Source organism: Ursus arctos, unplaced genomic scaffold (genome assembly GCF_023065955.2).
Source record: "Ursus arctos isolate Adak ecotype North America unplaced genomic scaffold, UrsArc2.0 scaffold_13, whole genome shotgun sequence".
Taxonomy (NCBI): Eukaryota; Metazoa; Chordata; class Mammalia; order Carnivora; family Ursidae; genus Ursus; species Ursus arctos.
This window is the reverse complement of record NW_026622797.1, coordinates 12,503,321-12,625,216: the sequence shown is the minus strand read 5'-3', so window position 1 is coordinate 12,625,216 and position 121,896 is coordinate 12,503,321. Positions and strand designations below refer to the sequence as shown.

The 121,896-nt window shown below is 42.5% G+C and overlaps 1 protein-coding gene across 3 annotated transcripts; it reads right to left on the bottom strand.

Annotated features, from left to right (window-relative positions):
- Positions 1 to 470: 470 nt before the first annotated feature.
- On the bottom strand, positions 471 to 85,470 carry CNKSR3 (CNKSR family member 3). Of its 3 annotated transcripts, XM_044386441.3 has the most exons (14): positions 84,656 to 85,470; positions 33,579 to 33,742; positions 26,926 to 27,128; positions 26,393 to 26,480; positions 21,777 to 21,818; positions 19,107 to 19,226; positions 16,888 to 16,947; positions 12,488 to 12,556; positions 12,096 to 12,242; positions 8,414 to 8,538; positions 5,659 to 5,867; positions 5,072 to 5,161; positions 4,871 to 4,977; positions 1,913 to 2,001 (listed from the first exon to the last, which is right to left on the bottom strand). In XM_044386441.3, the coding sequence occupies exons 1-13, from the start codon at positions 84,705 to 84,707 to the stop codon at positions 4,916 to 4,918; spliced, it is 1,431 nt and encodes a 476-aa protein (XP_044242376.1). In that variant the 5' UTR covers positions 84,708 to 85,470; the 3' UTR covers positions 1,913 to 2,001; positions 4,871 to 4,915. The 3 variants fall into 3 exon arrangements, with proteins under 3 accessions (XP_026360887.2, XP_057166916.1, XP_044242376.1); XM_026505102.4 differs by lacking the exon at positions 4,871 to 4,977 and having other exon boundaries at positions 471 to 2,001; XM_057310933.1 differs by lacking the exons at positions 4,871 to 4,977; positions 84,656 to 85,470 and adding an exon at positions 71,780 to 72,134 and having other exon boundaries at positions 471 to 2,001.
- Positions 85,471 to 121,896: the final 36,426 nt, after the last annotated feature.

Below are 121,896 nucleotides of genomic sequence, written 5' to 3'. Positions count from 1 at the left end.
TATCTGGGCATAAAGCCAGCTCGAGCTAACAGTAAAATGGGCCAAGGTTGGCGCCTCTCCTTTTCCATAGCTTCCATTGCTAGTCTCCAGAGCCCTATTACCAGACCTCCTCACCCTATGCTCTGCCCTTACATTGTGTTTAAAGCACCCAATGAATCATGCATTCCAAGCCTCTTCTACTCTTCAGCCACAGCTCCCTCAGAGGCTGACAGGAAGAGCCTGACTGAATTCAATACCCTCAGCCTCACCAGAGGCACTTAAAAAGGAAGATGTTTACTAAGTTCAGGGAAGCTCTAATTAGTTGAGTTTCAGGCACTTGAACAAAGTAAACAATTCCAGGGGTGTGTGTGCGGGGGGGGGGGGGGGGGGGGTCGAGTAGGGGGATACCAGCTCTGCCTAGGAATATACCTTGGAAAATTCCCCAGGTGTAATGTTACTGTACCGTGTTTCCTCAACACCCCCACTTCTAATCCATAACATCCCAAAATGCTTGGGAGGGTTTATTTTGTGTTTTAACAATAGTGTTCACCATGGCAACAGCCAAGGTGGTCACTTGTAAATCGGAAAACACCTCGAACACTCGTTTTCATTAGCTTCACGTAGGACGCAAAACAGAAATATTTCAATTACATGTGACTAAGAGTAAGAAAAATATACAACTATATTTAAAACACTTAAATTAACAAGATAGTACTTTTCTGTTCTAACAAAATATCATACATTCAGTTTAAACAAGAGTTACTATCCTGACACGCTTTTCCAGAATACCTGATGCTAGTTGAAAATTAGTGACCATGAGACTTTCCAAGAGATTTCTATTTAGCAAAATATGTACAATTTTGAAGAACTGCCTGTTTGTTTTTTCTGGAAGACAGACATTACACAGTCAAAATGCAAACTGACGTATCTCTCATAAACCTAAATATTGTGGCTTCATTTTTCTGAATGATGCTTTGGCTGTCAGCAAATCTTGTAGCTTCTTTTCCCTTAAAGGTAATAATATAACAACAACGATGCCCCTCACAAAGAACCATAAACTTCTTTGTGAGTAACAAGCCCTATCTAAACGTGTCCACGTGTTTCTGGAGTAACTGACCTACGTACTGAGGTTGTTAGGAAAAGGCAGTAACCAAGTGCAACAGGCCTACACTTACTTGAACCACGTCTTTGAAACAGCATGAAATGCATGCCACATGTTATTTCAAAGTCAAAGCTGCTACACGTACAAATATGGTATGTAGCTTGAAAAATCAAAACAAAAATGTTTTCTCCACTGGCCTTTTCAGGTGAAGAAGGTGGACCACAAACCAACCCATCTGTGTGACAATGGCCACCGATTTCGGCCCTGCCCCCAACACGAACAATGGCCCGGTTCCTCATAATGACCGTTAACATTCCTGGCCCAGGCTCCAGTTTACAGAGTGTGTCTCCGTGTTCCGACCCTAAGGAAGCAAGAAAAGCAGACTCTACTCATTTCTCTCCTTCTGCCTCCACAAGGCAACACCTAAGATCCTCCGGATTTGTTTCTCATGCAATTACTTCAAAATTCCGAGAAGGGCAGTATACAACTTCCAAAAGAAAACAAACAATGGAATTGCATAAGGTCACTACATAATACTGTGGATGAAAACCAGAACAGGTTGTCAACCGAGGAAGCAAGGCACTTGGGGCGGGAGACGGGACGAGTCCGGGAGGGCGGGGCTCAGTGAGTCAACAGTTTCAGGCGAGTAAACCAGCTGACCAGCAGGGACGGTTCTGCAGACGACGCCTTGGCCGCCGAGGAGACCGGCTTCTTTCTGGGCCCTTCCTCCTGGAACGGAATCGTGGCGCTGCTGTGGAGATCCGAACTGACGTAGCACCTGCTCCCCCGGACGTAGTCTGCGCCGCGGACCAGCTGCCGCTCCGCTGGCGGCCTCGAGAACCGGTACGGGGGAGAGGAGCTTTCTTCGATGATCGGAGGGATCCGCTCGTTACTGAAATACCGGCAGAGGGCGTCCTCCCCTGTTTTCAGACAAAGCCCACAAGTCCATTAAAAGAAAGAACATCCACCCCGCAGCACTGTTCAGCCAGGCGGGCAGCCCGCTGAGACTTCTGTGCCCGCGAGGTGGGTACCAGACCCTGCCCTTCTGCCGGGGATGAGCTGCAGACAGCCAGGCCCACCCGGCTGGATGTTTACAAAGTAGAAATGGAAGGAGTGCTTCATAGTCAGGCTGCTTTCACCCCTGAGAGGCAACACAAGGGCAGAGCGGAATCAGAGAGCCTGCAATTCCTTACCAGTTAAGAATTTTCATAATTTCACTTGAAATAAAAAAAAAGAGCGGAAGTCTGTCTCATTCTATCACTCCTTCTCCATCTGTCCCTGTTCGATGCCTGCAGCATGTAGCACATGCTTCTAGAACTGCGGTTCTCATCCTGGAGCATCCCAAGAGCATTTAGAAAGGTGGGGGTGCCCTGGGTTGTTACCCTCAATGAAGGGCAGGCACTAGTCTCCTTTAATGGACAGGATTCAAAGATTTTCATGCTCTGCCATGCTTAAGACATTTCCAAACAAGGAAAAATGGTCCCAGCCTAAATGCCCGCAGACAGCTCCTAGGATGGGGGTGGGGGTCGGGGGTAGTTAGGAAACTGAATAGAAACCTAAAATGCAAGGCACTTTGGCAACCAGTAGCATTCTTTTGACCCAGAAATTCCACTCCTAAAAATGTATGAAGATCTAGGTGCCCGATGCTTAGGGCAGCATTACGTACACGGGAGGGGGGGGGCACAAACTAACCTAAGTGTCCCACAGCAGCAGCCCGAATGAACACATGCCAGAGCCTTCAGATGGACCGCTAAATGCAGTTGTTACAGAACACGTACGTGTCTGAAATAACAGTCACCTTCCACAGTACTGTCAAATATCTATTTCTTCCATTTTGCACATTTTTTTTCTAAGCATATAACATTAGAAAACATTCAGAGTGATTATTTCTAGGTTGGGGAAGCAGATTACAGTTGAGTTTTATTTTCTCGAATCTTCTAGATGTTTTTCAAGGTACTTGTTTTGCTTTTGTAATCAAAGGGGCAGTTACTTTTAAGAAGTGCCCATTGTCAGAGAACCACGTATTGTAGGAGCCTACTTATATGAAACGTTGAGAATACAAAAATCCAGAGAGACAGAATGTAGATGAGTGGTTGCCAGGAGCTGAGGGAGGAGGGAACGAGGAATGACTGCCTGCAGGGGTTTCTTTCCCAAGTGATAAAATACACTGGAATTAGTGCTGATGGACACACAACTCTACGAATGTATTAAAAACCTGTGAACTGTACCCTTTAACAGGGTGAGTAGATTTATGGTATGTGAGTTCTCTCTCAAGAAAGCCGCTTTTTTTAAAAAAGTGTCCATTGTGCAGACAGACACCTTTTCATTCTAAAATGATCCTACGACAGAAATATGGAAGGTGAGATGGGAAGTCAAGTATGTCTCCACTTCCAGACTTAACACTCCCCACCTCCCACCCCAATCTCTCAATACTCAAAGGAAATAAAAGGCTAAATCAGGGATTAAAAGCCTACGAGAATAGCAATGATGTTGACATTTCTAATCTAAACACAGGGCAGCCCTGCCACCTGCTGACTGCTCTACAGATTTTCACATGCCAATTAAGGGTATCCCGGACCTACCCAGACATCTTCTCCCTTTTCCACTTGATTATAATCCAGGTGATTTGGTTCCTAAGGGAGGAACTTTACCAAGGCCCAGGGAGATGAGAGGGGTTGATCACTTTGGAAGTTGAGCCTCCAGACCTTTTTCTTCTTTTATTTTTTTAAAGATTTTATTTATTTATTTGAGAGAGAGAGCGCGCGCGCATGCGAGCACAGAGGGAGGGGGAGAGGGAGAAGCAGACTCCTCACTGAGCAGGGAGCTCCATGCAGGGCTCGATCCCAGAACCCTCAGATCATGACCTGAGCCAAAGGCAGACACTTAACCGACTGAACCACCCAGGCACCCCTCTTCTTCCTTTTATTATCTAAGGTCTCCTGTACTTTAACTTTTCACCTGCTCTTTGTTTCAGCACTATTCAAACAATGGTAGAATGTCTTTCTAGTGTTGATAACCAAATTATCTGGCAAAAAATAAGAATTTATTTAAAAACATTTCCTTCGGGGCGCCTGGGTGGCACAGCGGTTAAGCATCTGCCTTCGGCTCAGGGCGTGATCCCGGCGTTATGGGATCGAGCCCCACATCGGGCTCCTCCGCTACGAGCCTGCTTCTTCCTCTCCCACTCCCCCTGCTTGTGTTCCCTCTCTCGCTGGCTGTCTCTGTCTCTGTCAAATAAATAAATAAAATCTTTAAAAAAAAAAACAAGACAAAACAAAAAACATTTCCCTCAAGACTAGTGTAATAACCAGGAACTTCGACTACAGGGTGAATAACGAAATGTCTTTTCCAACGGCAATTACTCTCTAACACAAGTAGGATTTAGGGAGGAAAAAAATCCATGTCCATGCATCAAAAATCAAACAGACTCCAGTCATAAAATTCAGAGTGAGACTGCTTAATGAATAATGTATTTCTACTTATTTAGAAATTTACAGACCATCAATATCCACAACCTTTTTATTTTAAGATTTTATTTATTTGTGTGTGAGAGAGTGAGTGAGTGAGCAGGGGGAGGGGCTGAAGGAGAGGGAGGGAGAGGGAGGGAGAGAGAGAGAGAGAAGGAGACGCTGCGCTGAGCACAGAGCCCACTGTGGGGCTCGATCTCACAACCCTGAGATCATGACCTGCGCTGATACCAAGAGTTGGAGGCTTAACCACCTGAGCCACCCAGGCGCCCCCACGACCTTTTTTAAAGCACACGATGCTAATGAGGAAATTCATACTCACTAACTAGGATGACATAATTCTGCCATTCCAGAAACAGGTAGGGCCTCAGAGATTCAGCAACCCCGAGTTTATAGGTGAGAAGACAGGACTCAGGCTGGGTCCTCTATCTGGTTATTACAGAACAACCAGGAATAGGGTTGAAATGAGGGCCATGGCTTTTTTGACTCTGGTTTGGTGTATTTTTGGTTTGCTTCAACTTACCCTTCCTCCCATGACCTCGAGGTCTGGCAAAAGGGTCCACGATCCCCATCCAGCTTCCATCCGCAGGCATGGACAAAGGCCGGGGCTTGCCTTCAAAGGGTGGGGAAGGAACGCAACAAGTTGACAAAGTTTCTGGACCTTAGAGAATCTTTCCTTTTTTTTGTAATTTAAGACTCCCCCATATCACACTCACTTAACCATAAGTAATAACATTATTTTAAACTAAGAAAAGTATTTTAAAGCATCCTGTTTCTGTGGCGAGCAATGAGGACAGAGGCTGGCTGAACTGAAGTTTGTGTGTCGACAGGGCAAAGCCACTCCAAGCTCAAACCCAGCCGCTTGCAAGTTAAAACTGCAACATGATCTCACGCCACTGGGCTTTGATGCCAGGCAGAGTAATGACTTGACAAGACTTCGCTTTAGAGAGATGAATAAAGGTCTCATACTTAGAATTTCATTGAGGTTTATGTTTTCCTCAGATTACCCTTCAAGGCTGCCAAATTCATCCAACAGTTCCAAATAAGGAAGGGGGTGGGGGAGGGGAGGAAAAACAAATGGCAGAACAAAACAAGCACTCGGAAATGTACCATAAGATGGTGTTTTCTCTCTCATTTTTGTGGGCAGAATATTGGTTTCCACCGAATACCCAGGCAACTGATCAGAATCAGCAATGGTAAATCTCCGTCTTCGGCTCTCCTGGTCCAGGAAGGAATTTGGCGACTCGGAACCCTTAGGACCTGGCAATGGCTGTTTGCATTTACTGAAGCCTCCGTAAAGAAAACTCCCGTTCTCATCCCTGGAAGACAGTGGGCAATAATTAAGTTGCTTACAAAGATCTTCTCCTACAGAAGAATTACAGGACGTAGCTTCCTCCCGCACACGCACACAAGAACATTTTAATCCTCCTTTCCACTGGAGGAAAAAGCACTCCTTCTTCCATCTCTGTCATCCCTCCAATACACAGAAATCCTATTAGATAAGAGTAAATAGCACGATCCTACTAAATAAAAGAAAATGACTTTTTTTTCAGATATGTTTAAAGAGTTTAAGTATAGCTTTGAAAAGACAGCTCTGGTTTCCTGTACTTCTATCCTATAACTGAATCTCCTATTTATTACAGAAATCACAAGTTAAGGTATAATTGAGCCATTTTTCAAATGCCCAAAGTAGTATCTTTGCCAAGATCCAGCAAAGACGACACTGGATATGTAACGGAGTTGTTAGGTTTGACATTATCATACCCGACGGAGAGTGTCTGTTTTCTGAACTCCGTACAGAAACTGGCAAGTGTTGGATTAACAGCTCCAACTTAATTCTTTCTAAACGTCAGCTTTTATAAAACTTGAAATTAATTCTAGTTGATCCAAGTTCCCAGCTAGTTAAATTTTTTTTGCATTTAGAAAATTCTCTTAGGTGATCACTGCAAAAACTACTAGACAAAATACAACATCAACTAAGTCCAAAAACAGTCTGAAGATCAGCTTGGCCTGCTTGGTATTCCTGGTGAACCCCCTGCCTGTGCACCCCTCTTCCTTCTATGACTCCATCTCCTTCTAAACTTTTAAACCTGGCATATAACTTCCCCATTCACCAAGCTTTCAGGACTCACCTCGTTCTCCATAACCATTTGCATGTTTCATTCCTCAGAAGCTATCCTTCATTAATGGAGTGTAAGTGTGTACACACGTGTGCACACGGGTATGTGTCCATGTGTGTCCCCCGAGTAGATTAAAAGCTCCAGCTCCCTTACCCCTTTGCTGTGTACGTACTCTCCTTCCTGCCACTGCATCTGTGACCCTTCGCTGAGACCCACACAAGAACATTCAGAGTTGGGGGTTTGGGAGTGGCCTCCTGGTTTCTTACAGAACAACCCCCACTGGTCATCAGTGAAACTGTGTTCTCCATGTGCAAAGGCAACGACTTGTCACTTTAAACACATTTAAGATCCTGTGACCACATGACTCTGGTCCGTGAAGACAGGGAAGAGTCCCGTCTACCAGCCAGGATGTCTCTGACCAGCTAAGGTAAGTTCTCTCTGCGCTGTTCTAAGTTCTGGGCAGCCCAAACCCAGGGAGAGGAAAATGATGTTCATTCTTCCTTGTGCCCAGGGAAGAAACACGAGAGAATCAAATACTCGGCTTGAAACAAAAATAAACCAACAAAAAACTCCCAATATAAAGTAAAATATCACTGTTAAGTTCAGTCTGAACTTTCACTCATGTAATGTTATAGCATAATTATGTATTCCTCAATTTATTCTCGAACAGTTGACAAAGACATTGGCAGTTCTCTGGGGGTAAGAAGTGCATCTGTTTTGTGTAAGACGGTGATTCAGGCCCTACACTCACTAAATGTATGCCGAATAAAGGAGCCAAACTCTCTGTAAATAAGTAAACGGATATAAATAAGCCTATATTTCACACATAAATAATCCCCTATGTAACAGCTAATATGACTAGCTTCATTATACCATGTACCAATTAAGAATTTATTCTATTAGAATTTCTAACACACACACAAACACATGCATGCACAAATACAGAATATCACACCTCCATTCACACTTTTGAAGTCCTATGAAGAACACAACTCTCCCTGCAAAATAAAACTGTAACTTTAACTTGCTGCACAAAGACATTTATTATCTTCCTCCCCAGAGATGATTTTACATTATACATAATCAAACTTCAGCTTCAGGGACCCCCCAAACAGCCCCTTCTGATGTTCCAGGAGGAGCTAAAACAATGCATTCCCAAGAGCACATGCTTTCTTTACATAGAGTCCCCTCCCCACCAAGCTACATAGTTTTAAGACCCATGAAGCCTGGATCCATTCCTACACTTCCCCCTAAAGGATCACATATCTCCCCCCCAGTTTTATTGAGATATAATTGGCAAATAACACTGCATTTGTTTTAGGTGTGTAACACAATGACTTGATATGTGTCTACATTGTGAAATGATCACCACAAAAAGTCTAGTTAACATCCACCACTTCCCATAGCTACAAATTCTTTATTCTTGTGATGAGAACTTTTAAAATGTCTCTCAGCAACTTGCAACTATAAAATACATTATTGTTAACTATAATCACGGTGCTGTACGTGACATCCCACAACTTCTTAATTTGTAACTGAAAGTCTGGACCCCCCCACACACACCTATTCCTCCCACCCCTACTCCCAGGATCACACATTTTAAAACAACTGCAATTTGAAGACAGCCCTGTCACCTTGGAGTTCATCAACTTCTGCCCTCAAAATCCTCATGGCCTTCACACCACCACTCAGAATCTCCACGCACAGGACATGGGCATGCACACCACGAACGGACACTGACGTACCGGGGAGAGTAGGGAACGGCCGGTGGAGGAGGGATATAAAGATCCAGGATGGCTGGCTTCTCCTTCTTCAGCGAGGTATCCATAGTGCTTTCAGGGGACTGGGTTGTGGTGGGTGGAGGTGAGGTCTGAAACGGAGGCCAGTGCAAAGGGCGGAGGTGAACTTAGAGATTATTCCTGGGTAACTCTCCTTCCTCAAAGCCAACACTGAGGGCCGAGGTCATTCGTGTGTTTACAACCATTAGCAACACTCAATTTGTAGTCTCTGAGACACTCAGAGTTAACTGGGAGTTTTGAAAGACTAGATGCATAGGAAGAAGTAGAGGCCTGGAGGTAGGGGGTGGGGGGCGCCTAGGTGGTTCAGTTGGTCATCTGACTCTTGGTTTTGGCTCAGGTCACGATCGCATGGGTTGTGGGATCGAGTTCTTCATCGGGCTCTGTGCTCAGTGTGGAGTCTGCTTGAAAGAGTCTCTCTGTCTTTCCTTCTCCCCTGCTCCCCCGTGCACTCGCTCTCACTCTCTCTCTCAAATAAGTAAATAAATCTTAAAAAAAGTAGTAGTAGTTGTAGTAGTAGTAGTAGAGGCTTAGAAGCCAGGTTTGAATTCTATCTCTGAGCAAATCACTTAAATATCCATGCCTCAGCTTCCTCCTCAAGCAGCCATCCCGACGGTACCCCTTACGTGGGGCTGCAGCGCAGACTGAATGAGCTAGTTCACACACATCACTAGCGATGCTATCCCAGACTGGGAGCATGGGCTTGGGACTCCATCCGGCTGCTATCCTGGCTATAGCTCTCATTAGCCGTGTATCTCTGGGCAAACCACTCAACTTCTCTGTTCCTCATTTATAAGACAGGAAGAAATGGAGACAAGAACAGTACCCACACAGGGTGAATAAAGTGATACAATACATGTCACAGGCTTAGCACACTGCTTGTCACATGGTAAGTACACAACCTTATGCTGTTTGATTTAGTAGTATATATACACACATCCATACAAGTTAATTTTAAAATTTTAAAATCCTTACCGCTTAATTTTAATTACATTATTGGTCTCGAAGGACCTATTTTAAAAAATCTTGTGTGAGACTTTCAGATCTTATCTCTTCTAGAGACTAACGACACATTTTCTGGCTGGTAAAGGAAATGAGAGGCAATCGCAGAGTCGAGGCATGAAGATGTCTGGTGACGGCCCGTGGGGGGTGCCACATGAGAACTGTGCCTGGCCCCTGGCACCTCAAACCCTAACTAGCCCAGATGGTGACCGAAGACCCCAAAGTCCCCCCGAAGTGAGACCACGAGCTATAAGGACTAGAATAGCCAGTACTTCACAGTGACAGCCCTGTTTTAGGGGGAGACCCTGAGGCTCAAGAGAAATGGGGGCTTAGTCTTTAGTCTCCCGTGACATCATCCCTACAACCTGGATGTTGGCCACTAACACAGTCAACTTGACTCAATATGAATTGATTAACACCTCAATCCGTCAATCTTGAACAATGTCTGAAAACACCGGACCAGGAGGCAGGCCCACAAGCGTCAGCAAAAGTAAAGTAGGGCACCGGCACAAAGTAGGCACTCTCCAAAGACTCCAACATGGGTGGTGCCGTCCGTAAAGTAACTCCCGTTTACCAGGACGGGGGCCTAAAAACAGAGCGATGACACCTTTTCAGGGACAGGCAACATTAATGATGCTGATAAGAAGGAAAGAAGCTCCCTCCCACAAGAGGTGGGTGCCCAGGCATGAAGCCTGGAGGATGACACCCAGCAATGCCCAGGGAGCGTCGGTGTTCCAGAGTTCACATTCTGAAAATAGCCTGGATGCATCGTGAGAACACATGGCAGCTAAGCTGTAAAAACGGCCTCTCGGTTGTGACGGTGGTTCTCTCCCTGGGTCAGAAGCAAAACTAGGTGTCTCCTCCCTCACCGCCATTTGCTCCCCAGAACTGCACAGACAGTGGGACGTGGCAGGAAGGTGGACAAAGCCAGAGAGGAGGGGGCATGCCCTTCCTAAGTGAATTTCCAGAGGTTAAGGGATGAACTCTAGCCTGTACTTAGCTGAACACAGCCACGTGACTCTTCCTCCCTCACGTCGAACCCAGTGAAGCTCAAAAGACCCACCATTTCTGCCTTTCCTGACTCTCTAATTTCTGTCACTGGTATCACCAGCCAGGGTCACTGTCACAGTTCACACCTGCCTTGCTTGCCTTCCTCATTCCTTAGCCCAAAGCCTTTTCTTTCCTTTTTTTAAAAGATTTTATTTGAGAGAGAGAGAGCATGCGTGAGAGAGAGCAGGAGTGGGGGGAGCAGGGGAGGGAGAGGGAGAAGTGGACTCCCCACTGAGCAGGGAGCCTGATGTGGGGCTCAGTCCCAGGACCCTGGGATCATGACCTGAGCCAAAGGTAGATGCCTAACTGACTGAGCCACACAGCTGCCCCAGCGTTTTCTCACAGTAAATACTAATAATTAGGAGTGAGGTTTAGAAAGATTAAATACTTTATCAGAGGTCCCACAGCTAATAAGTGGCAGAGCTGGGATTTGAACTTAAGAAGTTTAACTCCAAGCCCCCCCCCCCCCCCCCCCCCCCGCCTAACTCTATGCTGTGCTGCTTTGTCAGTCTTTTTTGTGCTTCTTCCAAATGACCACTTAACATGAGTCTTTCACTGGAACTGCCCCGTCACAGTTGGGATGTGACTGGTATTATCATTATTTAAGAGATAGTTATTTATAAGAACTGACTTATAAATCATGTATTAATCAGTTATTATTTAAGAAGTGATTTTAATTATGTGCCCCTCCTTACTCCATATCCTTTTATTTATTTAACACCCCTCCCATTAAGGTACACATGGAGGTGTATTTCCAATGCTCTATGCATCACAAAGGGTCCAAATTGATAGCCTGAGAAGACCACCATTCCTTCCATTTAAAGATGTACAGTAAAATCGCAGACAGTTCCATATAAATTACAATCTCAACCTTAAAAAAGGGCATTAACATGTCATTGCTTTTTATTCATGATTTAAGAAATAAACACTAAGGACCAATGGTATCAGGAGGGGGTTTGGTCCCTGAGCACAGTCCACCCAGGTGTAGGCAATAAAGGAGTATACTGTTCGTACAGAATTAACACAATACTTTACGACACGATACTGTAAACTGGTGTGCTTTTGACTGTATCACCCCAGTTCTGAACTAAACAATGCAGTGACACCACTCCCCACTGCGTGGATTACTCCCACTGTCCTGCCTTGGCAAACTGCTGCTCAGGACCCCACCCCGTACGGTCTCCCCAGGGTTACTGCTCAAACTGTACCGTCAGATGTGCTTGCAAGGAGAGGGGAGAAGGACCAGAGTGAACGCTCTGCAGTGACGGCAGCTGCTAACCAGCCGAGGCCACCAAGCCGCAGAAATGTGGCTCACCAGGATGAGGCACCAGATTTTTCATTTTAATTAGTCACTGTGGTGACTAGTCACACCAGGTGGCTAGTGTGGCTGCCACACTGTTCAGTGCAAGATCTAGAATGTGGACTTTCACAGAAGGAGGACTAGAGAATGAGCCTGTATACACAAACTCCTGAGACCAATCACCTTCAAATGGTAACTGTTCTTTTTGGAGACAAATCCGATCCTCAACATGGTTCGCGCTCTGAGGTCAGGGAAAGGGTTACGACGAATAATGGGTACCTGCACCAGGGGCGGTCTCCACCGGAGGTTTTTCAGGGGGGCAGGGGTGAAGTTGAAAGAGCCTGTGGGGCGCTTCTTAAGCAGTAAGACGACTCCTGTCGGGTTCTCTCTCAATTTCCTCACTAGATTTTTTAGCTGCCATCCCACCTTCAAAGAAAGAAAATGAGGAGAAGGCACTCACTTGTGAATTATGGAAAATCAAATCTATGAATTTATTTCAAGGAAATCAGCTGTGAGCAAATAAAGAGACACCAGTATGTTCATCTTAGCACTACTTAAAACTACGGAAAATTGGATAGAAATCGCAAATTTAAAAAATTCCAGAAAACTGGCTTTGGATTTAGTTCTAGAAGGGAATATTAAAAGTCTGAAGTCTCAATAAACAAACTCACCACAGTCTGCTGATTAACCTGAATGACTTCATCACCAGCATGAATCTTCTGAGATCTGTCCGCAGGAGACTATTAGGAACAAACACAGAGACTTGTCTTATTTTTTAAATCTTCTATTTCTTTCTCCTTCTTTCTTCTGCAGACAACGAGCAAGGGAAATATAATTTCTTCAATAACTATCACACAGTGCACTTATGAGACAATCCCATTGTCTGCGTAGCCTGGCATGGGGATGCGCACTTGTGTTCCCACTTGATGAGTGGTTGGCTGGTCCAGACCACCCGTCAGTTACAACAGCGGGTTCATCTAACCCATCAGGAAGAGTAGGACATGCTGTCGACACAGCAAACTAATAAAAAAGCCTTTGGTTCATCTGAAAAATACCTCATTTAGATCCCTATCAAAATTAATCTTGTAAGGGGCGCCTGGGTGGCACAGCGGTTAAGTGTCTGCCTTTGGCTCAGGGCGTGATCCCGGCGTTATGGGATCGAGCCCCACAACAGGCTCCTCCGCTATGAGCCTGCTTCTTCCTCTCCCACTCCCCCTGCTTGTGTTCCCTCTCTCACTGGCTGTTTCTATCTCTGTCGAATAAATAAATAAAAAAAAAATCTTAAAAAATTAATCTTGTAAAAGAGGACCAACTGCTTAACACATAAACACCGTCACTGTAACAAGGTCACATCCCGTCTCCATTTAAGTAATTATGAAAACAAAATCTTGTCTACTCAACCTCATTTTACACACTATCACAATGCTATTAGCATAGAAAGATGGTGACAATAGAAAATGTACTTCTTCAGAGAAAGCGAATTTAAATTTTTGTCATTTTCAGGTTGAATTCAAAATGAATGTGTTTTCAGTATCCAAAGTCCAGATTTTGATTCCCCCAAATACTTTGCTACAAATCTTCACATATATGTGTGTGCATATAAATATCTAGATATAATCTATTTGTCAAAAAATTTTCCACAATTTTCTGTTCAATTCATGAAACTAGCGCATTCTATGTTTAAGGTATCTTCTATAAGCAAAAGTGAAGAAAAGGATAAACCCTTGATTTCAAATTACAATCTAACGTTATCTAGGCCAGAGTATTTTATTTGGTAACTTATGTAACTGAATCTTCAGACATATTTATAATTATTTTTCAAAATAAAACAGCACCTCTGAACATGGTCAGGAGGGCAGCAACCAAACCCAAGACACTCTTGGCTGAATCTTCTTACTCAACTGTTGGGCTCACCTCAACGAGAAATGAGCAAGCAACACTAAACTGTAGAAACAGTCCCTCTGATGTATCTAGATCCAATGCAAGGCACAGGTAACTGAGAGTTATTTTTCAAAACATTTAACCTGCCACCACGACAACCAGCAGTGCCTTCCCTGAGAGACCTGCACTGTGGGTACCGCAGGGAGATGGTCTACCTCAAATCTCTTTCTCTAGGGGCACTTAAAGAAAAAAAGTGAATGTGTCTAGGTTCCTTTTTGCCCCTGCATCTCAGATGCTTAACCCACAGTTATAGACCAATTCTGCAAGTCCGAGCAGAATCAGTCCAGCTCAGATAAGCTTCCTGGCTCGGGATTCATTTAAGGTAAGCTTCACTTTATAAAAGACAACCCTGAGGCTAGGAAGTTCTTGTTTATGGATGTGCAACCTTAAAGACCAAGCCTAAATGTCCTGAATTGACTTTCCTTCCTCATGCATTCATTTCTCAAATGTTCTACCAGGTGATTAAGAGATGTGTTGGGCAGAACACCCGTAAAGAGAGAGCTTGATACCAAAATTCTCCCTGGGGCAGTGACTCTTGCCTGTCTTCACCATGACCAGACTACTGAAAAATGATGCTTGTTCTGGTTTTCTGCAGAAGGGTGATGACCTGGAGAAGAACACATCCATTCTTCAGAGGCTAATCTAATTCCCACATCATCTCAGAGGTGGGGAACAGAAGTAAGGATGGGATCCTGTCAAGGTGCTGAACAACATCAAAAAAGAAGTATAGAGAATCACTAGATACTATTAGGCTGACTTTGGAATGAGCCTGACTTCTCAGGTAACCTCACCCCAAAATGGACTGGAGGCCTAAGATGACCTGATATCATTGCTTCACCCTGGAGTCCAAGATAAACATAGGGAATGCAATGGGTGATTTCCACCCACTACCACCCACCACACTAGGCTTCCACAAAAACATTCTGATTCTGGGAGCGCCTGGGTGGCTCAGTCGGTTGAGCATTGGACCCTTGACTTCGGCTCAGGTCATGATCTTGGGCCCTGTGTCAGCTTCTGGGCTCAGCATGAGTCTGCTTGAGATTCTCTCTCTTCCTCTCCCTCTGCCCCTGCCCCTGCTCGTACTCTCTCATTCATACATACTAACCAACATTTTGATTTGAAAGTCACAACAACCTTAAGTGCTAGCTGGAAGGCTGTCCCAGAGCTGGCAGCTGGCATTTTCTACTGCCATTTAAGTATAAAATATCCAGCATTTAGGGTAAAATACCCAGATTAAGCCCTTGAGAAGTAGGCTCTTCTCTAGTTTCCCACCCACATCTGTAAGATCTAGCAAGTGCTTAGCACATTCCAAGTACTCAGTGAACACAAGCTCAATGACTGAAAAGAATGAGCGACATTCTCAAATGGACGGCCAGATGGAATAAGACAAATTTTCTCTTTTTTGATCTTTAACAAGATGGAAACCACCTGTCTCTAAGATGGCTTCTGTATAGTCTTCCGTATGGGATCAACTACATCCAGGTAAACCCCGAATCTCTCTTCCAGGCTTACTGAGTCTGTAGGAATTCTAGGAGATGTACCCTTGCAGTTAACATTCACTTCATTCAAAAGCAGCTTGTTTCGTCTCTGACTCAACTGTCATCCTTAAAACCAAAGGATAGGGGGTGGTCTGAAGAGGAGAAATCTGTGTGCCTTTTGGTAGTAATAGGATAGCGACCTACACGTTTATCCAAGATGAAAACTGCTTTGGGAAGACCAGTGAGAGTCTGCAACCACACAGGACTAGCGGTTAAACAATGCAATCACCAAATTGCTGGACACAAAACTTCCACTTTCTAAAAACTGAAATGACCTTCACCGTCCCTCTGAATCCATCCGACTCCCAAACAATGCACTGAGTGGTACACGAGTATGTTCTTGTGCTGGTTGAGCTGACATACGCCAAGCCTCTGACAAGAATGAGGGATGAACCAGGTAAGGAGTTATGCGTTTTCTCTTCCGCACCATCCCTGACCTACAAGCAGAACCTCCCGTGCTGTTATTGCCTATCAGGTGATGTGCTATAAAAATTCCTATCGCTCTGCAGTGCATTTTCACGGTAGCTCAACAAAGGAGGCTGAACGACCCCACCATCTTCTACTCACTCCTCTGCCAGAACTGCACACCATATTTAAAATTCTCTGACTGCCTTCAGCAATGTCATTTCTTTCTTGCTACAAAAATCAAGCTTGTGTCACAAACCCTCATGAAAGATCATGCCATTTTATTTTATCAAAAGACCCAGCAGCTCAAGTTCAAAATTCAATACGTATTTCCACCAGATTAGAGAAGGAGTTACCAAATTTCTTCTATTTTGAGGAATTATTTCCTCTTGTCTCGGTGATTAAATAGCAGATCAGTGCCACAGACACATGCATCTTTCATACAGATCCAGGAAGCTATTCAAACATTTTTAGCTTCACATCAATGTCATCAAAAACTAGCCATATTGTAGGTTGCAAAAAGAAAGCATTCAATTAGCTCTACTTTTTACAAATTCAAAATGTTTGAGGGGCTCAAGAAAAACCTTTCATGGAGCAGCATTTCCAAAGGAAGTTAACAGTGTACAAAGACTCTCACAGTAGAAGCAGCCCTGCTTTTTCTATTCAAAAGATCGGGGCGGGGGGGACTAAATTTCAATATCATGCCAAATATTACAAAACACAACTCTATAAAAAGAATCTACATTGTGTAAAAATCCCAAAATAGCTGCTTTGGTGATACATCTAAATTCCATTAAACAACAACAACAACAACAACAAACTGTATTTTACACACATGGCTACTAATTGCAGTTCTTGTAAGAGTGGTTTTCAACCATAAAGAGATCACTGTTTCTAGACACACAGGTTAACACTTCCAGGGTGCAAAAGGAATAACTAACAAGGATGGGGGGTAAAAACTGGGGAAGGTATGTGAACAACAGCAATAAAAGACAATTTAAATAATAAATTTCCAACAGCTGGTGATAAGCAGAATGCTAGCAACAGAAATAAACAAAACAGCACCCACGCTCTCACTGCAGATAATGAAATAGGATGCACACGTTTGAACACAAAGTATAGGGACCGTGTGTCACATTTGTTTAAACACACAATAGCTTTTGCATTTAACGGACATGCACACTTACGTTCTCTGTGGTTCCAGTAATCACGTGCAATCCATCATAGGTTGATTTGATGTACATGCCCTAGAGTGAGTCACAAACATATTAACTCATTACTCCAACATTCAGAAACACAGCCGCCAGGGAGACTTCATCTTATAAAACATTAAAGGCAATCCCTTCAGAACAACGCTCATTTCTAAGCCGCCTGAAACACTGGGAAACCAGATCCAAGGAGCAGTCAAGGGGAGCTAACAAAGGGAAACACTCATGAAAGAAATCAGGAGCCGGATCTCTCTGGTATTATAATTTGTGTACTGGGCACAGAGAATTTTGCCATAACTCTGGGGACTCGAAAGGCACCTTCTCAGACCTGCGGAATGAATGAGGCATTTCAAACAAGGACTGTTTTCTCCTGACCATCTCTTTGTCTGGTGACATAATATATCCAGATAAATGGGGGATCAGCAGTCATTGTGGGTGACTTGTTTAAGCCACTAACAACCCAGACCAGGATATATGAGCAAAGATTATTAAGCAACATAGGGAATAAATGAGAAACAGGCACCCCTCCATTTTAAGGGAAGTGTAAAGACAAATACGCCCCCCTACCCTGCGCCCCGACAGGCCTGGTTAGCAAACTCACAGGCAAATACCACACCATGGAGGAAACATTTCCACTGTTTGATGTATCACATATAAAACATTTTTATTAAAATTTTATAAGATGGGGGGAAAGAGCAAAAAGTTGACTGGGCAAAGAGTAGTGCTCACTCTGGTATCGAATTTGCAATAACACAGATCTTCCTCAGAAATCATTTTGACCCTGGACTTGCCCTGCTCAGCTACCTACACCACTCTGTAATGAGAACCTCGTCAAATGCTAACACCTTCAAGGGTCTCCCCATTCCTCTCCTTTCCTGTTTCTTTCATTCACAGAGGAATCCGCTTCTCCCGATCTATGGGACTCCTCCTTCCAAAGCATTTGCTTATGTAACTTTACCATCTGAAACAGCAAGTCCACTTCTGCCCACTTGGGACATTTCTGTGCTTTGAGCCGTAACTATAAACTCACCTCCAGGAAGTCTTCCCTGATTAGTCTACTATAATCCATCATTTACTCTGAAGCCGAGAAGCCTCTACATGCATATTTCTACATACTAAGACTGTGAACTTGTCGATATTTGGTTGATTTTTGCTTTCCTGAGAGCAGAGGCTGCTTGGTGTCTCCCGCACAACTACCTACACACTAGGCCTTCCTCCTCCCCCTCCTCCCCCTCCTCCTCCTCCTCCTCATCGGTGCCAGCATCAGCACCTCCACCAATGACTGCACGGGAACGATGCATCCAGCAGCTGACACCCAGCACCCCTCATCTAATTTAACACTTTCGACAACTCTGTGAGGCACTAATTATTACCGTTCACTTCTGACAGATGAAGAAACCCAGCTCTCTCAAACCCACAGCCTTGAGAAGCTCATCGAGGAGCCTCCACTTAAATCTCAGCAAATGAATCGTACCCGATGCGTGCAAGGTACTGGAAGATCCAGGTATCGAGGCAGGGATCCAGGTAGCCAGGGATCTACCTGTTTGTATGCTCAGGGCCTGGTAGTACAGGGCTCATACAGCACTTAGGAAACATTTCTGAACTTTTTTTTATGAAATCATTTCCTTCCACCGTCTCTTCTCACATTCGTCCTAAGCGCTAATACAGACTTTCAGAGCAGATGTCGTTTTGTACCCAGAGACCATCTTTCCTTTGTGTAAATGTTTTATACCTCCTTGCATGGCTAAGTCCTAAAAATAAAACTGTTAAGACAATTCCTTCAAGATATGAGAATACAGTTTAAAAACTGTATTTATTTTTATACTTTGAAGACATAAAACATATCAACAGTTCAAGATGGCAAATTCCTAACTACATAATGGAAGACAATCTACGTTAATTCTATTCAGAATCATAGTAAAAGCAATAAGGAATGAGAAAAAAAACTTTAATAAATGGCGATATGTTACTATTTGAAAAGAAAACAAGTGGTTTGGGCACCTGTGTGGCTCTGTCAGTTAAGCATCTGCCTTTGCCTCAGGTCATGATCCCCGGGTCCTGGGATCAAGTCTGACATCAGGCTCCCAAGTCTGCTTCTCCGTCTGCCCCTCCCCCCACTTGTTCTCTCAATCTCTCTCTCTCAAATAAATAAATGAATTTTTTAAAAAAAAAGAAAACAGTGTCTCTAGAATTCTTACCAGGCCTTCCCCAGGTTTAACGTTTGGCAAGTGGACCTCCTCCAGACACGCACACTGGCTCATAACAGGATCCGTAGTAGATCGTATTGTTTTGTCACAGATGCCGTTTAAAACCTTGACCTGGAGTTGGAGAGGCAAATAGGAAAGTTTCAATCATTAACCAATCATTAACCAAGCTGAATTTTAAAGAAATGCACTTCCCCTACAATCTCCAGCTCCGGTCCGCAATCGTTTTAATAACACTACTCCATGAAGCCAAGGCATTTGGACTTCGTATTTGCAATCCCTGGAAATGGTGCCACTTTGTTCAAAGAGTGCAGCTCTTCCAAGAATTACGGCCACTCAAGAGCAGAGACTGTACAGAAACACCCCACTTGGCGGTGAAGGAGAATCCCCTCTTCCCAGCCATCTGCATGGTGTCTTAGCGATCCCTCACATTCCGGGCATATCAAATACTCACAAGGCTAAAAGTTTTGTCTGCAACTGCTTTTTTTTTTAAATAGATTTTCTTTTTAAAACACTTTTAGGTTTACAGAAAAACTGAGCATAAAGTACAGGGTTTCTCTATACTTCCTTCCCTACCCCAACACAACTTCCAATAACAGCTATAACATGGCTAATAAGGAACAAGATAGAAAAACATTTTGCATTAGTACGGTACATCTGTTACAACCGATGAACCAAAACTGGTACCTTATTATCAACAAAAAGTCCACAGTTTCCATTAGGGTTCACTCCTTGTGGTGTACAGTTCTACGGGTTTTGACAAACACATAATGTCATGTATCCACCACTATAGTACCTTACACACTAGTTTCACTACCTAAAAACCCCTGCTCCCCCTCTCCCGCCCTCCCCACAATGAGCCCTTGGCAATCACTGATCTGTTTACTGTCTCTGCGGTTTGGCCTCTTCCAGAATGTCAAATAATTAGAATCATACGGTATGTAGACTTTTCAGATTGGCTTCTTTCCCTTAATAATGCACATGTTAAGTTTCCTCCCTATCTTTCCATGGCTTTATAGATCATTTCTTTTTATGAATAATATTGAATATTATTCATAATATTGCCTGGATGTGCCAGTTTATATCGTCACCTACTGGAGGACATCTTGGCTGCTTCCAAGTTTTGGCAATAACGAACAAAGCTGTGATAACATTCTGTATAGGTTTTTGTGGTCAGGTAAATACCCAGGGGTTTAACTGCTAGATCACAGGGTAAGAGTATGCTTAGTTTTGTAAGGAAACTGCCACGGAGTCTTCCAAAAGGGCTGTAGCTTTCCCACCAGCAATGAACAAGAGCTCCTACTGCTCCAACCCTTGCCAGCATTTGGTGGTGTCAACTTCAGTTATTCTAGTAGGTGTGTAGTGGCATCTCACTATTGTTTTATTTTTCAATTCCCTAACGAAACAGGACGTTGAACACTGTTCCCTATACTTATTTATCAAATGCCCATCTTCTTTGGTGAGGCTTCCGTTCAGATCTTTTGCCCACTTTTTAACTGGGTTTTTAAAATATTCTTATTATTGAGTTTTAACAGTTCTTTGTATATTTTGGATACAAGTTATTTATTGTATTATATTTTATTATCTATTATCTAAAGATATTGTATCTATCTTTATTAGATAAAGATCTAATATGTGTTTTAAAAATACTCGTTCCCACTCTGTGGCTTGTCTTTTCATCCTCTTAACACCGCATTTCATGGAGCACAGTGTTCCATTTCAAGGAGAGCTATGTTATCAGCTTTTCTTTCATGGATTCTGTCTTGGTATTGTATCTAAAAACTTATCGGTAAACACAAGGTCAACGTTGATTTTCTCCTGTTACCATCTAGGAGATACATAGATTTGTGCTTTACATTTAGGGTGTATGATCTTTTGAGTGACGGCTCACATTCTCTGACCCCGAACGTTGACAAGGTAAAATTTTTGAGACATGAGGATCCCTAGGAAGTGGTCTCCACGTAGAAATAACCGTGGTTACGTGTGGTGGTTTCCTCCAGTCAGATTCATCTAACCTTTCAAAATTTAGCCACCAAAGAAATCAGGAAATTCCAAAGAGGGATTTTTTTTTTTTCCAAGGAGGAGAATCCAAGAAGTGACACTTCTTACGTTCCCCCAATTTGTTTAGACTCCCTATTTATGGAAAATATATTTATAGCCATTTCACTGCTAAATTCCTCAACATCAGTGGGAGGAAGGCCTTATCAAAAGAGCACAGGCCAGCTTATGTCAAAGGGAGGAAGCGATGATGAATAGTCACAAAATCTCTTTAAACAATCACAGCACATCCCCCCCCATAAGGTTTTTGCCAAGGATTTTTTTTTTAATCAAAATGTTCCTAAAGTGAAATCTGCAGATCAGTGTACCCTTGATTAACAGGCTAGCTAGTAATTTAAGTATAATTGTACCTAATGAAATGTTCGGAGGAGACAGAGACCCCCATTACCCAAGCAAGCACAGGCATTTTCACAGCAGTCATTTTCTTGTTATTAAATAACTTTTATTCTTCCCTTTCGACCTAAATTAATAGACTCAACTCCCAAAAAGCCAATATTTCAAAGTATATCCTGAAGGAATTAGCCACAGAGCTTTTGCTTGAATTGATGTGAGTACCACTGGTTTGGGGAAAGGAATTTTACAGTAACTTTTAAAAGGTATACTTACTACAGTTAAAACTTTATCCTCCATTTCTGCTACAAGGCAATCCTAAAGAAGGAAAGAAGAAAAAGAAAACCGTAAGAGCTAGAAACTTCCAAAAACCGCTGGCTTAGCTCTATAGGCACTTCGTGGAGCCCAAGATGGTCCCTGGCACGCCCTTCACCCTGCAGCCCAAGGAGTCCTGCACTGAATACAGAGGGCACAGAGGGGGACGTCCAAATCCTCCCAAGACTCTGGTCTCTCCTGACCGAAGGAACTTATCATCCAAGGAACACATTCGACCAATTATTTAATCAGAAAACCTGTGCAAATAACTGAACTGAAATCCACCGACCATCTAGACTGTGCAGAGAGCAGTAAGCCAGAAATCAAGTCCAAGAAACCTGACAATGGCTCCCGAATGTGACCCCGCGCTCAGCCAGCCCTTGGCCAACAAGCCAGGAATCTTTTAGCTCTGGGCCTGCCTATAAGAATAGCTTTCAAATAAGGGCTTGAATAAAAGTAGCCACAGAAGTTTATTTTAAGCACCACTGAGATTAAATCAGATATCTCAGTCCTTAATAAATGAAAAGGGTTCAACAAAACATTCATTAACACGCTGCCAAAAAAGTGGTCTTGAGGTATGCTATTGATGACATTAAATAAAGGGCTGGAATGCAAAGCATTATTTACTCAGCTTAAGAACAAAAGACTCAGAACTGTATGAACCCAGTTGGCTGATTATAGGAGTCACCATTGTCCTGTCTAAAAGTGGTCACAGTGAAGCCGCCGACGTCAAACTCTCACAGTTAACCTTCTAGAACTGGTCTACAGCAGAGGTTTCCCATCTACATGGCAGAGTATGCAGAAAAAAAGGGGACTAGATTCTTTAGAGTTTATTTTGCACCATTAAGTCTAATCCCAAACTAGGACATCCTAATTCTTTCATGTACATGAAAGGTATTAATCAGCTCTGTTGGAATTGTCAAAGATTTTCACTTCAGTCAAAAGTCATTTGAGGTCATTGCCCTACTGCTACTGGGGGTGGGGGGGCTGGGTTAGAAATGTACCATATTCTACCCTATATGATTTTGTAATCAGATTTTTGGTGTCTTCCTAAAAAAAATTCTCTACTAGATTAAAAAATGTGGGAAACAATAATATTCCACTGCTCCCAAAATTTACACTGATTCTCAGGAAAAGAGCAGCCAAGTAAGAAAACACTTAAAAGAAGAAATTTAGAAATGTATTTTTACATGCGTGAATCTGATATAAACTCAAACTACAGGAGCAACTTCTGTAAAATAGAATAATCATAGCTCAAAAATGTGCCATTTCTCCTCCATCTCGTGCACAGAACTAAACCATCAACTACCACAACAGCTCAACCCCTATTAAATCCATCGGAAAGACAGAATTATTAAATAAATATCAATTTTAGCAAACAGAATACTTATGTGGTCTTGTGTTAGAAATAAAACTAATAATATGTGTTTAGGATTTTTCATTACAAATGATGTGAGCTCTGTCACCCTCATGAGATAATCACCCACAGACAGAGAGCTCCTCTCAATACACCAGGGCCCACGATTCAAGGCGGTGCTGGGCCCTCGTGGTTCCTGACACTTGATTCCCTGACAGATCCAAGAAGCCACCAAGAAAATGGGCTCCCTGTGGCATCGGAACCAAGACATGAGAGGGGCTCTCCTGCCTCCCAAAACTGTTCCAGTCAGCATGCGAAAGAGCTCCGTTTTTACCTTCCACCACCATAAGCGTGGGTTCCCACACCCGTTCCTACTGGGAGGAAGCAGCTGCAAGCATGACTTCATGTTGTTTGGCATAAAGGCAATGGAATGGGAAAAAGAAGTTCTGGAACCAAGTCACGCCTCAGGAGCCAGACCGTGGAGCTGACCTCTGTCACATTCCTCGGTCACCCGGATCAGCAGACTCAGGCCAGCCTGCCTGGCAGGGACCCTGCCAGGGCCGCCATCAGGTACCCCGTCCCTCCACGGCTCTGCCTCATTCTACCTTCTTACCAACTGAGGAGGCTTGAGCAACCTGTCACCCTCTCCGTGCTGTGTCTCCTCCTCTGTGAAGCAGGCACGATAAACCCTAGCTCAGAGATCTGCTGAGAAGTAAATGCGGTAACAGGTGTCAAAGATGTTGCACGTGCCTGAGACAACAACCAGCACTCAATAAATGCTCTCGTGGCTTCTTCCTCCTCTGCTTCCGTGGCCACCTCGCTTTCTGTTCAGTCCTCCTGGGCTGTCTATTGCTCATTCCCCCCATTTTTCTCCATACTGGAACCCTGGTGCCTGCCACTGTCATTTCGTCTCTCAGCACCGTGACTGCGGTCTTCGTATCGTCGCAACTTCATGAGGACGGACTGAAGATACAGAGCCCAACGCCTTCCCACCCCAGTTCCCTCCGTCGGACGGCCGAGCCTGAAAACTGGATGGGAGCTCCACCCGTGGACTTGGGTGGGACGGCAGCTGAGGCATGCTTACAAAAAGGGTGCAGTCTCCTCCAGGGGAAAAAGTGGCAACTATTTACCCTTCCGATCAGGAGACGGACATGTTATCCTTAAACAGAAGGAGGCAGACAGAGTAAAAAGAAAGAGGAGGACAGATGGCAACACATGGGGGAGAGAAAGGAGCAGAAGGACAAGCAAACGTCTCTCCTCACAGACGGAGACGAAAGGAATAAAGACCCAAGGAGAACAAGCTCCTTGTCACTGGAAAGAAAGACACAACTTCCATTCCTTAAATTTCCCAGAGAAAAGGAATAAATGGAAAAGACAGGCTTCTTCCAGAGAAGTTAAGAGACCTTCTGCCAAGAAGTTTTGAAGAAAACTGTACTTCTCCTCGCTGCAAGAGTGTGAAGTCTCCCGGCTCATTCAGTCCTGTCGCTGCCATCACACGCCACATAGAAAAAGGCGTTCGGCCCATTCACCAAGTTTGTTATTTCTAATCTGTGTGCGCATAAATATTCCACTTGCCAAGGCACCTGTGTTCTCTAATTGCTGAAGAAAACGTATGTTCACAAGAGCCTAACATCTTTCTCACTCTGAGTTCATAAAATGATATTCCCATGTCTATTCATATTTTGCCAGTCGTCATCCTTAAAAATTGTTCAAATTAAATAAACAACAACAAAAAAAACCCCAACAACAGAAAAAAAGACCAACATACTTGTTAACTTCCTCTCCTTAAACCATCAAGTTTGTTTCCAGAAAACCAGTACAAGGCATGATTTTTATATTTCCTACTATCTGCTATGCTATTCTTTCTCGTGGCCACTGTGCTTTCCATATATTACATCTCATTTAATCTTCATACCAATCTTTTGAGGTAGATATTATCATTTTAAAATAAAATATTTTACATTATTTCTCTACATCTAATTTTACACAAATACATACATGTGATCATGTAATATTCTTTGTAAATGAAAGAAGAGTTTCTTTTCCTTCCTGGGGTGGAGGGGGCTTGGCTCCTATGCTCCATCCCCACTTCTCTCCCTCCCAACTTTTCTTCCAAATTGCCTACTTTACTTACTCCTTTGTACAAAGGTTTTTGGATGTATGTGTATTATAAATACATATATACATACATTTTCGTATTTTGGGGGGGTCACCGTTTATCCTTATATTACATTTTTTTCCTTTTTTTCTTATTCAACAATGACTTGTAGAAATCCTGCCAAATCATCCAGTAAGGTAAATATTACTATTCCCATTTTACAGACAAAAAAACTGAGGCTCCTAAGTTTTAAGCACCTTGTCCAGGGTCCCAGGGCTAATTAGAGGTAGCATTTGAACCCATGGCTATCTGTCTCTGAAGCATATGCTCAATGAGCACCAAAGGGAAAACAAAAACAATACTTCTTGTGTCCCCTAAGTTTGGGTTAAATTTCTCCCCATAAGTGACAAATTCTCATTGGCTGATGTGTCAAAAGCATTATCTCATTTGTTTAAACACACAATTAAAAATCGCCACTTCTCACGTGCCAGGCAGTGTGAGGCCTGAAGGAGGGGCGAGCGTGATGAGGATACTCAGCAGGCAGCCTTGTCCTGACGTGAACAGCTCAGGATCTGTACCTCCCATGGGCAGACTTCTTCTACCATCAGTTCATAACAATCAACACCTCTGTGATGACCAGGAAAACACCCCAAGACGACCTAAGAAGCCCATTCCCTCCAGACAAGCACAGAGTCACACTGGTCAGTTTACTCAAGCATCGCCTTCTCAAGGAAGGTCACTCCAGCCCCATATCTATACCTGAATCCCACCTCAATCCTTCCCGTGATCCTTCCCTCCTTAGCATTTCTTAATGTTATGTCACTTAGTTCCTCCAGAGTTTCTATTTTAAAAAATTAAGTGCTCTAACAGTTTAGAGAAAGTACAGGCCTATTAGCTCAACTATTTTAAAACAAAAGAAGGTAATCTTTGATGTAATGGCTACTGGTCACTTTCCAGAAACCATCTGTACAATGCATCTAATTAAAAGCCTTTCATCTCTCCCCAGTTGGGATGGGAAAAAAATGGTGAGGGGCAGAAAAGCGAAAAGCATGTGAGCCCTCAGAAGAAGAGGACAGGGCAGAGGGAGGGAACAATGTTAAAAAGCAACAATGATGCACTGACCTTCTGGACGGTAGTGGTCAGATCCAGGCAAAGCTGAATGATTTTGTTCTTCGTTACTGAGAAATCCGTGATCCCTGTAAATGGAGCCCTAGAAAGCAACAAACATTCTTTTAAAAAAGAGGGTGGGGGCACCGGGATCCTGCACTGTATGCTAATAAGCATAGCCACACCACTGGCTGGTTTCAAAGACAGGTCATGCAACTGTTTCCTCTCAAAAACAGGAATCTGAACAGAAAAGAGACAGAGAAGTGCAACTGACAGCCTTCAGACCAACCAAATAATCATGGACATTTCACCACAGTGAAACACAGTTTCAGCATGGTTCCATGCCTTCTCCAAGGGGAGCTTAATTTTTCCGGTATTCATCGTTTCAGTAGCTTCCAAAGGGACCCTAAAACCCCACTGAGCCAGAAATCCCACAGAGGTGCAGTGGAAGGGACAGGAAAAGGACACCAGCTCATTTCTCTAAGACAACAGACAGGCCAGTGTGCGGCCCTCACCTGCTCGGACGGTCAAGCGCATGCATCACTTACCGGTCCAGCCAAGCCAGCAAGGCCTTGGCAGCACCTATTAGCTCCACCACAGAAGTCAGGAACTCATTGGGGGGCTTGTGGGAAGTGTTTCCATCATAAGCTGGACTTTTCCGCCGGCTACTTATGTAATTTTGTAAGTTGTGGGAAGATGCTCGCAGTTTCAGAACTAAGTTCTTCATATTATCAGTTTCCAGGCCATAATTCTGTGGAAAATAAAATCAAAGGGAAAAATTCAAAACAATCAACAATGTCTAAACTGTCATCATAACTCAAAAGCCCACTGAGCAACTTAAATAACTCTTACGACAGCCATAAAACCCTACGTAATTTACCCACAGGGCTGATCTTACCCACTCCAGCCTCTTCTGTCCCTCCTCCAGCTCACTCCTGTCTCAGGGACTTTGTTCTTGCTACTTCAAAATGCTCCTGTCACAAATCTTTGCATGAATAGCTCTTTCTCATATTTACCTACTAACCCAAAGGTTCCCTTCTCTTTGAGGCTTCCTTGACTATTTAGAGCAGTTTCTTAGCCTGAGCGCTACTGATATTTAAAGCCCAGTATTCTCTGTTGCAGTTCGGGTGAGGGGGAGAGGGAAGATTCCTGTACATCGCAAGAGGTTTAGCAACACCCCTGGCCAGTAGCACCCTCTCCCTAGTTTTGACAACCAAAGATGTCTCCAGACATTGCCAAATGCCCCTTCAGTTCACTCTCTAGCTCATCACCGATCTGCCACTTCTCCGAACCACCCTGTTTGGCGCCATCTTCCTCCACGGAGATGCAAAGGCTGCGAGAACCAAGTTCTGTGTCTGGCTCACTATGAAATCGGCAGCCCAGCAGACAATAAAGTAGCCACTGAACAGACAAATTCCATCTGGTGAGACTCAATTGCCCAGAAATAGCAGCACTGACCACATGTCAATTCACCTGAAATGTAATTTCCGTGTCTTGAGTTTCTCACCTGTGTTCTTTCTGGATAATGTTCAACTTACTTAGGTGCTTTGAAAAAATGAATTTCATGTGATAGGTAGAGAACAAATCCCAGAGGACAACACCCACATCTGAGATGACTTTGGGGGGAGGAGGGATGAATTTCTGTACTCAACTGCATGTACATATCCCAAGGTGGTGTTTCACTATTTTAACAAAAAAATGAAGCTATTTCTGGGGTCTATTATACTGTTGCAATAGCATCCCAAAGCAAGGATGTGGTGCCACTGAAACAGCGGGAATAACAGAATGACCGATATTATCAAACACTTACTCTATGCCATCTCGAGACTGGGCTAAGTGCTCAGCAAATATTATCTCAGGCGAAGAGCACATGAAGGTGGGAATGACAGGATCTTTTCAGGTGAGGAAACTGAAGCACAGAGCCATTACTTAATTCCCCAAAGCCACCCAGCTCATCTGTGGAGAGGTGGGATTCTAATGAAGGCCATCAGCAGCAAGGGCACAAGGTTTCGATTGCCATGCTGCACGGTCCCCGTCCACGCTCCCTGCCCAACACAGAATGGAAGGAGAAGAGAGAAAACAGGATACATAGTAGACCAGGAAGAGAAAAGTGGCCAGTGGCCCTGGATCTATGCAAACTAACAAGCTGCCTACCTCCCCCCACATTCTGTCGTAACCTGTTCCATCCCCTGATGTTCAAGAAGTCAATGTTTGCATAGTAATCAAAGTTCCAAGTAATTTCTGGTGACACGGACTACAGACATTCTAGCTGAGTTTTCACTGCAGTGAAATGTTCATGAAGCTTAAATCTATGCTGCTGTCTGTAATAAAATAAAAAGTGCTTTTTAAAAATTTGAGATAGACATTTTGAGAAGAGTGGAGTCCAAAAAAATTTAAAAAATATATAAAAATACTTCCTCAGATCCGTTAACTGGAAGCTATCTTTTGCAAGCTTTAAAATTTTCGTAATAAATCCATAATTTCATAATTTCATGAAATAAAATTTCATAATAAAAGTGAGTGCTTTGTATTAATAGTAATGGTCTATCCAAATCTCATATCCCTTCATTTTTTTCCTGGCATTTTCTACAGACTAAAATATGACATTGTCCTTCAACAGAGAAGACAAAAATATAAAGACGGATTTTCATCATGCTTCTTAAATCCAAAGAATCAAAGACTCACAAGTGAATGGATAAAGAGCCACATGACAAGCTTGTTTTGAAGGACTTGTGACTGATTACGGGGAACTGTTCCCTCATTCAGTCAATTACTCAGCCTGCCAACTTCTATCAAGAGTTCTAAACCCAGGGGCGCCTGGGTGGCACAGCGGTTAAGCGCCTGCCTTCGGCTCAGGGCGTGATCTCGGCGTTATGGGATCGAGCCCCACATCAGGCTCTTCAGCTATGAGCCTGCTTCTTCTCTCCCACTCCCCCTGCTTGTGTTCCCTCTCTCGCTGGCTGTCTCTATCTCTGTCAAATAAATAAATAAAATCTTTAAAAAAAAAAAAAAAAAAAAAAAGAGTTCTAAACCCAAAGCAGGAAAGTCAGCTTTCTAGAGTCCATGTCACCAGAAATTACTTGGAACTCTTACTACTACCCACAACATTTACTTCTTGAACTCGAAGAGGATTAAATGCATTTTAGTGTTGCGAGAAGTGTTAAACCTTGATCTCCTACAAACCTACCACTTTTGATATTAAAATAAAGGGGGAGTGTAGCTTCTTGTTAACTGGTTCTTTTCATTCCCACTCAGTGTGCTCTGATTCTGGTTTCCCACCCAAAACAAATCATAGGACTGGAAGGAGGGACAGATGCAGCTATAATGGAGTACAATTTTAACAAGATAGAAAGAAGGAGCAAAGGAAGGACAATTCCTTCCCTTTCCACCCCATTCTACACAAGAAGAGAACAAGAAACTGACTATATTCACTCAAGAGAACTCTGACGTAGAAACATAATCAGGAAAGGATTATTGACTTCACTGCCCCACAAGGAAAGACAGAAAATGAATAATTTCTCAGACCAGATTTGATTATCTTCATTAATCTTTTCCTTCAAACTTTTCCCCTTCAGAAACTGTGCTAAGATAAAAGTATCAAGAAGATACAAACCAAGTAAGAAATGAAATGAGTCTCTGAAACTCCAAACACATACACAAACCCTTCTGCTGAGATCTCACTTCATTAGAGGTTAGCCATCAGGGGGTTATTCCCTGGTCTGGCTGGGGAAATCACACAGGAGACAGGAAAAAGAGAGAAGGAAAAAGGCAGATTCTCACTCTTCTGGTGCCGTAATTATACACATTTTAGCTAAAGATGAATCTTCTACTTCTCTTCTACCTTCTTTTCCCATTCCTCCCGACCCTGTTCATGATCTAACACATGTGATCAAGGAGAACCAGAGACACACAGTCTAAACCATCTCACTGACTTGGCTCAATTAAGCCACAACCTAAGAGATATATTCCACATTTTTTCCTAAGGGCATTTAATACACTCATAAGCAAGATCCAGTTAAATACAAACTGTGAGCAAAGATTACTCTTCTGGCATGATTTCTCCTCATAAAGAAGGATAACATTTTTTCATGATTTGCCATAGATGGGTAAAGGATGAAATGAATAATCTCAGGGAGGTATGAGTGCACAGAAGTGTCCTGGGCAGGCAAACATGTTATAGGTATTTCACTTAATCACACATTTAGGTGGCATCACTTAACATGTGTTCCTGATTCCCACTTTGTTCACTTTCTCAACCAACCTCAACCTTAAAAATATGGGGCGCCTCGGTGGCTCAGTCAGTTAAGCATCTGACCAGGTCCTGATCTCATCAGGATCATGAGATGGAGCCTTTGTGACAGGTTCTGGCACTCAGCATGGAGTCTTGCTTGACATTCTCTCTCCCTCCCACCTTGCCCATGCGCATTCTCTCTCTCCAAATAAATAAAGTCTTTAAAACATATATAGTATTTTATATTTAATTAATTAATTTATATTTATATATATATATATGCGCCTGTCTTGGTAACTAGGGTCTGGTTGATCTGGCAACAAAAACGGGTTACAATTATATTCTTACTCTCAATCGCACCCTCCAGACCACTGTTAGTCAATAGAACTCGTTGCAATTATGAAAATGTTCTCTATCTGCAAGTGCCCAAATATGGTAGACACTAGTCACCAACAGCTATGAGCACTTGAAATACAGCTTAGTGCAACTGAGGAAGTGAATTTTATTTCATTTTAATTTAATTTAAATAGCTGCACATGGCAAATAGCTGTCCTACTGGAAAGGGCAGCTCTAGAGTCTTTACCATAGAGGCAGAGAAAAATTGGGTCTCAGACTTTGAATTCAGTCCTGAGAAGTGGTCTTGGTTCCACCTCATGATACAAGGCCATGGTCAGTATTTTGAGGCAGTGGTGTTCTCTCCTGGCTCTCTTCTCTATCCATGACTACCTATCTGTGGGCCATCTGCTCACTGGTTTTGGAATCTTTACCCATAGCTATTCCCTATTTTAGGTTTTTATCCGTTCTATCTGCACTGTTCTTTCCAGAACTTTCCAGTGGTTTGTTTTTTCCTCTTTCTTCTACGTTCTATTCATATCCTGTCTATCACAAAACCAACATTCACTAAACTAAGTTTACATTACAACCTCTTTTATAACCCCAGGGCCCACTGCAAATATACATTAACTGCCCAAGGGATGGGTTGTTCAAGGTGAAAAATTGTCACCAATTTATATATACACAAAGATCTATACAGTGTAAATGGATTGAAAAGTATAATGAACATATGCATTTCAATAGGAACATTTTATGAGGATATTATATCAAGAAGAAAAAACATTTTAATCAAACTCTCTAAAACCCTCTCCAACCCAGAAAAGGCACACTCATTTCAGAACCCCCCCTGTGCCCCTCCTATCAAATGCATTCGCTGGCAGTCTACTGCACCAAGCATGTCCAGAATGAGTTTGAGGTCAAACTTTGTCTACAAAGGAAATTAGAAGGAAATTGTAGGAGATAAAATGCAGCTTTAGGTTCTGGCATTTGTCCAGCTTTGTTCACTTCAGTCCAATATTTTAAGAGGCAGGGAAGGGGCAAGAGCAGAGAGGCAGTTGCTATGCTTCTTACCTGGCTTGCTATACACTACGTGCCTCAAATTGACCCTTCCTCCTCTCATACTGTGGATTGCAAAGTAATGTACCTCAAAGCCCTTCCTTGAAGTTGAAAGAGACAAATCAAATGAGCAGAAAAGATGGAAAAGTGATCTTCCCAGAAAGTATAATAAAAGTAAACTCAAACATGTTTCACCATATAAAAAAAAAACCCATACAGCTTTAATAATAAACAGGACTCTGAGACATCTTCTGGGCAATGCAACACACACGGTAGAGTACTGCCACATCCAGAGAGTGTTACTGGACAGATGGGGAAAACAGACACCACCATTTCCCTGGAGCTCACAGAGTGAGGGGTGTGTAGCGGAGCCAGGATTAGAATGCAAAAAGCCTGCCTCCCAGGCCAACACTCACACCACTTGGCCACAGCGTCTCCCCTGTGGCAGCTCATTTATCAACCACAAATAATTTCCCCATTACTTTTGTAAACAAGAGCAGCGCATCTCAGAGCAGGAGACAAAGCTCTGTCCATTTTAAGAAGAAGAATATGCACAATGCGGCAAGTGTTATATAATCAACGGAACGCAGACCAGCAATGGCAAAATAATCGGGAGCACATTCTTTCCCACCATTCTCAGTGATGTAATTGTATATACCCCTGGCTCAGGTTCACGGCATTACTTAACCCAGCCTGAATGCTGCGGAGTAGGTCCAAATCCTGACAGTTGGGGATCCTGACTGCATCCTTAACAGGGCACCGTAACAGACAGACATGGATCCCACCGTGGGGCAACCAGTGTGTAAACACAGTGCCTTCAACAGGTGTTTTTAGCCCACGCCTAAAAAAGTTACTCACGCAGCCACGGGTGTCGTGCAAGAGTCAGAACCCGGCAGGACTGAACTCACTTACGTTCAGGCCAAAGCTCAATCATCTGCAAAGTGTAACTACGTTCAAAGTTTTTCCCACCTAGCCACCACTGCACAGGTTGGTTACTGGAAGCACAAGCATTGGTTATTTAAATACCACAAATACCTGTGAAACATAAAAAAGCTCTTCACAGTCACAAAAACAGACAAGAAAATCAGAACCTATTTCTCATTGCAGTTTAGAAGATGGCATTATCGTTCAGAACGATCTCCCTCTTTGTACTCTCCACAGAAGATAAGAAAATGAAATGAACACGGACTTTTTTCTGTAAAAGGCAAGCTGCTTCTTAAAGGGCAAGACGGTAAATACACTGGACTCTGGGGGCCACAAAATCCCTGGTACAACTATTCCATGCCTAGCATGACTGCAGCCACAGACAACACATAAATGAACGGGCGGGGCTACATGCCAATAAAACTTTATTGACAAAAAATAATGGGCCAGGCTTAACCCTCAGGCCACAGTTTGCCACCTCTCCATCTAGAAAACGATTTCCTTTCTTCCTTTTTTATGCTGTCTTCAGCTCATGCTTCGCTTCAATAGCGCATTTATAGAAAACGATGCTATGCTAGATCGCGAACATGGAGAATTTGAGAGAGGGAGGTTCTGAAGAACATCATCGTGGCGCAGATCATCTTTTCCCGAACTAACCAGTGCACAGAGAAGGTCGACAGCCTCCAACACAAGTTCCTGGTGTCCAATTCGTGTGACCCCCAGCTCCTCAAGATCCTGATGGGAAATCTGCAGCAGCTGCTCTCCATTTATCTTCTCCCGTTCAAACTTGTGGACATACTGTTGCAGGCAATCATCTAACCCTACCAAAAAAAGCAGAAGTCCATTATTATCATTTTGTTACCTTTACTCAAAACACTGCTCACATTTAAATCAACCTCAGGAATCTCCAATTATGTTCCAACTATTTGATTGTCTATACAATGTACACCCCACCTGATGGACACTTTTCAGATGTGTCATCATCTTGTCATCTCAAACAGATCTGCAATGTGCAGCTTAAGATTTTCAAATGGATTTAGCACAATTTTATGGTGGTTACCTTCCCATTCCCTTTTAACTAAAAGGATAAACACTAAACCCTTGCCGACTTGGAAATGTTGGTTATGTACACGAGACATATGTTTGTTTGCGAGGCAGGGAGGGTACACCAGCCCTGTCGCAGCCCATGTGATCCCAGTGGCCTTGCCAATCAAGATGCTTTGCCATGGGTGCTGGCCAAAATATTCTACCCGCCGGCCAGTAATAGGTTCAAGGATGACCAAACAGAACCAATAAGAATCTTCTCTGATATTTAACGTATGGACATAGTAAGACAGAGGTTCTTCCTTTCCAATTGGAAGTCATAAGAATACAACTTTGGGGATGCTGGCAGTCATTTTTCTCACCAGTTTTCTGAAAAAAATCCATTTGAGGGAAAGAAAATGCTCCCATAATATCCTATATGCTCCTGGATCTAATCCTGCTTAAGGATATTTCGAGTCCTACAATTTTTCACTTAAATTGAAATAAATTCCCTTTCCAGCTTAAGCTTGTTTGTGTTGGGTTTCTGTCCCTTGCAACTGAAAAAGTTCTGATGAATACAGAATCCAAAGAAGATGATACCAGCAGTGGTACCAGAGAAAGTCAATGGTCAATGGGTTCGCTCATGGGACTTTCTCCAGGTCAAATACTACTGCCGACACTGTTGTATTTTAATGCTCTTATACAACGATTAAAATAGGTAAAATAGGTAAGCTTAACAGAAAACTTGGGTATCTTTATGCCCATATAGAGAACTCTCTGATCAACTTGTTTCAATGGTTTTACTGGAATAAAATTTTACACTGAATCAATTGGTCTATTCAAGCCTAATAACAGCCACCTTAGTATTTTCAACAATGAGGCTTATAAAAATTTAATCCCAACACAGAGGATGAAAATTCAATTTAGCTAGCATAAAGTAGGTGGAAGGCACGCAGCTGTCCTCTGCCACCCTCAAACACACACACACACACACACACACACACACACACACACTCTCTCTCTCTCTCTCTCTCTCTCTCTCTCTTCATTGAGCCCTCACCAAAGCTCTGCCATGTGGGTTCTCTGGACTAGGAAACTCAGCACTTAGGGCAATACTAACATCTGTGGATCTTAAAAGGTGATGTCTTAGGCTAAATGATACCTCGGCCCCACAAACTTTCATCATTTACCTCCTGAGAAGACATAAAAAGAACAATGTCCTTATAACTATTGGGGACCCCATAAAATACAGGAAGAAGAGGTAAGAAAAAATCATTTTAAGGTGATCTGCTAGAAGTGACATCTATCTCAAGTGACATCTATCTCGCCGAGAGGCTCCATCACAGAGCAGGCAAGATTAGAGACACTGACATAAACCCAGCTCCACTTAGACGGCCACGAGCCACAAGTGGCCATCAGGGCACGTGAGTCAGACAGGCACTGGAGACTACCCAAGACAGCAGGTATGGAGACCGATCCCCCTACCCAGGGGGCAGGGGTTACATTTCAGAGCCCCGCCACCCAGGGTCGTCTATAGAGGGACGACATCTATCTACAATAAGCAATAGTGACAAGTGCCAAGAGCCAAGAAAAGCCCCTGATAGCTCTCTTCCCAATTTATAGATGCCTAAGTTAGGGCACACAGGGGCTACACAACAGTCCACAGCCACACAGCTAGTAAGATGCCTAGAGAAGGATTTTTACAGCCATCTCCTTCAGCTTGCTATAAGAAGAGAAGGCCTCGAATTCAAATCAAGGCCTGTTTGACACAAGCTCTCCTCTTTCACATTCTACCTGGGAAACATGGGATTGTAAAAATTCCTCCCCAAGCATCTTCCTAAATAAGCAATAAGGTCTAATTACAAACACTTATTAAGAGAGAATCACAAAACCTTAGAAGTACTTAGAAGGCACTGTCATTGAATCCAAACAACTGGGAAAGTACAAACAAAAAAAGTCTTCATTACTATGAATTTCACCCCAAATCCCTTAGCCGGTTCTAACCCAGATCACAAGCAATATCCTGCAATCTTCTATTAGGATGTCCTCTTCCCTTGACTATTTTTAAGCTTTAAAAGGAATTTTTGTTTTAATTGTCATAAAAGTTTAGGACAACCGTGTTATACACTTAAACTTTGCTATGGCCGAATTGTGTCTCCCCAAAATTGTATGTTGAAGTCCTAACCCCTAGTGCTCAGAAAGTGACTGTATTTGGAGATAAAGCTCTAAAGATGTGATTAAGTTAAAATGAGATCATCAGGATGGGCCCTAATCCAAGATGACTGGTGTCCTTATAAGAAGAGGAGACACACAGAGAGGCGAGACCGCGTGAAGACACAGGGAGAGGAAAGCTATTTACAAGCCCAGGAGAGAGGCCACAAAAGAAACCAGCCTTCCCAGCAGCAGGATCTCAGACTTCCAGCCTCTGGAGCGGGGAGGAAATAAACTCTGTTGTCTCATGACCCCAGTCCGTGGTGCTTTTTTATGGCAGTCCCATTAAACCAACACAAATGTAACAGCATTTCAGTTCCTCTTCATCCGCATGTCATAAACTCTTTCTCAAACAAAATAAACAAGGACCAGGGACCAGCAGAACTGAAATTCATGTTTACTGTGCCAAGCAAGCTCACTGCGCAAAGTAAAGCATAAAACAGAGATTCCTATTAGGTTTCATGTGCAGAATAAATTAGTCCATTAAAATATAAGGGAAGAACCATGCACCGTGGATTTCGTTAAATGTCATCCCTGAGTAATAAGTAGAAGTAAAGATGAGGCCAGATTCCTCTTTTAATTAACTGAAGACTTTCACTGAGGGAACAGGATTTCAGAAGTAGCTTGAGAGCAAGAGAAAATATTTTGGACACAGGGAAAGTTGAGGGGGAGGTACAATGAGGGTTCTCGATAGGATGACGGTTGTAAATATATGAACAGAGATTGAGAACTTGAAGAATACAGAAAAACATTTCCCTGAAAGGGGTGGGGCAGAATGTCCTTGAGGATTCCAAGGGACTATAAATGACCTAACCTCAAACAATCAAAAGATCCCTGACATGCAGGAGATTATCAAGTAGTAATGCCATGTTGCTACCTACCTACAAACAGCATCTACAATGGCATAAAGACTTCCTCCCAAGGGACACGTATGTTGAATATGCTAGGTTTTATATAACAGTGCCCCCAGTTTTATTACTCCAATATGTTATGACCTATTATTCACATCCCACTGATCAGAATACAGTTAAACATTTGTCAACCAGCTAAATTAAACTATTATGCAGTCCCACAAAGGACGGGAAAATCCCCAATTTCAAGTACACTGGTCTAATCATTTTAGAATTTGCAATACACACTTTGACCTATTTGTCACATGTACCTATCTGCCAGATCCTTGCTTCGAGGAACTTACAGAACGTCTAGCAGAACCAAGAGAAACACATCATTAAATAAAATTAAACACATTCCATTTACACAAATTAAACACATAATTCCATGTGAAGAATCAGGGAGCTCCCGAAGACTGCAAGCCACAGGGAGGGAGGCCCAGACTCCTTCCACTGTCCCCAAATCTGTCAGTGAACACTCTTAAACTTTCAAAGAAATCCCAAATGGGAGAAGGAAAAAGAGCAACCTCTCACCCCAGAGGTAGAAGGAGACAAGGTAGTGGCGAAGGGCCTGGGCACCAGTACTAGTCCCACTTCCTGCTTCCTGGAGCAAGCGACTTAGCTCCCCGGTTTGTAAGACAGGGATAACAGCACTACCCACTGCACAGATCCGTAAGGAAACTGACCTGTTAGTTATTCGTAATGGGCTGAGAACACTATGAAGCACATGGTAATGACTCTAATGTGATTTATTCAGCTCCTCCGTTTCCTAACGGTTCGGAATAAAAGTTGCCAGGGAGACCAAATGCTTAGGTAGCCTCTCCTCGGGAACACAGTAAATGAGAGATTATTATTGTCCTCCCCAGGAGGTGTTCCCAAGCATGGGAGTCTGCCATCATCATCCATTCCACCCAAAAATGTGTTCTGACTGATACCGGAATAGAAGCACCAGGAAAGCGGAGGCTTCCCTTTGCTCGTTGTTTATCCCCCAGTATCTGGAACACTGCTGGTGCTTAATAATGTTTGTGAAGTGAATAAATGAAGGCATGAAGAAAGACAAGGAACTTCACAAAAATATTAATGTCACACCAATGTCCAAGCCACCTGATTTTACTTTCCTACGCAAGAGAGTAACTAGAGAGAAGGAAACCACGGTCTGTGATCGCATCTACAGGTACGTGCTTCAAGTCCCAATGCTGCAAGATTAAAGAAGGTCATTTCTACGTTAAGGAGAGGATCATACACAAAACAAAACCCCAAAGTAAAATCCCAGTCTTTGACAAGATACTTGTCCCATATTAAAAATTATTCTTTATTAATTAATCTCTATAATATGTGGGAAGGCTTATGCCCATGAAGATGAAGAAGTTACAGTAAATGCCCCACTACAGAAAATGTAGAGATATTTTCTTCTTCTTTCCTGTAGGAGACTAAAATTAGGTCACTGACTAGATCACCCTCTGATCTGCAGGTGAGGCCCACTGGAAGGACCTCCCAATGGCTATGCTTTTGGCCTATATGCTCAAGGCAGCAAAAACTATAATTCTACAAATACAATGAGCCCAGAGTGGTCTTACAGCATTTTACACCTAGTACTTCTGATCCCTGAAGGATGTTTTAACCAGAGGGTTTTGTTTTGTTTGATTCAGAAATTGGTTTAGCTAAAGCTTATGAACTCGTGTCTTATTCAGGACTTTTAAGGGCCACAAGTGACAGATGACGCAAATAGAATCAGGGATACTGTGTTCTTCAACCAGGGGAATCAATTACAGATCACACAAACTCAATTTAATTCAACACAATTTATGGAGCAACTACCATGTGCAAGGCCTTCCACTACGAAGGAGATGGGACGGAAACAAGACTCAGGTCATACGTTTAGACCTAACCACGATATTCTTGGAATTCCCAACACTTTTAAAGACGTTAAACAGTAAAGACCTGACATCAAAGCTCTTCTGCCTTCCCAACTGGCTGACACCCCTGACCCACTATGTTATACTATCTCCCAAACATGGTCTTTTGCTAAGGATAAAAAAAAAAAAAAAAAAAAAAAAAAAAAAAAAAAAATCAGGTTTCAAACCAAAGCTCAGTATGGTTTGGTTTCTATGTGGGCATAATATGATTAATGGAGCAAAACTAATTTCAGAGCATGGTGTACTGGCAGGACCTCCAAGTGCCCTTTTTATGAAATGAGCCATCCAACTACATCCCTTTGGAAAGACTTTCTTTTGTCACCCTTGTTTTGTTGAAGTCTCTAGGCCTTAATTTTAAAACTAGACGATAAAACTGGTTTAAATATAGCAATCAGAGTTTCAGCAATAACACCATGTTTGAGACACAGGGGTGTGTAATTTTGAAGGATTGAGGAATTCTTTTTGCCTGGTTGGACAGGCCCTTGACTGACCTTTCCTAAAGAGTCAAAACTACAACACTGTCTCTAGGTAACAGGGAGGAGAGACGGGGCCCACGGGTCACCTCTCAGGGCAGCCTGAGACAGTAGGGCACACACCAAGCTGTGCTGCTGCCTTTGCACCTGCTGAGGCCTCTGACTGAAGCAGTTCTCTCAGGTTTAGAAGGACCCAATTTGGGTACCTGGGTGGCTCAGTCGGTTAAACGTCTGCCCTCGGTTCAGGTCATGATCCCAGAGTCCCAGGATTGAGCTGGGCTCCCTGCTCAGCAGGGAGTTTGCTTCTCTCTTTGCCCCTCCCCCTGCTCATATTCTCTCTCTCTCTCAAATAAATAAGTAAAATATTAAGAAGAAGAAGAAGAAGAAGAAGAAGAAGAAGAAGAAGAAGAAGAAGAAGAACCCAATTTCCTCACAACCCTATCCTCTTTGTCCCATCAGCCTATCCTGTATCCACTCGGAGGGAAGAAACTGCAGCCACGCCCCCCCCTTCTTTGGCTCAGGATGCACTGTCCTGCCTCACTGATCTAAGAGGACAAAGAGTAGCATGGAAAGCAATGAAGATAATACAAGTACAGCAAATTATCAAAAACGGTAGAATTGATATTTCTAAGCAATGATGATCAGATCTAATGAGAATCACTTGAAATGTGTTGTCACATCCCCCATTAATGAAGAGTCATACCCTACATATATATTTGCTTTGTGATTTTTTTAAAAAAATGTTTTAATCTTTAGCTTTTCCCTTGGAAATGTCTATTTCTTATGTTAGGTTTTACAGTATCCCTGCCCTAGGTCCACTCCACCCCGTGTTATTGTCATAGCTAAACCCTCTTGCCTAGGTTTCTATGATAATCTAGAAACTGGTTGCCATGGTCAGTTCCCCTCTTTCTCTTAATTCATCATCCACAATTCCGTGTCAGCAAAACCACCCTACCTTTACAGATCCAAGTCCATGAGCTCAGCCCTGGAGGGCCTGTCCTCTTCCAAACTTCCCTGTACTGCCACTTTCCTAAGACATTCATCCTTCTGGTGAGAATGTAGAAAATGTCCACTTTGCTGAGTTTCTCCAAAAGGAACAAAAGCGTAACTTCCAGGTTAGCAAATACAGCTGACGGGCCAAATTCGGCCCACTGCCAGGTTTTGTAAGTCAAGTTTTATAGGAACACAGCCACATTCTTTGGCATACCTACTGCCTCCGGCTGCTTTCACGCTACAGTGACAGAACTGAGTGCTGTGACAGGGACCGAACAGCCCACGAGGCCTAAAATATTTACTATCTGGCCCTCTACCAGCCCTGGTATAACTAACAGCAGTGATGAGTACAAAGCAATGATCAGTCTGCCAAGTGGAAAAACAGACGAGACCAGGATTTACGTGAATCTGTTTTTTTTTCTTTTTATATTTTTGAAAGAACCATTTTATATAATTACACTGAATTAAAAAGCAGAGAAAATGTTACCTCTCCTCCCCCACAAAAATCCTAAACATGTTTTAGGACACCCCTCACAACTTTCTATCCACTTTATTATTTCCTTTTGGTAAGTTCTTTTTTTTTTTTTTTTTTTGAGGCATGATAAAATCCACCAATTTTCAACCTGACAATGAGTTCTTTTTGACAAATACATACAGTCAGGTAACCACACCACAATCGTAATATAAACATTTCTATCACCCCAAAAAAGTTCCCTTTGCTGGTCAGTTCCCTCCCCACAGCCCCTGGCAGTCAGTGATCTGCTCTCCATCAAAAGGAACAGATTTCTTATTCTGGAGTTTACTCCATGGCCTGTGTTACTCTGGTTAAACCACTTTGACTCCCAGTTCTTGGGCTCCTCACGCACGGATGAGCTGGCTTGGATTAGAATTGACCCCCATGCACACCACTACTCACAGCTCTGATTTTCTCAGTCTTCCTGCCACACTTCAGGTTAAACGTAATTTGAAGAAAGGGACCACAACACACTGTCTTGAAAACTGTGGATCAGAGGACCCCTCGGTTCCTTCCAGGTCTAAGGTGTATGTTCCTATAACATGTCTGAGCTAGCATGAGTTACCTTCACTTAACGACAGCCAAGTATGAAGAAGGGAAATAAACTGCCCAGAAACTTAAATCTCAAACTCCTCAGAGCTAAAAAATAATTAGCAAGTGAATGAACTTGGTCTTAGGGAACACTCTATCAGGTTTTCTGCCCTGATTAGAGTGCGAGCATATGAAGCCATCTCTAAGGCCTCTCCTGCCTTCAAAGCACAAGCTGTATGAAATCCAAACACACGGAAAGATCCAGCAAAGGCAGCCCTGGAAGCCCAATTAAGAACAAACCAAGTTCTTTCACTGTATCTATGGAATGGAGCAAATGCTTTTGAGGAGGAGGGACTGGACATTTTTTTAGGGCATCAAGCTGAGAGCACAGTAATGCTGAAGACAAGGTAAAAGCTTGTGCTCTTAACCATTTGGGAAAAGCTGGTCCACACATCACTGAAGAGCTACCCACTGTGTAGCAACAAATCCCGGCTTCAATTTCTTACAAGAAGCATCAACAGGGAGAGCACAGGGCAGTCAGTATTTTGTTTCTAAAGCAAACTCTGCTTTCTTGCTAGGAACTCATGTCTTCTAAGACTTCTGTCACTCCCAAGACATCAGAAAACGTAACCAAGAAACAACCGCTCTTTGGGTTTCACTACTGAAGCAGACGATCCGTTACCAAAAAAAACTTAGAAATAGCAAATCTATCCATGCCAGGATAATTTAAGGAAGTAAAAATAGAAAGACTACCTTAGTTCAAGGATTCAAGTTACCCAAAAAACAGTCAGTCAAATGGCCTGCCCTCGTTTGAGGTTTCTACCCTGGTAAGTAATGCCTTCCAGCTGGCAATTTTCACCAGGAAACTCTGCGTCAAAGTTGTAGGCCTTGCAATCTGACCCTGTCCCCTCCCACCCCTCCAAGAGATCCAGCACAACACTGTGGAAGGGACCCATCCTGCAGTCCCTTGAGCGTCCTGTGCCTAGCCATGAAGGGAGAGTGCCCAGAGTGGGGACAGGGGAGATGAAAGTAGTATTGTCAGGAATCATCTCCTTCAGGAGATACTTATCCTGATCTAAATCACTAGAAAAGAACTAACAAATGCAAATTCTGATGCAAATCAGAATCAACCAAAGAACCGATGGTCTAGAAAGATGATCAGAATTCAGAATATAACGGCAGCCCTAACTGCTCAGCTCTGAGTCCCCCTTCCTTGCCTGCAGCCCTCAAAGAAGTATCATGAGCATGAAAGGTAACACTGAGGGCAGGGACTTCTATGTCTGACGGTGTCTACATGTGTCTGTGTATACGCACTTATACAAATGTATCCTACAAGATGTTCAACACAAGATGCAAAACAATTTTTCGGACTCTAAAAACAAAAACAAAGTTGTGGGGAGGAACATAAAGGATTCCACAATGCTCTGGGGGAAAAAAAATACGTACTTTCCAAGGTTGGCTGGTGTAATTCAGTAACCAAACCAGTGTATCCAATTCTGCAATACTTGGACCAAAGTCGGGGGCAGGAGGAGCAAGATGTGCAAGAGGAGAAAAGAACATACTTCTCTCAGGATAAGTGGTGCTTTCCCCCTCCTCTAACAACCTGTTTTGCCAAAACTCTAAATTAGATTTGCTCTAAAACCAAACACTGGCTACAGCTCTTGTCACTGGCATGCTTCTGCTGAACGAAGAGAAGAATGAACTAGTTCCCCGCACGCAGCAAGCCTAAGTTTACAGCACTGGGGATCAACTCAGCAGGTGGGCCAGACAGTGGTCATGCCAGCAAGCTGGAAGCCGGCCTTCAGCTCTGCCCATTGCCTGGGTGTCCATACTGCCCAGGGAAAAGCACCCTGGTGCGGAGGGGCACACACAACACATCTGTCACTTCCGTCCCAGCTGGGCCCGTCAGGATTACCTGCGGAAAACTGCCACTCGTCTAGCTCTCTAGCAACACTGCCATCATCGCTTCCAAGGGCACAGTCCCAACAGCTGGGCTGCATGTTAAATGAAGCCTCTGGGTTAAGAGGAGGCTGCAGGGTTTAGAGAGCACCTGTATGCACAATATCTCATTGCTCCGTGCAATGACCCTAGGGAAGATGCTGGCCAGCTTATAATTACCTCCACTCCACTGATGAGGAAACCAAAATGAGAGAGTGGTTCCCCAGGACATTGTGCCAGTAAAAGGGCAGGATTAAGGCAGAACCCAGAACACAACGGCACCCAAACCCTTATAGGGTCTGAGGTGGTCAAAGAAAAAATGAAAGGATGGAAAAGTGACTTAATTAAATACATTAATTCACACACTATGTTCCAGGTACCATGCTGAGCACCACAGAAATGCTGTAACATACGACTGATGTTCAAGTAATTGAAGATTAAAGGATTGTAAGCAAAGCAAAGAAAGGGCTATTATTAAGTCTATTTTACAGGCCAGGATCAGCAGCATGACAGAGTAATTAAGGAGTAGGGCCTCTGGGGCCAGACTGCTTGGATTCAGCTCTGCCTCTTCCCAGCTGTGTGACCTTGGGCAAGTTACTTAACCTCTGTGCCTCAGTTTTTTAATATACAAAATGGAGAGGATAGCAGTACCTACCTTGTGGGGTTATCTGGGTGATTAAACATGTTAAATATTCTTAAAGCACTTTCAAATATAATGCTAGGCACACAGTAAGTGCTATTTAAGTGTTTGTGAAAATAAAAATTTTAAGTTTTTTTTTTTTAAAGACAAGAAACTGGGGCTCAGGGAGCTTTTAAGGAACTGAACTGAAGTCACACAACCAATAAGAAGCAGGGTCGGGATTAAACCATTGGCGAACACTGTGAAGAGGAGCACAGGAGCCCATGTAGGACCCGGAGAGCTGGAGGTCCTGTGGCAAGAAGCTGACGTCATCAGCAGCCGACGCTTTTTTGTGGGGCAGCAGGAGATGGGGGCAGTGGACATGCTCTGATACAAGGAGGGTAGAGAAAAGCCAAAAACAGCTGCTAATTTTGGGACAGCTGCCTGGGGCAATGGCACTGGTTATAAGGTATCGTCAGTCTTTTCTGATTTTTTTTCAAAAATTTTTAGAAGATTTTATTTATTTTCTTGAGACAGTGTGTGTGTAAGTGAGAGAGAGAGAGCACGAGCAGTGGGGAGGGGTAGAAGAAGAGGGAGAAACAGACTCCCCTGCTGAGCAGGGAGCCTGAAGTGGGACTCAAACCAGGGACTCCAGGATCATGACCTGAGCCAAGGCGGATGCTTAACCAACTGAGCCACCCAGGCGCCCCCTCTCTGATTTTTTAAGTGTCAGCTTTACTGAGATATAAGGCACGTACCATACAATCGGCCTACTGCATTCACAAGTCACTGAGTTTGGGTATATTCAGAGTCGTGCAACGTAACCACAACTGATCTTAGTACTGTTCAAACCCCGCCCCCCAGCAAAAGAAACCCATTTCACACCCCCACACCCACCACTAGGCAACCACTGATCTATTTTCTAAGTCTGTGGATTTGCCTGGCTGTTTCTCATAATGGATTCTAGACATTTCCCCTAAATTGAATCCTACAATAAATGTTTTTTTGTGATTTGCCTCTTTCATGTAATATGATGTTGTCAAGGTTCCGTAAAGCCTTCTCAGCACAGTTTAAATGCCACTCCCTTGCTCCAAGCCCTACTGGCTTCCCACTGCACTTGGGAAAAATCCAAGCCAGTGAGGTCCAGTCTCGTCTGTCAGCCTCCAAGTTCATCTCGTGCCACACACTCCCCCAACTATCATGCCGGACACTGGTTTTACCTACTTTGTCCAGACCTCAAGCTCCTTTCTACCTCAAAGCATGTTCCTTCTCCCTAAAATGATCTTGCCTCCTCATCCCTCAGCCTCAGCTTCACATAGCACATCGTGGGGGGCCCCAGCTGATCTGGGTCTATAAAGTAGCCCAACCATCCTTGCTCCTCCCTGTGGCTCCTGTTGGCTTCCTTCACGGGACTTAGCAAATCTGTGAGTTTTCACTCGCTTGCCCTCATGTGCCTCTCTCCCTCTTTGAAACACAGGGCCGGGACCAGGCCTGTCTAAACTACTCAGCGTGGCACCGCACATGCTTCCTGGCAAGAAAAAGGCACTCAAATACTGGTTGGATGGAAGAGATGAAAAGAAGGAAAATCCTGGTTGAGGATGAAGACCACAGCTTAGGGGTGTAAACACAACCTCACTGTGTTCTTCTTAGCGAACCTGTCCGACCCTCCCCTCCGGGATCCTGGTCTTGCATTAACCCCTGTGACAAGAGCTGTGGACTGTCACAATGGGAAAATAGAAATAGAAGGTCCCAGCCCTTGCAGCTTACAGTGTGACAAGGGAGGAATCTTTTAGGTGCTTCCACACAAAATTCCCACAAATTTGCCACGATTATGGCTTGACAGAATGTCAGCTCTGGGGCCCCGCGTGATGAAAGGAAAGCTTTCTCCTCATTCTCCAGAAAAGTTGTGTGGCGCCAACACAAAATGCCCATGTCCTATGCTACTTGAGCGATGTGAGTTTCACAGACCCTTTTGTTTTATGAAGTCACCTTTGTATCATGCAGGGGGCAGAGCGTGTAGGCCTGTGGCTGATCTGACCAGCTATGTGACCTCGAGCCGACCGCTTCACCCATTCAGCAACATGCAAAGGCAGGAGCTGAAAGGTTGATCCCAGGGTCCCAGCAGCACTGTGTTGTTTCCAAGGATTCTATGACCTCAGGACACTACCTCCCTCTTCCCATCTTTGAATCAATAAGACACCAGCATCCTCCAACCCCCTGTTGACAGAGAGGACAGAGGCTCAAATATCATAGCCAGCTCCCATCAACAGAACACGTAATTAGCACTATTTGTATACAGTTACTGACATGAAGCAGTAGTACTTTTGAGGTTAATATAAGATCACATAAGCCCAGAAAATGGAGAATTAAACAAAAAAGCAGGTCCTGTGCTGGCTCAGCTAGGATTGACTGGAGATGCGGTGCCACTGGCCCCCTGGAACCCTTCCTCGTTGTGAAGCAGGGACAGCAGTGCCCACGCCACTCCTCCTCTCACAGAAGGTGAGAGACCTGACCTAAAGAGCTCTCGGAGCTATACAAAAGAAAAAAAAAATTTTTCCTACTACGTGGAAACATTCATACGGACATATGGTACAAATCATAAATTTTAAAAGTACGCTAAAGAAAGTCAGAGGCCTAAATGAGCCATGAAGCCTAAGCTACCAGCCTCCTCTCGAGAGAAGCATCCTAGTATAGGAGCGAATTCGGGAAAAATCTCAGAGGTCTGTGTTTGCTCTGGAGACCTGCAAAATTGATGGCTTCAAACAAATTCTCAAGTCTTTAATGTGAAATACAACACGACTGACATCTTACCAAATACTATGGATAACAAGAAACCAAGTTTTCTATGATAGAAAATTAAGAAAAATAGAATTGGGAAAAACATACAAAATTATACCTATAAAATAGCAAACGATTAAAAGTCACTATAGATCTAAAAACTTTCATCCTCCTCCTGTCCCATGAGTGTGTACCATAGCCTCCCACTTCAAAGATGAAGAGCCAGGACCCAGAGAAGGGAAGTGACCTCCCCAAGGCCACACAGAGCCAGGGCTCACACCCTGGGGGCTGGTGCCAGGGTCTCTACTCTTCAACCCACATACTGCCTCTCCGTGCTCCAATGCAGAATGTTCACCCACAGTCCTTTATCTGATCTGAGGAAAATATAGTTTTGTGTAGCAGCAAAGTGTACAAGTCCTTTCAGCTTAGTTTACAGTCTGTGATGACCATCGGACATTGTAATGACCATGTAAATACAAATGGCCCTCCCACCTAGATAGGTCAGATGAGAAGATTAACAGCTCCTGCAGACGGTCGTTGCTAATACCCTGACAGTGTAACTCGTGTCCCAATTTTCCCGGTACCACTCTAAAAGACAGGTGAGGCAGACTCTATTTGTTTTCGAAGAAATCGAGATAGAATTCTTTTCTAGTTCTTTCACTTTTGAACGCAGCCCCAGAAACGGGCCCGTTAGGTCAGTGGTGACCATAAGAGAGTAGTGATACACCAATAAAACTGTCTCCCTTTAAAGGATTAAATATCAGGGTACCTGGGGGGGGGCTCAGTCAGTAAAGTGTCCCGCTCTTGGTTTCAGCTAAGGCCACGATCTCAAGGTCGTGAGATAGAGCCCCACGTCGGGCTCCATGCTCAGCGTGAAGTCTGTTTGAGAGTCTCTCTCTCTCTCCCTCTCCCTCTGCCCTCGCCCCACCCCTGCCGCTCCTGTGCACACGTGAGCACGCTCTCTCTCCCCCACCCAAAAATAAACACATGAGTCAAAAATTAAATATCTGTGGAAGTCACAAACTCGCTCCCTGTATTTCCCAAAGTTACTTTTCAAAAACTTTAATGTAGAAAAAGGTAAGTTTTCTCTTTCTGCGACCAAATAAAAACATGGGCCATGAGGCCACTTGAGGTCGTCTGTAGACGTTAGCATCCCAGGAAGAAACAAAGGCAGAGACAGACAATACCACACAGAACAGAAAATGCAGCTGTCAGTACAGGTCAACACCTACCTGTGTATCCTGAAGGCTACAGAAAAAGAAAAGAAAAAGGAAAAAAAAAAAAACAACAACAACAACGACAACAACAAACCCAACTCTGTCTGCAGTGTGCTCCCTAAGTGGAGACCAGACCAGCTCACTGGGCTCATGGACTGACCTGCATCTTACCACACAAAAACAAAAGCAGCACCTGCCCACAGAAGCACGTCCAAGTGTGAGCGGCCGTGCTGCAAAAACTGAGAGATGCCATAAAACTGGAGGGTTCAATGCACCATAGTCCACAGGACCTCCTACCCCTTCCTCCCCAAACACCACCCCCGTGCCCCGAAACTCACAGATGTTTGCCTTGTTCTTGTTTTGGGCAGGCACGGCACTACCAACAAAAGTTTTCTGTTTCAGAGTTCTAAAAGAATGATGTATTTCCTAGAATAAGGAGTTCATTCCATTCGAGCCAATTCGGGTCTATTTTTAGCATCACCTAGAAGCTGCTTCACAGCAGGCCTGGGAGAGGGGGGCTTACAAATGCCCTCAGGGGTTCTAGTCACCCAAGCAAAAACCATGGGTCATATTCCATATTTATACCATATAAACACAGTATAATATAATACACACACACACACATGCACTCTGCAAAAAGTACAAGGTGACAGATGTAAACACAGAAGAGGACCAGAACAATGGTTTAAACTCAAGTCTCAGAATGTGATCCTATAAGGAACACAGGAAACGTTGAGGGTATGGACTACACGAGATGTTCCTCTTCCTAAAAAGTCCTCTGCCAGATCTTTGCCAGGCTGACTTTCTCAGGTCCTCCATTCTCAACTCAAATGTCACCTCTTAGGGAGACACTCCCTGATTATCCAATCTAAAAAGTCCATCTATGTGTCACGGTGATGTCTATCATGCTGCCCTTTGATTTTCTTCTTAAGACATCACTCTCTGAAATTACCCTGCTTATTAGACTAATGGCTTCCTGTCTGTCTCCTCCCTCTGGACCGTCTGCATGGCAGAGTTAGGGTTCTCACGTTCCTTATTACCTGCAAATCTCCAGCTCCAAGAACCCGTTCTTGCTCATAGGAGGCTCTCAGTAAGTAAATGGTGCCTGGATAAAGAATGAACGGACCCACATGCTCCGAAGCAAAAGGAGAGCATGTGGAAAGCATGATAACACAGTGAGCTTGAGATCCAGCTTGACTTCTTAATTTCCTACGGGTCTAGGGACAGTTACTTAACCTTCAGAAGTCTGTTTTCTTAGCTGTAAACTAAGGTAACAGGAAGTACTGTGTTTGTAAGTACTTTGTAAATTATGAAGTACCTTATGATTATTATTATTAAAGACATTTTGAGTCAGTATTTATAGTGGCGTTAATGAAAAGGTTCATTAGAATAAATCCTTAAATAGGTGTGTTAATCTGGCAAGAGTGAACTTTCTCAGCCTCAACCCCATTCGGCAACTCTGGCCTTTGACTGGCTCCCTGTCCAGTGTGTGACGACTTGTTTACACGTTGTAGTAGAAAGCACGGTATGAAGACCAGGTAGGGAAGACCCTACTCTAGCTACCATTCAGCATCTTTAAGTCCCATCCTCCCTCTCTCATATATGAAGAATGTATATGAATAACCCACAAATCTCAGAGTACTAATGTTAATATAGAAATGTAATGTTATGCTTCACAGAGCATAGCACAGGCTATGTCTGTGTTAGAATCGTAGCTCCAGAGGCCACATGGGCACGTGGGGAAAAGCACAGTCCTAGTAACAGAGGGGCAATGACAGAAGGCCCATTCCATAAGCAGCGGCAGTCACCAACACCTCTACAGAAAGCCTCCTATGAACAGTCACACATTTTTATGCTGCCAGATTTTTTTAAAGATATAATTCATATACCATAAAATTCACCCTTTTTAGGTTCACGATTTGGTGGGTTTCCGTATTTTCACAAGGTTTTATGACCATTATCTAATTTAAGAACATTTTCATCATCCCAGAAAGAAGCCCCATACCCATCAGCAGTGATGTCCCCAACACCCAATCCCTACTCCCATTCTCTATAGATTTGCCCTATTCTAGACACTTTCTATAAATGGAATCATACAACATGTGGCCTTTTGTGTCTGTCTCATTTCACTAAGCAAAATATTTTTAAGGCTTATCCATGTTGTAGCAAACAATAATACTTCATTTCTTTTTCTGGTTGACTAATATCCCATTGCATTGATACCATATTCCTTAATCCTCTCATCAGTTGATAGACATGTGGACTGTTTCTACTTTTTGGGCTATCATGAATAATACTACTATGAACATCTGTGTGTAGGTTTTTATGTAAACGTATATTTTTTAATTTTCTTGGGTATATATTGGGTATATCTAAAAGAATTTTTTGAGTCTTACAGTAACTCCATGTTTAACTTTCTGAGGAATTACCAAACTGTTTCCCAAAGGGATTGTACCATTTTTCATTCCTTTTGTTTTTCCAAAGATTTTATTTATTTATTGTCGGAGAGAGAGAACACAAGCAGGGTGAGTGGCAGGCAAAAGGAGAAGCGGGCTCCCCGCGGAGTAGGGAGCTCAGTGTGGGACTCGATCCCAGGACCCTGGGATCATGACCTGACCTGAAGGCAGACACTTAACCGACTGAGCCACCCAGGTGCCATTTTTCATTCCTTCCCGCAATTTATGAGGGTTCCAATGTCTCCAGTATCTTCCCCAACACTTGTTACTATCCACCTTTTTAATTCTAGCTATACTAATGGGTGTGAAGTAATATTTTATTGTGTTATCATAATATTTATTGTGTTTTAACATCCAAATCTTCAAAAAGTCCTTGAAACCAAATGCCAGATAGCAGAGAAAAAATTCAGATCATACCAAGGCAGTATTCTCAAACTTCAGTCGTTCAAGAACCACCTTCATGATTTTGCCACAACTGGGTGGCATTGCTACTATTTCTACTATTATGTACTGAATTTTTAAAAGCCAATTCATTTTAAAAGAGCCTTTAAATCACTGTTATAAATTAGTATCTCTTGCCATAAATAGAAAGTACCAGGACCATAAATATAATGAAGACAAAGTTAGCTGGATATAATTGTCTCCCAGGGCCTGCTTCTTCATGGTAAGATGGAAATTGCAAGTGACAGGTGTTGAAGACATGCTGGCCACAAACACAGCCCTCCCTCGGCTTAGTGAGACTGCCTAAAATCATCTCTACTACTATCACCAGCTCTGCACTTTGGAAGACTCTGCTGTAACATTTTATGAAATACCTTTCCTGAAAGACATGTCAGAAAATGAGTTCCATGGTGATGATTATACTGGGGCGGGGGGGGGGGGGGGGGACTTTAAAAAACCATGCCCTAAACAGCATCATGTTTTGGTAGTCGGTTACACTTGGCTGACGGGTGTCCCTTCTTCACGTTAACAAACTTTGTTCTGCAAATTTCCAATAAGTCGGTCCACACTCTAGCTGCAAGCACCTGGCTCGTCAAGTTTCAACAAAAACAGCTTTCAGAGCAAATATATGTAATATGAATTAAAAGTAAGAGGACCTGCCTTTGGGTAGGCAAGCCCAGGCAATGCAACCCATAACGTGACAAAGTGCTTGATGGGCTTGACTGACAGCATTGGCCTCGAGTGTAATAAAAAACACAATGCCTTGTTTGTGCTCAAATACATTCAGCCTTCCTCACCCAGCCTGACACATATACTATTTATACACAAGTCAGATAAAAAACAGTCAGTGGCAGCATATTTGGGCACCTCCAGATTTGAAGACTAATTATCATCTGTCATCATCCAAGCTTAATAAAATACTAAATAGCATATTACATTTACAGAAAAAGAGTGAGTATGAAATTGCCTCTTTACTTGGATACTCCTAACTCAGCCCTCAGATCTCAGCTCAAATACCCCATCCGGTGGGAGTATTTCCCCTGCTCTCAATGCAAAACCCCCTGGTTATGTATCTCATAGCACCTTTCTTTATAATATTTGCATGGTTGGTGTCTGTCTCCCAAATTCAGGCTCCGTGAAAACAAGGAACAGGTTGGTTTTGTCCGTCATCATACCCTCCATAGCTAGGACAGTTCTTGGCACAGAGCAGGTAATCAAGCATTATTTTTGAATGAATGAGTTCAAAGGACGTCAAAATTTTATTATACATTATAAGTCTTAGCCATGTTTAGAATGACCACTAAGAGTACTTTTCAAAAAGGTAAAAAGGCACAAAGCAGCGGCTCTCAAACCTCCTAAAGTTTCCCACTAGTGGACCTCAATCCAGTCCATCCGATACAATGAAGTCTCTCTTTTTCTTCTATGTAACTTCTAAACAACTAAGCTAGGTACTTGAGTCTACCATTGAGCCTTTATGGAGGGCCTGAGTAGAAGAAGGTTAGCGACAAGGGAAGGAGAAAGGCAAGAAAACTAAAGTTTACTGAGTGGACACAGTATGTGGCATAGCCCTTCTTAATCCTTTTGTTATCACCCTGATACAACTGAGACTTGTAAATTTCAGGAACTTGCTCAAAGTCACACAGCTAGCAAATGGCCAAATGGAACAATGATCCGGTTCTTTGTGAGGGGAAGAAGTTACACAAGGAACTTCTCTATAGAGAACATACAAGTTGAAATAGGCCTAAAGGAACAGACAAAGGTTCGTCGCAAGAGGCAGGGGAGGGCATTATAATACAACTCCTAACAAGAGCTAATGTGTATTGACCATTTTCCATGGGCTAGGCACAGGACAAAAGCATCTACCACACATTACTTCATTTATTCCGCATATAAACACTATGAAGTGACCATAATTATCGTCCCCATTTTGTAGAGTAAAACTGTGGCTAGAGAAAAGGGATCTGACCAAGGTGAGGCAGCTGGTAAGTGTCTGTGATCTGAACCCCATGTTCTCTGAGCTCTTAGGGCTCACAGGAGGGATGGAGAAGCTGGCAGGGCATGCATTTAGCAAGTGTCTACCGTATGTCAAGACAAGGCATGGAGTGTGGAGGGCTGGGAGGAATGACACAGCCCATGCTCTCTAGCACCTTATAAATGGACAGAAGCCAGTGAAGACAGAGCTGGTCTAAGGAAGACAGGGTCTGGAGCCAGGCTGCCCAGGTTCAAACACTGATGAGCTGGGCAATTTGGGGCAATCACTTAATTTCCCTGTGTCTCAGCTTACTCCACTACAAAACGGCAGCAATAATAGTATCTGCTTTGTGGTGCTGTGATTTCTTAAAATAGGCTAAGATAAATAAAGTCATCAGCACAAAATAAGCACAAATACATGTTAGATACTATTATGTTTGGAACGAATGAAAACCAAGGTTAGAGGGGAAATGTAGGACCAAATCCAAGGACTACAGAAGGAGACAAGAGTTCAATAGCATCTGAAGAATGTGCAACGGGAGCAGATGAAAGTTGGAGAATCCCCCCCAAATATTTGTGGGCAATCCATTCATGAAGTCATGTAAGCATAGCACAGATGGGGACTGTGGCATCACAAGAGAAAGAAATGGACAGCTCAGATGATGGGGTAGAAATGTCACATGAAAGGCAAGAACTCATCAAAGACAACACCAAGGGCTGAATCAGGCTAACTGTAAGAACTCAAACTCTAACCGAACATTGAACGGCAACATGAAAGGGCAAACAGATCTGAAAAGGGAGACGAGAAGTGTAGGAAGAAGATGAGGTAATGCATTTCCTCCTGCACCTGCTGCGCTGACTGTGCCCGTCAGTGAGTCGGTGAGTGGGCACGGCCTGCGGGCATCAGGAGGCTCTAGACTGGGCGCTGCAGAAGGGCTGACCCAAGGAAATTACCACTTGCTGAGCACATGCTAGGTTTATGTAGTGCACAGCCAAAGGGAATCGCCATTATTCTGAAGAGTGCACAAGATCAGTCTTATCATCTCTTTCCCTTTTATGAGGAAGCTGATGTTGGAGGAGCTAAGAAAATTGCTGAAGACAACACAACTAGAGAGTGGCAGAACTAGTCTTGAGACTCAAGTTCATGCAACTCCATGAGCCACTGTCTCCCCACTGGGAGGCTCCAACAGTGAAGCTGGGGGCATGAGCCGGCTCTCCAAACAGAACAAATCAGACCTACAACCACACCTGGCCCTCATCTCCCTTCCCCTCCCTGCCATCCTGGGCATCATTCTCCAATTGGCCAGCCCTCCCTTGCCTTCTCTAATTTGGCCACGGTACTCCTTAGTCAGGATCTGACAATAATCCTCCAGCTCCGAGTAGTCATCACAAGCCACCCTCCTCCCCAAGTGGAAGCGATCACCTCCCCCAAACTCCCGTAGGCCTTGCTGTCCACCCTACCTGCCTGGCGTGTACAGACAAGCTTCAGCTTAGGTGTGCTGATGTGGCCACCACATGCCTGCCACCCCACTGACAGTCAAAGCTGATTCCACTGCTGTGCCTTCCCTGGGGCCCCTTTCTGCCCCTCAGTTCCATCTGAGTTATCTTGGAAGCTGCAACCTCAGACAGAGGTCAACCTTCAGGAGAGAGGAGGACTCCTGTTTAGCCATGGGTGTTGCTGCTGGGGCTGAAGCACCCTGCTGTGCCTTCTGATAAATTCTAAGTACTACAAGTTTTCTCCTCCACTACTTCCTCTTCCAAGTGAGAATTTAAATTCCTATGAAGAAGTCGTTCCCAGCGTTGTTCACAGTGTCTTCCATGTAGATGCTTCCAAATCGTCATTGTGGAAGATAATGAAAAACAACCTTTACACAGTAACCTCCAACAATCTCACCTCATGCTTTGGAACCCAATGGTAAGCCAAGAGGCTTCTAGACAAACAGCGTAAGAGTCCGGGGGACTGTTTCCTTTCACTCTGCAAATCCAGTAGAAGTAATGATATTATAATTTGTTTTTCAGATGTGAACCCCTTCATGTTAGGAAGGCTTAGAAAACAGAAAATGAGTCCTTTCTTTTGAAATGTTAACAAGATAAAGCTTCCACAATAAAGTACATTCCCCTGACTTGCATAGGACTCCTCCAACAGACCCTCACCCAAAACCTACCCCTTCTCATTTCAAGAAGGAAGTTATTTTTGTTTCCCAGTCTCCAAAGACAAAACTGAGTAAATTAAGAAAGGCAAGGTGGGAATGGGTATGTGCCTAGAAGCATCCGTTACTTAAAAGAGCCAAGGGCAGTAACTTTGAAAACATGGAATTCTGGGGCCATCTGGCAAGACAGTCCCAGTATCAATACACTATCATTACAGTAACCACTCACTTTGAGGATTATGCAAAATTCATTCTTTCACAAGGAAGGAATATTGAATGCACTCTGGTTTATCAGCACAAGAAAGTCAATAATTTGTTTCAGAAAGATTTCCATCCAAAATCAAAGGGAAAAATAATAAATATCCAGGTGTTAAGATGAGGGAGTTTAGTTATTAGGAAAATTTACACACATGGAACAGTTCATTCCCTCATCAAGCCCAGAAACCACGTGATACATCACAACGATTTGCTCAGGAATTACAGAATGAACACTTTCTTATCTTTTCTAACTTTGCGAACAATCTAACTGCAAGACACAAATGGCTACGAGGTCGGCTGTTTGAAGCCTAGGAAGACCTGCTTCTACAGAAAGGACTCAGTTATATCAAAGCATTCAATGCATTTCAAAGAAAGATCATTAAGATTTCTCGAATTCATCACTGAACTACCAGTAAATGAAGAAAATGATTATAATATTATGACCACACGACTTCAACTGGAATCCCCAGGGCAGCTACTGGCTTTGTGGAGTGGGGAAAAAAGTTCTCCAAGCTTCTCTGTAATTTTTAGTACGGTTTCAAAACATTTCTAATCGAATGAGATTGACATTAGCTATTGAGAATTCACCCTCAGCAAAGCCTGGGTACATCCAAGGTAGCCGGAAGAACAGGATCGCCTTAGATGCTCACCCCCTTGCTCTCCATACGCACCAATGAGCTCCCTTCCTAAACACTTGCCATCAGCTCTACGTATCATTCACACTGCTCTTCCTCACACCCAAATATACTCTTGTGAACTGAACCCGCTGATTTAGCCCCTTCAATGGTTCCCCAACACTCGCAGGATAAAACCAAACTCTATAACATCACTCAACGCCAGACCCTGTCCAAGGCACTGGGAATACAGCCAGAGCTAAAGAAAGTCCCTGTTCTCATGTGCCTTCCACCCTAACAGGACACTGGCAACGAACACACTAGCCTATAACAGGTCAGGTGGTAGTGCTAGGAAGCAGGTTAAGCAGAGAAAGGAAATAAAGAATGATACTAGTCAAAGAAGGCCTCTAAAGTGAAGGGAACAAACTCCTGAAGGAAATGGTATGACCATACATGCGAAGGCCTCCCACATCTGGCCCGAGGCTACCTGGTCAAGCTCCTCCCCTACACTGGGGAGGCCACTGCAGCCTTTCTGAGTTAGGATTCCTTCTCCGAACACACCTTGCTGCTTCACACATTCATGCCTTTGCGTTTACTCTTCTGCCTGTAATGCCTCTCAAATGCCTCCTAATCTTCCAAGATTCATCTGAAGCTTCTCCTCCTTCATAAGGCCTTCCCTTGCACACCAGCCACACACCACCACCCAGCCCAGTAGGGTCATCACCCCTCCTTTCTGCAACGTGGACCATGTCTTTTTATTCATGTCTCTGATTCTTCAGTAAAATGGAGCTCCTTAAAGGCCAGAGCACAACACTGATTCCTGTGTCCCCAGTACCTCATCCTTCGAGACAGCTGCACCTTTAGAAACGCAGTTAATGAATGAATGAAATGCATGTTCTCTTTTTATAATGCCATCTCTGAAAAGATCTGCCCATGAAGAAAGCATAAACCCATGAATGCCCTTTGATTTAAAACACTTTTTGTGAAACTGACTTTTTTTTGTTCCTGAAAGCTGCATGATTTAAAAGTCTTTGTGGGTTTTCCCCCCTATAAAATTATCTTGACACCTAGCCATGTATCACTGTACACGAAGCAGCTATAACTCTGCAGTTGGAAAAACATTATGCTGTGAAAAAAAGAAACCCTAATCTGCCAAGACACCAAAAGGGCCACTGAAGATACAATGAAAATGTAACGCTGGACACAATGAAAGAGCTTATACTCTTTTATAGCCTGGGATCATTTCCACAAAACCTTTCTTTTTAGGAGGATAAACTGTTTCAAAGGGAGGGAGAGTAACCCTCGCATATTCTTTTTTGGCCCTTCTTGTTCTAACGCTACACTCTGGACCTTTAACATTCAGCCTCTATCTTCCCCGTCTTCATGGTACCCAAGCAGAAGGGCAGATGAATGAAAAGAACATGGTGGGGGAGGGAGGGTGAAGAAACCAGAACACAACACCTACAGCCCCGGATAAAGAAGACAACTCAGGGGAAGAAATGCCTCCTTCACCACCATTATCATCACCATTATTTTAGGTTCCATTTTGTTTTCAATGCTCAGCAAATCAAAGGTTTAGAGTGGAGAGCCACCTGTGTCACTGTGAGGATGCTGGATTCAGGATGGGGCTTTCCCTGCAGACCCGTCAGGAGATCTCCAGAGGACCAGCCCAGGCCACGCTGCCAGCTGCCTCTCCTCAAGCCCAAACTACAGTTCTGAAACTGAAGACCCTTGAAGAACAACAAAGGAAAACCTCAGCTGCTCCATCCCAACTCAAGCACCAAAGAAAGAGGGCAGGGGGGGAATCGTTTCCATATTTCACATAAACACAGAACTTACTGCAGCAGCCAGGAATGTGTGAGTGGAAGGGGGCTGACGATGATCGCCACGCAAATGGAGCCCTGGCTAAAGATTAATACTAAGAACGTGCAGCCTAGTTCGTTCACAGACACCCCTACTGGGAAATGTTGGTGTTTACGTATTTCCAAACGGCCTTTTTAAAAATAAAGTGTCCTTTTCCATGGGATTCTAACTTTCTGTTGTTGTTGTTCAAGAGGAAGCACCTGGAAGAGACATTCAAATGTAAAAGTTGTGCCAAAGTAATTTGAGATGTTGTACTGAGAACTTACTGTAACTGTATATTGCTCCCCAGCCCCCAAACTCCTTCACACGGTGGCTGAGATTAGCTCTGCCCTTAAACGATCTTGGTTTACGGCCCTAGCACTGGTCACGGTGGGGGAGGCAGAGAAGCAAATAAATCACAGAACGGCTGCAACTCCAGACGGGTAATTTCTGGAGAGGTAAGCTTTCTCTGTGTTGACTAGCAAACGGTGCAGAGAACCAAGAACCAGAACGTCTGGGGCTGGAGCCATCTCATTTCACGATAAAAGAACACAGAATAAATCCATCACAAGTACCATTTCCTGAGCCCTTCCATGGTTCCGTAACACGAGCTGGGCATCCATTCCCAGTGTCCCGTTAATCCTCGCAATAACCAGAAGATGTTTCAGTGTCCCCATTTTGCAGATGGGGAAGCAGGTTGTGAATGGCTAAGTGCTCAGGGTCATAGCACCGGTAAGCACTGGAGTGAGAATTCCACACAGGGCTTCCCCCTACAGCAGGCGACATCCTAGAGTGACTTCCCCAGACAAGTCTCAGGAACAGGATAGAAGAATGGAAACAAGGCTTTTCCCCTCATTTGTTCTCTTTGAGCTCAAACCGGCTGATGCTTCATAAATGAATGAAGGTAGAATGTACACTTAGTGCCTGAAGAACCCATATTAACTGCTATGTGAGCAGGTCCCTTGTTCACTGTCAAAGAGGTAACACTGCTGAGCTCTAACTAGCAATTCCATATCCAACCGAAGATACACGATGTTCTTAACCTCACTGAGGCCCACAAAACCCCAGGTTCCTTGAAAGCCAGATTAAAATATCCAACTGGTATGTGCCATCGTATCTAGAGATTATGATTTCTTTATAAAGCCATGACATGGACTCACACCTTCCTTCTACCGTGTATTTGATAACAAGTACCAATAAAAGACCTAAGTGACCAAGAAAGTCTATCTCCCCTCAAGAATTTCTCTCTTCAAGGCAGCAACTGACAATGTAGAATATAAAAGACCTGGTGCCTTCAAGAATAGAGAAGATTAGGAAAATAGGCACAAACTGCCATTTGTCCTTTATAATCACATCATCTTCTTAGATTTTAAGATTTTATGCATGCCTATGGGTTTTTTTAAGATTTATTTTATTTACTTTAGAGAGAGAGAGTGCAAGGGGGAAGCGCAAAAAAAGGGAGAGAAAAACACAGGCAGACTCCATGCTGAGCACAGAGCCTGATGCAGGGCTTGATCTCACAACCCTGAGATCACGACCTGAGCTGAAACCAAGAGTCATTTGCTCAACTGGCTGTACCACCCAGGCTCCCCTGTTTTGTTATTTTTTAAAAAGAGACCTGACTACCAGGTTCTGGTCACTTTCAGAGCACTAAAGAAAAAGAATGACAGCAGGTGGCTGGCAAATTGTCAAGCCAATAAGGCATCTTCCTCCCTTTGTCTAAACAACATGTACTGAGGTCACACTGACAGCATTCCGGCACCAACTGCTGCTCCTGGGACAGGTGCTGCCGTACTTCGGGGAACAGTCACAAAAGCCCCCGGTCTGTCGGGGTTTGGCAAGCTCAAATATACAATACAATTTTGGTGAGTTTATCATCAAATGCTTCCCATGATGTCAGCAACACATGAATGAATCAAAACAATGACCTACCCCAATCCCCCTTCCAAAGGGTTCCCCTTATCAATTCTAGGTCCTACTTCCCAGTGTTGAAATTCAAAGTGACCTTGCCCTTTGGGTCAAAAATTGACCAACCTCTCTTAAACAGACTTTGCAAAATTACAAAGCAAGCTGGGGAGGAAGATACAAGTTCCATGTGCTCCATATGTCTCAGAGATCTCGGTCTATCAGGCCACCTTTCATTTTAATATCCTGACATAAAAAAAAGACCAAATGTCTGTTTGAAGTAGAACTGGTGACACGGTAATAAACTCTCATAGCAAGAGATCAGTTCTCTCTTGTCAGGCTGACCCAAGATATTTTGCCAGGTGCCAGCCAGCCTGCCATAAAACATCCTGAATCCCCTGTTCGACAGCAATGTGGGTGGGCCATGATACCCTCCTGCTCCTAAAAGGCACCCAGATTTTCATGCAACCATTCCTCAATTACTCATGATTTGAATTAAGTTTGACTGTATAAAAATTACTTCTAAAATGTTTGAGGTTTATTTAAATAAAGTGATACGGAAAGATCTTTAAGAGAGTATTAAATGTAAAAAATATATATATATATGAATCAGATTCAAACTACCCATGAATCCATTTATAGAAAAGAAAATAATTATCTATGAATATGTATAAAAATTAATGCAAACATCTGGGAAGGGTTCTGGAGGGGCTCACACTCAACTCTGGAAAAGGAGAGGGTTTTGCCAAGAGAGTGACTGTCTTTTCTAATTATCTAGAGTTTTATTGTTTAATTTTTTTTTTTAACAAGAAAGTATTTCTGTATCATTGGACGAACAAAATAAAATCTGCGGGCAACAGAAGGACAATGGGGGGAGGGGTAAACGTATGAAAACAAATCACATTCCATAGCGTCCAGAGGTCTTATCGGAGAGGACTTTGCATTAATATTCTTGTGCTTCCCAAGCTGCTCCATGAGGCTGCATTGCTGCCTGCGTCGTTAGCAGCAGCTGTTTCCGATCATCCGTTATCTGCTTCCTCCAAGGCCGTGAAAACTGCAAGGCAGTTCTGTCTGGTTCCAGAAGCTGAAAACTGCATCCACGCCTTCACCCCAATGGCATCTTGGAGGAAGGGCAGGAAGGCTCCACACAGAACCTGCTGCCTTTATATTTCTGAGACTAAGGCAAAGTATTATTCCCGAACCTTCTTCCCTGATTCACCTAAGCCATTGTCAGGAGCCTCTAGGCACCTGCCAGTCCCCACACAGTCACACCAGCCATCGTAATCAGAGACATTGAATGTTCTTTGGCTTAAAAGAAAACAGACGGTTACCGAAAAACCTTCAACCACTTCTTCCCATTCTGAAACAGCCTGGAGAAGGTGAACAACGTGAGTACATCCTCTTGACTTCCGCAACCTGCCATGAGCTCACTACCAACTCCACCCTCCAGAACCGCCAATGGACAGTTTTTAGTTTCTAAAGCTCTTCACCTAGAAGGACCCACTCCCACTCTCCTTCTGGCTGGCAAACTCCTCTTTATTCCTTAAAACCAATCTCAAACAACTGGCCCCTAAACTACACACACACACACACACACACACACACACACACACACACACCACACACTGCATTCTATGCTCCTCTGGACAGCTCCCAGACCTGTACCCATATCCATTACTAAAAGTACCAGACCACGTTGTGTAATAATTAGTGCTGACACTAATTAGCACTGCAAGACTGGACACTCTGCATCACTGGATCCCCAAAGCTGACCCGGAGTCTAGCGTATCACAGGTGATGAATACAGGCTTACTGACCTGGGCGGCAAGGCAGAGAGGAAAAGGATTGTAATGTCCCCCACTGCTGCTGGCAAGGGAGGGGGGGGCGGGCACTACAAGGCTGTAAACGTACAGGACTGTGAGCCAGGGTTGTGATGCAGGGAAAGTTGGGAGAACAGTGTGATCAGAAACATTCTGGGCTGGAAGCATGGAGAACTCGGTTCTGGTCCGGGCCCTGCCACTGCATCTCAGTTGTGTAACTTTCTGGGCCACCTGCTCTGTAACTGGGACATGAATCAATTTATTCACTCAAAAGACCATGTATGTGGTTATCACCATCCCTCAATATTCCAGTTAGTGATGGAGAAAATGCATAGAAATCAGAGTGCTGGAGCCACAGTCCAAAGAAAAACTCCCTGCCTTGTTAGATGCCCAGCAGAAGTCAAGAAAGAGCCCACTCTTCCCAATAAACAGGCCATCTTCCGGTTCACAAACCGAAACAGGGTTACCATCTTGGTACTGCTTAACCCCTCTTATTTCTTCACTACAAGGGAGCCTTCTGGTCTCCTTGATCTTGAACCTAACAGGATTTTCCCCTATCCCTTCCCCCAAATAAAATGAATAAAAATTTGAAAATAAAAATAAATTGCTATGAATTTGAGGCAAAGACATCTGTTGCAAACTGAAGCAGCAAAGGAAAAGGGAGAGCAAACCCTGGGTCTTTACGGCTTGTAAACAGATGGGAGATTAGCCACACAGACCCACATATGGGCTCACCTGGCCTGATGGCTCCAGGCCTCTGGAGGGGATTCTCAGCTTGGCTCGCCACCCCTGCTTTCCTAGAGAGCAAAAGTGTCAGTTCCACCGAAAACAGTGCTGTCGATCAGCACATATTTTAAATCTCTCTTTACAGGGTTTTCTGTGGATTTTTTTTTTCATCTTTTAAGTTCAGCATACAAGTTTGAAAATCGATAGCCTCTAAAATACGATCTGCATTAATCCATGAGTAGTGGACTGCATCTCCCTACACGGAACCTAAAGCTGTGTAATGGGAGGGCGGGGAGTGGTACAGATACCTTTACTAATATATTTTTTAAAGTAATATGTAAACACAATCAAACAAATACAATGAAGTGGAAAACTAATCCAGAAGAAATTATGTGCCAGTTTCTCAAGCAGGAAAGGGATGTCTTTGGCTAATACAGATTTATCTAGTTGGTTTTTTTTTTTTTAAGATTTTATTTATTTGAGAGGCAGAGAGAGAGAGTGTACAAGCAGGGCAGGGAGGAGCAAAGGCAGAGGGAGAAGCAGACTCCCCCGCTGAGCAGGGAGCCTGGTGACTGGGGCTGGATCCCAGGACCCCGGGATCATGACCTGAGCAGAAGGCAGACGCTTAACTGACAGAGCCACCCACCAGGAGCTCCCAGATTTATCTAGTTTTAAGACAACTTTCCTACATTAATCACTGCTGAAACCCTGTTTCAGAAGCAGGTACACGAGGATTAAATACAAAAAACGCCTTTTCCCTCGCCTCAAAGATGCCTTACAAAAAGTCTACTGGCTCTATTTATAAGCAAATCAGGTCAACTTTTCAGCCTTGTACTGAACACCCCAAGCCTCCGAAATTAACATCAGGTCTGAGTCCTGCTCCTAAGCCCACTGACAGCCTGCTGCACGTCACTCCAGGTGACGACCTGCACAGGTGCCTCTTAGAGACCTGCGGGGATCCTTCTCTCTCCCTGTGCACATGTAACCTAAAAGTCCTTCGAGAAGTGTGTGACTTTCTATGATTCTGAAGTTGAGGGAAGCAACTCTCGTAACTAAAGGACAGAAATAAATCACCATCCCCATAGCTATTCCCACAGTGCTTACGAAATAACTTCTTGGCTCCCAAGAAGAAACCTGGCTGGTTTTCTTAATTGGGCTTGGTGAGACGGAGTGCCTTCCACTGGGGCTGTTGGGCCAGATGATGACAGAAGACTATTACTCAGTGGAATACAAACTATACCAAGGACACACCCTAGGGCTGCTGTCACCCCACCGGTTATCAAAAGCCCGACCAAAGCAGCATATGTAGTAAGTTGTGGATATTAATTGTGAGACCAGAAGAAACAAAAACTTCAGGGGGTGGCCTCTGGTGACAGCCTTCCCTCTGACTCTTCATGACTGTACAGATCACTGCTCGCAGCTGTCAACTCTCGGAACAATCGGTTAGGGGAATAACCAGGGGGAGAGATTTAAGAAATCACCCACATCTTAAAGGTCAAGAGGTGTAACTGGCATCTCCTCTTCTCGATGCCATTTTATATCAATAGTCTCCCCCAAAGAACAGGTGATTCAATCTTCTTTTTGCCTTCCTTCTCACGGAGGTGTAACTGACCACTTGCAAAAGGCAGGGTGTCTGTGTTTAACATCCAACTATTCTGTTGAGAAATGTGAAATTCTGACCCAGGATATCCCTGCGCGTAGTCCACGCAACAAAACAACAGCTAGCCTTTTATTAAGCGCTTACTATTGGCCATACAGTTTATTTTACCACTTACTGTAGTAAGTGCTTCACCTGCATGATCTCCCTTCACCCTCAACATAAACCCTGAAAGTTTAGGAACAGCATGACCCCAAATGTGGAAATAAGCTAGTTGACTACAACGTGAATAACTTAGCCAACATCACACATGTAGTGATAACGGCTCCAAACTTGAAGTCAGCCCCTGGTTAAGATCACTATGCAATACTGAAAACAGTTACAAATGTTTTAGAATGAGGAATGGCTCACACACAAACACATGAATTTGTACAACCATAACAGAGAGAGAGAGAGGGAAAGAGAGAGGGAAAGAGAAAGAGGAAGGAGGAGACTATGAATGGCTGCATGAATACATTCTCTCTCCAGGCTAAATCTTTAAAAGTGGAACAATTGCTCCTCTATTGCAGGGCAATTAACTGCAGGCATGTGCTCCTACCTTCACCCAAAGCAGACACATTCCATCCAGCGCCAGATTCCAACTTTGTTAGACTTTCAAGTTCTACCTTCCTCCCTGTCAAGTGTTTACCAAAGACCATTATTGTCAGGCCCTAACTTGAGAAGATAAACAGACACCATCCCTGACCATCACAAGTGTAAATGTTCATCCTATCATTTGGCTTTAAGATGAAAATGATCTTCTTGAAAGAGAAAAAGAATGCTAACTGCATGGAACCAAACCAAACCAAATAAAAACAAAAATGCAAAACAAACAAACAAAAAGGCAACTCCATTCCTTACAGCTCACTGCAACAACAGGTCACTTTCATTATAACTTTTTACAGAAAAAGCAAACAAAACCAACAATTACAATAAAAAGATCTACAGTATGCAGTCTGCTTTTATAAGAAACAACAGTCTTAAAATGTTTTTATAATAATATATAGTTATCACCAAGGATGATAATTACCTACCTTACCCCACAAAGTTGTTTTCAGATCTTCTGATGACAAGTCATTATAAAAGACTGATTTCACTGCACTGAACACTTCCCAGGAAATCTACTACAACTGCATTTAATAAAATAGATTATCTTGGATTCTTAGATTTCACCCTGAATTCCTAAGATTGCTTATAAGCATTTATACTTTTTTCCTTTTGTTATTAGTCTTAGGAAATGTTCCTTTTCTCCTTCATTCATTAGAACATGATTTTAGGAGATGGAATGTCTGTGGCAGAGTTGAAACACTACATTAACTCAAGATAAGATTAATTTTAAAATCAGAAATAGGAAAAAGGTACCAATATGCATGCTACCTTAATAAAATATTTTTGTAATATGCATTCTAGGGCTTAAAAAAAAAAACCGATGAAGAAGAAAAAAAAAAACAAACCTCAGGATGGGAAACATGGCCACTGATGCAAAAAAGAAGTTATAGGGGCGCCTGGGTGGCACAGCGGTTAAGCGTCTGCCTTCGGCTCAGGGCGTGATCCCGGCGTTATGGGATCGAGCCCCACATCAGGCTCTTCAGCTATGAGCCTGCTTCTTCCTCTCTCACTGCCCCTGCTTGTGTTCCCTCTCTCGCTGGCTGTCTCTATCTCTGTCGAATAAATAAATAAAATCTTTTAAAAAAAAAAAAAAAGAAGTTATGAAACAGAATTCCAGGTTGCTAAAATATACAGAGAAGGATTTTAAATTAAGTAATAGATACAGATGTCCTCCAAGGCATCACATATTCAGAAATCATTGTGCGGAGGAGAGGGGAATGGAAGCAAAAAAAACTGACTGGTTTTTTAAATGGTAACTATTAAGAACTAAAATTTTACCTTGTTAAATTATTTTTAAAACCACATTCCACTGAATTATAATTGCGGACTGCTGAGGATGGAAGCTTTCCCAGAACTGAGTGTATGTTTAACCCTGGGAATGATGTGGCAATGTCAACCACCCACAACAATCTGGGAAACAATGCAAAGCAAGAGAAAGGGCAGCCACACCCTTCAGAGGTGGGTCCTTACTTTGCTTTTTTTCATCCAACCATAATCAAGCCCCATTAGTTTTAAGTACAATCTGTATGCTCTTCCAGAGTTCAGGACCTCAGAGATGAACACCCACGTGGTGGCTTCTGGATCTGGTAGAGCAAGTGTGATCCATCCGGGCCTGGGTCTGAAATGTCCAGAGCATATATTTTCAAGATTTCGGTATAAACTGCACCAAGCTAAAAGTGGAAAGGGCGGAAGAACAGTGTATCTTAATGCTGGAACATCCTTCTGGGGTGGGGGAAGGGGAGCTTTCCTAACCTTTGGCTTCTGGATAATAAATTCCTACAAATGCTATGCTATGCTTTGGCTCACCCGACTCCAGTGAAGGCTGAACACATAAAGACTACATTATATGCTGAGCTAGGAACAATCATTAATCATTAATCAGCCATGGGCAGCAGATTGGAGGTGATAACACACATAACACCCACAGCTCAAGGTGTGACCTCCAGGCCACACTCCCCCAAGCACTACTTCCTCTGTGCCCCCGCCTGCCCCACCCAACCCGCAGGCTCTATTCCTCACTGCCTTCCTTCTTCTCTCCCACCACCAGACTTCAGCTTTTTTAACTTAAATCGGTGTTTTTAGCAGTGTCTTCTCGTTTTAATGAAGAGTTTTTCTGCTTCCTTGTGCTAAAAGTCCGATCAGTTTCACATTTCACAGATCAAAGGAAATAAATACCCAGGAAGAAAGAAAATTTTCACACAGAGCCTTTAACTGATACTTCTTGAGATTCAGGGGCTCCCCCTACAGTAGAGCGCCTAGTTCAGTCTGGGTCATAAACCCAGTATCATGCTATGTTCCATAACAGTCAATCAAGTAAGCGCCTTCCTAACAAAGTCGCGAATCAAGTAACATACAGGAGCCTTAAAAAATATAAACACACATATGTATAGTTTCATATATGAGCATACATATGTGTATATATTACGTATGTATACAGGCATACACACTTCCTCCAGAAACGAAAGCCACTCAAAGATATAAATTTCTTCACTGGGTTCCACTTACTCATAGGCATAAACAGGGCCCTGGTGATCTGCCCTGCTCCCCAAACACCACCTCTCCAGCCTCATTTCTCTCCACTCTACCTCCTGATAGATCTAGCACAATCAAGGTCTTTCAGTAGCTAGTACTTAAATGCTTGGCTCTCTATTGCCTTTTAGTTCTCTGCCAAATATTTTCCTTCCCCTCCCTAATCTAGGCCAGCTTACGTCTTGCTCATACTACAGGTCTCAATTTGAAAATGGCTTCCTCTAAGAAGCCATTCATTCATGCATCGCCCATTCAAATGTGAGTGAAATATTCCTCCTCTGCACTCTTAGGACATCCTGTAGCTTAAATGCCTATGGACCTGTGTGTTCTACTCAACAGAGGGTGCCAAAGACACCAAGGACCCCGACTTGTTCATTGCACCTAGAGGAGACATTACATATGACAAGTACCCAATAAATATTTGATGACTTCTATGTAAAGTTGACTGGTTTTTCTATTTGCACTAATGTTCCTGCTAACAAATGGCCTCCATGTACAGGCTGTAAACGACACTACTTACATATTATTTTATGGCATTCTGAGTACTTCAGATAAATTTTGCCATATATGAAGGTAAATCATCAGCAACAAGGAATTCTCCCAAGGTTTTAGATCCACCTATAACAAATATTTCCTACCTAAATGGGTTAACTATGGAATATCACAGAAGTCAGGTAGAGAGCCATTTACTCAATTTCCAAATTTTCATTTCCAAAAAATGTGGGAAAAAATGGGGCAGAGAGAATTGCTCCTGAATAACTTCTCTATGGAAGCCACAGTACACATTCACTAAATGAATGGCTTTGTTAGTATGAAAATAAGAGATTGCATCATCTACAGTGTACTGTTACCCACTTGGCATAATAGGAATTGATCAAATAGCTACTTACCAAACAGTTATCTATTTCAAAGCGTGGGTACAGATTTTAAAGAATTAAAATAATATGCATTCGGTATTCTCAGTCATACTGAGAATAAACTGGTGCTGTATTCATTCAGGAAGATGCTTTAACATGGCGCGGTCTCACAAGACATCAATTCCTCTTCTCTCACTTGCTCTTGGATTTACTCAGACTTACGCTGCCATCAACCCACTGAAACTAATTTGTCCAGTCCTCCACATAGCTCAATATGCTGGTCAGTTCTGTGTCCTCCCCTTATCCACCCAACAGTGATATTTGGCCCAGTTGACCACTCCTTCCTTCTGTGCATACTTTCTGCACTGGCCCCCAGGACCACCCTCTTCTAGCTTTCCTTCGGCTATAGGTAGCAGTTTCACAGCAATTTTCCTGGTTACTCATCTTCCAGATTTCTGAAGACTGGATTCCCCAGGTTTCCTTTTCTCTTCATTTGTCTTCTTTTGCTCACTCACTTGGTGACCCATCCGGTCTCAAACCAGTCCCGATCTGCCCCATTAACCCAGACACATCCATCTGACCACCCGCTTCACTTGGTGAACTAACATACACTGCAATTTTAAAATCTGACTATTCCCTTAACCATCTCCTCCCAACCCCCCCACCCAGCCCAAACACTTGATGGGTAACCTCTCATACTAATCTCTAATCTCCCAATAAATGCTATTGGCCTTTTAGAACACCCAGAACATGGCTACCTCTCATGGTGGCCACAGCTACCACTGGGTGCAAGTGTCATTTTTCACATGATTGCTGTCCTAGCATCCTGACTACTCCCTGATTCTACTCTTGCTCACTGCAGTCTTCTCAATGCAGCAACCACTGTAACCTTAAAATGTAAATCTGATAGCACTCCTTGTCTCAAAATTTTCCAATGGCTCCCCAAACACCAAATTAAAGCCATATATGTATAATGACCTCTAAGGCGCTGCACCATCCAGTCTCCAGTCTCAATCTCTGATCTCACCCCCTGCTGCTCTTCCCTTCACTCACTCTGTTCCAGCCACACTAGGCACCTTGCTTACCCAACATGTCAGGCACTCTCTCCTGTCTCAGGGCATTTGCACCTGCTGTTCCCTCTGCTGCAACATCCCTCCACCTGTTGGCCTCACTGCTCACTGAAATCCTTCCTTGGTCGCCATAGTTAAAATTGCATCCCCACTCCCTTCCTGCACCACCTATGCATCCCTTCCCCACAGGCTATACCAAATTTTACCTATATTTCATCTACCACCACTAGAATAGCAGCTCCAGGAAGACAGGAACTATCATCAATTTTATTCACTGTTGTATCCTCGGCTGCTGGAACACTGCCTGGCACAATGCAGGCATTCAGTAAATATTTACTGAATGAATGCATGGTGACTATGAACCCTCACCAGACTTTGTGGAAGCACCAGTTAACAGGGAACTATAGTTAACAGACTAAGAGTTAGTTAAAGGCAAAGAGTTAGAGTTCTATTTCTCCTGATATGGCCTAGTGGCATAGTATTTCATCAAAAACTTCGCTTCTAGAACTAAAATGAATGTGAAAGACACGTGGCTTCATTTCAGAATACCAGGTAAATGGAGTCAGTACTAATATAAAAACCATAGATGGGAAATTAGCAAGTTTTAATAGAAATGTTAGCCATTCAGAACACTGGGAAAGATGTTCTAAGATAAATAATTTATGATTTTATAGCTGATCCTATTAAGTAGAGAACCTATTAACTTTACCTGAGGGATATCACAGAAGAAATCACGCCTACCTCTAAGGGTTGGTTGGGCCAACGATGAATAAGAAAACAGGCCATATCATACCTGCTGCAGGAGGACCTGTCACCCCGCCCCTTTGATGCCAGTCCTTTGAAGACCCCTACACACCGTTGTCTCTCTCCAAGTTGGTCCTTCCACTCACTCACTTGCTTTGGCAGCCCAAAGGAGGCACTCATCTCAAGAAACGAGTTCACCCACCCACACAGCAATTGTTAACCGAAACTGTTTATCTCACTAAGCACTGGACAAAACTTCAGGGAGGACTCCAGGATGAATTCTGCATTTATCAGCTCTGATTTTACATCTCCATTTACATGCTGTCCTATAGGACTCTAATCTCCATTTTATTTTGCATCCCATACCCTCTAATGTGCTGTACAGAAATAATTCTAGGTGTCATATTCATGTATATTGCATCATTTCACACTCAACTACGAGGACCTAAATTTTAGCTAACACTATCCTATTTTAACACGTTTCATGTGCCAAGCTGCATGATATTTACACCTCATTAAAACATGAGACAATCATAGTGCTATAATAAGAGAGGGCACTGTGTTTTCTTAAGCGTTTGAATCATGCAAGACATTGGTACATCATGCAAGATGTATCTTCTATAAATGGGAGGACCTTTTGAGGTTGGTATCCATAAGGTCAGTTCACCCTTGAGCCTGCAAAACAGCTCCTCCCAGAATTCAACACAGATTACTGGTGCTGCCACATGAAGTCAATGAGCCACAAAACCTGGACATGAGAACCCCTTCTACCACTCACACATCAGACCCTGCTGGGGCTCCCAGTCCACTCTCGGGCAGTACCTCTCTCACCATTCTTTTCCCTGCTTTTGTTCCCAAGGCTTCTGGCCTAGCTCAGGCCTCCTCAGCTCTTACTGTGGACCCCAAATGCCCCTACTCAGTCTCTTAACCCCCAATCACTCCTCCTCAGAATCCTCCCCACTTCCCACAGTTCTAGCGGCAACACGCCTCCATTCAAACCCTTCTATTATTTCCCCAGTGAATGAAGAACAAAGTTCCTAAAGGTCAGTGGCTCTCAAACTGTGGTTCACAGACCACCAGCAAAAGACATGCAGGGCTGCCTTCTACACACGTGGCTCCCCAACCTCCAAGGTTAGCAGACTGTCTCTGGCAGTTAGGACCACGAACCATTCGGTCCATACTTAGTGACGCTTATTACCCACTAAAATCTGAGTGCAGTCATGCAACAAGGCTGGACATACCTGGCTGTGCCGGAAAAAACAGCCTAGACAAGACAAAAAACACTAAAAAAGACAGGCTAGCTGTTTGAAGGTAGCAGAGACCTGCTAAGGCAGCCAAAACTTGGGGCTCAAGATCCTGAAAAGACAAGAAAATGCATCCAACATTCTTTCCCATGTTACTCTTTGCACTTTTTCTGACTCGCAAGCATCCTGAAGACAAGAGGCCAAGCAGAAAGTAGCCATGGCTCTGAATAAAAGAGAAAAATCCTTTCTCTTCATTGGTACAACAAGAGAATAAAAGCCATCCTTAATTCTATCATCCAGAGATAACCCATGCTGGCACTGTAATGTATTTCCTTCCAGTCTTTTTCTAATGTGTATTCACACAATCTCAGAATTGGAACTTAAAAGAAAACTAGAACCTAAAATCATTAAGTAACCATCCAAAGGTTACATCATCCCTATTAAATATATTTGAAAATCCATCTTTCCCCATTTACAACAGCCCAATCAAAAATTTTTTAAAAAGAAACGAAACGGGAGCCTGGGTGGCTCAGTCAGTTACGTGACTGCCTCTTGATTTCAGCTCAGGTCATGATCTCAGGGTCACTAAGATCAAGCCCTGCGTTGGGCTCTGTGCCGGGCATGGAGCCAGCTTAAGATTCTCTCTCTTCCCCTCCGTGCCTCTCCCCCCACCCCCATGCACCTGCGCCTGCACACATTCTCTAAAAAAACACAGTAATAATAAAGAAAAGAAACATAAAGTTTTCTCTGGAATTTTTTTTATTAGGTGGTAAAATTACAAGTTAAATTTATGTAGGTCAATTCAAATCATACCATTAAAAACATAAATGTTTTTCCTTTGCCCTCAAAACTTATTACTGGCCAACTTAATGTCAGTACCTACCAAAGAGCAGCTAGGTGACAGGTCAGGTTCTGGAATCAAATGTGTCTTGATTCAAATCCCATTTACTTATTACACAACCTCAGGGAGGTCAGGGCCTGGTTTCTTTAACTCTAAAATGAAGACAATGAAAAGTGTCCCTGTCAAATAAGCATTCTGAGGACTAAACGAGATTAAGTCACATAACGTCCTAGCAAGGGCCTAGCACATACAGAATCTCAATGCCACCTGCTAACTGCTGCCTTCTTACTAAGCCACAAGCTTCTGGACAACAGGCTTCATTTATAACTGACTCATCTTTTTGTCCCTACCATGAAGCAGATTAACTGGTATGAAAAAGGAGATAGATAGATAGATAGATAGATAGATAGATAGATAGATAGATAGATTTTTTTATGCCTTTAAAGGGAAATTACTGGTTGAAATAAAAACGTAATGAACATTTAACAAAAGATTATCTATTAGGAATATATATGTGTGTGTGTGTATATATATATGTGTGAGTGTGTGTGTGTATATATGTGTGTGTGTGGTTTGTATATTTATATTATATATGTGTTAATATACATATATATGGACTATTTACTTACAAGGCAAACCAAAAGGTTAAAATATCCCGTAATTATTGTTGAGATGTTTGTAGATTGCCTTTTGGAGTGAGTACTATCCCACTGTAAATATGAATGCTAGTATTTTTCTTGTTTTTGTTTTGTTTTCCAATTCAAAGCACCATGAAATAGACCTTAAGTCAATTGTTAACTTACTAAATCAAACAGGACGCCACAAACTAGCACAAAAATGTGCAACATATACCTTACTTTAAAATCTTTCTGTACAAAGGAATGAATTTATGTATGAATGACATCTTTCTGTACCAACAGAAACAGTTCCTGTCCGGGGCCAACCCCACACAGCCTATGGCAAAGTAAACTCAATCAAGAGAAGCCAAATTCCTGCTTTCTCACTGAAGAGTAACTACCTAATGGTCTGCTATGTCCATTAAAGTATTGGTATTTTTGACCTAAGAATACCTGCATGGAATTACATACTGCAATGTTAAGAATGATGGAACTCATTAAATAGCAAAATGAAATTATAGGTAACAAACAGGTTTGCTAAGTAATTGATGAATTACTGTACAGCTCATTGTTTTCACATCTCATAGGTATGCTTCTCACTTGGGCAATTAACACCTGACCATGGCTGTCCACAGAGGGAATTACAAACTGGCCTACAGACATATTTTGTTTGTCCGATGCCAAAAAAACTGTAAACGGTTTTCTAAAAACTGGGAAATGTCACGTACCATGCCAGATTTCCAGCTTCATTGTGAAAACAACAACAAAAAACAACAAAACTCAGAAGATCTGGAAACTGTAGGTTTAGTCAGCAGGAACTGAGCCAACAAATGTGTCTTTGGGTTTGCCACACTCTTTGCCACTTCTTACTGACTCACATACTCCTACATTTCGATTTCTGACACTGCCTGCCTGGCCCCCCAAGGCCTCTGAGTTTGCAACTCTTGTTCCAAGTGCCAGTGCCAATCCTGGTCTTCAAGTTCATTTCTGTAGAAAATTTTATATTTTGGACTCTCTCGGCCTTGGACAACTGCAGGGGGGCGAGGGGCTCCCCAAACTCCACCTGCATCACTCAGTGCCCAGGTACTCAGACAAAAGAGCTTTTCACCTTGAGCTGCAACGTATTTGCTGCTCTGAGGAATTCTCTTCTCTGCTTTTTCTTTCCCTCACTTCTCTTTGCATCTGCCTGCCCAGTTCAAAGCCAAAACTTGAGTGCTAAGTGAGAGACAACAACGATCCACCCAATCTCAAAACAGAATGGGGGAGGGGAGTGTTACATTCTGCTCCTCTATTAGAGCAAGGTCTGGAAATTCCACCCGAAACCTGAACAAGCCCCTTCGGACCATGAAACATTCCTCTTCTTCTGTGTTCTCCTGGGGCTGAGCACTCAGAGGTACACCACAAAAGATCCCCTGGGCCTGGGGTGGAGCCGCTGGCTAGGAGCCCACAGAGATAACAGCTTTGACCCTTCCAGCCCACTCTGTGGAAGGACCCTCACGGACAGAAGTACGTTAACTCACCTGTTCAAACACGTAACAACCGTTCCTACTGGAGAAACTCTCCTTCCTAAGTGATCATTACGTATTAGTTAAAAACCAGCTGTAGACAGGAATTATGGGGGCTAGTCTGCCCTAAATCACTGATTTTTTAGTGCTCTGCATGAATGGTATAAACCAATGGTCTTCAAATTTTAGCCAGCACCAGAACCTCCTGAAGGACTTGATACATTGCAGCTTCCTGGGGCGCACCCCCAGGGCATCTGATTCTGTGAGTTTGGGGTAGAGTAATTACTCATCAGCTGATGCTGATGCTGAAAATAAGTTCAAAAACAACAATGAGGAGACGTTTGGGGGTGGGAGGGTGCCACATGTATGGGATGGGAAAAGGTCTCAAGAAAATCTCAGCTTAAAAATGTCAGGAGTCAGGTCCAATATTCAGGTATTTATAGGTGCTCATTGCGTGTGCAGACTAGAGGGTACCAGATAAGAATGAAGAATCCCCCCACATCCAAAATGGGTCTTTCTTGACCGATCAGCATTCTGTAAGATTCTCCAACTTGGCTCAGGGGTACTTATAACCAAACCACTTCATGCTACATGTCTCTAGACATGTTCCTAACAAGGAGTATTTGTGGGTTTTTTCCATATTATTACTAACAATTTTGCCTTTAGCGAAGACAGTCACTACTCACAGCCATGTTATCTGTGTGTGGTTCCAGCTGGAAGCCATGTTAAGAAGGTACTCACAGCTTCAACAGGTATCATATGAAGTCTGGTCCACTCTACATAGGAAGCTAGTTTTTCTATCTCAAAGATCATATTCCAGGTAGTTTGACTTGACTCTCTTTAAAACACTGTAATATAAAATTACCCTGGGAACATGAAAGACTATTCAATTAACACGGATTCAAGTTGGAAACACACACACACACTACTAAATCCAAAAGCACTGAATTTCCCCTCTGCCACAAATCTCTGAAAATAGGAAATAGAATGTTTCCTTTCACTAAAAGGTTTTCCTCAGGAAAGCATGATTCAGATTATCATAATCACCGCCTTTTCTGACAGATAACACGTAGGGGTTTCTCCTCTAAAAGGGCTGACAGATTTTCTTCTTGGGGGGGGAAGGGAGAATAGGTGTGTGTAGTAAGCTTCCAGGTTATTCTCCTATAAGCCTACCTACCCTCATTTCTCTCCCACTCTCCCCTGTTGATAAGTAATGCATTAAGTGTTAAATTAAAAAATGTGTTCAGGGGCGCCTGGGTGGCACAGCGGTTAAGCGTCTGCCTTCGGCTCAGGGCGTGATCCTGGCATTCTGGGATCGAGCCCCACATCAGGCTCCTCTGCTATGAGCCTGCTTCTTCCTCTCCCACTCCCCCTGCTTGTGTTCCCTCTCTCGCTGGCTGTCTCTATCTCTGTCGAATAAATAAATAAAATCTTTAAAAAAAAAAATGTGTTCAACTCTAATATGCTGAAAATTCCTCAATACACCATTTAGTCAAGCAAAAGCATGGTGGCCCTCTTTTCTAAAGCACAAGCAGGATAGTCTTTCAATGGAGCAAAAATATTTTAAATCAGATCTATCTATGGGTTCCTTTGATTCAAACACTTGTTAAGTGTTCCTACAGAAAGCTTTCTAGCTTTTACAACCTACTGATCTGCATTCTAAGGAACTGTTTTGCTCTAATAAACACAACTGCATTTGCCCCTCTGATCCCAGGTTAAAAACTGTTCAATCAGCCATTTGATGTCAAAGAAAACAAACTAGGCTATGTCCACTTTCACAAAACCCCTATTCATAGATGAATAAACAGCTTCAGAAACTGTAGCTCCCAGCAAATGTGCCAGGAAAGAACAATGCCGGGAACAAAGCATGTGAATGAAAAAAGACAGACTGCACTCTCTATTTAAATGACAAGAGAGTAATCAGAGTGAGGGGAGGGTGGGAGCTCTCCTAACCCTAGTAAGGAAAAAAAAAAAAACAACAACAGATATACACACAGCGCAATTTCAAGTATAATTCCAAAATGATCGATCAATGAACCAAATCTATCTAGAACTTGGCTTCTCAAATGCTGGAGTCACCGAAACCTTAGTCCAAAAGACGAATGCATGCCAGCTGGCCTCCCTAAATTCACTTCTGCCCCAGAATCCAAATCAAATTTGTCACTCCCCTGCTTTCCACAGCAACCAGAAAAAAACCACAAACACCTGACCAAGATTTCTAAGACCCTCTGGCCCATGTGTACCTCTCTCACCCCATCTCTACCCACCACCCCCCTTCCCCACCACCACCACCACCACCACCCCAACTCTTCAGGAGCCACCATACTTCCTTTCTTCAAACACTCCAAATTCATTTGCACCTCAGGGCCTTAGCACTGGTTGTTGGTCTACCTTGTTGTGGCTGTTGTTATTGTTGTTTGTCACACCCCGTATTAAAGCAGGGACCCAGCTGGATGCCTGTACCTGGAACAGAGCTGGATTTTCAGCACCTAGAAGAGTACGTGGAACCCAGTAGGTCCTAAGTAATTATTTGTTGAATGAAGAAACTCTTTTTGGGGTGGAACTGTCATCAACGTTAAGTCTTCCTCCTAAACGCTTGCTCCTAAGCTTTTTCCAAGAAAGCTACTGCACAACTGTCCTATGATACCACCTTCATCTAAGGTCCTCAAAGGAAGTGAAGGAAAAGCGTCCAAGGAAACATGAGGTAAAAACAGAAAATGGAGGTGATTTAACATACCACCTATATACCAATAAAAGGAAGGATGGAACTGTTATAAAGTTATTAGTAAACGTGTGAAAGATGACTATCAGCCACAACAGTGTTAAATATTCAAACAAAAATAAAATCCAATTATACTACATATTAACTTGGAGTTATTACGATTTAATCATTAATAAGCATATGAACATTTATATGCTGTACACTCCCTATACTGCCTCTTTTTTTAATCGTAACTAAAACCCTGTGTATCTGTTATTATCAGTCCCATTTTACAGATGAGAAAACTAAGGAAGGCTTCAACACTCTAAGTTACTTACCCAACCTTTCAAACCAGTTAGTGTTAAACACAGAACGTGAACCCAGTTTTATTTTATTCCAAAGCCTATATATTGTTCACTGCAGCTGCTTGACCTTCTCTCTCAAAGCATTTAAAATGAGGGACACCTGGGTGGCTCAGTTGGTTAAGCATCTGCCTGGGATTAAATCCTACATCCGGCTCCTTGATCAGTGGGAAGCCTGTTTCTCCCTCTGCCTGTCACTCCCCCTGCTTGTGCTCGCTCTCTCTCCCTGTCTCTCTGACAAATCAATAAATAAAATCTTTTTTTTAAAGCATTTAAAATGAAGTCACTGTGAATAATCAAAGGCAAGCAGGAAATGCGTTTATGTATGTGTGTGTGTGTGTCTGTGTGTATAATTCTACCAAATAGAAATACTAATTGCATCATAGACAAAAAACTACAGTATGACACTCAAAAATTAGGTTAGGAGTGTCAAAAAAATGATGTATTCCATTACTGAGCTGCATTCTGAAACAATACAACACAATCAACAAACCACAATAAAATAAATAACTAGCAGTAAGTGTCTCGAATGCTAAAGGGTCAGGTTTAAAATACATAGGATCCTGCTTAGGCTGTATAATTGAAAAAAGAAAGAAAAAAGACAGAAAAGGCCTATGTCCCATGAGTATAAATCCTAAGGGGATAATCAGGAAACACAGAAGTCAGAAGTTCTTTGCAGCTGGCCCCTCCCACATTGCTGATTAGGAGAAAACAAAAAACACCCACCTTGGCCAGAGGAGGAACCAGGTCTGGAGTGGACAGACGGAGAGAACAGAAGCCTGTGGAGTCTGGTCCCAATTCTTGGCCTTTGACCTTGGCCAATTCATTTAACATCCAAAAGCCAAAATTTCCTCATCTACAACAGAGATGCCTTCACCGCACATCTCTAGGGCTTGTGAAAACTCACAAAGGAACAAACATGGAAGAGCTCTGCAGAGCTCATGTAAATAAAACTCACTTTATTTATTAGAAGCTTACATAATGGCTAAGCTTGGGGTGAAAACTCTAGGAATACCACGAAAGGAGAGTAAATGGGAAATTAAGGTGAGAACACGAATGTCCCAGAGCTAGAACCCAACAGGCTAGGAATGGTCAGAACTGGAGGCAGCGACATAAGAATGTAAGACAGAGAGGCCCCTGCAGCTCCATGCAATGGTGTGAACACCAAAGGGAGGCTCACGGGGGAGGCTTCGTGAACACGAAGAGGTCACTCCCAATCTCTATGGAGACGGAACCGAGACACCTGGCCTTGGCACAGCACACACTTTTCAATTTTGAGAACTGCTCCGCCTATTACCGAAATAACATTGTGTCATTTTCCACCAACAGTGAAATCTTGCCGCAAAATCTGCTCATCATGGTAAACCCTGTGCAGTCAGTCACAGACGCCCACCTCATCCTCCCATGTCCACCTGACGATCTGGACAACAGACTTCAACCACCATGCCCACTGACCACCCCACAACTTCCTTCTTACCACCTTTTTAAAAAACAAAACAAAACAACACCAAAAAAAGGTTGTTAGGAGAACTCTTCAAGTCCCAAAACATACGTAAGAAAACTCAGGGGAATGTCTCATTTAGTGCAGAGAATTACCTGATGCTGTTGCTAAGTGTGCTTATAAAATGTAAGCACACACCCTAAGATTGCCTTTCTGCTTTAATTAGTGGCCAAGTCAAGCATCCTCAAATTAAGTGCCATCATTTAAGGGCTTAAATAAAACAGACTGAGCCCATGTCAGATCAGACCGCAGAACCTACCAGCAAGGTATAAAAATGGGTTTGCAGGTATGCGTGAGAGCAATGCTTCTCAAACTGTAATGAGCACACGATTCACCAGGGCACCTTGTGAAAATGCAGATTCTGATTCAGCAGGCCTGAGCTTCTGCGACTCTAACAAACTCCCAGGTGATGTGGACTGCTGGTCATGGACCAGGTGCCAGACAGCAGCCAACATGTGACTGCATGAGCTGGCCCTAACGCTGTGTCCACTGGAAGTCCAGTTACTACGAAAAAAAAAAAAAAAAAAGGCTGAGATAATATGGTTTGGATTTATTTACCCAAAGAAGGCTCATGATATTGGCAAGAGACATCTATCGCTCAGCTAACCAAGAATCTTCCTGATCAGCTGCCAAGTCCTGCCGTGGGTCCTCTGAGGGGTTGTCAAATGGCTGGGAAATCTCCTGGGTACTGAGTGGTGGCCCTGAATGGAGGAGTCAGCCTTATGACAGACCAGACAGCTCAGAGAGGAAAATGTGTGACCTGGAGCTACAGAATAAAAGAGGAAGCAATAAAAACAAGGAGTAGTAATTTATTGAGAACTTACATAAGACCACACAATCCAGGAGAATGGGGATACAGCTCCCCGAGTTTGACTGCAGAGCCCACTCTCACCATGGAGCTCCACTGTCCTGGCACAGACCATGGAATTGATGAAGTCATGGGGGAGGGGAGGGTGTTTACGAGCTCCACCACTTAGGAATATGGGACCCTGAACAAGTTCTCTCTCTCTCCCTTTCTCTCTGCTTTGGTTTCTTCATCTTTAATATGGGTTAATAACGGTTTATACACCTCATTGGGTTTTCCGAGAATTATATGAGTCAAAATAAAGCAGTTAGCACAGTGGCTGACACATAAGAAATGCTTCCATAACTGTTTTTCTATTATTATGATTAAGGTAACTCAATGGCTAGAGCCCAGGAAATACACTAGAACCAGGAAGAGAGTGGAATAAAGAGAAGAGTTTCTGACCTACAAGGGAGATGTACAACTGTCGAAAGAAAAAGACCTCCCTTTTTCACTGACCACAGAGGCTAAAGGGGAAAGTATAACCTAACTGGAATCAGGACTGTGGGAAGAACCGGCCTCTGTATGGACAGCAGCAGGACCGGTGTAAAAGTCTAACACTGGAGTTCACCTACAATTTACCAGATCTCTACAGATAACATTGACATTCCAGCCCCTCCGGGACCAAGTGAGGCACTTTAAGACTGCTGACCTGACGTGCCCCATACTAACAGACATTACAGGGAAGAGCAGTGCCTGTGGCCAGATTACAGAGAATGAGCAAATAAATGCCCTGAATCCCACAGGCTCACACCTTAAGCAAGAAACCCCTTTACTCTTGGTTTGTGATGGGGAAATGGCACCCATGCTAGGAGCAAGAAGCTGGCCAGAAAGACCTCTGTTCTGCCACTAAAGCTGGGTATTAGAGATGTGCTCACTCAACAACACACCTATTGAGAGCCTGCCCATTCCAGGCCAATCAACGACCAATGGCGCTTGCAGGACAAATCAGTGGTCCTTCCTCCTTGTCAAAGACCCTGCCCAGTGGTCTGACAACAGAAACACAACTTGGGTAGCTGCATCTTACAATGCAACTTCTAATATTTAAACCAAACTTAGAGACCAAGACTTCGTATAACTTATAGTTTTGATCTGAGAAAGCTGAACGGGAATGAAAACAAAATGCCATTTCTTAAAACAGGGTGGACCCACGGGCTTGATGTTAGTGGGAAATTATGACATGCATCCTACTTTGAGAACTAACCTATAAAGACCAGTACATGTAAATTATATGTGTCAGACACTATTGGCTGCTTACCAATATCCATTCTCCACCCCCTTCTTCCTCACTGAACAAACTCCAATTTTTTTCAGGGCCACAATGGACTCAATTAAAAAAAAAAAAAAATAGAGTGACTAGCCTCCCTTGCAGCATGAGGCTACGTGACAGCTCTTGGCAAGCCAAGTCACTTGATGGAGCTTCTAAGAGAAGACCTGGCTACCACCAGTCTTTTGCCTTCTCTGGGTCTCCTTCCTCCTACCTGGAATAAAGACAGGACCCTGGAGGTGGAACAGCCATCTTGCACTGCAGCATTAAGTATGAAGATGAACGCCACTTGCTGCACCACGTGCTAAGAAGGGCTGAACAGGACGGCAGAAGGACGGCAGAAGGAGCCTGGGCCCCGGACGGCACCATGAAGTCCCCAGCTACTTCTGAATTCCCTACCTCCAGACTTCTTTTACAAGAGAAAATCAACAGTCCCATTTGGTTAAACTCCCATAAATTGGATTTTCAGTTATGGGCACCTGACCCTACTCTCATCTGATAGACATTGTAAAATATTTGCTTTGCAAAAGCCTCTAGAATTATTTAAAGGCAGGGTGCTATGAACTATGAACTAATTTGATTTACAAATAATCCTACCAAATAGGTAGGATAAGACACACATATACCAGACAACTCTCCTCCACTAACAGGATATTAATGACTCACATCATGGGAATCCTGAAGGTCTGCTCATCAATGTGGTGAAGATTCTGAGAGTCCTCTAAGAGTGAGAACCTCCCAGAAGATGGAGTAAAGCCAAAGTACCCGGGCTCAAATGTTGCTGTCCCTTCCCCACTGTGTGACCCTGATCAGGGTACTGGACCTTTCTGTGCTCAGAATGGAACTACAAAATGGAGATACCAGTTCCTACCTCAAAAGGTGGTTATGCACATTATATGAGTGAATACTCATACCATGCAGAGACCTGAGCCTGACATACTGCTAAGATTTAGTGAGGATCTCCTAATATCATGATGAGATCGGTGACAGTATATTGAAGATTCATACAAACAAAAATTATAATAAGAATAAAATAATAATAAAATCCATATGAATTCATTCATTCTGTAGACACAGACCCTTTTTCCTAATGCATGCACCTGCCTCCTAACATCAACACGAGAGAGAGCAAGCTGTAAACTGTGGTCAGGTATAGACAGTTTTAAATCCAAAGCTTTCTACGGTGCTCACAATCACCATACCATACTCATGCAACACCAAGAGTGGCAAAGTCTACATGAGGAACTTCTTATCAGGAGGATGTATTTATAAAGTGGGGGTTGTGCAGAGAGGTTAGCAAAGACAACTAAAAATAGTCGTATAAGCAAACAAGTTTGCATAAGTCAACAGTTGATTGAAAAGTCAATACTTTCACATCATTACTATGAGAAATATTCAAGTAATGTGTCATGCAATTTGGGAGAATGTAGCCTCTTGTCTAAGAGTCTGCCACATTTGCTCCTGTTATCTTTTCTAGGTTCTAACATAGAAAGTATCCAGGTCATTCTATGAGGCTGTACTTAAGGATCCTTGTGTATCAAGTTGCCACATGCTAACCACAGGTATGTAACCTAATCAGTGTCCAGTGCTCCGGATACCAAGATATTGAACCACTCCTAACGGCTCTTTCACGTCAGTAGGAAACTTTTCCTAGATGAAAGTAATCTCAAGTCATAACATCAAGGCAATTGGATACCAAAAACCTTTGAATCTGCTCTTCCTTTTAGATGCTAAACAAACAAACAGGATGTGAATTTATACTTCTCCTCTCACAATCCCAAGAGGGACCAAAAAAAAAAAAAGAGAAAAAAGAAAAAGACAGCAATCTTGAGGGTGTGAAGATCTCACTCCATAATCTTCCTGTGTGCCTGTTACCGTTTTTCTAGTTGTACATTATCAAGTAGGCTGGCAGGGGCTCAGGAAAACCAGAGAGTGATAAATTGTAACCCCTTCTTGACTCTGGAGCCCTAGAGCTCCAACAGAAATATACTGCATGCCACAAATGTGACTTGTGTGTAATTTCCCACTTTTTAGGAGCCACAATTAAGAAGATAAAAATAAACAGATGAGGGGCGCCTGGGTGGCACAGCGGTTAAGCGTCTGCCTTCGGCTCAGGGCGTGATCCCAGCGTTCTGGGATCGAGCCCCACATCAGGCTCCTCCGCTAGGAGCCTGCTTCTTCCTCTCCCACTCCCCCTGCTTGTGTTCCCTCTCTCACTGGCTGTCTCTATCTCTGTCAAATAAATAAATAAAATCTTTAAAAAAATAAAAAAATAAAAAATAAACAGATGAAGTTAGATTTAACCATAAATTTTATTTAACCCAATATATGCAAAATAGTCACCTCAACATGTAGTAAATATGAAAAACTGAGACAATATACATTCTTTTTTTTTGCACTAAGTCTTCATACGTGTGTATCACAATTCTGACAAGCCCAACTCAAGGGCTTAAGAGCCACATGTGGCTAGTAGCTACCTACTGGACAGAACAGCTCCAGGGGTCAAAACCTGCTGAAAATCATCCACTTCTTGAGTTGCTTCTATGACAGACACATAGGTAAAATGATCAACCAACTCAGTCTTGGCAAGTCACTAGTTGGGGAATCTGGTGGTATCCTGAACAGGGAAACATACCCCATTGCAAAACAGGGTCTGGGAACTTATAGCTTTTAAACAAATGTTTTGTGCCAGGCACTGGAAATGCTATTTACCCTTTACCTGGGCAAACCTAGTCACCAACATACAAGTTTGTGTTGTTTTCACCCTCATTTTAAATAAGAATCCAGGAAATTTTGGTCCCTGGACAAAGCTCTTCTCAGCAGTATATCCCTTTCCTGCTCCCAATGGAAATGATCAGGCATTCCCCACTGACACATCCCATAATGTCCCATATATCTAGAACATCCCATTCCACGTGGTCTGTGTGTACTATGCAGGCATGAGAAATGAGATGTAGAGATGACCAGTTTCCGTTACGCCCCAGCCATGGGTGTGACAGTTGGAAAGATGACCTGATCTTACCAGTATTACCTACCTCACAGGCTTACTGTGATGACCAAAGGCAATAACAGAGAGAGAGTTCTTAGCAAACTGTAAAGCGCTATACAATTCTAGTTATTATTATTGAGAAAGGACACCATTCCTCACCTGGAAGAGCAGATAGAAGAAAGAAAAAAAATAGTAACTTGAAACAAAGAGATGATCAGCTGGGAGGGGGTGAAGAACCCATGAAAACAGTGGTCGTTTTTGTGAGCCTCCTTTCTTTGGAAGAGTACAAAGAGGCTTGAGGAAGCTCTATCACTCTTCCCCGGAGATCTTGGGAGACATAAAAAGCAAGCCAGACCACTCGGAGTGAGAGCTTCTATCCCTGCTCAATCACCTATTACCGCCCCACCCCACTGCTTTTCCTCATCCCAAGTACTGTACAATTCAGGACAGTTATTCTAAACAGATCTCTTCTTCCCAAGGTCTAAATGTGGCCTAAAAACTGCAGCGCCACGGGGGGTACTGGCACCTTCCCGAGCAAGTCCCGAGTCCGGGGAGTCTGGCTCAAGGCTTCTCGCCGGCGCGAACGCCTCAATGTTGGCTCTCGTGCCGCCCTCTCGCCTCCTCCAACAAAAACAGAGACTCTGCGAGCAGCCGGAGTCTCCCTTTACCTGTCCAACCGCCCCGTCATGCCTGCGAACTACTCTGGGCAGGCGGCATTTACGAGGTCCGAGGGGAGCCACCCACACAAAGGCTCCTTGTGCCTCTCAGCTCCGGGACCCGCAGCCTAGGAGCCGGGCACCGCACCCAGGCAGGGAAGGCGCCCCCGGTCCCGCAGAGCCCTCCCCCGCGAGTCCCCAGATCCGCACCCCCAACCCTCACTCTCCATAGAGAGGCCATCCCCACTCCACGGCTTCATGGTGGGGCTCCCCTCAACTGCCACAACCCGCACCCCCAAAAGCAGGCACAAGAGTTAGGGGTGCACAAGCCGCTCCGAAGTTTGCATTGTCACCGCGCTGCGCTTTCAACGCGTCTCGCCTGAAGGAGCGGCTGAGCACCCCCCTACCCCAGCTCCCCGCCCGCCCCATCCCTGGGCTGGACACACCGTCCCCCCCCCCCCAACAGACCCACTCACCTCTAGTCCAGTCCACCACTTGCTTGGGGCTCCACTTGGTCACGGGTTCCATGGTAAAAGGCTTTGCTCCCAGCTGGGTTAGAGTCGGCGGTTAAAGTCTTGTTACGAAGGCCCGCTGCCCCTTCCCGAAAGGGCGCGCCCCGCGGCTGGTCCCCGTGCGCCGGAGCGCCCCGTCAAGGCTGCATGGCCTCGGTCAGCGGGTCATCCCAGCGCGGCTCAGCCAGGACAGCGCGGCCCCCTCCCGGGCACACGGGACAGCCGCGCGGCTCCTCCTCCAGCTGCCACCGTCCAGCTGCAGCTCCTCCTCCTCCCCCCGCCGCCACCGGGAGCCCGGGCACAGCTGCCGCTCCTGGGCGACGGCAGTTGCGGGGACGCGGGACCGTGACCCCAGGCCCCCCGGCCTCCGCTCAGCACCCGACCCTTCGGGCCCAGCTGCTCGCCGCCGCTCGACTGCGCGGATGGCCGGGACCACTTCCTCCCGCTCTCCAGCCGCGCGCTCCGCTCCCGCTCCAGCTCCACCTCTTCGCGGCGTGCTCTCCCGGGGTCTCTCTGCTCCGCGTGCGCTGGCGTCCCCGAGCCTTCCCGGCCGCAGGTCCCACCTCCTGCGCCTCCCTCCGGGGCTGGACTTGAGCAGGGAGGAGCGCGGGCCGAGCGCGCTCGGGTTACAAAGTTTCAGCTCGGGTCGCTGCTCTCGGAATAAAAGAGGGGCGGGGCGGAGGACCCAGTGAAACTCGTGGGAGGGGGTGGTTCCCCCCCGCCCCCCGAAAAGGCCGACTCCGGTTACTTTCTCTTTCTAAGGCCTTCGCACACGCAGTCAGAGTGTCCCGGGTCCTACTTTCCTTTTCAAGAGGCGGGTTGTAGATCGTGCGTGCATCCTGAAGAGCCCTTTGGCTTGGGCGAGGCCTGGGTCCTATTGGTAGCAGAACAGTCTGTCTCGATGGGAGCAACAATACACTAAAAAAAAAAAAAAAAAAAAAAAAAAAAAAAGTAGGATCTGCATGTTCTGTTCATTTTCAATGTTTTGCATCAGTACTGCTCTGCGATTAAGCCTTCCTCGTTTTAAATATCTCAAAGCAAAATTATTTTGCTTCATATTTTAGGTAACATCGTGACAGTGTAAGTCACTGCACTAAACACCAGCCCCATGTTGTTTTGTTCTCCAAAGACAGCAAGCTTACCAGGGAATTGTGCCAGTCACTTCATTCTCAGCTTCATCCCTTCTAATGTGCAGTGAAAAACTGGCCCTCCACGTATATATTTTCATCCTTCCACTCGTTTTCAAACTAAGCCTTCCCTGTTGAATCTTCAAGGCCAGTGTCTTAAGAGCAATTATCTCTCATTTTAACTCTGGATGTGGGCCAAGTTCTCTTGAGTCTGGGGTGGGTTGGGCAACAAAGTCCCATGAATCTTGCCTGTAAGATGGACCTTGGCAACAAAAGGCCCAAAGCATCTGAAGGTGCCCAAGTGGAATGTTGGCAGGTAGGCAAAGCCAGAGGAGTTGGGAAGGAAACAGCCTCACTTCTGGGGCAAGGGGAAATGCAGCCAATCACTTCATTCTCAGCTCGATCCCACTCTCATCTGAAATGAAAGACTTCAGCCCCCTGTGTATCAATTCCCATCCCCTTCTGTTTTCCTACTAGGTCTTGGGTGGCAGTCAGGGGTAAGGGGGCTGTCACTCACAGCAAGCACCCAGGGACTGAAGACCAGCTCCCACTCCATCCCTGGGCTAATGGAAAGCAATCACTTTCTGACATGCCATAGGAAAGGCTGCCCTCTGAGTATGAGGTGCTTGGCCAGCTGGAGTTGGCGTGATGATGGTTACCCTGCAAGACTCAACCCCCTTTTAGTCATGCTACTAGCAAGGATATTCCAACTCGGTAGCTGAAGTGAATCATAATAAACTGGTAGCTTTTAGCATTATTTATTGCTGTCTTATAATTGTCGTATTTGCAAAGTGAGCTGATGCTCGTTTGCATTAGTCATCAATCTTGAAGGAAAAGCTGCTAGCCAGCCAGAAAAACAACAACAACAAAACAACAAAAATCAAGTGCACAATTGCGGAGACTGACATTTCATGGGACTCAATCTGGGGCCAAAATGAACCCTGAACAGAGGGAAAATCCTAAATTTGAGTATTAACCTCTTCTCCTTCAAAGCCTCCCCTGAACACGCTCCCCAGCCAGAGCGAGCTCTACCACCCACTCACAGAGATTCTTTTGGCACCTAACGATTCTTACCTTCAGTTATGATTATTTATTCACACCTTCCCCTTGGAGACTTGAAGGCAGAACCTACCTGATTTTATGCAGAGCTTTCTCTCCTCTCCCTCTTCCTACCACCTAACTGGTAGCACCTCACACCAAGTCAAAGGTGGGGTTAGTATTTATTCATTCAATTAGTATCTGTGAATGCGTCCTATGTGCCAGCCACTGCATTCACTAAATATTTGCTGAATTAGTGTGACAGGTACTATTTATACAAGTCTGTTGGGATGCTTATGTTGAAAAGGTGGCTAGCAGCAGGCCGAAGCCTCTGTTGTACCCTCTAATGACTGGGGGTACGAAGAAAAAACACTTTAAAAAGTGAAACAACATCAGACCCTTCTTTCCATGCAGCTTAGCTCTAGGACTGTGGAAACACAACAACACAGATATGCAGTTATCAAATACAATGATTTTTTTTTTTTTTTGAGAAAGAGTTATTGGCACACTAGCAAATTGGCAAAGGCAATGACAAACTTCCTGGTAGAGTAAATGACCTTCAAAAAAGATCACCTTTTAAACTTAATAATATCACTTGTTAACCATCTTTATCGCAGAAAGTAGGGAAAAGGACTTTGACATTTGTCATAGGGTTCACTAGAAAATATAACCAATCTTATCCACACCTTTTGTTACAGCAATCACTGTATGTTGTCATCTTTAATTATGATGAAGATGACCACATAATTTATCTCCAAACAACATATTCCTGAACATGTAATACTAAAGGGGAGTTATCAATAATTACATGGGAATAACATGAATAAATTGGTCTATATGGGCCCTATGATCATGAAGGAAAGTCAAGTGTTAATAATTTTGCCATAGAATTTTACTTGACGTTTTCCACAACGTTTTCAAATTCATTTGCATTAGTTGTTACTGGGGAGTTAAAAGCTAAAATTCTGAGAGTCAGGCAGGATTTCATCCTACTGAGTCAACACTGTCTGTACTCAGTACATAAATACATCATAGCTGAAGAGGAAGGCCATGCTAAGATCTCTAACCCAGAAGACCAATTAACTATCTAAATGAATTAGCGTTCTGTTTACACTTCAAGTCCTGAAGGCTAATTACTATTTAAATAAGGCCTTCTACTTTAATTACAGCTGTTAGCATGTGAAAGTTTTAGGGAGGCCTCTCTTCCTGTCTGAAATGCAAACTTGAAGACATCCAAAGTCACTAAGGGCACATAATAAAGGCAGAATCTTAGGTAAATAGCTTTGGAAATTCAAGTGTATACAAAAAGATCATTTGTAAATTTGCTAAGTTTTCTTCTCTGCTAGCTGTAATCTACAGCTCTACTATTACACGTAAATGTATGCACGCACAGGACCCAGCTGCAGCTACGCCATCTTCTTCAGAAGCAGAATTACTCATTCGGACCTTGATGTTTACCACAATTCATGATACATAGCAAGAAGCTGAATAAACCCTCTTCTAAACTGAACTGAATTTGTAGAACTGATACTAGAACCCACATCTCCTAGATTTCTCTTCCAGCTCCTTCATTTTTCTGACTTTGGGTCTCCTTGCACATAGAGGTCATTTATTCAACCAATGAAATATTCACTCAGTACTTGTAGGGCATTAAACTAGGCCCAAGGAAGATTCAGAAACAAGTGTGTGTGTGTGTGTGTGTGTGTGTGTGTGTGTATTTTTTTTTTTTTTAAAGTAGGCTCCACATCCCCAGTGTGTAGCCCAAACAGGGCTTGAACTCACAACCCTGAGATCAGGACCTGAGCTGAGATCAAGAGTAGGATATTCAACCAACTGAGCCACCCAAGTGCCCCTAAAGCCAGTAATATTTATAGGTCAAAGGCATCATGTGATTTTCTGAGGAGGGGATTTCATCAGTACTCTTTATCAGAGGAAAGTACCGTGGTAGACCCAGACAAGAAAGTTTTAAGGGTCAATGTGATATTAACATTTTGAACCACTCCATATTTTATTAATTTTTTAATTTGAGAACTAAGGATGGAATATTTTAGATTAGTGGTTATTACTATAATTTATTTGACAAACACGGGAGTAGCAAAATATAGAAGCTTTTAAACAGATTATTAATCTGTAAAGACCCAGTCTCCTTCCCCAGTCCAAAACACTGTTGTTGTTTTTTAGAATGAAATAAAAAATAAATAAATAAATAAATAAATAATGCAAGCTACTCCAAAAATTCAGCTTTATCTTATAATCTGAGGTCCTCTTAATTATCCTTTTCTTCCCATCACATTGCCTTTACTATTGAACATTCCAAACTATTAATGTTTTCTTCACATTTAATTGTCTCGTGTATGTCTCTTGAGTTATCTTTTATCTTGAGCGATCCCACACAATTCTGCAAAACGCTGTCTGTGAAACATCCTGCAGTTAGAGCAGAGCATTCTTATCTATGACATCACCTCACTGCAAAGCCATCGGTTAACTAAATTATCCAGGCTGCTGATGATCTTGTCTTTCACTCAATTCCATTTGGCCTGAATTCTTCACACCATGGTAATATAGTTATCTTCCTAAATACCCAGTTTCCTCAACAGAAAATTCAGGTAGTCTAAGTCCTCCAACATTTTTCTGTGTTTTTTCTTAAGTCTCACTAGTGCTGCCTTACTTATTTGAATTCTTTTGATCATTCAGGTACTTTAATTAAGTCATCCTACAGTAGGAAAGCCGATATCTGGCTTTCCTTTACCGAACCCTATCTGAAATTCTGAGATCACTGTCAATTGGATAAATGTTCGAAAACATCACCTATTTTAAATCAGACTTGGAGATGCTGATTAGACTTTTCTAACACAAAAGAGAAACAGTGATACCAGTAAATCCAATTTTCCAGGATTTATAGCTGTATTTTGGAGCAGTTGTTATGTGAAGCAATCCCCACAGAAGAGTGAGGCTTCCTGACCCACAAGTGCTAACGAGCTAACAAAGCAGTATGCTATGGACAAAGAAGGAAGCTTCAATCCTGCATCTTCCCCACGGATTTATGCTCCTTTTCATTCCAGCTATCAAGTTGCAGAGTGCCAAAAAGAACAGAATGCCATTTGCACCAGTTGTTCTTACAGTTTCATTTTAATTGTGGGACTCATAATCTCCAAGCAAGTACATATACTACCAAGAGTTTCAGACTCAATGATTTTTGTTTCAAATATAAACTCCATGTTGATAATGACGGACAAAAATCTGGGATAAAAAAAAAAGGCGAATTTTTTTAAGTCATTCTAAACCTAAAAATAAAACTATAATTAAAATGGGCCAAGTGCACTTTTAACATTAGAAATAACACACAGGTTTGAGTTTCACAAACACACTAACCCAAAATTTTACAAAATTCTTTAAGGTGTTAACAAAAACATAAAAATAATTGTTTATTGAGTATTTTCTACTTTTCTAATGTGAGTTTTGCCTAACAAAAATATTTATAATGACATTTCAAATCAAATTGAAATATATATCGAAACGCTCCAGACTGCAATTAAGCAACTTAATAAACTTGGAGCTCAGTCTACAAGATGTCTGCTCTCTTTACGTAGCTCCAATTCTGTTCAGAGGAGGGCAATTTCTTCAAGTTTTGACCTACCAAGGATTTGTAAATCCTGAAGCCACCATTAAACAACACAACCAGATTTTCACTAACAGCACCTTTATTCCTCCTATTTGGGTCCTTAGTCATTCGAGCCTGGAACAGGACCCTGTTCCATAATTTTCTATAACCAGCCCCACGTATTTGGAAATACTATAATCATCTGGGATGGGGGAAAGGTGGAAAGAAAAAGAGCACAGCAGAAAAGCAGGAAGTGCTTCAGTCTACTTCAACATCAAAAAGAAAAGGATGAAAATTAATACCAATCAGTGTTTTCCTGTAGAGAGTCAAATGATTCCATAGGATTTCAAGAACACTCCCAAAGGTCTAATTGAACAGGAAAACTCACACTTGCTGCCAAAAAGTCAGTAAAATGGTTGTTGAAACCCACAACCAGTTCACAAATGATAGCAACAGTAATTGTTTTACAGTATGCACTGCACTCTGAAAAAAACTCCCAATCAAATCTCTTTTTTCCATCTGAGCTCCACTGGAGTTTTACTTTTAGTTACAGAGGAATGGGGTTAAATTAATTCCTTTTCTACTTTTTCCTCCTTCTCCTGAGCTTTCTTTGAGAGAAACAGCTGTGGGATGGGGCTAGAAGAGATTCCAAGAGCTGGAGGGACCTCCGTTTAGAGACCCACAGAAAACACTTTGGTGGTTAAACTCCAGGAAATCTCCTGCTGTTGGGTGGAACCAAACAAAGGGGGTACTTCACAACCCCACAAACGTAATCGGCAGGCCTCACTTCTGTCCTGCTCCATAAAACATCCCTTGTGGATGCCACACAGTGGGCAGCCAGGGGAATCAGGGTATCAGAATAATTCTGATGCTGGCCTCCCTGGCCAGGCCCCAGGCAACACCAAGAGGCCAGGTTTGCCTTTTTTTTTTTTTTTTTTTTTAAGGATTTTATTTATTCACCTGACAGAGAGAGAGACAGCCAGTGAGAGAGGGAACACAAGCAGGGGGAGTGGGAGAGGAAGAAGCAGGCTCCCAACCAAGGAGCCCGATGCGGGGCTCGACCCCAGAACGCCGGGATCACGCCCTGAGCCAAAGGCAGACGCTTAACAACTGAGCCACCCAGGCGCCCCCAGGTTTGCCTTCTGTATCCCCTCCTCCTCCAAGATGCAACTCCTCCCCCTCGGACCGCATGTTTTGTGGTTCAATAACTTCATCTCCACTGAAACACTGACCTAAGAAGAATGTTCTTTTCTCAGAGAGTTCATCTTTTGAAGGGAAACTCTTTGAGGTCCCAACTAACTTTATTATCTCAATCTCTTAACGAGTCTATAACCAGCCATGTGACCTTGAACAAGCCAGCCTCTTGGGGCCTGTATATGGAGGATTTAGGTCTAAAGGGACTTTAAGAATCCTTCCAGCCTCAAATTTCTGTTTTTTAAATAATGAGGTTATCAGTTGGTGGGGGCGGATGAGGGGAAGGCAGTTTTGCATAAGAGACCTGACTGATTCCTTCCTGTCTGCTGTGAGTCCGCAGGGCTGCCATGGCCGTGTAAAATCATTTGGTGACACTGGCTTTGAAAATAGGAAATAGAATAGTGATAAGGGGAGAAAAAGGAGGAGGTTCAGGCGTCTGTATATTATTTATAGATTTTACCATAGGATGAACATGAGCAATTTGTCAGAATGAAGTTATACAGTTTGCCAGAAGTTGTCAATAATGTAATCACAGCAAATCATACTTTGGTTGTCAAACTAAGGGTTTTGCTTCTGCCAGCATTAAAATAAAATAAGTAAAAATACGAATGCACAGAGAAACACTTATTACTATTACTAGGCATCAGATGCCAACTCTGGCTCCTCCTTGACAGTCTGGCTGCCCAGGAAAGAAATGTTACCTGGTGTGAAGTGAGGTGCCCCAATTTCATTTAGGAACCAAACTGCTTTCTCATTTTCAGTCCCCTTCACCTTGGGTTCCCCCTCTATTCAGGAGGTCTTACGGGCAAACACTGTTTAAATTTTAATTTCACTAGATGTTTTCAACAATTTAAATTTTATTTAGTTCTGTGGCTTTTTCCTCTTTTCCCCCCTCAGATGAAAACATATCCACAAAAACGATCTCTAATTAAATTACTATTTTATAAAGAGTAAAAACCTAAATTCAGCCATTTTGTTTTTCTAGGGAAAAACAAAACAAAACATGTACTGGAATGTTCTAATACTAGCTGTGCCCATATCCCTTCACCAAGTCATGACTGACTAAATCATTTCATCTCTCTGATCGCTCTGAAGTCAGAGACCACAGAGAATCCAACCATCTATAAAGTCTCTCTCAGCTCTACATATTCATAGATTTATAGATATAGATATATCATCATATACTTAACCATTGCCGCACTCCCTACCGTTGTTTAAAAATCAACATAAATACACCTGAGTTTTGCTCCCTCCTACCCAAAGGAATTCCCAGATACGAGTATGGCTTTAATCAGCACTTGATTTTTTTTTTTTTCATTTCACATTCATTGTGTAAAACATTATGTCTTTCTGAGCCAATGAGTTTCCATCCTCCTCAGTCCGTGTCTCTGTACAACTAGAAATGTCTGAGATATTCAAGACACTAAACTCCCCCACCAATGCAATGAGAGAAAAAGTGCCTCTCCTACTCCCCCTTTTCCCTTTAACATCTGACTCCCTCACAAGCTTCTTCTATTTAGGGTAGGATCTAGGAATAGAAATGAAATCTTCACATAACTGACAAGGTCTGAAATCTGACTGATTATCTTTTATATGATTTCTTTTCTTATTTCTTCTTCTGATAGCACTTGTCTCTGTGGTTATTTGTTGTAAAAAAAATGGGAACAATTCAAAGAATGGCATTATCTTCAGTTACTAATTAATCCACTAAGAAACTTAAAAGCATTCCCTTCTGGGAAAAGGGGGTCTTATATAGTTGACAAGAGTCCTTTATGTTCAAAAGTGCAGAGGCTAAATCACTGTCGATCTCCAGGAGAGCTGCCATACTTTTAAAGGCTCCCTAAAGGCTTCCCATGGAAGACTGTCCAAAGGGGAGGTCCAGTCATGGAGAAAAGTTGAGAAGGATGAATTCCAAATTTGACATTTCAGTCCTTAAGAGGAACTGTCATCAAACACGGGCCATAAAGGGGAGCCTCTCATTTGTTCCAGCCAAATATGCAGATATTATAGACAAATGGCCCAAGATTTGTTCTTTTGCCTTCATTTCTCTATATGCTATTTATGTCCTCTGAATAAGGATACACAATCTCTCACCAGGTTTCTGAACTAAAGGGTAGCTGACCACAATTTTAAATGTTCATCCCCTGGTATAGCATTTATGTACAGACAAGCCTAAGGGTTTCACAAAGGAGCTTTGTTTCTATAGACAAAGGAAGCCCCATCAGAAGTAACTTATTTGAATACCAGAGGATTTTATGAACCCTGGCCATGAAAGTCCAGTCTCCAGCCATTTAGATAATCATGTTCCATGCAAACATGAAGTCATAATAAGTAACCTTAAATCCATCAGCTAATCCCGTAACTGAAAAAAGAAATATCAAATGTTGTCACTAATGGAACCCTAAACAGTGTTGACATGTAGTAGCAAAACAACCAACACAGTAAGAAAAGAATGAGGCTCAAGCTCAATGATGCTTTGCCCAAAATTAATAATAGATAATAAAAAAGCAGCTGTAAAATAAGGTATAATATACTAACATACTTTATACTGTATATAAAATAAGGCAAAATTAATTTTGAAATACCATTTAATTTGTTCTTAAATGTATCAGAGTAATTTGGGGGGGGGGGTTAAAATACATCTGCAAATTCTTTGATATCTCCCCTTCAAGAGGTAGAGGTTAATTTCCTTCCTCTTGAGTGAGTGACTTGCTTCCCATAGAATATAGCAGAAGAGAAAATAGTGACTTGGAGACTATGTCTTAAAGAACACGTGGCTTCTGCCTATCATTCTGTTGAATCAGTCCCTGTGCGAGAAGCCAGTTTCCATGCTATGAGGACCCCTGTGCAGCCCTGCAGAGAGGTCCGTGTGGCGCAGAATTCAGGCTTCCTGCCAAAGACCAGAATTAACCTGCCAGCTGTGGGAGTCAGCTACCTCGGAAGTAATCCTTCAATGCCAGTTGAGCCTTCAAATATCTGCAGCCTTGGAAGAGGAGATCTTGATTGAGAAGCCCTAAGCTAAACCCCTAGCTAAGCCAACTCTGGATCGCTGACTCATGGAAAGTGAGCAAGACAATTGACATTTATTGCTTTATGGTGCTAAGTTTTGCAGCACGTTATGCAATAATAGATAACTAATATAGAATATCTGAACCATTTCTATCTTAAGATTTCTATCACATGGATATACAATATGTTACTATCTCAAACATTATTGATGTATCTATTGTCAGTCCCATCCCTTTAGAATGGACACTGCATGAAAGCAAAAAAAAAATTTCCTTTTTTGTTTAATGTTGTGCACTTACAGTGAAAACAACGCATGGCACAGAGTAGGTGCTCAATAAATATTTCTTTTTTTTTAAGATTATTTATTTATTTATTTATTTGACAGAGAGAGAGACAGCCAGCAAGAGAGGGAATACAAGCAGGGGGAGTGGGAGAGGAAGAAGCAGGCTCCCAGCGGAGGAGCCTGATGTGGGGCTCAATCCCAGAACGCCGGGATCACGCCCTGAGCTGAAGGCAGACGCTTAACGATGGAGCCACCCAGGCGCCCCTCAATAAATATTTCTTGAATGTATGACTCATGTGACGAGTTCGTCATAATCTCTATCAGATAAAGAGTATAGGATTAAAAAAACTTTTTGAAGTATTTCATCAGTAGTAAGCTAAACTTCAGCAAAGTGGCTAAATGGTAATATTTATAGTAAAGGTGGGATAACTTTTCTAATGTTAAGATAATTTTATTACATAGAGTATCTGTGAAACTATTTGTTGACAAAAGGAAAAGACTGAACTGGAGATAAAATTCTATAATCTCTCTACATAGTGCAAACCAATGAACAAATATGAGAAGAAAGACTTCTATAGAAAAACAAGCAAGAAAAAAAGGAAGAAAGAAAAGAAAGAAAGAAAGAAAGAAAGAAAGAAAGAAAGAAAGAAAGAAAGAAAGAAAAAGCAAACAAAAATCAAAACAATAACCAAACACACACACACACCCCACCCCCGAATCTAGTGTGGGAGAATGGATGTGATTAACTCTATTGATAACTTGAAAATGCTGAGAGACTGTAACATGAGTACAATGTGGTCAGTCTTCTAAGAGCCAGAATAAATAATACAGTGTTCATTTTCAACACTTGCTAAGCTGTTGCTTTCCTGGGTATACTACAGAGCCAGATAGGACTGTTGGTTTTGTTTTCAGCAGCTTTCCTATTTGCACCTAAAGACCTCTACTCATTCTAATTATTTTCCCCCTGTGTCCAACTAAATCCTTCTCTACTAAATTGACTCTTCATTCAAGTTATACAATTCCTCTGTGCTCGTCCCTGGCAGTCATTGTGTCATTTTACTTTCTTTGTATTCACTGGACATAAGAGAAACAGTAACTATGCTGAGTTTTAACCATTCAGATCTAAGACAACTTTAAAAAGTCTATGATTACCTTGTTAACAATTCAACAAGAAATTGAGTATCTACCACCAGATCCTACTGTTCTAGGTCATGTAAATAAAATAATATTTTTAAAAATCAGATGTTTTCTAAAAGATAATAAAACCCATCCCCAAAAAATGTTACAGCAGTAGACAAGATCACCACACTAGTCATGTGTTAGGCAACTGCAGGAATAATATAATAATTCAACCTCCTGGCTGAGTTGTGTCACAGAGATGGAAGCTATGCAAGGTCAGTGAAATCAGAAATAAGTAAACATTTCAGAAATTCCATTTCTCAGCATTTATCCAAAAAAATTTAAACACTAACTCGAAAAGATACATGCACTATCATGTTCATTGCAGCATTATTTATAATAGCCAAGATATGGAAACACAACCTAAGTGTCCATCAGTGGGTGAATGGATAAAGAAAATCACACACACAGACACACACACACACACACACACACACACACACACACTGGAATATTATTCAACCATTAAAAAGAATGAAATCTTGGCGTGCCTGGGTGGCTCTGTTGGTTAAACATCTGCCTTCAGCTCAGGCCGTGATCTCAGGGTCCGGCATCAGCCTGTGTCTAGCTCCCTGCTCAGCAGGGAGTCTGCTTCTCCCTATACCTCTCCACCCCCCCCACACACACACTCGTGCTCACACTCTCTCGCTCTAATAAATAAAATCTTAAAAAAAAATGAATGAAACCTTGGGGCACCTGGGTGACTTAGTCAGTTAAGCATCTGACTCTTGATTTCAGCTCAGGTCATAATCTCAGGGTTATGGGATTGAGCCTGATGTCAGGCTCCGCACTCAGTGGTGAATCTGCTTGGGATCCTCTCTCTCCTCTCCCTCTGCCCCTCGCCTTCTCTCTCACAAGGAAATAAATAAATCTTAAAAAAAAAAAAAAAGAATCAAATCTTGCCATTTGCAGGAACATGAATGGACCCTGAGGGCATTATGCTAAGCGAAAGAAGTCAAACAGAGAAAGACAAATACTACGTGATCTCACTTCTATGTGAATTTAAAAAACAAGCTCATAGATACAAAGAACAGACTGGTGATTACCAGAGGTAGCGGGAGGCATGAGGAAAAGGGAAGAAGGGGTCAGAAAATAATAAGTATTATTAAATATTTGTACAAAAGGTACAAATTTCCAGTTATAAAATATATAAGGACCAGGGATACAATGTATAGCATGGTGACCATAGCTAATAATGCTGTATTGCATATCTGAAAGTTGCTGAGAGTAAATTTTAAAAGTTCTCATCCCCCAAAAAAAGGTTTTATAATTATGTATGGTGACAGATGTTCACTAGACATTGTGGTGATCATTTTGCAATATATACAAATATTGAATCATTATTTTGTTTACCTAAAGCTAATTATACCTCCATTAAAAATTGAAAGAAATGTTTGGAAGAAGAAACATCAAGGAGGATATTGAAGGGTGTGTTTGTGGCCAGACTGGTTACTTTGAAGGGCTTAGTCAGGCAACGACCACATTTCTCCCTTGATCAATTATTTTGGAAATTTAAATACAGATAAACATCCTGAGCCCAATACAAATAGCTCTCAAATGATCATAATATTGGGGGAGGGGGAGGAAAATCATGGTAAAAATAAAGCAAGATGATGAAATGCAGCATCATAAGTACTCTGAATTTGGCCTCGTAATCTCCCTTCCCCACCCTGTGAGTGCGGCCATTCTCCACTCTCCTCGGATCTGCATCCCCAACAGCATCGTCCACATGCAGTACACCAGGCCCTGTGCTGGCTTGGGCATACAGCAGCCAACCAAACAGATAAAAATCCCCATCTTCTTGGAGTTTGCTCTTTAATGTGGAAGACGCAGGCAATAAATAAAATACGCAAGGGAAAAAATACATATATATCACAATTAAAGATTAGTATGTTTTTATGAAATTTTTTAATTATGGGGAAAACCTTTTATATTGATATCTACCCTTTCCTTACATTTATCCTTCCAAGGAGCCAGGGAGCTGGATCACGTCCCAATTCTTTTCAGTCATGGGTTGGGGCTGCTCCCAGGGGAGTGTTAATTTCTTGGCACAGAGCTGGCTCCTTGGGCCAGAGAAAACCTTCAGGCAAAGGGATGTAGATGCTGGTAGTAGGTCATAGGTCCAGCTTGCTCTGAAATGGTAAGGCTGAGAGAAAAGGGTGCAGCAAAGTTTGCTATAGTTTATAATTACATATGCCACATTATAGGATACATTACTAACAGGAACACTACCAACTGGGCCCCTATAGCTCTCCTCTGGCTATGGACCTCCCTACAGAGGAAGGTGTCCATGGTGCTAAGAGGACATGGCCATTTGGAACCCATGCAACCCCTTCTAGACCATGCTCCATGGAATCCCAGAATTCCTGCCTAATAACTGTGTCCCCTAACTAAAAATACATTGGAGTCCTAACCCCCAGTACCTCAGAATGTGACCTTATTTAGAAACTAGGTCTTTACATAGATAACCAACTTGAAATGATGTCATTAGAGTAGGCCCTATTCCACTATGACTAGTATTCTTATAAAAAGGAAAATCTGGACACAGAGGCAGACACAGCTGGAAGGAAGATGATGTAAGAGATATAAGGAGGAGATAGACAGTTATAAGCCAAAAGGAGTGGCCTCAGTTTCCTCAGAAGGAACGACCCCACTGACATCCCGAGTTGGACTTCTAGCCGCCAGAACTATGAGGGAATAAATTTGTGTTAAGTCACACAGTTTTACTTTGTTATGGCAGCCCTTGGTTTGGGAAACAAGTACTCTGCCCACATAGCCCCAGGTCTATCAAAGTGTGTATGGGCCACCAGAGTGTCCTCCCTAGTTCTAAGGTGTAGCAATTTGTGGGGAGGTGAAGATGAAGCTTGCGCGCACACACACTTGCATGAAAGCCCTCCAAGTATGAGATGGGACTAGGAGTGGGAGAGAAGCGAGCTACTCGGAAGCCAGGGCAAACTCTCCAAGACCCCTCTGTGCCAGAGTGGAACTCTGCAGAGCCAAGGACTTCTACATCCAAACCCGGTCTCCCAGGCTGTTAGTATGATTTCAGTGTTGGAAACATATTTAACCTTTTACAATAAAACAGCTACCAGAAAGCCTAAACAAGTGTGAAGGACAATGAATTTTTATAAGACAAAAACGTGAAACCATCCAAGAAATAGTGCCCTACCCCAATCATACCCACCCCCCAAAGTAAGCACTATCTTGACTTGTAGAATAATCATTTCCTTTGTTGGTTTTATCACCCAGGCATTTATCACTAGATACTCTATTTTTTTAACCTGATAAATCTCTTAATCTACAATCTAGTTTTCCCTTCTTTCTATTCCTTTCCCTTACAATGTATCTGTTCAACATTCTGGCTCATTGAACATGGAGTTTCCCACAGTCTCAATGTTGGTGATTGAATTTTCATGGTACATTTTAACACATTCCTCTGTCCTCTGCATTTCCTCCAAATTGGCAGCTGGATCCAGATACTTTATTAAACTCAGATTCAGGTGTGACATTTTTGGAAAGTCTAATAAGTGCTCTTGTGTTTTTTTCATCAGGGAAACTATGTGGTTTTCATTCTTTTTGACGTCGGCAGCTACTGATGCTCAATGCCTAGACCTATTCAATAATTGGAATTGCAAAATAGTGATGTGTTAGTGCTGCCATTTTCCTTTTACTTATTAAATGAAATAATTTATAGGATGATTCTTCCTCTCATTTATTATTCACTTACCTAGTGGTATAGTTCATATGGATAAGGCAGGATAAACGCTTGATTTTTTTCCTTCTTATTTTCAAGATAGTTAAGTTGCTGTTTTGTTTTGTTTTGGTCAACTTTAGAAGGTGACTGATTTATTTATTTTAATCATATCCATTTTCAAAGTCATAGGTTTCAATCTATTTGATAGGTTTCAATCCATTGCAAATCTTATCCTCAATTGAAGCTCAAATTTTTCTACCTTTGATCAGCAAAAATTTCAAATTGGCTCAGTAAGTCCTTTTAACATCATGTCCATGTCATTTAATCCTCAAAGCAATTCTATGATGTAGATAATATTTATTATCCCTACTTCACAAGTGCATTTAGTGCAGTTAAATAATTTGCCCAAGGCCACTAGGTAAATGATGGAGTTGGAATTCATATCCAGGCAATCTGTTTATAAAGTTTGACCTCCTAATCACCATGCTAGCTCTCCATTACCAAAAATATGTCTAACTTTAACTTTACAGTTCTTAACTATGTCAGGTAATATTCTATTATATACTTCTCTGGGTTTTTTTAAATATATACTTTTCTATAATTAATTTTTAGGTGAACTTGTTACAGACTATAGTGCAGTCAGGCAGTGAGCACAGAATTACCGTTGGCCATTGTCACTGTTAGATGAGGTTTTATTGATGGTCATGGTTTGGTGTTGAGCAAACAGAGGCAAAGCAGTGTGGCAGGTTCAGCATTATAGCCTAGGTTACAGTTAAACAAAATCAATCCCCAGACATTCCTCTACCACTGTTACGATTTCAGCCATTTCTTTCAAAAGGGTCTAAATTCTAAACTGGATTCAAACTATAATTCTGTTCTCAATCTCAATTGTGATCTATAACTTAAGAGCAATAGACAAAGTCAGAAATCATAATAGCAACATACAGATTAAATTGAATCTGTTACGAGTTCAATTGTATCCCCCCAAAAGATACATTGAAGTCCTAACCACCCTCCCCACTGCTACTTGTGAATGTGACCTTATTTGGGAATAGGGTCTCTACAGCTGAAATCAAGTTAAGATGAGGTCATTAGGTTGGGTCCTAATCCAATATGACTAGTGTCCTTATAAGACAAGAAGAGACACAGAGGCAGAGACGCATACGGGGAAGAAGACCATCTGACAACAGAAGCAGAGATTGGAGTGATGGATCCAGAAGCTGGATAGGATTGCCAGCAAACACCAGAATTTAGAAGAGGCAAGGAAGGATTCTCCCCTACAGGTTTCAGAGACAGCATAGCCCTGCAGACACTTTGATTTCAGACTTCCAGGCTAAGATCAAAATAAGTCAATAAATTTCTGTGTTAAGCCACCCAGTGCTTGGTACTTGGTGAAGGCAGCCCTAGGAAACTAATACAAGATCTTTCATGGGTCATCATTTTCCCTATGAGGACATCAAAAGCCAGTAAAATAAAAAGATTTGCCAAAGATATCACAGTGCAACCAAGACCAGAAGGCAGATCTTTCGACTCTCTTTTTTTTTTTTTTTAAGATTTTATTTATTTGACACAGAGAGAGACAGCCAGTGAGAGAGGGAACACAAGCAGGGAGAGTGGGAGAGGAAGAAGCAGGCTCCCAGTGGGGAGCCTGATGTGGGGCTGGATCCCAGAACACCGGGATCATGCCCTGAGCCGAAGGCAGATGCTTAATGACTGCGCCACCCAGGCGCCCCTCGACTCTTTTTCTAGTTCTCCATGAAAATACTGCCTCTAGATTCAAGCATAAGAATTCATTCATTCACTCACTACACAAATATTTATTAAGCGTGTACCAAATGGCAGTCATTAATATAGACAAGAATATACACTAGTCTGGAAAAAGTTTTTTTTTTCCTCATGGGTGCTTAGAATCTACTGGCGAAAACGGATAATGACTAATAATAGTAGTAATAATGATAATAAAACAATTTCACAAAAATATGTAGCAAATGTAATAATTTGATATTCTGGTTAAGGGGAACAAAACAATAAAGAATGAAAACAAAAAGTTACAATAACAAAATACTTTCACCAAAATGAAGCAAAGTCAAGTCCAATATTCTTCCACTTGTTTTGCTAATAAATCAAAAGTTAGGCACACTGTTTTAAATTTATAAAGACCAGACTAACAGAGGGTGATTTTGACTACTCTCCCACCCGCCCCCACCGAGAGTATTTGGCAAAGTCTGGAGACATTTGTGATTGTTATGACTAAGAGGATGCCATAGGCACCTCGCAGGCTGGGCCAGGCACACTGCTGAACACCCTACAATGCACAGGACAGCCCTGACCACAGAATTATCCACTCAAAATGTTAGCAGCATCCAGGCTGAGAAACTGAACTCGACTGAAATAGAGGCTATTTTCTTAGCTATGCTCCTTAAGTTTATCACCAATTCTTTATTAAAAAGGACCTGAGGGCTAATATCTGAACCCACTGTAAATCCATTACAACTTATTTATGATAGGCCTATAGAAAAAAATGCATGTATTTCTCATTTCATACTCAATAAATCCTGTGTCTTCCTAATGGATAATTTTGTAGCCATCATTTTGTACAGATATCTGGCCTAGGTGAATTCACGACAACTGCTCTCAAGATTCTGGCAAAATCTAATAAACAGCACCCCTTATAGAATGCTGTCTCACCCAGCCCCATCTCTGCTAGAGTACACTATGTATTTCATAGGTATCAGAGAATATTTCTATGTTCTCCATCGCTCATCAAGCCAAGCAATGTGCTGCTCATATCAACCTCTACGTTACTGATATAGGAGTCTTTAGGTTTATTAGGCACCAAGAATTAGCAGTTGAAGCTCAGACAAACACTTGTGAAGTGACCATCAAGGATCAGACCCCAACAGGATGGGATGAAAAGCATGCAGGAAATAATCATATGCGTATTGAGTTAAGTAGGAAGTGAGTAATGCATTCGGTACAGGAACACAGAAGCAAAACCAGAGGAGTCGGAACTTACAAATTTATCCTAGCTGAGCAGATAACCAAGAAATTAAAAGGTGACTAAAAATAGATGATTCCAAATCCAATATAGAAATGACAGGGCAGAATGAAGCACATTCAAGAATAAAAGGAGCAAGACGCCAATTCAGACCGGCTGGTCTGGAGCTAGGGATTCCGGCTTGGGGTAAAGGAGCCATGGACTTCGGCACCAGGCCCGCATTAAGATGGCCAAGCACAGGTGTAAGGCATGTTAGTGTGATCATGGAAGTCTAGCACAAACGGTTTTAAGCAGTAAGATAAGAAATTGCAGTAAGGGGCACCTGGGTGGCTCAGTCGTTAAGCATCTGCCTTCGGCTCAGGGCATGATCCCAGAGTCCTGGGATCAAGCCCCATGTCTGGCTCCTCTGCTGGGAGCCTGCTTCTTCCTCTCCCACTCCCCCTGCCTGTATTCCCTCTCTCGCTGGCTGTCTCTCTCTCTCTGTCAAATAAATAAATTAAATCTTTAAAAAAAAAAAGAAAAGAAAAAAAAAGAAATTGCAGTAAAAATGATCAAATAATCTAGACTCTTTAAGGACCCCTAATGAGCAGATCATGATTATAATTGCATTACCATATTCATCTAATGAAGCTTCAGGATCAGGAAAATTAAAGAAAGATTGACTTTTGAAATAAGGCTTTGATTTATAAAGGGATGATAATTATGACTAGTAATAATAATAAGTAAAACATATCCTTCTTGGGAACAAGACATTATTTATTTTCTCATTTAGCCCTCAAACTAATCTTATGAGGTAGGAACTATCAATAACTCCAATTTACAGGTTAAAAAAAAAAAGGGTATTAAACAGGTCCAGTAATTAGGCCAAGGTTCTGGAGGTAATAAGTAGCACGCAAAGGTTCTAACCTAAATCTGACTCTAAAGATTTGTTTTCTCCTTTTGTCATTAACTACATATTTTGAGAAACTAATACATACACCTATAAAAAAGAACTCATGAGCTATAAATGGCTGAGAGCTGTTCTTTTCCCCAGTACTCACTTCAAGGAGAACCACTATTACTGGTTTTTTATATATTTTAGAAAGTCCATAGAGCAACTCTTGCTCACTCTTTTTATTTCCTACAGAAATGGTAGCACCGAACACACAACATTCTACATCTCACAAAGATATTTTTCTTAACCATTACACTATATTGCTTATTTCCAAATGTTAAGCTCTTCTGGTGATAGGTGGATGAATGAATTTACCCTCCTCTCCCCAAAAAAATCACACATAAAGAACATTGTCAAGAAAAGGCAATCTACAGCATAACCAACATTTTGGAGTGGTTTAAGTATGACCATGATTGTTAGCAATGATCTCTTTGGTTACTAAGTATTATCATGATGATTCAGTGCAATAATTATCAAAGTGTGGCTGGGGGACTCATTATAGTCCCTAGGACTTTCTCAGGCACTCTACAAGGTCCAAATTGTGTTCATAATAAAACTGAGATATGATTTGTCTTTTTTGCATTGGAGTTTTCCAGAGGCTGCATGATGGGTGATATTGCAACACATTGAATGCAGAAGTAGATATGAGAACTCAGCTATTTTCTGTTAAACCAGATATTGAAGACATTGCAAAAAATGTAAAACAAAGCCATTCTTCTCATAAATTCTTTTTGTTTGGTGTAGTTGTTTCTTATTAAAAAATGTTATTTCAGTTAACATTATTGCTATTTTTAATGAATTATAAGTAAATATTCACAAGTTTTGGGGCGCCTGGGTGGCGCAGTCATTAAGCGTCTGCCTTCGGCTCAGGGCGTGATCCCGGCGTTCTGGGATCGAGCCCCACGTCAGGCTCCTCCGCTGAGAGCCTGATTCTTCCTCTCCCCCTGCTTGTGTTCCCTCTCTCCCTGGCTGTCTCTCTGTCAACTGAATAAATAAAATCTTTAAAAAAAAATATTCACAAGTTTCTTAGTTTTAATTTCTTTTTTTTTTTTTTTTAAGATTTCATTTATTTATTTGACAGAGAGAGACAGCCAGCGAGAGAGGGAATACAGGCAGGGGGAGTGGGAGAGGAAGAAGCAGGCTCCCAGCAGAGGAGCCCAATGTGGGGCTCGATCCCAGGACCCTGGGATCATGCCCTGAGCAGAAGGCAGATGCTTAACGACTGAGCCACCCCAGCGCCCCCTTAGTTTTAATTTCTATTTGGGGTAAATATTGGTAGATATACCTCACATCAACCCACATAAGAATTCTCTGGGTTTTTTTATAATTTTTAAGAATATAAAGAGACCCTAAGACTAAAAAGTTTAAGAACCACTGATTTGGTAATTTAGAGACCTGCTCATTATATTATAAATAACATACAAACTCAACTCTACTTATAGAAAAATGATCTGAAGGTGGAAGTTACAAGGCAAGAGTAAGAAGCAAGAGAGAAGTCATAAGAGGAACAAATGTTCCCTAACTGCCAAGAGTAGACCAAGAATATACTGTCATCTAAAAACAGATTTCTAAAGCCACTTCAAAACTAAATGAATTTTTTTCTTATTTTAAAATTAGAAAGAAGCAGCATTAGCAAGGAAGCAGTTCAATATTTAATAATCTATGGTAAAATATTTTACAGGTGACATAGAGGTAAAACCACAGAACCCAGCTATCCCAAGGAGAGAAAACTTCCTAAGATTTCTCACAGAAGCAACATTTGATGCCAGATGTCAGCACAGCGGAAGGATTTTCACAGTCTCTTCAAACTCATTATAAACAGAATTTGATAATATGATTAGAATGAAAACTGTAGGAAACGATTTCCAAAAATAAGATGGATTTTTTTTTCAGGTTTTCAAAATTGCAGCTATTAATTCTTGCCGAGATGAAGTACTCCGTCAAAGGGCCAGCTCAGTGAACCAATTGGTGCACAGGTCTTAACTGACTGCACGAAGACAGAGATAAACTGAGGCCAGCACCACAAAATGGGGAGGATGCAAGTTTGTCTTCTCGGGTTCCCATCTTCCCCTCTCTTTTCCTCCACCTTCACAATCTTCCTCTCCCTTTTCCTTCCATTTCTACCTGGAGTTCACTTCACTGCTTTATCTCTCAGTGTTCTCAGCCTTCTTGACATAAGTCGGGGCTCTGGCTTGACCATCAGGGAGTTATGGGGCACCTCCTCTCTGAGCCTCAATTTACCCAGTTAAAAATGAGTATAATTAAAATATGCTAAGAGAGCAGAACCTAAACGTTCTCACCGAGGGGAAAAAGGATTCATACATGAAGTGATGGATGTATGAATTCACTGCATCCTTTCATAAAGTACACATATACCAAATTACCATGATGTACTATCTTACAATCTTAGATGTTGATTATACCCCAGTAATGCTGAAATTTTAAAAAAATTATTTATTTAAAAATGGGGATGATGGTAACGCTTACCACACAGGGTTATTAGGTGTAGATGAGAACGCTCTTCATAAATTATACAGCTCCAAACAAAATTAGCATATTATTATTATTAACCCCCTAAAATTCCCATCAGTGTAGAACATTCATAGTATGCACTCCCTGGACTAGATGGGGGTGTTAGGGACGGCCCTGATACCCTGCATGTCCTGAAAGTGAGCTACATTAGAAGTCTGTAGCTTTGGGTCAGTGGGTAGATTCATATGTTGCTTGTGACAGACCTCCTCTCCTTTCTTCCTACTACCTCTCCTTCAACACACCTGATCATGACTCAAGATTAAGGGGAACCAACCCTTAACTTCAGTGGATCCTCTTATTCTTATATGACTGTCCCTGAACTTCGGCCTCCCTTCCCTTTTACAACATTGGATTGTTTCTTACTCACCCTTCATTGGGATCCACAGCCCTGCAACCTCATGCTTGTTCCCTTGGTTCTGAGGGCCAGAGCACGTGGGGAAGGATGGAGGAGACAGGGTGTGGGCCCATACACATAAGCAAGACTTTGGCTTGAGGATATAGGCGAATGCCATAGAAGGCAAAGGAATCCCAAATACCCTGTGAGTAAATGCAGTTAGATTTGGTAATGATGATGATAGAAAGGAATGATAGGCTTTACAGGGAACATTCTGGACTGATTACAAATACACTGAAGCAAGAAATTAAAAGCCTGTCTTTCTGTAAAAATATAATAATAATTAAAGCAATTTATGTAAAATGCTAAACATTTATGCTTAATTACCATGCACCTCTGTGACAATTGTTTATATTGCTAGCTGTGTGAGATCACGTTTATTGTTTTCTTTGACAATACAGCACACAGCTGCATCTGGCTATTCAGGAGTTACCATGAGGCATGGTCATCGGTTCTCTGTCCCGAGCAAGACCCACAAAGGCCATAAAACACCAGCTGGGCCTGCAGGGCCGCCACAGAGGTAGCCCCTTTTAACCTGTGTGTGTGTGTGTGTGTGTGTGTGTGTGTGTGTGTGTTCACCTTCTCTGTGTCTTCTATCTCTCCCTGTTATTGACCTGCTTTGTTTTAAAGAAGAGCAAAGGTTGGTGACTCTTGAATACTTGTCCACAGAAACTGTTTCTAAAGTCATGATTTAAGATTTATTTTAATGGCAGAAGCGAACTAAAACATTCAAACAAAAAGGTCCTTGGGTGATTTTTAGCTAAAAAGGAATCTAGAGAGACTGTCCTGATTCTACATCTCTTATTTTTCCCCAATCTTTCATGCTATTGAAATAAATGACTAACTGGCACAAGTAAGCTTTATTTCTTTTTGGAGGATACATGCTGACAATGACCTTACAAAAAGAAATTTTGTAAATCATCTTCCGGGGTGGGGGAGGGAAGCAGTGATGAGATTTTTCCCCTAATAATTTACATGACAAGTTAAGAGCCAGGGAGAAATACAAAAATAAATAAAATCCAGTCCTGATTTCAAAGGCATTACAACATAGGACAAGGGTCAGGCAGCCGTGGGTACTTCAACATAACATAAGGAGATGCGTGGCCTTGGCCTGGGTAACAATGCATTAGGAGAAGCTACGGAACAAAACGTTTTATATTTTCATTAAGGTTTTAGGTTAAAAAACAGAAGAGGATACTGTATGGTGACTAACATAATATAATAAAAAATCATTAAAAAAAACAGAAGAGGATACTGTATGGTGACTAACATAATATAATAAAAAATCATTAAAAAAAACAGAAGAGGAGGGCAAGACATGCTTATGTTACACTATGTTATCAAAACTTACTGAACAGAGTTAGCGATAATCAATGGCCATTTTTTAAGGAGCAAATCCTACATTAAGAAGTTAATCTGTGAAACAAGAGTTTTGTTTCATTGTGTGCATTTACTTGCTATTGTGCTTTTAGTTTTTAAATACTAAATTCTTTTCTCAGCCATAAGTTTCCTGATGCCATTTCCTGGTACAGTGGATTAACTTTTATATGACATTTAGATGACAGCAATAAATCGGTGCAGTACACGTGAATTAAAGAACATTCTTTTGCAGCAAATGTTGAGAAAGCGTTCTTTTTGATGGCTGGGTAATATTTCATTGTATATATGGACCACATCTTCTTAATCCAGTCATCTGTCAAAGGGCATCTCAGCTCCTTCCACAATTTAGCTATTGTCGACAATGTTGCTATGGGTATTAAGGAGGGCACGTGTTGCATGGTGCACTGGGTGTTATACGCAAGTAATGAAACATGGAACTTTACATCAAAAACTAGGGATGTACTGTATGGTGACTAACATAATACAATAAAAAATATTATTAAAAAAATTTTAAAAGAACATTCTTTTGGAAATAATTAGAAAAGTAGATAACTGTGAGTTAGAATCGAAAAAAGTAGGTAAAGCAGCAGCTGAGGTTTTTGTAATAAAGCTTTGTACAGATCCCGAAAGTAACATGACAGCATTTGGGAACGCAGACTGATCCTCACAACTGCTGCATGTGGGGAGGGCCAGGGAGATGCAGATTCTGGCGAGTAGTTATTATGGGCAGAGCTGAGATGCAGCTATGCAATAGAACTATGCAATGTTGTGTACCGGTAGCAGTGAGGATGGGGCTTGGGGAACTGAGATGTGCTTGATTCTACCAAACATATTTAAAAATTTTTTTTTATTTTATCTATTTATTTGTTGGAGAGAGAGAGCACAAGCAGGGGGAGCAGCAGAGGGAGAGGGAGAAGCAGGCTCCCTGGATGTGGGACTCGATCCTAGGACCCTGGGATCATGACCTGAACCAAAGGCAGATGTATAACCGACTGAGCCACCCAGGCGCCCCTCTATCAAACATCTTAAATGTAGGTTTCTCTGAACTTTCCCATTGTGAGCATTGAGGCCTGCACCTTGTAGGGCCGTGCTGGAACCTAAGAGACTAGCGTTAACAGCTCTGCATGATGAGCCAGAGAGGCACTGAACATGCAGAGGAAGGAACAAAGAGGGGGAAAAAACCACTCTTGGGATCTCTTTTGTTACCAAGTAAAATGAACTTATTTAAGATTGAAAAGGAGGAACTTATTTAAGATCGAAAAGGAGGAATAGTTTCTGGCTACAGTATTTGCCAAAGAATGGTTTATTACTCATTATTATTAGTTGAACACATGTAAGATGCCACCAAAAACATTTTTATCTAGTAAATTCTTTTAATTATTCAATGCAAAATATGCATAAAGGACTTTGTCAAGGCTAAATACATTCTTGTCACATAAATGTTGTTACTTAATAGGACCTGCTTTGTACAGAATTAATCTTGCTTTACACAGAAAAGCCACTTCGGGCCTCTCCTGTAAAGATGGCAAGCACTTACATTCCAGTTTTAACAGATAGTAGTGACAATGCTTCCACTACCTAAATTGAAAGCAGAATGTTGATACTTGGCTTCTTTACCAGTATTAAGATTATAAAAAGATACACACACATTCTATATATATATATTAAAAGATACACACACATTCTATATATATATATATATATATATATATATATATATATATATATATATATACAAAAACCATTATCTAAACATTCTACAGTTATAGTGATTTTCTTTTCTTTTTTTTTTTTTATAATGATTTTTTATTATATTATGTTAGTCACCATACAGTACATCCCCGGTTTCCGATGTAAGGCTCGATGATTCATTAGTTGTGTATAACACCCAGTGCACCATGCAATACGTGCCCTCCTTACTACCCATCACCGGTCTATCCCATTCCCCCACCCCCCTCCCCTCTGAAGTCCTCAGTTTGTTTCTCATAGTCCATAGTCTCTCATGTTTCATTCCCCCTTCTGATTATCCCCCCCTTTCTTTATCCCTTTCTTCCCCTACTGATCATCCTAGTTCTTATGTTCCATAGATGAGAGAAATCATATGATAGTTGTCTTTCTCTGCTTGACTTATTTCACTTAGCATTATCTCCTCCAGTGCTGTCCATGTTGTAGCAAATGTTGAGAACTCGTTCTTTCTGATAGCTGAGTAATATTCCATTGTATATATGGACCACAACTTCTTAATCCAGTCATCTGAGTTATAGTGATTTTCTTAACAGCAGCCAACTTTAGTTTTACCTTTTTCCTACAACACATTAAAAAAAAACTATGTCCATAAAAACACAGCCGTGATTTCCTTACAAAAGCTCCTGATATCACTCTTGTAAGAAGTGGAGAATACCACCTCCCATGCTGTCACTCTTTCTGCCCAGGAGACTCTCCACTCTTTTAAGGATGTTGGTGATATACTTGTGTTGTCTGTCAGCCAGCTGGGGAGCACACCCAAACTAGCAGATCTTGCCATGGTTCAACTTGCCACCGCATTTCGAAACATCTCGATAGCATCACAATCTCTCGAGAAACTCTGACAACTGTCTTAACTGTAGTTATCCAACTACGGTGACCTTACAACTCTTGAAGAAGTTTGTGCTGTTTTTTTGCTGACTAATCCTTCAAATTTGATCGTCACTAGCTACAGCCCATAAATGTAGGGTTCTAAGGACAGAATATATAGAATCATGGTCCCAGTCTCCCATCTCTGTTTTGTTTTCCTATAAGGTATTAAGTTTCTTAACTGTGAATTCTTCACTCTAGTATTTTCTGGAACTTAGGTCTAGAAAAACTTCAGATCAAAAGAAGCACAACCTGCTACTGTGATCAAAACCTAACAGAAGTACAATGACCTAAGAGTGAGCCCTATAGTCATGGGACCTGCCTAAGCTAAGATCTGGTGGCAGGGAAAAAATACTCCCACTGAAACACATTTTAAAAGAAGAGTGGGGAACGAAAATAAAGTGGTATCTTAAATATATTCTGTGTTCAATGTGCTAATTTCCATTGTTTTTAAATGAAGTAAATGGGCTAGACATGGAATACAATTTTTTCATGATGACTTAATGTTGTTCACTTGAAATATATAAAAATTACTATTTTCACACATAATATTTTAGAGAAATCAATTCATTTCAAAATTACTGTGTCTCCTTAATACTAAAAACTGGGGGGGGGGGAGTTTGGCTAATCTATGATTCCTACTGTGTTTGGCTAATGTGGTACATTCACCTTGGTGTATTCTTCCAGACAGATTTCTTCCCTAATAGGGGGAAAATTCCTTATGATCTGGAGGCCAGGGGCCACATCTTACGCATCTACAGAGATGATGCCCATATTAGATGGTGCAAAGTGTTACACAGTCGATCCTTTAAAGAAACTCTGCTAAATGAATTTCTTTATTTTTAATAAGTTTTTTTGAGTGTTTGTCACTCAATCTTCTGTGTTATCACTATCCCATTTCACAGATAGGGAAACTGAGGCTCAAAGAGGCTGAGTCACTAATGCAAGATCCCATAGTAAGAGTTGAGCCAGTATTCACACAGAGGCAGGGTAACTCCGGAGCCTGTGCTCTTAATGACTTCACTATATGCCTGTGTCTTACTGATTTGTTCAATTAAAAATACGTTGAGCACCTGCTGGGTGCCATACTCCGTTCCAGATGTCGGAGATACAGCAGCAGCCAGACAGAACAGGCCTGGGCTCTCACAGGGCTTACATGCTAGTGCAGCGAGTCTGAAAGTATACCTGGAGAAGGGGGAAGGAGAGAGGGAGAAAGAAAAAGAGGAGTGGAACTGCCCGCTCACAAGGTACCTCTAGGTTTAACAGTTTAAGGAAGTGCCACTGTTTTCCAAAGCAGCTGCACCATTCTGCAATCCGCCAACCAAGTATGTGGGTTCCGATTGCTCTGCATCCTCCACAATTGTTACTACCTGACTTTTGTTTTTATTATAGCCATGATGAGCCTCACTTTCTGTTTCTGACATAATTAACTCCTAGAAAACAACTATTGGATGATGTCACAAATCAACCAAATGAAGAAAAAAAGAGGGGAGCCTGGGTGGCTCAATCGGTTAAGCATCTGCCTTTGGCTCAGGTCATGATGCCAGGGTCCTGGGATTGAGCCCCACGTCTGGCTCCCTGCTCAGTGGGGAGTCTGCTTCTCCCTCTCCCTCTGCACCCCACCCCCAATGCTCGTGTGTACTCTCCCGCTCTCTTAAATAAATAAAATCTTACAAAGAAAGGAAGGAAGGAAGGAAGGAAGGAAGGAAGGAAGGAAGGAAGGAAGGAAAAGCGAGTCCCAGTTAATCTTAACACCAGCAGCAGAGCCCCTCTGTGGCTCTGTGGGGACAATGGCTGCCCAGGCTCTCAGTGTTCAGGACACCCTCCAGCTATTTGGACGAAGTTTCCCAGATGGTCTTTCAATGATCAGTCAGGCTACTTTTCACTGCAAGACACATACCTTCCTCCCTGCTGTGTCCGGAAAAAAACAGGTAAAACACTAACTGTTAGGCAGTCAACAGAAAGCCAAATGAGAGGTATGTGTTTATTTTCTTTCTTTTCCCCAAATTTACACTTTACAAGGGTCATATCTCATTAAGACAAAAGTAGATCACCAGCGCATTAGATCTCCACCAGGAAAAATAAAAGTTACTTCTCCTTAAGTGACTTAAATCAATTTGGGGGTCCTTTTTAAATTAAATGAATATAAAATAATACTTTTTTTTATATTGGGGGTATATTTTTACATCTTAAATGCAATTTCTACTTTTAAAAGACACGTTCCAAATCTTAGGAATATTTCTTTTAAAACGTGGCCTAAAACAAATAAACTGTGTAAAAAGGTAAGCGGTGCATCCAGGTAGCCATCAGGGTGCATACAGCACAAAACGGAACTGTAGGAAACCCCAGCAGAGCCAGCTCAGCCAATATCCATTCCTAAACATTGCTACAGGCAAAACCGTGCATCTGCGGCAGGAACAAGGAATCGACTATACGTTTGGACTTCCCCATTTTTCTTTGTTATGATTAAAGAACTGCCTTTACCTCAATAAAAACAACCAAGCATATCTGTATTAAAGGTTAAGAAAGGAGTAAAGTGGGATTAAAACCATGGCTTCACGCCATTTTAACTATGAAAGAACATGAATAAGATGTAACTGAAAAGTTCTTACCTGAAGAATTCTTCAGATAGTAGTTTTATAAAATTCTTGTTTCACGGTTTTTCACTTACTGCTTTGATCTTCTAGCTATTTTTTCTCATTAGGAACTCCCACTGACTCCAATTTAAATAAATACGGTTTGTTTTGAGATCGGCTTCCATGGAAGGCACTGCCAAGACGCCTCTAATGCACGGAGTACAGCAGAGGTCCCCCCCAGTTTCTTTTTGTCAGAGAATCTCACATTCTTGTGCCAACATTTGTGACTTTCAACATAATACTATATTAAAATCATTCTGGAAATAATTTGTACCTTTCATTTGAAGATCTCACAGAACTTGGTTTCATTAATACAACACCTCTCTGCCCCATCCCTTCCAAGAGCCATTGAAGTATAAAGTGTTAGCTTTCATTTGGTAAGAAGGTTAGGATAAGAAAGTTAAGAATTTTTTGTGCAGTAAAAGACCATTAAGATAATCTCTAGGCTGTGAGTTCTCAAAAATGCGGTCCTCAGACAACCAGCAAATTTATTAGAAATGCAGATTCTCAGGCCCCACCTGGATCTATTGAACCAGAAACTTGGGGGTTGAGGCCAGACCATTAGTTTTAGCAAGCCCTCCAGGCAATTCTCATCCAGGCTAAAGTTGGATAACCAGAGCTTCAGTCCAAGACATTTAGTTTATAATTGAGGCATCTAAGCCTAAAATTGTTAGTGTCAAAATTAGAATTGGATTCCAAATTTCTTGCAGAATTCGAAGGCATGAAATACATCAAGGCAAATCTCAACTCCTTTTCCCCTTGACACTATTTGGTTAGCCACATCTAGTTGAATTAACAGGTCCCAAACAAACTGGTTTAGGAACGGGAACCCAGTGATAATTGTTTTCAAAATCCTGCCCCAATTCCCTGTATTCATTCCCCATACCTCAACTTCCATAATTTGTGGTCTAGTAAACAGAACGTTGAATTTGGATGTTGGAGAATTCAGGTCTAGTTGTCTCTACCACTAACAGCTAAGTGCTCTTAGACAAACCACCTCTCTTCTCTTCTGCTTGCATCTCTATAAAAATAAGAGAGTTGTTTATATAAAATTGTATTCGAATTTAAGATTCTCTATAGCTCAGAAATTTCAAGATTCTCTGACCATGAGTTTTTGTTTAATTTATCCCTACACCCAACAGGGGGCTCAAACTCACAACCCTGAGATCAAGAGTCCCATGCTCTACTGACTGAGCCAGCCAGGCATTCCTCTGACCATGACTTCTAAATAAATGTTCTCATTGTCACCATGCCAGATGGAAAAAAAATCCATTCTCTGGTGACTGATCAAAAAATCCAAATTCCCAACGCTTTGTTTCACTGTTCCTCCATCCTAAAGTCTACGTTCTTTAAAATAGCTAATGTGCTACCATTGTTCAAATGCCAAACTATGATTTTGTTGTGGTCATCAAAGCAGAATTTAAAGAAAGAATCATAAAACCAATCAAAAGAAAAAGACTGATCAACAACACTGGATATTTTAACTGTCCCAAGAATGGAAATTTAACATGCTTAGAAGTTCAGTCTGAATTAATATTTGCATAGTTTACCTGGTGAATTGACCATAGTTCAAAAATAGCAAGAACATTTTTTTAAATACTTAAAAAGTAAAAAGTGTTATAATATAGGTTAAAACAATAGCAAGGCAGTTACTTTTCAGTTTGCTCATGTGGCATCATATGTTTATAAGACATGGCTGTTAATACATAGGTGCCATTATAAACCTACGCAAAACAGCTTGCAACATCACTTAAATTGAAGAGGAACAATCCAGAAAGTGAACCCACCTAGACTGCCAAAGAGTCACAGCACCAGTGAGAGAGAGCTATGTGGTCCCAGACTGCAATTACATCGTCCTCTGATCATACTCTCAAACCAAGACTCTGCATAGGACATTGACGTCTGGAGTACTGATGTATTTCTTAGACCTCATATCAAGGAGACAGAATCATTAATAAATCCCATACAGTGTCTTTCCATCTCTTCTTAGGATTCTCCTATTAATTGCTGTTTAATAGTAAAAGGTCACTTTCCAAGAAAAGACCAAAGAGAGCTGCGTTATGAAGATCTTCTTTCTACCCGTCAGCAAGTCATTGTCTCCTAACTTCGACGAGGCTAAAGTCATAAATTCATTCTGGATTTTTAATTTCTGTGGAAGAATGCTTTTTTAAGGATAAGAACCTTAACAGTTAAACACAGAAATAGAGATGTTTTGAGCTCCTAAATTAAATTTGAAAGTATGTGAGAAAAAGGAAGAGAAGGGAAAATAACATTACTTCAGGAAATTTCACAAGTTGTTTCATTAAAACAAGCTGCAGCAATTTATAGAGAAGAAAAACTGTGAAATCAGTAACACTAAGGATTAAATTAACTTGCTAATAATGACATGAAACTAGTTCTACATTTTATTTTCTATAAAGAAAGAAAACAAGAAGTGCAAAAGGAGTTTAATTCATTTAGTGACTTCATCCAAAGATAATGGACATTAAGGAAATAAAAGCACAATATTTTAATGGTGACATTACATATATTAGTTCAGCAAAGAAAACTAGCTAGAAAGAAAATAGCAGAAAACTTAAGGAAGTAATTTTTTAGGATAGGAATATTAAATGCACATTATATGCTTTTTATGTTTCTTAAATAGAAAAACAAGGGAATGAACTGAGTACTTATTTAAAAATCCATTAAAATATACCCTAAATGGGGGGGGGGGTGCCTGGGTGGCTCAGTTGGTTAAGTGTCCGACTCTTTATCTCAGCTCAGGTCATGATCTCAGGGTTTTGAGATGAAGTCCTGCATCAGAAGATTCTTTCTCTCTCTCCCTCTACCTTGCCCCCCTTCACTCAAGCTCTCTCTCTCTCCCTCTCAAAAACTAAAACAAAAACAAAAAATGAAACAAAACAAAAATATATATACACACACACACAAATATATGTATATATGTATATCTATCTATCTATCTATCTATCTATCTATCTATCTATCTATCTCCTAATTGGACCTTGTGCATATACACTGTATATCAAAATATTGTATATCATGCCTATCGCTTACTCCCTCTTATTGGATGTAACCAAATCCCATGCCCGCTGTAAAGGAAACCCACAAATGGATTGGAGCTGGAAATAAACCGGCATAGGCACTATCGCCCACCCCCACCCCCTAGTGGCATCCCTTTCCAAGGTAAGGTCAGTTCAGAATCTTCAGGCTGGACCAGACCCAGGTCAGTCTGGGGGGTGTTCGGGAAGGGACAACACCACTGAAGAAAGCCTCCTCCCATCCCAGGGATGGTTCCTTTGGGTACTGTTTTCCTGTCAAGGCTTATAATTATACTACAACTTCTGTTGTTCTTGGGCTCAGCACAAAGAGACTTCAGTGTTGGATAAAACTGTTGGCTTAAAAAATACTTCAGGGGGAAAAAATATCATTGAACCACAGAGTTAGTGAGGACTTTAGAAGTCGTGGTCCCTGACCCCCCTCGGCCTCCTGAGCAGCAGCTTCCAAATGTTCTCTCTCCTTCCAGCCCAGGACCTCACTCTTGGAGAATTTTCTCCACTACTTCACCAAGACAATACCATCCACTGGGAGGGAATCCCTTCAGCTGCCCTGAGGCCTTTGGCAGTATGAGCTGATTTTATCCCAACAGTAATTCTCTGTTTTATAAAAATGGCCCAGAGAGGTTCTGAAATTAACCAGCATCAGAGAACATTTCATTTATATATTCACCCTCTATGTCTAAAAAGCAGCATCCCAGAGTTGATAACACTGAGCTGTATCATCGAAGTTTGCTAAGAGACTAGAACTCAAATGTTCTTTTCAAAAAAAAAAAAAAGTGGGGTGCCTGGGTGGCTCAGTCGTTGGGCATCTGCCTTTAGCTCAGGGAGTGATCCCGGCGTTCTGGGATCAAGCCCCACATCAGGCTCCTCCGCTGGAAGCCTGCTTCTTCCTCTCCCACTCCCCCTGCTTGTGTTCCCTCTCTCACTGGCTGTCTCTCTCTCTCTTTCAAATAAATAAATAAAATCTTTTTTAAAAAAAAGTAAGCATGTGAGGTGTGAGGTGATGGATACAATCTATTAAATGACTCAACCCAGGGGAGCCCTTTACAGTATGTATATATCAAATCACCATCTGTCCACTTCAAATATCTTACAATTTTATCTGCCATTTGTCAGTCATACTTCAATAAAAGCCAAAAAAATAAAAATATGAATTGAAGTGAAATAAAATAAAATGAAACGAAGTGAAATGAAGTGAAGTGCAGTGCAGTGCAGTGCAGTGAAGTGAAGCATCCCTATCCTCCTTCCCAGTTCGCACCCCACCCAGCTACCATGCACCTGTTGTCTTTTGTCTTCTCATCTTTGCCTCCCCAGAGTCTGGTACTGTACCAGGCACATGATAAGCACTTACTACCTGTTGAATGAATCAATGATTAAGTCATTTGACCCAGCTTATTACAGTCTTTCTGGAAACTCTCTCCTTTTGCCTTTCAAAAAGTTGTCTTGCTTTTCCCAATTGGCCATTTTACTCACAAGTCTTCTTTCTCAGTCTCCTGCATTGACCCTTTCCTCCACCATCAATATATGTTCTTCCTACTGTGTTCCAGGGAGATCTCATCCACCCCAATAGCTTCTCTTATCACTCCTATATTGACAACTCTCCAGTCCATACCTCCTGTCCCAATCCCTTTCTTAAGCAGGTATCCCCCCACCAACTTCCCAAATATACCTCCTGTCCCAATCCCTTGCTTAAGCAAGTATCCCCCCACCAACTTCCAAAATATATCTTCACATTGATAATGCACAATTACGTCAAGTTAAACTTCTCACAAGTACAGTTCACAGTCCTGTTCTTAGATGCACATCTACTTGTCTTGAGTGCGTTAACAGCAGTATCAGTCGGGTGCCCAAACTGGAACTTCAAAACAATGCCTTGTATTCTCCACTGACTTTGTAAACCATTCGAAACTGGAGAAAAGGGGAAAACTGGGAAAGAGGGACTGAGAGTTTTGTGTTCTAACTGATCCCACCACTGTCCTTTGAGCTTTACCTGTATAGCAGGTGTGCAAAATGTCTCACAGACTCCAGCTAAGATGTGCCGAATAATATATACTTTCCTTAGTTTGTCTTTTTCTAAGTCTAGTAAATAGAAACACAAATTAAAAGCATAGTCTGATCCAGGGGCGCCTGGGTGGCTCAGTCAGTTAAGTGTTCAACTCTTGATTTCAGCTCAGATCACGATCTCAGGGTGGTGAGATGAAGCCCTGGTCTGGGCTCCGTGCTCGGCATGGAGCCTTCTTAAGATTCTCTCTCTCCCTCTCCCTCTGCCTCACTCCTACCCCCCACTCACCTGCACGTTCTCTCTCAAAATAATAACACAGTAATAAAAATTAAAGTATAGTTCAATCCAATAATTTAAACAGACCATTTAGGGAATGCCAAGTCTTTCTTAGGAAAAAATGCCTAGTCTCTCCAGAAGCCTCCCGGTCTTCTGCTTCTTTCTTGAAATGCTACCCAGGTATATGAGAACAAAGGGGTGAGATAGATGCATCTTTGGGGTCTGGGGAAGACACTGGGGTTCACCGCATGACTCCAGAATTCCTTGCCATGCTAGGTGTTGGCAGAACCTGTGATGGGGTCCTCTTGTCCTGGTCTGTATCAGAAGCGTTCTGTGGCTGCTGGCACCTCACTTGGGCTCCCACCTTCCCTGGGCTGAGTGCTCTGGGCTCCATCAGGCCACGCCCAGGTCACCCTGCCATACCTCAGTATTAGCTTCATTCCCACACAGGAACTGAGGCTAAACCGCAGAAAGCATCCATACTGCCATGCTTTTCTGAAGCCACTCTCTACGATGGCTGGGGCAGTATCTCCCTTCTTTACTCTTGGTATAACCCACTGACTGAATGGGCCCTCACGCTCTCAGAGACTTGGACCAAACTTTGGCTCTCCATACTTACCATCCCCTTCACACACTCTGTCTCCCTTCTCTTGCCCTCCACCACTAGGGTCAGAAACGGGTGCCCTTTTCTTTTCCTCCCCCACGTCCTGTCCTTTTCCTTTCTGACTCTATCTATAATTGGGGGCAGGAGTCTCTCCTCTATACTCTGGGAGAATTCTGTAAGCTCACTTCTCCAAGCTAACTTGTTGGTATGCTAAAAAAGGAATTAAAAGAATTTGGATAATATTTTCTCAAGATAAAATCTGGCAAGTCTGATATAAATTAAAGCTGATAAAGTGAACTTTGTCTGGCAGGCTAAGGGATTTTGAGCCATCCTAAGAGCAACATGAGGAACCAATGACTATTATAAACAGGATCACATGTTTTCTTTCAAAGATCAGTATGGGGGGACCTGGGTGGCTCAGTAGGTTTTGCGAGAGAGAGTGCACAAGAACATATGGAGGGGCAAGTGGTAAAAAGGGGCAGAGGGAGAGAGAGAGAGAGAATCTTAAGCAGGTTCCACGCCCAGCACAGAGCCCGAGGCAGGGCTCCATCTCACAACCCTGAGATCATGACCTGAGCTGAGATCAAGAGTCAGACGCTGAACCAACTGAGCCACCCAGGAGCCCCAAGCGCCTGACACTTGATTTTGGCTCAGGTCATGATCTCAGAGTTGTGAGATGGAGCCCCATATCTGCCTTGCGCTGGCCACAGGGCCTGCTTCAGATTCTCTCTCTATCCCTCTGCCCCTACACAACCCCTCTCCCTTTCCTAAAAAAAAAATTTTTTTAGAATATTCAACCAGGCTGCTGTGTAGACAGTGGATTAGACACCAGTGCTTCCCAAATTCTTCCTCCATGACGTCCATGGAAAACGGTAACATGCTAAAGCATAACAAGGAAACAGAAAGAGGTGGGCCCAGGTCCTGCCCAGCTGCTGTTGAGGGGGTAAACATACCTGGAGTCCATTTAGCCACCGATACTGTGCAAATCTGGAAGGCAGGAAGCCAGGCAGCTACGATAATTCATACAGGAGACAATAACTGTCTAAATAGTGCGTGGCAGTGGATATGGGGAGAAGGGAATGGATTTGAGGGATACCAACCAAATAGAAGAAGGACATTATATTTTATTGGATAGCTTGGTAAAATGTGGTGCCAATTCACAGAGATTGGAAGGTGTTTCCAAAGCAGTGGGGAAAAGCTTGATGTTCCTGCAAAGTCTGAAGTAAGAAAGACATTACTATGGGACAGAGGAGTTGCTGATAACATTACTTAGGATTTTTCTGAGTTATAGAAGACCTTAGAGATCATTATAGCCAACCTGCTCATTTTACAGATAATAATAATCCTTAATGTTTACTGAATCCTCCCATCTTTTAGGCAATGGTCTAGCTACACTACAAATATCATGTCATTAATTCACACCTAACTCTACAAGACAGTTGTTATTATTTAAGAGTGAGGCAATGGAATCCCTAAGAGATAAGTAACTTGCCTGGACAATTCAGAAATTCAATTGCAGAGCCAAGAATCAGATCCTGAACTCTCTGTTGCCAAAACCACTTAATTTCCTACTCTCTTATATCTCTCTGAAGAGAATACAATTTATTTTTAAAACTTGCAAGTTTTTGTATGTTTTACATCTTCCAAAATGCTTCCATTTTATGTGTAAAGTCACAGAGCCAGTTAATAGCGAGCCAGGGTTAGATCTGGGGTTCTGCCTCATCTTCAAGTTTCTTGCCACATCCCATGCCTTTCTCTTCCTGAGCAAAGTGCATGATCAGAAAAAATGAAACTGCATTTTCTTTGTCACTCATGGAGGCTCAACATTTTACCCTTCCAGCCACATGTATATCTCTAAGCTCCCCACTAACACTGTCTCACCATGCCGACTGCAGAAACATTGGGCTTCTGGGTGTCAGCCTCCCTCTGTGTCATGGAGCCCCCACATTTGGTGGTTTCAAGCCATCATGTGCAGGTAGAGAATGGGAAAATGGGGACCACTTCCAATCTTCCCTGAGCCAGTTCAGATAGAGGCTATTACTTCTTTGAGTTCAATTCTAGAAGCCACAGTCTTAAGGCTTTGAAAATGCTCTGCGCTTCATTCAATTTAAACCTGATGTCTTGTCCTTCTTACAGCGAGAGATATAAAATAGCTCCCGCCATTATGAAGGGTGCAATGTACACTGCACATGTGGTCAAATGCCCGAAGACAGTCAGGATGATGTCATTTCTGCATTCAACTTAACCATGCCCTAGCCCAAGGGGAATGACTCCCTGACTCATTAAAAAAGGCATAGATTTCTACCTGGGTTAAGATATGCCTGGTGATATGATTTCATTTTTACCATGACATTTCTAGGCATTAAGACTTTTGCCAAGTTAAGCTTCTTAATGATGTATGTGGTTGGTATAAACAAACGCCAACCTTACCACCAGCACTGTCGAATTCCTCAGATGCTTCAGCACAATTAAGGGAACTAAGTTGTTGCAAGGCAATTATGTTGTATGGATTAACGTGTAATCCTGAGGAGCTAGAATATCCATGGCAAAGCATGAACTTTGCTTTGTTACTGTGGGGGAGAGAAGTCAGATGGGTCAGGGAGAAATTCCAAAGCATAGGTTTTGCCTACAGGCTTCATGTTTTGGTAACTCAGG

Excerpts from the sequence above, each read along its gene's own strand:
- CNKSR3 (XM_026505102.4), bottom strand. The coding sequence starts at position 84,707 with ATGGAACCCGTGACCAAGTGGAGCCCCAAGCAAGTGGTGGACTGGACT. Across the intron at positions 33,743-84,655 it reads AGTGGTGGACTGGACTAGAG|GGTTAGATGATTGCCTGCAA; the intron begins GTGAGTGGGTCT and ends TTTTTTTGGTAG. Across the intron at positions 12,557-16,887 it reads TTACTGGAACCACAGAGAAC|TCTCCTGCGGACAGATCTCA; the intron begins GTAAGTGTGCAT and ends TGTTCCTAATAG.